At 51.1% G+C, this 142,302-nt stretch overlaps 1 protein-coding gene across 6 annotated transcripts; it reads right to left on the bottom strand.

Moving 5' to 3' along the window:
* Nucleotides 1–47,219: 47,219 nt before the first annotated feature.
* On the bottom strand, nucleotides 47,220–127,857 carry PAX2 (paired box 2). 6 transcript variants are annotated; one of them, XM_027113111.1, is made up of 11 exons: nucleotides 127,269–127,857; nucleotides 123,599–123,767; nucleotides 122,586–122,783; nucleotides 95,498–95,583; nucleotides 93,859–93,978; nucleotides 88,030–88,098; nucleotides 69,124–69,299; nucleotides 66,796–66,922; nucleotides 52,508–52,609; nucleotides 50,148–50,234; nucleotides 47,220–49,668 (listed from the first exon to the last, which is right to left on the bottom strand). In XM_027113111.1, the coding sequence occupies exons 1-11, from the start codon at nucleotides 127,309–127,311 to the stop codon at nucleotides 49,592–49,594; spliced, it is 1,254 nt and encodes a 417-aa protein (XP_026968912.1). In that variant the 5' UTR covers nucleotides 127,312–127,857; the 3' UTR covers nucleotides 47,220–49,591. The 6 variants fall into 6 exon arrangements, with proteins under 6 accessions (XP_026968912.1, XP_026968910.1, XP_026968915.1 ...); XM_027113109.1 differs by having other exon boundaries at nucleotides 47,220–49,649; XM_027113112.1 differs by having other exon boundaries at nucleotides 49,352–49,668; nucleotides 123,599–123,764; nucleotides 127,269–127,311.
* Nucleotides 127,858–142,302: the final 14,445 nt, after the last annotated feature.

Raw genomic sequence — 142,302 nt, 5'->3', positions numbered from 1 at the left:
CCAGCCTCTGTGTTGGGATTTCAAGGTTCCTGTCGGTTCCATCCATCTTCCGGGGCCTCCTGGTATTAGCATTGATCTACAGGGGAAATGGAGAGCGCGGCTGGGTTATTACGCACCCACCCGCCTTCCCTGGGCTGTGATTGAGTGCACACAGAGAATTTTTGAAACATGGCCACCCTAACTTATTCTGTCTTCCTGCCAATAGCGTGGCGTGAGTCCAAATTACCAGTCGATACCAGCTGATCTTTTTATGTTAAACTGTGATGAAGTCACATCTGTGTGGAGATGGGATTAGGCCCTGGACCCTCTTTTAACGGAGAACTTTTGGGGTGGAAAAGGAGGAACTGGAGAGTGGACAAGGGGAGTGGTCCGCAGGCATAATGGAGGTGGGGAGCTAAGGGCAGGCAGTATGCGCAGGGCGTGCTTGCAGGGCGGTCAGAGCTGACTGCACTGGCCCCTGGCCTCCCATTCCAGCTAGTTTCTCCCCTTGTGACCCTCACCGCACTGGGGACCTCAAGGCCCACCCCTCCCCATCAGACTTTCCATGGTCAGCCAGTCTGGCCCTGGTGAGGCCCCTCCCTGCTCCCCTCCAAGGATAGAATTCCATTTCCCTCCAGTCCCCTCCACCCGGCTCCCCCACCCCCCCTACACACACCTGCACCATCAAACGGGTTTGTCTTTAACCTCCAAACAGGGAACTTTAATTAAAGAGACAGTGACCCCTTTTATGAGTTTGGTCGAGTTGGGTTTCAGGGCCCTTGTCACTAGCGGCTCACATAACGCTAACAAAAGCTTACAGGCCCCAAAAGGAGCCAGTCTTCCTCGTAGACATTACAGTAGGGGCACAGGGTGGGTATGGGGGCACTGAGAATGGGGAGGCACTCCAGTGGTAGCTTTGGGAGGTGGTCACTGGGTTGGAGGTTGGGGGAGGGGCTGGGCCTGGGGGCACAGACTCTCTGCAGTACCTTTGGGGCATGACCCCTATTGCCCCAGCCATCTGGACCCAGCAGTGCAGTGGGTGGGTTGGTGACAGCTCCCTGTGTGAAATGGTTAGGTGCATGCAAATGTCCAGGGTTCCCATCCTGTTTGCCTGTTGGTTTGTATTATAAAACTAGAAGTAATTTCCAAGAGGAATAGATTGGATAGAACTTACTCTAGGAACAGTCGGATTTTTAATCACATATTCAAAGGCAAAGTGATTTTACGATAAAACATAATTGCTAATAACTGTAATAATACCACTCAACATATGGCATGACACACAAATTCTGTCCTGAATCTGGAGGGGCAAACACTGCACAACACACACTGCTTGGAAGGGAGCTGTCTCTCCATAGGCAAGAGCTAAATCCAGGCCTCCTTGTGCCTCCTGCTCTCCCTCCTCCACCTCCATCTCCCTTAAAGATCCCAAATGTGGACAACTATTGAGTTAGTGTTAGGAGTTTGAAGGGTCCTTATCTTACATCTAATCACCTCTTAACTGTTGATTTTTAACTAAGGGCTTCTCTAGGTCCTATAAGAGATGTTTGCTTGCCCTTTGATCTAGTTCTTTGATATCCTTTGTGAATTCTTTAAGCTGAAGAGGGCTGCCCAATCTGCCACACTTATTCATTCAACAAACATCAGGGGCTATTAAAAGAGACCTGTGGGTAATTGATTATTTCCGAAAGGTTGGACTTTCCCTAAGTGGGGTACACTCCCATTAACCAGGGGCTGATAAGTTGTCAATGATCTGCATGGGGAATTAGCCACCTAAATGGTAATCCAGGGTTGCCTCTACTGGAAACTAGGGTTGAATCCAAATTAGCAAATTTGTAGAGTTGGCAATTTAAGGCCAAAATTGAACGAAGGGGATCCTCAGCACCCCCCCCCCCACTTCTGCTTCCACCCGTTGACCCCTCACTCTTCCTGGTGACACATGTGCTTGCCATGTGGGGACACTTAGGTGGGATGTGGGGACATCTGTGAGAAGACCCATGCCCAAGGAGGAGAGAACATAGACCAACATGAGAAACATGATCGCATCCTGGGTCTACTCACTCCCACGTGTGGCCCTTCCCCCGTGCACACACCTACCCACGTGAGTGGCCTGTCTGTGTGTGTGCCTGGAGTGCATTCACCAACAGAGAGAGGTCACAGCCCCTTCCCTCCTTCCCGGGGGAGGGATCTGGAGGCCGGAGGGGTTGGGGAGTAATTGGTTTTGGCGTTTCCTACCTCTGCTGCCCGGGAAGCTTTCTCTGTTTCATCTTCAGTCTGATCAATCCCTAGTCATGTGCCTTTCCACATGGGCGCCCCCGACCCCCCAACTCACTACGCTCTTGGAAACTTCGTTAGTGCCATTAATCTGCTGACCCAGGCAAATCACCACCTCTTCCTGCAACCCAGCCTCTAAACCCTTCTCCTCAAGACCACCCCCTAGGATCTGCTAAGCATCCCCCAGGGCTGGCTCACTCTCCTTTTCTCTTCCTGTTCCAGGTTCCCCCTTTCTGTTTGAAGGCCTCCCCAAACCTATCACCTCCAACGTGGAATCCTCCTTCTTCCTCATCTCTGTCCTCATACTCACCGGTTTCCAAGTATTTCCCTGCGCGTGAACACCAGCACTTTGCATGTAAGGAAATTAGTCCGTGTGCCTGCAACCTAGTGGTGGAGGGTGTGGGGTCAGGCTCTGGCTGTGGGAACCCGACACGGAACCGTACTGAGGGCTGATTGTACTCCAGGCACGGTGCTGGACACTTTACACAGGTAAATAATTTAACCCTCACAACCCAAGGGGCAGGCATTATTTCCCCCATTTTAGAGATGAGGGAAGGTGAGGCTTGAGAGATTAAGCACTTGTTCATGAGTAGCAGAGCCAAGATTGGGACCCAGATCTGTCTGCCTCTAAGACCATGTTCTTTCAGCTATTGAGGAAGGAAGGGGGCCCCCATCCTTGAGCTAGGTTCCAGGTATCTCCCCTAGAAACTTCCTATGATAAGGACACCCTGACGTGAGGTTTGTTCCTCTTTTTTCCTCTGCTAGAGCTAGGTCTTGAGGTTGGGGTGAGTGTGAGTGTGCGTGTCTCCCCTTTTCCTCTCAGCCCAGAAAGGGCCCATGGTGCCCAGACCCCAGTTGGAGGCCCCAGGCTGCACCCCACACCAGGGCGCACCCCTCTCAGCCGGCTCCAGGCTTATGGAAGAAGGGCTGGCTCCTTCCGTGGCCTCCGTGGCTGATGTGCTGGGCCCATTGTGCAGGCGGGAACAAAGCCTGCGGATTTAAGCTGAGTGACCAGGCGGCTCTGCCATGCAGAAAAGACCGCCCCCCTCGAAGCCGGGCCCAGCCGGGGGCAGGAGGAGGCCGGAGAGAAAGGGGACAGGGAACCTTTGAAAGTAACTAATTAAAGGGCCTTTGCTTGCCCCCTCCCCCTGGGCGCCTAATCTCTCTGGGGCAGCAGCCAGACAATGTGCCCCTCCGCCCCGCCCCCCTCACCCGAGTTTTAAAACAAGAGACAACTTGAAGTTAATGAGCGCCACCTGACGGAGTCCCCTAATGAGAGGGGGCCGCGGGGCGGCTCACACATTCTCTGGTTCCATGAATAGCTCCCCCCACCCCCCGAGTTTTATTCATCTCGGGCCAGGGGCGGGGGCAGAAAGGAAGGGGGCTGCTGGGCCTGGAGCGTGTGGACTGTGGTGCAGTGTGGGCGGGGACCGCACCCCCTCGGCTGTGCCAGCTCTGAGGCTGAGCCCCACCAGGCTACGTACGGCCTGAGACCTGGGAGGCCCAAAGCCTGGCCGGGTGGCTCAGGGCCTGCTCTGGGGGCCCTCCTTCACTGGTGTTGGCTGCTGGCTTCTCCCAACAGGGCATGGAGGCCGGGAAGGGCTGCTTGCGCTGGTGGGGACTGGGGTCAGCAGTCGTACGGAAGTGGGCCCAAAAGGCCTTCTCACACACTGAGCAATCTCCACCATCTGTGCCTCGGCTGCATCACTCCCCAGTCCTGGCCTGATCTCTGATTCCTCCATCTCTGATTCCAGGCTGGCTGCCATCCCTGAAGCTCATCTCTGATGCCCCGTCTCCTGCTTCTGCAGATCTCTGATCTTTCCTTGTCACCGACAGTGACTCCTCTCTCAGACTCAGCGTCCTCTGTTCCCAGACTGGGTGGACAGCTTGTCAGCCTCAGGAAACAGGCCCAGCACCCTTGAGAACGCACCTGGGTTGTGCCTCTGTGAGTGTGTAACAGCACGAGTATGTAACAGCCTAGGGAACTGGAAAACGTGGAAACCCTTTTGGGACACTGTGGGAAATGGCAAATGACCCCAACTCTCTGCACCACGCCACCACCCTGCCCCCAGTAATTCGCTAAACCCACCACCCATCCTGGAACTACCCCATCGTACCCCAACCTGCACTGGAGCCCGCAATTGGACTTAGAGAGTGAAAGACCCTGACTCAGATGAGGAGTCTGGGAAACAGGGACCCAGGCCAGCCTGGTCTTTGCTCTCAGACCCAGAGATTAGCAGCATGGGCTCCTCAGAGTGATGCCATAGAATGCCCCCACTACCCCTAAAAGGTGGGAGGTGAGGGGGTAGCATTTGAAGGGCCCAGGATGGTCTGAGGTAGAGGGGAGGGAGGGAGCAGACAGAATGGGGGTCTCCAGCCAGCAGAGAGCCATGGACAGAGGTGACTAATTTCCCAACTACTCATGGTGAAAATATCACATTTCATGCTTTGTTGCCGATTCATGGAAAAATCCTATTAAAACCGGGTGGATTATTTATACAGTTTAAACAAATGATGATCAAAGATTTTACACATTTTGAAAAGAACCCAGAGTTATGCAGCCCGGCTGGGGGCTTATCCAGAGTGTGGTGGACAAGTGTGAACACTGGGGATGTCTTGCTAGAGGCGGGGTGAGGGTAAGGTTTGGGGCAGGCTTGGATGGCTTGACCTGGGTTAGTTGCAGCAGTTCTTTCCAGCAGGGGGCGCCCTCCCTCCAGAGTTGATACCCCCCTCCCTCCACCGAATCAAAGCCCCACAGATGTCCCTTTTGGTCTGTCTCAAACTCCTCTGAAAGTGTAGTTGTGAGACATGTGTGTTTGTGGGACTGTGATTGTGTGGGACTGGGCTTCGCTCCTAGACTTGCATGACACAAGCGCTGCGTGTGACCTTGAGTGCCAGGCCAGGATCTGCATATGGGTCAGTGTGGGCATGCGTGCATGTGGTAGATATGGCCTGTGTGTCTGTTGGTTTTCTCTATTATTTTTTGTTAGTTTTATTTTTTTTATTGAAGTGTAGTTGATTTACAGTGGTGTGCCAATGTCTGCTGCACAGCAAAGTGACTCAGTTATACACATATAGACATTCTTTTTTTAAATATTCTTTTTCATTATGGTTTATCCCAGGATATTGAATATAGTTCCCTGTGCTATGCAGTAGGACCTTGTTGTTTATCCCTCCTATATATAATAGTTTACATCTGCTAATCGCACACTCCCAGTCATTCCCTGTGGTTTCCTCTATTATTTACCTTCCTCTTAGTCCCACGCTGAAGGCCTCGCCATCCTACAAGCCTGGCTTGCTCCTCTTGCACACGCATTGGCATGTGTGCGCACGTGTGCACACACACACGTTACACCTGTGCAGAGGGCCACTTTTTGAAAGGCACTTCCCAGTGGCTTAGCTTGGGGTGGTGGGCAGTAGTAGGCAGATGGAATAGGTACAGGCACCCCTTTCTGGCAGACTTTGGGGGACCCCAGCCTGGAAGGCATTACCTCAGATTATGACCCCCCACCTCAATTTTAAAGGACTCATAGGAACCCCCTGATCCCAGCTCCCTTGGGAGTGTCCCCCCCAAGACCCCCTCACCCTGAAGAAAGGCATGCTAAGTGCTTGTGATCCCTGGTTGGAGGTTGGTCTAGAGTCCTTTGGTGAGAACTTGGAACCCAGCTCAGCCCCAGGAGTTGGGGGAGGGGGGTCAAGGGTGGATGGCGCCTGAGGCAGGGACAGAACGGCCCTGCATCCCGTGCTTGTGTCCCCTGTCCCTGCCCACCAGGCCGTCCTGCCTCAGCGGTTTTATTACCCATGGGGAGATAACGCCCTGGGGGGAGGCAGCCTGTTCTGAAGGGGAATGTACCCCCCTGCCCCCCCGCCATCCAGCCTCAGGGGCTGGGCCAGAGACTCGCTGAATTTCTGGTCTGATGGATCCTGAGGGGGCTCAGCTAGGGTTCCCTTGGAGAGGCCGTAGATAGTCCTGGACGTCCCTGCATGGGAAAGGGGAGGGAAGGCAACAGAGAGAGAAGAGTCAGGGTCAGGGGGAAAGGGAACCTTCTCTTGACGGGAGGAAGGAGGAAGTTTTGGTTGGGTAGGGATGGAAACAGGTGGAAATGGGGGGAGGGGTCACCTGCTTCCCTGCGGATCCTCCAGCTGGGAGAGGAGAGAGTGGGAATGGCTGAGGACGCCTAGCCTGGACTGAGCGCTCAGAGCTGCTGATGGGTCTGGGGGATGTCATTTCTTCGCCGCTTGGTTTGCTTACGTATTTATTTCTCCTTCCCTGAAGCTGGTTCCAGCAGCGCTGTGCATGCCCGGAGCCTGTGCAGCTACATAAGAAGCAAACCCTGGCCTAGGGGTGTTTAATCATCTCATCGTGGAGACTCTGGCCTATTTGTTTTCCTCCTCAACTCTCTCTTTTCTTTTTCTTTTTTTTTAAGAAAGGAAACTGGCCACACTGGGGAGCCGGCAACAGCAGAGAGAACAATCGCTTGTGACTCGAGCATCCATCAAGGGCCAAGGTCCTACAGCTGCCCGGCCCGGAGGAGCTACCCCCATCGCGGCCGCCTTCACCACGGCCTGCATTTTATTAGAATTTATACGTTGTCCCGATTGCGGGGGAAAATAATTAACACCCCTACAAATACATCATAAACAAAATATTTATTAGAAATAAATAACTCATTTATTTTACATATTTCATTTCAACAATAACATTACCCAATTTATCATTTAACATTTTTGCAAGACAACGACTACTTATTAGCATTTCCATTTTTCACCCGCGCACCATAAAGCATGGGAGCTCCCCAAATGGCCTGACACAGGCCGAGCCAGGAGCTCTGAAGACCCCGGGGAGGGCTGTGAACCCCCTGGATCTCCCTCTCTCTTATACATGAGAACATACGCAGGACAAACATCCCATAACAAGTACTTGTAGTCACTTCCAAACATAGACACTCTCTTCTCACATAAACCCACTGAGCTGCGCCATCCGCACCCCACCCCTCAGAGTAGACACCCCCAGGAAAGACACACACACGCACACACACGAATTGATACCCTTGCTGATTCCAAATATTGGACCCAACATCCATGTACACCCACGTCCAAACAGACTCCTGTGGCCCAAGATGCCCCTTTGCACCCAGACACAGTCACTGGTTGTGCACTTATGCCGATCTCAGCTCTCATGTTCATGGGTAATGGAGAGGAATCACCACCTCTTCCCTCTTCCTCCACGAGGGGTGGGGCGGGGCATGGGACAGAAGCCCATGTGTGAGATCTGAGGCCCCTCTAGCCCCCCTCTTGGCTCTCTAGCTCCTTCTCTACTCCTCTTCTGTTTCTCCCTGCTCAGCAAGGGTTTCCTGAGATCAGGTGCCCATTTTCACTCCAGACTTCTGCCTTCAGGGGGATCATCCTGAAGGGCCTGGCCTGGGTCTCTCCATGCCCCAACCCCAAATATGTTCTCCGGGAAGGAAGTGTGGGAGGACCAGTCCTCAGCTGCTTGCGTCCTAGGCTGTGAGTTCAGGGCTGGGGCTCTGGGCAAGAAAGGAAGAGTCTGGATCTGGGTGAAGTGAGGTTAAACTCTGTGCTGATGTTCAGTGCCTTTGACAGTCTCCTCCCTATCTAGGGTCAATGCCCAGCCTACCTCTGTCTGACCCCTTCCTTCCACTGGCAAATGCTCTCCGCTTTATAGAAGGAGAGAAGGGAGTGGGGAGCCAACACCCCAGGTGACAGTCTGGGCTGGGAGACACTTCCCCATCCTCTCAATCCTGAGTGTGACATGGTACCTGATGGGGGCAGTGGGTGTCCCTAACTGCTTATGAAATCAAACTGTAGCCCCCCCCACCTCAATCCCTAGACAGTACACACTCCTAGAGTGTCTGTGTGTGTGTGTGTGTGTGTGTGTGTGCACAGAGACAAGCTGAGGGAACAGATGGGTGCACACCCCTCCAGGACACACATGGGTACACATATATGTGCACACGTGTGTGCCACTCTGTGACTTCTGCCCAGGCTGACTCATGGCCCCACCCCCTGGCACCAGTCACAACATCTGGGAGATTAGGGTCTGTTTGGGTGCTGAGGGCCAAGGCCGAGACATTCCCCCTTGAATGCATAGCCTCTCTGCCCTCTCGCTGGGAGGTAGAGGTGAGAGGCTGGCGGCTGGGGGGCCTGGGGCCCAGGAGACGGGGCAAGGGGGCCCTTCAGAGTCAGCCTAGCCAGGGGCTGGGGGCAGGGCCCTGGGGGAGCATACACAATGGCTCGAGGTTGGAGGGTCTGAAACTGGAGACTTTAATAAAAGCCACTGACAGCAAATAAAGCTGCCAGGGGAGTCCCATTACCCACAACAAGGACCCTTTGTGAGCTAAGCAGGGCTGAACTGACCCTTCTCCACCAGCCTGGCCCCATACCCACCCACCCCAGTCCTGTCGCCCTGCTTGCAGGCTCCACAGCCCCCCTCCCCGGCCCAACAGGATCCAGCTCAGGGTCTCTCCAATGCTGAGGGAACCCAGCTTGATGTGCCCACACACTGAAAGTCCTTGTCTCTGTCTAACACTAATTTCTCTACTTTCTCATGATACTAGCCTTTGGTTGTTTTGTCTTCTTAACAAGCATCCAGTAAGTCCACTGCAGAAGCACCTCCTCTTAAATGAGTGGGGAAACTGAGCCGGGGCATGGGCTCCACCCATCCCGGTCCAGCGGTGGGGCAGGGGATGGAAATTCATGGCTGTCCTAATCCTGATACACACCCTGCTGTGGTCCTTAACCCCAAGACTGCCCTGACCCTCTCTGGACCCCGGTGTTGATCCCAGCACTGTGGTAGATCAGAAAGGCTGCTGCACTGGGGGTCAGGAAGACCTGTGTTGAGCCCTAGAGCTGATACCTACTAGCTGTGTGGCTTTGGGCAAGTCATTTCCCCTCCTGAGCCTCAGTTTCCTCATCTTAAAATTAGGATGATTTAAAAGGGTTCCTATGGACTTCCCTGGTGGCACAGTGGTTGGGAGTCCTCCTGTCAGGGCAGCAGACACGGGTTCAAGCCCTGGTCCAGGAGGATCCCACATGCCGCAGAGCAACTGAGCCCCTGCACCACAACTGCTGAAGCCCGCGCGCCTAGAGCCTGTGCTCCGCAACAAGAGAAGCCACCGCGATGAGAAGCCCACGCACTAGCAACGATGAGTAGCCCCCGCTCGCTGCAACTAGAGAAAGCCCGTGCGCAGCAACGAAGACCCAGTGCAGCCATAAATAAATAAATAAAGTTATTTTTAAAAAATTAAAGAAAATAAAAGGGTTCCTATGAGGTTTAATGACCTGACAGGTATAACACATAAAAACTTTAAAGCACCCCACGAATGAGGGTCATCATAACCACTTGTCCCACCCTCAGTGTGGAACCAAACTGTGACTTGAATATCAATCTTCACACAGATTCTGGGTCCTGCTCTGATTCCCATCCTGGCAACAATATCGTTAAGGATACAGGAAGCTTGATGAATAGCTGTTATTGATACATGAAAACCTGAAGAAAAGGATGGAACATACTCTAATCCCTGATCTCAGCTAAGAAGCTGGACTGATTGGTCGAGGGTTTAGGGGAGCCATGTGGGGAATAGAGAAAGTTGGGGTCAGAGCACTGGCCTGGAGTCTGGGGAGACTTTGGAGGAATAGGAAAAGTGGGTTCAGGGCAGCTGGTGGGCTCTGAAGCAGAGTTGGGGGTGTGCAGAGGGAAAGTTTGAGGTGCTGAGGCAAGACGTGGAGAAGGGGGCAAGCCTGGGATTTGGGGTTGCGGTTTTAAGGGTGAGGTGGGGCCTGAGCTGGGAGTTGGAAGATGGGGGTCCGGCTAACACAAGTCCCTCCCTGGCCGGCAGGAGGGGATTTTGATGCAGGGCGGGGAGGCAGATTAGGAGGCGCTCTCAATTGCCTTAATGGGCTCTAAGAGGCGGGATCCTATTACAGCTCGGGGTGCCCCGGGGTGCCTTGCTGGGAAGACAAGCTAATCTGCCATGCAAATTAAATCCTGCCTCAAGACGCAAGGCCTGCTTAATGTGATCCATTACACAGTTTACTTGTTTATATCTAATATTGGAACAGGCAGCCCGGGCGGGCGGCAGCGGCAGGCGGAGCAGCCCAAAAGCAGGAGAGTAAATTACCAGCAAAATGAGCTTTTCCATCCTCAGCCGCCGCCGCCGCCTGCGCCTTCGCGGCTTTCCGCGGCCCGGGCGCCCCCTCCCGCCCGCCTGCGGCGTCCCCTCGCTTTCCGGGCTGTCCCACTCTCTCCCGGTGGGTCTTCAAGGCTCTTTCTTCTCTTTGTCTTTCTCTTTCTGTTCTTTGACCGGAGTCTCTGACTCTCTCTGTCCTCTTCTTCTTCTCTCTCCGTCTCTGTCTCAGCCTCAGTCTTCTCTTCAATCTTTCTGGCTGTTTCTTTCTCTGGGGCTTGGGTTTCTGTTGCTCACCTCAACTCTTCTCTGTGGGGCTCCATCTCCTCTTGCAATAGGGTCAGGGACCTGGAGCGCAGCCAGGAGGCTGCAGGGATGCTGTGTGGAGCAGTGGATGGTGACCCCAGGCTGGGGGTACCCCTTGTACACACACCCCCTGGAAGAGGCGGAGCCTTGGAATGCCTGGCTTGGGGCTCAGTGGCTGCAGAATTACTGTTTTGCTAGCAACCCTGTCCCTGGTTGTGAGGGCCTGTGTGAGAGTGACCTTGAGATGTTTATATAGGAAGTGTCATCGTGACCCTGTTTGCATGTGTGTGGTCACATGTGTCTGTGAGCAGGTGTGGATGTGACCTGCCTCCGTGTGTAGGTGAGTGTGGGTTTAGGGTAGTGTTTCAATAATCCCTGGGAGAGGTTCCCCACCCTCTGTCCCATGAAGCCTTCAGTGGGGCCTCCTTTCACCCCTCCACGTCAACCTTATAGGGGACATGAGGCTGCCCTCGCCTTCCTCACACTTCATGACCCTCAGGCTACTCTCCTTCCAACTCCCTGAATTGCCACGAGGCTTTCAATGCCCCAGGATCACCCAACTGTCCACCATGGGAGTTCCTGGGGTCTAATGTTTTGTCCTGCTCTCTGTCCAGCTCCTCACCCCTCTGGCCTGCACCCCTCTCTGGAGCCACAACCCCTCTGGCTGGACATCACTGAGGCTCAAACCTGCACCTCCAAGGGAGTCAGAGGCTAAAACAGAGCCAGAGGCAGACAGAAGAGACTAAGAGGGACAAAAACTAACACAGAAGTAAGAGAGACACACAGAGCACTGAGGCAGAGGTGAGCAGAGGTGGTGGATACGGGAGGGCCATAGACAGACCCAGGTTGGGGGCCAGGCAGCAGGGAGGCAGAAGGGGGTAGGAGGGCTGAGTGTTTGTGGCTGGGAGCTCATGCTTAAGCTCACAGAGGCCACAGGCCTGGTACTAAGGGGCCCTTCCAGACTCTGAAGCTGTTTGGGGCTGGAGGGGTATGAGGAGGGAGGGTCCCCAGCCTCTGGACTTGAATGGGGCACCTGCCGGTAGCCTTATGCTGAGGAGGAGACATGACTAACTCCAGCCTAAGCCTCTGGACCCCTGGTCTGGGCCTCTGGTCCCAAGAAGAGCCAGCCCTCCCCGCAAGGCTCTGAGAGACTCAGGCCCCAGGGCAGACAGGAGGCAGAGGGAGAGGAAGCTCCCACAGCCGCTGATGTGCACAGCTGCTGCTCTCGTGCCTGCCCCTGCACACACACTCACTCACACGTGCCACGTGCCAGGCTGGAGGCTTGCCAGTGAGGCTCCCCTGGCCCTGGTCCATGGCTCCTGTACTCGGGCCTCAGCCACACTCTTTATGCCCAGGACTCCTGACTCCCTCACCTCTTGCATCCCAAGGGCCTTGCCCCTTCCCAGGCCAGTGGGTGGTCCGAACCCTTCCTCTGCCATCCCCAAGAGCCCTGGAGTCCCTAGCTCTCCACTTCCGGGCACACGCCTTCTTGTCCCTGACCCTTGGCTCAGGTTGGTGCAGGGGGGAGTGGAATCCTGACGGGTGCGGGGGGGGGGGGTAGGAGGGAAGGTGTGAGTCTGTATGTCTGTGTGGAACGGGGGCTGTTTAGATAAACAGATGGCAACAAATGGCATAAAATTATATACCCATAATGTCAGTTCATAACATTTTGTTCGACATACTTGATTTAATCGCTTAGCTGACGATTTGGCTTTTGGGCCCATATGGTGGGGAATGAAGCTGCGTGGCACCCGCTCCAATCTGGCTCTTTTATCACTGAGGCTGGGGGGGCGGGGATAGGGGGGTGAGAAGGGGGGAGGAGAAGGGATGCAGATGGAAGGAGAATGAGCTGACAGGAGGGGTGACTGTAGGGCTGGACCCTGGCCGGGTGGAGGAGTCTGTCTGGAGACAGTGTGGGCCGGCCCTTGAGTCAGCTGGGACGGAGGGGACTGGCCCGAAGTGACCTAGACCCCATGGCTGACCTCACTGGACTCCCTAAGGCTGTGGCCACACATCTGCCTCCGTGAGCCCAGGAGCCTGTGACTGTCTTTTCTTCTCTTCAAAACCAAGACCCAGAAACCCAGCTCCCAGTCTCGGGATATTCCCATCGCTTTTGCCAAACTGAGTCATGTGTGTGTGCATGTATGTGTGCCCACGTGTGCCTGCCTGCTTATGGTACGTGTGAGGGGTCTGGGAGACAGTGAGACACCTTGTGTGATGAATTATGTCTGTGCGGATTGCCTGACTTTCACTCTGAGCCACTGGGAGAGGTGTGAATGGGTGTTGGTGGCTGTCTGTGATAGGGTAAGAGTATGACAGTAAATGGGGTGTATTACATTTTCGGTGGGCCTGGGACTTGTGACTTGTGGACCTATGAGTGACTGAGGGTGCGTGGGAGGGATGGCGGGTGACTGTAGGGGGATAAGTGTGTGTGGGGGGGATTGCTCCATGAGGCTGTGGGGCTGAGAGTTGTGTGGGGTGTGCCTCAGTGTGTGAATGGTTCAGACAGGCTGTGACACACACTAGGCGCTCAAACAGTGTTGTTGAGTTTGTCCATCCAGCCACCTCACAGTGGTTGGCTGTGAGTGTGAATGCTGTGCTGGGGAATGGTATGAGCGTGTGTGTGTGTGTGTGTGTGTGTGTGTGCATGCGCACACGCGTGCGCGTGTACACAGAGGGCTACCAACAGACACCTCTACTCCCCGCTCCATTGTGACCACCCCTTCAGGGACCCACCTTGTACTCTGCACGCAGAAGTTGGGCCTCTGCACAGAGGCTCCTCTGTGCAGGAGTCCTTGGTTATCTGGACTCCAGCTGGGGCTCACAGAAGAGAGCCAAGCACTTCTCCAGACTGATGGCCGGTCAGGCCCACGTTGGCCCAGTCCACCCCACTCCCAGTCTCGGAGCTGCGCCAGGCCCCCCAAGCGCCACGAATCTGGGCCCAAATCAGCGCCCATCACTCACGACGCCTCAGCCTCATCTGCCTCCTGCTGGGTGCCGCCCGCCTGCTGGCTCAGGAATGGGGGCGGGGAGACGGCTTAAGATGGGGGCGGCACCTGCAGGGGGCATTGGGAGCCCGCTCTCTTCTCCCTCTTCCCTGGGAGCCTGTCCCCCAACTCCACCCTTGGCTTTGTGTGCCCAGGGCTCCTGGACTGTGCTTGGGGTCTGGCTGCCCATCTGCCCTTCCTGTGTCTCTGCTGCTGTCTGTCTTTGTTCCTTTCCTCCTGTGTCTTCATAAGGACCACCCTCCCTCTGCCACTTGGCCTGTCTCTGCCTTTCTTCCACATTCCTGCCCCTCTCTGCCTACCACCTTTCTCTCCTTGCGCCTCTGGCCACTGCCTCTGGGGGTCTCTGAATGTGGAGATCAGGCTGGGCTGGGGCTGGGGCCGAGGGCCCCAGGATGGTCCTCTCCATTTGGGAAGTTCTGTGACCACACGTCCCCTTCATGGCAAGGAGTCAGGGGTCCTGGCTGGTAGCAGTGTTTGGTGCTTAGGTCCTGACAGGTCCCTAAGGCCAGTGGGGGCAGGCTGGCTGCTCTTCATGTCTCTGAGATCAAGGGCCTCCAACACCCTTACTCCCCGCAGAATGCTGTGGTTGGACCAAACCCTCAACTCCTTCTCAGGCCGTTCAGTCGTTCATTCATTCAACAATCACAGGGCACATTAGATCTGCCAAGCACTGTGCCAGCCAACATGAGCAAGGTGCTCGTAGACCCTTGAGGGAGGCAGGTGTGCAAACAGGTCAGGGTGCTGGTGTTCCAGCGGGTAGGAGAGAGGGCCCAGTGAGGCCCAAAGAAGGCTCAAAATTCTATGGGGTGGGTGTGGAAGCCTGCGGAGAACCATTACAGAGAAGGGGGCTCTTAGTTGCATTCAAAACGTTTTCTCCTTATGAAAATACCACTTGCTTAGTGCAGAATGCTGAGAAAGCACAGGAAAGCTCAAAGGGAAACAAAAACAAAATAGAGCCTCTAGAGAAAATTGTGGAGTGTCTTGAGCAATGAGTGGAGCTTTACCAACTGAATGATGGGTGGTGATGGGGAAACTGGGGGTGGTATTGCAGAAGGGCATTCCAGGCGGGGGCGGGGGGCATGAGTCGCGGCACCCTGGCATACATCCGTGAAGTTTGGTAGTTGTGAGAGGTAGGGTCCTGTAGGCTGGCTGGGGAGCTGGCCCTTGTTTGATACACAACGAGGAGCCACCCTGGAGAGTGGAGAGCAGGTGACTGGTGTGATCCTATTTTCCACGTTGGGACAATTATTCTGGAGGATGGATTGAAGGTGGCTGAGGCTTGAAGCAGGGAGACCCATTAGGAAATCAGTGCAGTAGTCCAAGAGAGACAATGAGAAGTCATGACTGGGGTATTACAGTGGGGGAGGAAGGAGGGGAGACCATAGGGATGGCAGAATGAATAGGATTGGAGACTGGTTCAGTGAGGGTAGGCGTGGGAGACCAGGGAGGAGCCAAGAATGAAGCCCAGGCCTTTGGTGTGGTCACTAGTGTGGCTGCCGGTACCATTCATCAAGATGGGAAACTCAGAAGAAGAGCAGGATTTGGGTGGGGGAGGGGGAGGAGCTGAGTGCGTGGGATGGAAATATCCCCGTGGAAATGTTCAGTTGGCAGTGAAATACAAAGGTCTAGAGCCTGGGGGTGTAAATTTGGAAGTCACTGTTCATTTCTATGTATTAATCAACAAATATTTATTGAGTGTCTGTGATAGATTGGGCTGGGGATGTAGTGGTGAATGAGACAAGGTTGTGCCCTTCCCTTGTGGGGCCCTTAGCCATCAATGGAGAGGTGGTATCTGAAGCCATGAGAGTGGATGAACTTCCCAGAGGAAGAAGGGAGGAAGGTGCCAGCATTGCAGGGCTAGAAGTGTGGCAGCCATGGAACCGGGGTCTCTTGTCTCCCTCAAATCCTGGAAGGCCATCCAGTACACTTGCTCCATTTTCTTCTTAGATAAGCTTTGACTGGATGTCTCCTGTGGTCCCAGTTCTCCAGGCCTGCTCCCTGACAGTGTGCCCATGGACACATATGTGTGTGAGGCAGCCAGGCTCGCTGCACCTGCCCTGCTTCCACATGTGGGGTAGTGGAAGACAAGTCCAACAGACTCCAGTTCTAGCTGGCATGTAAATCCTCCCTCAGCTCCTGACATTGAAAGACAATGAGACTCCAAAGCCCTTTGTGACCTGGCCTCTGCCCAGTTACCCAGCCTCATCTCCAGCCCAACTTCCCAGATGCCCCAGTGGCTATCTTCCCGAACTAACTCCCAACCCCTGGTCAGCCCATGCTGTCCCCCACCTACAAGCCTTGAACATGCTCTTTCTCCTGACACCACCTCCCTCTTTCATCCAGCCAGCCCCGCTAGCTTGGTGACCCAGCTCAAGTGTCTCCCAACTGGGAGCTCTCTCTCTCTGCCAGAGCCCCCTTAGAGCCCCTGTCATGGGCTTCTATTTAGGAAGATCCCATTAGCTCATATGGTCACTGTCTATTTGCTTGTCTGTCTCTACCTCTAGATAAGGAGGTACTTTAAGGTAGGGCTTGCTTTTTTTGTTCATCTTTATAGCGCCAGTGCCTAGTATAGGTGCTCAGAATTATAGGCTGTGCGTGTTGGAAGTGGGCTGGTGTTAAGCTAGGGCTGGAGTTGGAGGTGGGGCTGGGTGTTGAGTAGGGCTGGTATTAGAGACAGGACTGCTGAAGGGAGGGCTGATGTTTAGATAGAGCTAGGTGTTGAGGTAGGGCTGGGTGTTGGAATAGGGCTGATGGGGAGGTGGGGCTGGGTGTAGGGGTCGGGCTGTTTTGGGGGTAGAACGGAGTATTGGAGGAGGGGCTGAGCATTAGAGGTGGAATGGGTGGGTGCTAGAGATGGGGTGGTTGTTGATGTAGAGCTGGTGTTGAGATGGGGTGGGTGCTGGAGGGTGGGACGGTGTTGGTGTAGTGCTGGGTGGGCTCCGGATGGATGATAGTAATGCAATGCTGAGGGGTGAGCAGGCAACTGGGTGTCAGAAAGGGGGCTGGGTGTTGAGGGAGATGGATTTGGGAACATAGGAAAGAGCCCCCTGAGACCTCTCCAGAGTTCTGACTTTTAATGCTGCTGATCCAGCTCTTCCTCAGTAACCAGCTTCTCCCCAGAAGGAGAGAAGAAGAGGAGAGGAGACCCGGGGAGAAGAGCCTAAAAGGGTGAAGAAGGATTTTCATTATGAAGTTAATTAGCTTCAGAGCCGCTGCACCTTTCAGGACGAGGAATTAGAGGGATTTAATTGCTTTATCAGCCTTCCCTTTGATTTTCAGCAATCAGGCCGATTCCATTTAATTTAACTGCCACAGACGAGGAGAAAATTGATGCGCTCACCTGCCTCCGAGCAGAAAGAGAGAGAGTGGGGAAGAGGGAGAGGGGGAGCCAGAGAGACTGGCAAATACAGAGTCTGCAGATTAATGAAAATCAACAGCATTTGCTCACAATTGGAGATGAAGTGTGCCCTCGAGGTGTTTGGAATTGTGTGTGTGGCTGTGTATGTGTGGCTCTCTGTGATTTTGTGTGTATGACCATGTGGGAGTGTTTGCGACTGTGAGTGACTTGGTCAACGTGGAGGTGGGAATGTGGGTGAATGTTGGTATTTGGCTGTAGGTAAGTGACAGCAGAGGTGGGTGACAGACTGTTGAAGACTCCTTGTACATGAAAACAACAGTGTGAACGAAGATGATTGCGTCTGCTGCGTAACAATGAATAGTGACTACATGTGTGTCACTCTGCAGGTAAGAATTGAGCTGTGTGTAAGCTGCACATCTATCAGTTCATTTCATCAGCAAGCACTGAATGAACTCCTACTTAGAGCCAGACGCAGTGCTGTGGGGCAAAGATAACTAAGGTAGGGTCCCTGCCTTCAAGGATTCATAGTCCAATAGAGGAGACAGACGCATAAATAAATGGCATAGGACACTGCTGCACGGATTGCTCTGGGAGCACTGTTCTGGAAGGCCTCCCAGAAGAGGTGGCTTAAAGATAAGAAAGTTTCCAAGTAGAGAAGGAATTGATGGGATTGTGATGTAGGAAGGGCATTCAACCAGAGGGAATAATATGTGGTGTGTACGGGAAGGCGCGCCTCCCAGGAGGGCAGACCCCAGAGCAAGAAGGATTTTGGGCCCTGCTAAGAAATGTGGACTTTACCCATATGGTACTGAGTGGGAAGTAACCCTGCCAGGTTTGTGTGTTAGAAAGGCTTCTTTGACTGCTGTGTGGAGGATAGATTGGAGAAGACAAGGGCCAGAGGCAAGGAAACCAGTTACAACCATTGCAAAATCCAGGGGAGAGATTGTGAGGGTCTGAGGGAAGAGGGAAGAGAGAACAGATTAGGTGGAATGGGCAGAATCTGGGGAGGGGGGTAGGGCAGAAAGTACTGAAGGTTTATGAGCATCTTGGTAGTAGGTGATTCCATAAAGGGAGATATTGGAGGAAGAGCAAGTTGGGAGAAAGGGTCTTGAACTTGTAGAGTTTAAGATGAAATTGGTTATCTAGGTTGGGGTATCCAGCTGGCAGCTGGATATGAGTCTGAAAGCTCAGCAGAGAGGTCTGGCCTGGAGACAAAAAGAAAAGAACCATCAGCATGTGTGGGTAGCAAACAACGCCATAGGAATGCATGAGACTAGCCAGGGAAAGTGTGGAGATCAAGAAAAGAAGAGGGTCAAGGGCAAAATCCTGGACATCACTCACGTATATGGGACTGGAGGAAGAAAAAGAATCAGGGAAATATGATGAAGAATCAGACAAAACAGAGGAAAACTGAGACAAAGTTAGGAAAGAGAGGAGAATGTTGATGAGAAGTCGAGTTCAGTTTTGGAAACGTTGAGTTTGAGCTTTGCTGTGAGACATCCACATGGAGGTGTCCGGGGGCAGGATTTCGCACTCAGAGCTCTCAGCATGAGTGAAACCTTGGGGATGTGAAAGTTTGTGATGGAATCTGGTATGGCAGGCATATAGGATGAGTGGATGGATATAGAAGACGATGAGACTGGAGAAGTGAGTGGGAGTATATAGGGTTTTGAATACCAATTTATGGGTTAGTAGTTTAATCTGAGGGCAGGAGTTTTTGCCTGTCTTTAATAAGACAGATGACTTGATCAGATTTTTATTTTAGAGATATCACTCCATATCTAGAGATTCCCTCCAAGTCAGAGCTTGAGACAAAGACTTGGGTGAAGGTAGTTTACTTGGGAGAAGAAAGCTAGTGGCCACTGTGGGCAACTGGTGCTCAGTCCTGGACCCTCTCAGTAATCGTGTAGAATGTACTTCAGAATTGTCCCTCTAAAGGATGGAAAGCTAGGCATTTATCTACTGACTGACTGGTTGAAGGTTGCCCCCGGGCCATTACACTCCCTGATTGTTTGACCCGTTGGTTGAAGGTTGCCCCCTGGGCCATTGCATTCCCTTTCTTAGGCAAGCTGCACTGAAATCAGAAGTGGGCTGAGGGGAGGAGATGCTCAGAGCAATAAAAGCATCTGCTTTATTCTGACAGTTACTTGGGAGATGGATTGAAGAGGGAGAGGTTAGAGGTAGATATACCAGTGAGATGATTGCAATGTCCAGACAATCAGAGATGAAGAATGTAGGTAGGAACTGATGGAAGGATCATCTTAGAGGCATCAAATTAATAGGATTTGAAGATAGGGCATTTGGGGTTTGTGGTAGGCAGAATAATGGCCCCTCGATATCCATATCCTAATCCCAGGAACCGGTGAATATGTTGTGTTACATGGCAAGGGGGAATTAAGATTGCAGATGGAATTAAGGTTGATAATCATGTCCAGGAGATTATCTGGGTGGCCCAGTGTACTCACAAGAGCCTTTATAAGTGAAAGGGGAGGCAGGAAGGTCAGAGTCAGAGAGTAGCTATGCTACTGGTTTTGAAGATGGAGAAAGGGGCTATGAGCCAAGGAATGTGGGCAGCCTCCAGAAGACGGAAAAGGCAAGGACACAGGTTCTCCCCTACAGCCTCCAAGAAAGAATGTAGCTCTGCCAGCACCTTGGTTTGAATGCAGTGAGACTCCTTTTAGACTTCCAACCTCCATAACTGAAAGATAATAAATCTGTGTTGTTTTAAGGTGAGTTTGTGGTAATTTGTTACAGCAGCAATACAAAACTAATAAAGGGTCCAAGCAAGAGGACTCTCAAATGATTTCCAAGATTTCTAGCTTGGGCCGGATAGGGAGGAATTCATTGAGAAAGAGAAGAGAAGTAAATTTGGGAGAGAAGCTTCTGAGCTATTTTAACCATGATCTTTGTGTGGCTGGAGGGGCTTCCATGTGGAGCAACCCATATGAAATATGAAGCCAGGGTAGGGAAGATTGGAGGTTGGGGGTCTTCATCAATGTAGTGATATTCGAAGCTGTGGAAGTGGATGAGGTTACCTAGCAGAGGATGAGGACAGAACATTGGGAACATGCCAATGAGTTGGAGTTGATGAAACTGTTGCTGGTGGTGGAGGTCTGTTGATCTGTTTCCTCTTAACGAGCTCTTTGAGTTCCAGTGTGGCTCTGTGACCTCTACTCTTCCTCCTCCACTCTCCCCCACCTTTCCTAGTCCCTTGGATTCTCAGGAGGTAGCCTGTAGGGCCACTCTGTACTGTTGTGCAGGTCGTACATTGCGCAACCCTAAGGGCATCATTTGCCTAGACTTCAACATGAATATGCTGCCCTCTTATAGTTGTCAGTGTATAACCTTGCCAAAGGTCCATGAAAGCGTGGTTGGCCTGTTTAAAGAGACAAGGAAAGAGACTCTTCTTAGCCTCTAATTATATACCCAGAGCCTCAGCCCTGGCTTGAATCCAGGATGGAAAAGAGGTCTCAGGAGCAAGGTCCAGACATAGAATGGGAGCAGCATCAGGAAGGGATGGGGCCCTCGAGGCAGGCTGTCAGGTGTCCAGGCCTGGGCCTCTTGTCAACCCCCATTCCTTGGGAGGACAGCTCTTCCCTCTTCCCCTGGCACCCCACCCCTGTTGACTGCCTTTTGATTAGAATGTGGGCTCTAACTTGGAATTAACCTGATTAATGTAATGAAGGCAGGGCCGGCTCAGCACCGCCTGGTGATGAGGGGAGATGGATTGGGAGCGAAGGCGCTCGGATGGAGGCGCGGCCGTAATTGCTGCGTTTACTGCTACCTGCCTCGCTGACCCTGCTGTTTAGCCCATTAATGATGATGCACAAGCCTCACTTTCCAGAGATAATGACAGAGGATCTCGGGGGAGGGGATAGGAGGAGGGAAAGGGAACTGGGGGTCTGGGGTCTGAGGGAGACATGGGTCTGAGAATGGGTCCCTGGCGAGGGTGAGAGGATGAGGGGCCCGAGGCACAGAAGCATACAGGGAGACAGAGGGTGCAAAGGTACAAGATGGGGGCTTCTCTAGGCTCCTGCCCCCTTAGGATAATTTAGGATAACTGCCTTGAACAGCGGCTGCTATAGCTGGCAGGGCTCTCTGACTGGGCGGGAGGCCGGCCCCACTGCCTCCTCAATTCAGGAGGGCTTCCTGAAGGAGGGGCCTTCGGAAGAGGAAAGAAAACCCAGGGAGCTAGACAAGGGCAAGCAGTGCCTTTCCCCTTGCCTCTAGCACTGGCCTAGAGCAGGGAGGAAAGCATAGTGGGAGGTCACGCAGAGTCTTAGGGCGTGGTGTGGACATATACACGTGCATTCATGGATTCAGCACAAAGAAATCTGTGTATCAGTCAGTGGGAAGACTTATCACTTTGATGAACTCCTCTTTGATACCTCAAAGAAGATGAAATGGATGTTCCTGATCTCATCTGCTGCCCCTCCATGTACTTTATCCTCATTCGTGTACGTCATTCATTCATTCATTCATTCTTTCAAGATAGTCAAGGGTTGTCCTGGTTCTGATGCAAACTTGCTGACCCCACTGAGCCCCTTCCCGCTCTGGTCCTCAGTTAGCTACTCTGTAAATGAGGGAATGGAGCAAGTGGTCAGCCCTGACATGTGATAATGCAGGGATGCAGCCTGTCTTTATTGACACCTGTAGTCTGTCCCAGAGTCCCGGTGGGTGGAGGGCCCTCTCAGAGCAGCCCTGAGGACGGTGGGAGTGTCTTTCCTGCCTCTGCTGTACTCCGTCAGGGCTGCGCACACCTATGTCCTAGCTTTTTAGTAGTTGCTTTGAATTTAGTAGTGGCTTTGAGAACCCACGTTAAACTCAGGGCAACAGCAACTCCCTGCTTTTTCTCACAGGAGCCGCTGACAAACCCTGACTGTCTCGATGCACTGGGGCAATCAATTTGTAACACAAATCCAGAACTTCACATTTATCCCTTAAATTACATTATGTTAATTTTGATTCATTATTCCAAGCTGTCTGTGAGGCCCTAAGTTTTTCCTCTACCATCTAACGAGCTTTATATCTTCTGATAATCTGATGAGCTTGGAGGTCATTAACAAAAACAGAGAGTAGGAGGGCCAACGGTGGAGTCATGGGAGCAAGCTCTAGAAATTTCTTTTCAACCTTACACCCATCTACTTTTTCCTTTCCTTTCTCCATTTTGACTACTGGTTCTCGGTGAGCCTACCCTGCTTATTACTGTGCACGAATGTTCTCTGTTTAGTACCCATGCACTGTCAGTAATGCATTTCCCAGCCAGAGTACAAACCCCATGAAGGCAAGGACCACATTTGCCCTGTTTATCACAGAGTCTCCAGTGTCTAGCTCTCTGAGACATAGAGGGTGCTCAGTATAGAGTCACTGAGAGAATAAATGACTCTTCTGACAGAAATGAGGGTGATGCGACTGTGCGAAGTGTTAGGAGCTTTAGTGTGTGTTACTGCCCCCAGGCACCCACCTTCTGGCCTCTGCCACCAGGCCTTTGATGTGAGGGGGTGGAGAGGAGAGGGAGATTTGGTGGAAAATTTTAACCAAGAACTCCGGGGTACTTCTAAAGAGAGAGAATGTGTGTGTGGAGGTGGGGAAAGAGAGCGAGCGAGCACGCTTCGGGCAGATTTGGCTTTGAAGTTTGCTTTAGTTATTTATTAGCTGCGTAATTGAAGGCTATTGCTTATCATTTCAGAGCCTCCGTTTTTCATCTGTAAAATGGGCATAATAATATCTACCCCCCTCAGTTATTGTGAGGAGTAAACATGACAGAGACAAGCGCCCCCCACCCCCATCCCCGGCTGAGTCTCAGCCCTGTGCCTGTGAACAGGGGCCCCTCCCCTCCCCTCCCTCTTCCTTATAATGGAGACTGAAACTCTCAGGGAAAAAGAGAGAAGAAAGAGTGTGAGGAATGTTATTTGTGCTCCAAAATCTCTCTGTACGATTACCAGAGTCTGGGAAGTCAACCTTGACTTTTTCTTTTTTTAAAGCTGTTTTCCCTCATTATACGGGTTATGGATGTTAACCGAAGGAAAACTGGAAAATTCAGATGTGCAAAATAAAACATCACATTTATCCTACCACCCACAAATGTGTGTGTGTGTGTGTGTGTTTATGGGGGAACAGATTGCACTATTTAGTTTTAAACACATCGAGTTGGGGGTGCAGGGGAGGTGTCCAATAGGCAGATGGACATGTGGGCCTAAACTGGGGACAGTGAGCCAAGCTGAAGATAACAGGTTAGGAGCTGTCAGTGTGTCTCTGTGGCCTTTGCAGCTGTGGGAAGGGCCACGGTGCCTGAGGAGGGGTCTGGGCTGAGGGCTAAGGGTGGGACAGCGGAAAGCACCTTCATGTGAGGGTCAGGTGGAGTTAGAGGAGCCAGTGATTAAGGCTGAGAATCACCATCAGAAAGGCTGGAAGAAACCAGGAGAGTGTCGGAAGCTGAGGGAGAAGAGCAGTTCAAGCGGGTGGGGGTGGGCAGCAGTGTGACCTGCTGCAGGGATTTCAGGCAGGAAGGGGCCTCAAAGAGAGCCTCATGGTTTGCAACGGGAGGACATAAAGACCTTGGCTGGCAGTGAGCCACAACTACTGAAGCCTGCACCCCTAGAGCCCATGCTCCGCAACAGGAGAAGCCACCGCAATGAGAAGCCCACGCACCGCAATGAAGAGTAGCCCCCTCTCGCCGCAACTAGAGAAAGCCTGAACGCAGCAGTGAAGACCCAACACAGCCAAAAAAAAAAAAAAAAAACGGAAAAAAAAAAAAACAATATGAGATTAAAAAAAAAAAAGACTTGGCTGGAACAGTTAGCCTGGGGTAGTGGGGACGGAGGCCAGGTGACAGGGTGGAGAGGGCTGGAGGTGGACGAGGAAAGTAGCAAGTGAGGGGACTCTTCCAGAATGAGTGGTGATGATGGGAAAGGAGACCGTGGGGTCCTGGCCTGGGGGGAGGCAGGGTCAAGAGAAGGTAAACTTATGTGGAGGCTTGGATGGGTGGAGTGAGGGAAGGAGATGGCAGAGAGAGAGAGAGAAGAGAATAGTTGATGCAAAGTCATTATAAAGCATGGCTTATGGTTTGTAAAACATCTCTGCATCTTCCACAAAGTCTGTTGAGGACATTGTCCATTCTGTAGTCCTGTGTCCCTTTCACAGGGAACCATGGGAGAGGCAGTATGGCGTAGAGGTTTGGAGCACAGTCTCTGGGGTTTGCAGACCTAGTTTTGAGCCAAGGTTCAGCCACTTACTGGTTATGGGCACTTGGGCAACCTCTCTGGTCCTCAATTTCTTCACATACAAATTGGGAAAATAGTATCTAATTTGCATGATTGCTATGTAAATTAGATGAGGTACCAGATGGTTAGCCTTTCGCCTGGCATCAGGCCTATAGACCTAAGAAGGGGAAGTTATTACTATTACTTATGTATCATAAGGAGTTCAGTTGCAGGAAAGGGATTTAATACTGGGAATGTGGGACCTCTAGGCTGATTCTCAGGAATGACTGACTCCCAGGACCATGAAGCTGAAGTGGCCACCAGACCAGGGAAGTGGGAGAGACAAGAGCTTGTGTTTCCCTGACTGAGGCTGTCATGAGCTCTGGGGGCTGGAAATGTAAACTGGTGTCTCTACTAAAGGAGAAGGCAAAAAGGTTAAAAGGTCATCTCGCTGCACTCCTTCCTAGGAACAAGGAAGGAAGGAAAAACTTGCTAATGAAAAGATTCTGAAAGGGAGGCAAAGCCAGGGTGAAATAGCCAACGAGGAGGAGACAGCCCGCACCACCATCACTGAACAGGTGCTAAGAGAGGAAGTGTGCCAGGTTGTCTCACGTAGGGAAGCTCAGAAACAAAGTGGTAAGAATCTTGGAAATTCCCCTCAGAGTAGGTGGTGAGTGACGTACTGAAAGTTCCCTGACAGCGATCCGGAGGACCTTCTGGGGTTTGCATCTGAGGTCTGGCAGAACCCTGCCCAGACACGTTCAGACTCTCAGATGGTTTCCGTAGAACTTAGTGGTCCTAGGTAAAGACCCTAGAGAAAGCTGGGTACCCTGGGCTGTGTGGGGAATGAGTTTTCATTTCTTCTGGCATTTGGAGCTCTGCTTCTGGAAGGAAGAATGAAGAAGAGATGTGAGCAGTGAGCTTACAGATGGCGTTAAAGAGTGGGATTTGCTCTGGGAGTGCTGTGCAGGGGTGTTTGGAAAGTTTGGGGAAGAGACCTGCTCCTTGATTAAAAGAGCCATAAACCATAAGTTGATAATAAGCTGTCAGGAAAAGCAAAGTGGAGATAAATCTGTAGAAATGGATGCCACTGGAACTCATGAAAGGAGGAAGGCTCTGTGGTCAGGAAGACCTGGCTTTGAATTTTGCCTTAGTCATTTATTAGCTGCATGGTTGAAGGTGATTATCATTTCAGAGCCTCAGGTTCTCATCTGTAAAATGGGGTGAGTAATATCTACCCCCCTCAGCTGTTGTGAGGATTAAATACAATGACAAAGACAAAGCCCCCGGCTGAAGCTCAGCCCTGTGCCTGTGAGTGGGAGCCTCCAACCCTTTCCCCTCCCCACTTCTTTCCCATCCCCTTCCCCCCACCCCACCCCCAGCCCCTGTCTTCCTTAGACTGGAGACTGGGACTCTCAGGGAGAAAGAGAGGAGAGTGTGAGGATTGTTATTTCTGCTCCAGGATAGCTCTGTACAGTTACCAGAGTCTGGGACGTCAATCCTGACTCTTTTTAAAAAAGCTTTTTCCCCTCATTACGTAAGTTATGAATGTTAATTGAAGAAAACCTAGACAATTCAGATATGCAAAATAAAACATCATCTGTCATCCTATCACCCAGATTACTACTGTTAACATTTTGGTGTATAGCCTTCCGGACTTTATTTTTACGCATATAATCATTTTTTTAAACAAAATGGTATTATATAATGTTGTTTTGGAAACTTTTTTTCACTTAACAATACATATTCAGGGACTTCCCTGGTGGCGCAGTGGTTAAGAATCCGCCTGCTAATGCAGAGCACATGGGTTCGATCACTGGTCCGGGAAGATCCCACACGCCCTGGAGCAACTAAACCCATGTGCCACAACTACTGAAGCCCATGCGCCTAGAGCCCGTGCTCCACAACAAGAGAAGCCACCACAATGAGAAGCCTGCACACTGCAAGGAAGAGTAGAGTTGCTGCAACTAGAGAAAAGCCCATGCACAGTGAAGAAAACCCAACACAACCAAAAACAAATAAATTAAATAAATAAATTTTTAAAAACCCCAAAACATATTCATGACAATAACTATAGTTCTATAATCTATACCAATGTCGTTAATGGTTGCATGGTAGTCTACTATAAAGGATAATAAAGGACAGCTTTATTGAATAATCTGTTATTGATGGACACTTGCATGCTTTCTGTTTTTATAAACAATAACGTAAGGAACATCCCTGAACATGTATCCAAGAGAAGTATGGGAGAATACAAATGTGACTGCCTGGGAAGATATCTAATGAGGTCAGATTGATAAGGCCTTGCATACAGCCTGGAAGGAAGGAAGAGTGACCAGGGAGAGGGACACCAGATTGGCAACACACTGTGAGAAGCACCTGAAAGGTTAGAGCTTGAAAAGAGCGAAGGTTGATAATAACCCCTTTGTACATCTATCCTATAGACAACCACAGAGGGAGGCATTGCCAGGTACTGACACGGGGGCTCATCAGGTATATTTTTGAATGAGAACAGCAAGTTACAGAACAAAATATTTGTCATTTGTGTATATAAAGGCATCATACCTCTTTGTTTTTCAAGGAAAATAAAAAGTTTAAGAAGGTAAAACAAGATTCTCCCTGAATTTCTCCGTATGTCGCAGGACTCAATATAAATAAGAATCTTGGTGCTGAAAAGTTTTAAAAATATATACCTTTCCTTTTTTATTGTGGTAAAAATATGTATAATTCACTATTTAACTATTTTAAAGTGTACAATTCAGTGGCATTAATTATATTCACAATGTTATGCAGCCGTCACCACTAACTATTTTTAAGATTTTCTCATCATCCCAAACAGAAACTCTGTACCTGTTAAACAATAACTCCACATTCCCCTCTCTCGTAAGCTCCTGGTAACCTCTAGTCTACTTTATTCTGTCTCTATGAATTTGCCTATATTTCATATAAAAGAAATCATACAATATTTGTCTTTTTGTATTTGGCTTCTTTCACTGAGCATGATGTTTTCGAGATGCATCCACATTGTAGCATATATCAGAACTTCATTCCTTTCTATGACCGAGTGATATTCCATTGTATGGATATACCACATTTTGTTTATCCCTTTGCCTGTTGATGGACAGGCATTTTCCCTCTTAAATCAGAAATCCATTTATTCAAATCAAACATTCTTTGTGAAAATACTAACTAGGAGCCTGTTTTCCATTATTTAAAATGGGAAAAATTGTAACAGATTATGGGTCAACTTGAATCTCTTAACAGATTTCCTAAAATGTAACTAAGTCCCAGTAAATGCCTATATAGAATTAACATAGTATGACGTTAGGATGTAAAATGCTCAGAATATTGCTTCCTGGTTACCAAACAATAAACAAGTCTGTAATGAACGGTTGCTTTGTTAGCAATAATACGGCCTCTCAGCGTCAGCCACACTCCAGGCTCACATTCTCTTTGTCGACCCTTTTCAAAATGTCATGTGATTCTGACACCTTACCAATTCTATCTGAAATGTAATTTGGGATTTTTCCCATCCATTATTATGTTTAGAATGCCATATTGAGCTTTGGGGATGCAAATACTGTATATATTTTCCCTATATAAGCAACAACTGAGAAACATTATTGTGAGATACACGTGTACTATAAAGTTTGGGTACTAAAAGCCTAGAGATGTTCTGCCAGGAAAATGTTAATGGGGAATATGTTCTACAGGATATGCCAACACAGTTAAACAAGAAAACCAAAGTATACGTTCTTTATGTACATATATGTGTGTAAATGCTTAGAGGAATATACACCAAGCTAATAACAATAAAGAATGGGCAGAGACCTAAAGAGACATTTCTCCAAAGAAGACATACAGATGGCCAAGAGGCACATGAAAAGATGTTTAACATTGCTAATTATTAGAGAAATGCAAATCAAAACTACAATGAGAGGGCTTCCCTGGTGGTGCAGTGGTTGAGAGTCCGCCTGCCATGCAGGGGGCATGGGTTCGTGCCCCGGTCCGGGAAGATCCCACATGCTGCGGAGTGGCTGGGCCCGTGAGTCATGGCCACTGGGCCTGCACACCCAGAGCCTGTGCTCTACAACGGGAGAGGCCACAACAGTGAGAGGCCCACGTACGGCAAAAAAAAAACAACTACAATGAGATATCACCTCACAGCAGTCAGAATGGCCATCATCAAAAAATCAGCAAACAGTAAATGCTAGAGAGGGTGTGGAGAAAAGGGAACTCTCCTACACTGTTGGTGGGAATGTAAACTGGTACAGCCACTATGGAGAACAGTATGGAGGTTCCTTAAAAACTAAAACTAGGGGCTTCCCTGGTGGCGCAGTGGTTGAGAGTCTGCCTGCTAATGCAGGGGACACGGGTTTGAGCCCTGGTCTGGGAGGATCCCACATGCCGCGGAGCAGCTGGGCCCATGAGCCACAACTACTGAGCCTGCACGTCTGGAGCCTGTGCTCCGCAACAAGAGAGGCCGCGATAGTGAGAGGCCCGCGCACCGCGATGAAGAGTGGCCCCCACTTGCCACAACTGGAGAAAGCCCTCGCACAGAAACGAAGACCCAACACAGCAAAAATAAATTAATTAATTAATAAACTCCTACCCCCAACATCTTCTTTAAAAAAAAACAAAAAACTAAAACTAGAGCTACCATATGATCTGGCAATCCCGCTTTTGGGCATATATCTGGAGAAAAACATGGTTTGAAAGGATACATGCACCCCAATGTTCATTGCAGCAATGTTTACAATAGCCAAGACATGGAAGAAACCTAAATGTCCATCAACAGATGAATGGATAAAGAAGGTGTGGTACATATATACAATGGAATATTACTCAGCTGTTGAAAAGAATGAAAATAATGCCATTTGCAGGAGCATGGATGGACCTGGAGATTATCATACTAAGTAAGTCAGTCAGAGTAAGACAAATATCATACGATATTGCTTATATTCAGAATCTAAAAGGAAAGATACAAATGAACTTATTTACAGAACAGAAACAGACTCACAGACTTAGAGAATGAACTTATGATTCCCAGGAGGGAAGGGTGGTGGGAGGGATAGATTGGGAGTTTGGGATTGACATGTACATACTGCTATATTTAAAATAAAATGTCTTTCCCAAAATAAAAATAAAAATAAAATAAAATAAAAATAAGAAATATACAAAATGATTATAAAAAACAGAATGGACTAGAATTAGAACTGATCAATGATAGCTTTATCTTTATCTGTAATATTTGCATGTTAATAAGTATATATTACTTGTGTGATTAAAAATAAATGAATGAATGGATGGATGGATGAATTAATGAATGAATAAATAAGTAAATAAATTTTAAAAAATGTGTTTAATACCCAGAACAACCTTTGGGGTAGAAGATCATGTATGATGTTAACCAAATACAGAGAAAAGAGCTGCTACCTATCCTTTTTCCTTCTTTCTAGAGTGTTGAGAAGAATGACTTCAAGTCAGAAATAGTAGGAAAATTTTTTGATAAAAAGATCCAGGTCCAGAAAGGTGTCAAAATCACATGTGATCAGGAATCTGCTTTCAGTGATCTTTGGGGAATCATGGAGGATCAGAGAGGTGCTATGGGATGGAAATGGACAAGTACTACCAATATACTCAGCGAGAAGTACACAGTGGATTTGGAAATTAAAGATTGTCAAGATTGATACTGATTCTTGGCAAAATTCTAGAAATGATTATTATATACGGGGTGTGGCAATGCCTAACAAGGAAAACAGGTCTACCTTTTGGCAAGCCAGCATGAGCCAAAGAGCAGAATATCATGCTTCTTTTGTTGATAAGGACACTGAATGAGGAGTTTAGGGGAATGCTGAAGATACTGTTTTTTGCTTTCAACAGTTTGTCATATTATCCTTGTGGATTCAATGAAGAAATGTGAGCTGATGATGACCCTGCTTGGAGGATTCATAACTGGTGACTCACTGTACCCAAAGAGGTGTGATGAGGGTAGGGTTTATATCTTCCCAGTAGGAGGTCTTTGAATCTGTGACTCAGCCCTGGTCATGTGATGTTTCTATCAGTGGCTCAAATGAAGATGTAGGAGCCCAGCTCATCACACTTCCAGATCACACAAAGAGGAGCAGGATCGCTAATAGACTGGATGACAGAACTGTGATTAGAAATGATCTTGACAAGTTGGAACAAGGATCCTACATGAACAAATAATATTTGGAGGAGGGTGGATGTGGAGTCCTACAGGCAGATTAAAAAGATCAGAGGCACAAATATAGGGCTGGGAGCCCTGGTTTAGAAATGAATCACTTGAAAAAGACAGAGTTTATGTGACAGCTATGAGTAGACTGACCATAAAATATTACCTAAACTGGGATACATTTGAGAGTAAAAGAAATTGTCATTGGGGCTTCCCTGGTGGCGCAGTGGTTAAGACTTCACGTTCCCAATGCAGGGGGCCCGGGTTCGATCCCTGGTCAGGGAACTAGATCCCACATGCATGCCACAACTAAGAGTTCACATGCCACAACTGAGTTCACATGCCGCAACTAAGAGTTCACATGCCACAACTAAGGAGTCCGAGTGCCACAACTAAGACTGGGTGCAACCAAATAAATGAATATTTTTAAAAAAAGAAAGTGTTATTAACAACTGCAATGTATAATAATTTTACTTTTGAGGCATCATTGGAAGAACTGGGACTTTTTGTACTAGAAAAGAAAAAAAAAGAATACTAATATCCAAATCGCTGTCGTATGAGAAGGGGACTAGATTTCTATGGCCTATTATTTTCTAAAATTATTATTTAAAAACTAATATCTTCTCATTGAAAAAAATTCAAATGATAGCCAACTCTTTTCTGTCAAATGGGGACAATACTAGTATCCACCTCAGACTATTATGAGGATTAAATGAACAGTGCATGGCGTAAGAATTTATAAGATACAATTAAAAATATAACTGTTTAAAATAAAAAAAAGTTCTCCCTTTTCCCATTACCTTCCATCCCCTATGTCAATCATGTGCTTCAGAGGTAGCCATATTATTAATTTGTTGTGTGTATTCTAAACATTTGTTAATTTAAAAAATTTAAACTAATATGCTTACATGAAGCAAATGTAGCAAAATCTTGGTATTGGCTAGCTCTGAATGATTAGAATATGGGAATTCATTGTACTCTTCTATTTTCATGTATCTTTGAAATTTCCATGAAAGATAGTTATTTATGTAACTCAGAAATTAAACTAATGCAAGGTTATAGCTTTCTCCTATTAGCTCCCCATAGGCTACCATTTTAAAATTGTTTAGCTACATCTTCTGATATTTGCTTCCCTATTTCTATTAAAATATCATGTTTATCTTGCTTTTTTGACTTTTCATTTTTTAGATACTTTTATTGACAGTCTATTATGGAAGATGAGAATTGGGCTCTCTTATACAACCATCTATATTCATTTTATCTTTGTTCATTCTCTCAATATACTTAATCACAATTTGGAGTAAAATCAATATTTTGTGTTTATGCATATAAATGTGTAAATATTTCTTTTCTTTCTTCTTTTTAAACAGCTGAGTCATGTTGTGACTTTCATTACATTTTATTTCTTGCATAACTTTTTGTTTTTTCTGGAGTTAATAATAGCTTCGGGGGCTTCCCTGGTGGCACAGTGGTTGAGAGTCTGCCTGCCAATGCAGGGGACACAGGTTCAAGCCCTGGTCTGGGAAGATCCCACGTGCCGCGGAGCAACTGGGCCCGTGAGCCACAACTACTGAGCCTGCGCGTCTGGAGCTTGTGCTCCGCAGCAAGAGAGGCCGTGACAGTGAGAGGCCTGCGCACCGTGAGGAAGAGTGGCCCCCACTCGCTGCAACTAGAGAAAGCCCTCCCACAGAACCGAAGACCCAACACAGCCAAAAATAAATAAATAAATAAATAAATAGATTAAAAAAAAAATAGCCTCGGGTCCTCCCCCCCGCCCCCACCAGTTGTTTGCTAAGTTTCCTAGTTACTTATTCCTAATTCATGTCCAAATTCCCAGCAGAAATATAAAACATTTTATTTTTGTCAAGCATATTTTGTAATCTATTGATACCATATTTTTATTGGTGGCATCCTTTTTGGACCTACAGTTTTTCCATTCAGAGCCATCACTAACACAAATGTATCTTTCAAGTTAATTTTTTTAAAAGGCACCCCTTCTAGACAGATGGATTGTAAAAAGGAGCTTCCTGGGATGACAAATTACAGAATAGTGCTATCTTTGTGAAGATCAATTAGTAAGAGTGTGTTCTTCCTCTAGGTTTGATGCAGCCCTTCATCACGAATGTGGCTTGGCAAGCAAAGTGCAAGATGGACTTTGGTTCTCATTTATGGCCCCCAAATGAGACATCTTGTGTCAGTGAACAATTTACACAACTGTATGTAGTATACCTGTTCTAGTTCCTATCTGTACTGGTTACTCCATGGATATGTTGTATACCTATCATTACAGATTTTTTCCTTCTCCATCATTTTGGGAATTCCCCTCGCTCTTCTCCTGTGTTACAGCTTTTGCTTACTAAGTCCCGAGTATTCTTCTTTCTTGGTTTAGTCATTCATTTTTGACGAAGGACATTATCCAGTAATTTTTAAAGGAAGAATGCATGGGAAATTTTGGGATATTTGAAAGTTTGAAAAATACTTTATTTTAATCTCACAGTTGATTGATATTTTGGCTGAGTATAGAATTCTAAACTTGAAATCATTTTTTTCCTAAGAATTTTGAAGGTATTGCTCCTTTAATAGTTGCATTGTTGCTGTTGAGAAGTTTGCTGCCAATGTTATTTCCAAATTGTTGTATTTCCCCTCTTTCTCTCTTTCTGGAAGCTTCTCTTTATCCTTTGGTGTTCTAAAATTTTATGATTATGTGTTTTGATGTGGGAATTTGTAAATCCTTCATGCTGGGTATTTGATAGTCCATTGCAATCTAGAAATTCATGCCCTTCAATTTGGGAAAATTTATGGAATTATTTTTAAAATAATTTTCTCATCTTCCTTTTCTTTTTTTTCTGGTCACGTCACCTGGCTTGTGGAATCTTAGTTCTCTGACCAGGGATTGAACCTGAGCCCTTGGCAGCGGAAGTCCAGAGTCCTAACTGCTGGACCACCTTCATTTTCTTTGTCCTCTTTTTCGGAGACTTCCATTAGTCAGATGTTTATACTTTATACTGTATCTGTATACTGTATCTATCCTCTTATTTTTCTTATTTTTTCTTTTCTAATTTTATCTCTGAGGCTATTATTCATTCTACTTTGTGGATATTTTCTCAACTTTACCTTGAAAACCTTCTATTAAATATTTTTACTTTTGATATCATATTTATATCAATACATATACACATATTCATATATGCACATATACATATGTATTAGTTTCTAGGAGTTTAAAAATTATTCTTCTTCTCTGAATGTACCTTAAAAATACACTATTTATGCTTCATAGATATGAGTTTCTTTTCCTATCTGAGGCTATTAATCGTAGGTTTTTTGGGGCGGGATTGTTTTTAGTTTTCTTCTCTTCCCTGAATTGGCTTTGGTTCTTTCAAGCTTTTTTTCTTGTGGTAGTTAATTCTGTCCTTTATTTTTCATGTTAGAAGCTTATTTTAAACCATTAGTATCCTTTCCAGTCCATCAACACACAAAAGTAAAGCAGTAAAAGACTGGAAACTCTGCGTGCACGTTTGGGATCTGTTGATTAGTAGATATCACTGAAAAGTGGTAAGGTGGGGACCCAGACTTTCGTGGAAGACCCAACTGCCAGAATCTGGAGGTATTTTCTTCTGGGCTGGTCACTGTCTCCATCCTGGACAGCTAAGCAATTGAATTTCTGAAAGTCAAGGTGGGGGTGATGGCAATCCCCAAATTTATTTAACTAGTTCATTTTAATATAACAATGGTTTAAAATTTTTATTGTTGAAAATTTCAAACATATATAAAAATATGCTACTATAAACCCAACTCTAACAATTATCAATTACTAGCCAGTGTTATTTTATATAGTTCCCAACCACTCCAACCCCCAGATTATTTTATAGCAAATCCCAGACATCATATCATATAATCTATAAATATTTGTTTACATTTCTAAAATAAAATCACTTTTAAAAATGATCATAATATCACTAGCACAGCTAAAAATTTCATAATGTGCAATTAGCGTGGTATTTACATTTCCTTGGTTACCTCATAACTTCTCCTCTTCCTGCTCCTCCTCTTCTTTTTAACTACTTGCAGGATTCAATTATATTGCAGTTAGTTGATATGTTTCTTAAGTCTCTTTTCCCCTTTGCTATTTCTTCATTGAAGAAGCTGATTATCTGCACTAAAGTTTCTCACAATCTGTGGAAACTATACAAGCAAGAGCTTGGATCAGATTGCATCCTTGTGGTTTCTTTGTTTTTTGTGTTTTTTTTTTGCCGTACGCGGGCCTCTCACTGCTGTGGCCTCTCCCGTTGCAGAGCACAGGCTCCGGACGCGCAGGCTCAGCGGCCATGGCTCACGGGCCCAGCCGCTCCGCGGCCTGTGGGATCTTCCCGGACCGGGGCATGAACCTGTGTCCCCTGCATCGGCAGGCGGACTCTCAACCACTGCGCCACCAGGGAAGCCCCGGTTTCTTTGTTTATAGTATTTTCTGTAAAATGGTAGTGACATCTAAAGCCTTGATCAAATTCAGGTTTGATTTTTTTTGGAAATACTACTTTTAAGGATTTTTCGTTTTGTTTTTTGTTTCTTTGTATTTTCATCAAGAGACACATAGTTGTCTGTCGTTACTCTTTTCGTGAAATTAACAGCCATTGATGATCATTGCCCAAATCTATTATTCCATTAGGTGTTGCAAAATGGTGATATTCTAATTCTATCCATTCCTTATTCATTTATTAGTTGGAAGACTTCTATAAAGAGAAATGTCCCTTCACCCACTATTTGATTTTCCTGAGGTACAGTTCTTATAAGAAAGGCAGTTGAAATGCTTGATTCTTTCATTTATCAGTTTTCCAAATAATGAGTTAGTTCCCTCCCTCCTCTAAAGAAGATCAAAAAGGTTTTTCTTTTAAGTATAATTATGTACTAATGATTTAGATATATTTGATGAGTTTCAATCAGTTGCAGCTATTATTCTCATTGATGCTCAATTATCTCATCATTGGTCAGTGGGAGCCTCTAACTGGCACCTAGGTCCTTTTGACATGACCCTTGTAGTCTTTAATAGATTCCTTGCTTTCTGTTATGACAAGATTTCCAGGATCATCTGGTACATTTCCTGTTTCAGACTTGACATCTTCCATTTCCCCAAAGAGTCCTGGTTCCTTTCAGTGCAAAGTGGTATTTAAAGACCACAATCTGGGAACTAGAGGTGCTTACTGCTACCGAGTTAGTCAGTTTCTTGTCCTTTTCAGTGCACAGAGCCAGGAAATGACTTTTTTAAAAGTTAGAATGCATCAAGAGCTACTAGTAATACATCCAATTAAATCCAGGACTATAGGGATTTTACTTCTCTTCCTTGATCTTCCATCTGGTATTGTTTGTTTCTCCCACATCAAAAAAACTCCAAGAATATAAATATCATTACTTATTTGCTTTATCGGTGTATGCCCCACTAGGCAATGTATATATAGTCAACTACTAGGTTTTAAATTACTTGGAATAATTTCTATGTGGTTATGATACCAGCTCAATAGAGAGTTAGGTTCATTTGTTTTTATTTTGCTTTTGCTTCTTTGGGGATTGCTTATTTATTTACTTAATTTTGTTGTGACATTATGTAAAATATTTACATGGTTCTAAAGTCAAATCTGCAATATGAGATATCAGTGATATCAACCTTCTACCCTGTCCTTTCCATTTTGTTTCCTCCCTTCTTCAATAGATGAACTTAAAAAAAAACCTTCTTTGTTTATTTTTCCATTTTGTAAAATGTAAGTTAAAAAGTATATGCATTCATATTCCTCCTTTCTTAGATAAATGTTTGCCTATTATACACATTTTTATCCACCTTAATATTAGTCTTTTAATAAAACTTATGTCCAGGAATATGTTCCATGTTTATGTTGTGACTCAGCCTGCTCCCTGTTTTGCTTCTTACCTAAGGGCATGCACTTCTTAAAGCAGATACCCAACGTCAAGGTATGGATGTACTTTAAAAGGGAAATGGACCTGGGTTTGAATTCCACCTCTACTTGTTACTTGCTGTGTGACTTTGGGCAAATATGTTAATATGTCTTGGTCTCATTATCTTTATCTGTAAAATAGAAATAATAAAACCTTCTTAATAGGGTTATTGTGGATAATGCAGGAAGAACACTGAGCTCAGTGCCTAGCCCATACTAAAGGTTGGATAAATGTGAGTTGTTTTCAATCATGCTATTATTAGCTCTGAGCTTTCTTTCCTATTTTTGTCAACTTGATGATTCCAAGAATCTTACAATTACTGAATGTGATTTACCATCCCTTTAGTTTCAGAAGAAGCAGATACCACTTGGGCCACGTGAGTACTCAGAGCACTGAATGCTGTCAGGGCTGCTCAGATACTACTCTGCAGTTAGGGGCTGTGTCCTTCGGACCCCAGCCTGGGCCCCTGCATTCTGGCCAGCCTCAGAGAGCTGTGTCCTGGCCTGCAAAACCCGACAGGGGCCACTATTTCTTGCTTCCCCAACTTCCCTTCTTGACTCAGCTCTTTCTTGTCCCAGGCTGCATCATCCCTGCAGAAGCTGCTTCCAGACCTCTGCTGTTTCCTGAGGAAGCTTCTTTTCAAACTTAGAAAGAGCTCTCTCCCTCCATTCTCAGGGCCTTGGGCTCAGGATAAGTGTTCCTCTTCCCTTCCACTGTCCTTGAGGCTTTATTATTGTGTGACATCATCACCATTCTGACGTCACTATATTAGTACAGTGTTACTGAGTTAACATGATTACACTGTAAGTTGGTCGTTTCATTGATTGGTTGCATGGTTTTTACAGTCATTTCAGCCCTAAGGTGTCCCTGATTACAGGGTTACCGCATTACCACAATATAGCCCCATTTGTTAACCAGTAAATCATTTCCTGGTTGATATTAGTAAATTATTGTATGGTTATCCTGTTTCTGGATTACACCATTACAGCCCTACCCTATCACTTATACCTGGTGACACATCTTTACTGCATTATATTACTGTAGAACCACTTTGTTTCAGTATTATACTACTACTTTGTCACAAAATTACATTGGCTCATCCAAACTAAAATACAAATTTGGAGGATAGGAGAGTGAGAGCAGGAAAGTATATCTCCCAATTCTACATCCCAAAGCCGATTCGCTCCCTATAATTCTGTCTATTGGACACCATGCCCACGTATGTTGCTCAGACGCGTACACTCAGCATACAAAGTCATGCTCATTGTTTCTAGTCCCAAGGTGGCCTCTCTTCTTACCTCTGCTGATAGCCCAATCAGCCACCCAGCTTCTTGGAAGCAGTTATCTTTGCCCTATCTCTCTTCCTCACCTTCAGGTCCAATTGGTAGCCAGGTCCAGATATGCCATCCCAGTGAGGCTGTCACTAGACCTTCTTGGGCAGCTTGATGGAGCCCACTCGGTTCACCTCATCCCCCTCTGTCCCTCGTGGGAGACTTCTCCATCACAAACCTTCCTTCCACAAGTCAATCTCTCTTCCTCATTTCTCATAACTGCACCAGCCTCCTAAAGTTCTCCTTGCCTTAACCTTTCCCTTCAACCACTCTGTCTGGCAGCCAGAATTACCTTTGCAAACAAAACTTTGCATCTGGCCGTCTTAAGAAGCAACCAGTGACCCCCTTCCTCATCAAGGGCAGGAGAAAGGCCAAACTTAGCCTGGCACTCATTGCCCTTAACAAACTGGTCTCCCTTTCCTTCATCCTTTTCATCCAATCAGTATCCTCGTCCTGTCAGTTCAAACTTAGGTAAATATATCAAAATCAGTTTTGGAAAGTTCGCTCTCCAACTGTTTCTCCCTCTCCTCCACTGGTCAGCCCCATGTTTCGCATGCACCCAACTCGCTGCACAGAGCATGCTTCTTCCAGATCCTGGGCTTTGCTCTTCTAGCAAGTCCTTCCAGTCATTCTCTCTACCATTCTAACCTCCAACTGTCTGCAGCCTCATCTGAACCCACCCAGCACAGCTGGCTTAAGTCAGTCTGATGGGCTCACAGGTTGACTGAGTGTTCTCTGAGGGTTTCTTATCTTCCCAGCCACCCCAACATGTCTTGGGCTGCCAGGAGAGATCTGACTCTGGGGATCTTGACCCCAGAGTCAGGCCAGGGATAGAGCCAAGACAAGATTAGGCCTTTATTCATTCAGTTATTTATTCACCAAGTATTTTCTGGTATCCACTAAGTTCCAGACTCGAAGGATAAAGACACGGACTCCATTCCTGTGAAACTTAACATTTGGTGGACAGAGAGACAATGCACAAGTACAGTGACATGTTGATGAATGGGAAGTTTGGGAGCTGTAAAAGCACCTCATGGGTTCAGGGAAGGCTTCCTGGAGGGAGTGACATGTAATCTGAAATCTCAAGGATGAATAGGAGTTAGTCAAGTGAGTAGTGGGTGTGGCAGGGTAGAATTTTTCAGGCTTCGAGAAGAACAGCGTGTGCAAAGGCAGGAGGGGAAGGTCAGTGGGGCTGGAGCAGAGAGAGCAGGGGAAGCGTGCTGGAGGCAAGGCTGGGCTAGTGGCAGAGGTCGGGGCTTTGTGGCTTGTGAGTCAGGAGTTTGGACTTGACCCCCTGCAGGCCCATGGGGGTCCATCAAAGAGTGTTAAACCGGAAGTTAGTGTGTATGTGTATGAGTGTGGTGGGGTACATCAGGATATTATTTGCATTGTAAAAGATAACATTAGCTACAAGAAAGAGCCTAAATCAGGAGAGCAGGCAGAGTCGCTGATGGTGGTGAGGGGGAGCTAGAAGATGGTGGTGAGGGGGAGCTAGAAGCAGGTGGCCCAGATTTGCTATGTTTCCGGGAGGTTGAACTGACAGGACTTGGATTCTGATTGGCTGAGTGGGATGAGGGAGAGGGAGGGGTCAAAGACGACTTGTGGGATTCTGACTTAAGTAGTTGAGTGGGAAATGGTGCCGTTCCCTCAGATTAGGATCAACGGTTGGGACAATCACGCCTTGGACTCTGCACAAAGAGTCACCCAAGATGGTTGAGGGTAATGATGGGGGGCACAGGAAGTTATGGGGCCTAACACAGTCAAGGGGCCAAAGAAGCCTTCCTGATTAAGACAGCTGATGGCAAGGCCTTGACTAAATGCGGCTGAGGGTCTAAGACATGAGGTTGGGCCTAGGGCTGGGATCTGGGGGCACCTGGAAGCTGAGGGAGCAGGACGCCTGGAGACTTGGAAGTGGACGTAGAGTGGCCAAGTCCTAGGTGACTCTAGCCTTGGTTGGTGACAGACGGCTGGGCTGGGCTGGGCTGCCCTCTCCTCCTCCGATAATTAATCCCGCACGGGGGCCGCGGGCGATGACAGGGCTGTCTAGCGTGCACTTAAGCATTAAATGACCAATTTCTGTCAGACTAACTTCCCCAGCCTCCCCGTCCCCTCCTCTGCCGCCCACCCCCCGCCTGCACCCCCTCCCTCTGCTCCCTGCACTGAGTTTTTCAGCAACTGATGGCTCCTGGTTCATTTCTGTGGAATTAATTGGTCCCTGAATGAATTCTGTTGACAGGGCAATTTATCATGTGTTTGGGCTGACAGTGCGGGTGTCGGGGGGCAGGGGGGTGGAGAGATGAATCGGGGGGGCTGAGATGAAGGGGAGGAGGGTGTCTGGGTTGGGGTGAGTATTGACCATAGATAGGGACCTGAGAATTGTCAGCCCAAGGGTTTGGGGTGCCATAGAGCACCCCCAATCATGGCTGCATGCTTTGATACACATCCTTGATCCCACAAGTTTGAGAGAAAACACTAAATTGGAGAGGACCCTCCAAACTTTGTCTGACTCCTTCCTGATCCTTCAATCATCTCAGATAGGGTATCTTCATTGGGGGAATTCAGCACCACCCTACCTTAACCCTCTGAAGGCTGGAATGGGGCCTGGGGCTCTGGGAGAGAATAAGGGAGTGTGTGTCTGTATGTGTGTGTGTGTATGCATGCATGTGTGTGTGCATGTTCGTGCACTCAAGGAGCAAAGGGACTGATTAGTCTGGGGGGTAAGGGGGCTAGTCCCCAGGGAGTTGGGCGCTCAGCCGGCCTGGCTAACAGAGGCCTAAGGGACTGGCTAATTAGGGTACTGGAATGGTTTGGGCAGGCGGGGGTGTTGGGAGGAGGCAGGAAATGTAGTTGGCCCCAAATAGCTGCTTCCTTTGTCTCCCTCCCATAGTCCCCTACCCTACACCCTCAATGGTCCCCACCATTCTCCTAGAGATCCCTGGGCAGATTCTGGGAAGAGAGACAGCAAAAGGAAGTACTGACTCCCAGGTGGGAGAAATGGCAACAAATTAATAAATCCATGCCTCCTTTTCTAGCTTAAAAAGTCCCCCGTCCCCTTCCCCATCTGAATGTATCCACCCCACTTCCACAGAGCTTTCTTGAACCTCTCTGGGCCACAGAGACTGCCAGGCCACCTACCATACACAACTGCAGAAGCTTAGAATGTCAAAGTGGGAAGGAGTCCTAGAGGCTGGTTTTACACACGAGGAAACTGAGGCATGGATAGAGGGAGGGGCTTGTTGAAGGTCACACAGTGATCTTGTGAGCCAACTTCTGGGTCCCTTCTGCTTTCGGCTTGGAGAGGCCTCCATACACACATGCCTTTTGCTCTGCTTCTAGGTTGCATCTGGGGGCTGAGAATTCCTTAGGGAGGGGGAGGCTCTTCTACAGGCCTCTTCTACCAGGAAATTGAGGCTGAGCCTGGGCACTTGGGGATGGACAGTCACAAAGGTCAGACCATGGGAATGGGCCCAAGGTGCTGCTGGGGTTCAATCAGGTAGGGAGGCCAAATGGAGGAGTGGGATGGGAGAGGGGAGAGCAGTGTAATCTCGGGCCCTGAACCCTGAGTCCTGAGAGATGGAGCCAGCCAGGGTAAGGGGAGCCCTGGATCAAGGCAAGGGTCTACCACCCATGTGTGCTCTCCCTGCTGCAGCCTGGCAAAGTGCTCCTTCTGCCCTCACAGACTACCTTCTAAATCTCCCAGAAAGATTCTTCCAAAACTCTTTACCCTCCACAAGGCAGGGCCCAGCCCTTCTCCCCCCACTCTCAGCAGATAGCAACTGTGTCTCCTGCACTCTCTCTGAGCAGCGATAGGAGCTCCTAACCCCTCATGATCTGCCTCTCCCCGCAGAATTCTCGGCTTCTCCCCATCCCTCACCCCTATGCCTCCACCCCATTCTTTCAGTCTTCTTTCCATAAGCCCCTCAGTCCATCTCTGAACAACCCCTCTTCCCCCGCCCAGTCTCCTTCCTCTGCGCAGCCACAGGCCCGCGCACGTAGCCTTAGCCTGAAAGGACCCTCCCTTGATCTCATTGACTGCAGCATCTCCTGACCCTTCTTGTGTTCCCTTCCCTTCCAAACTTTTCTAAAGAATTGTTTGCACTCTGCCTCCATCTACTTCCCCAGTTCTCAGCCACCCCTCCCCCTGCAGCTCTCCCTCCACCTTCAGAAAGCACTAGCTTTCTGGTCACCAGGTGGCCCCTATTCACCAAATCCAATGGTCTTTCCCTCAGTCATGCAATAAAAAAAGCAAAATCTAGCTTATTCATCAAACAATTATGCTTATCTGTGTCAAGGAGCTGGTTGTCTCTTTAATTTTTTTTTTAATTAAAAATTTTTAAGCTCAAAACTACATTAAGAAAGTGTACTCACAGAAATCTCACCCTTACCTAGTCCCCATCCACACTGTTCCCTGTTCAGAGATAACCATTTTTTATTAGATTATTAATCTTTTCAATGTTATGTATATATAAGCAAATGTGGTAAAATCCTTATTTTCCCTCTTTCTCACACAGTGTGTCCACTGTTCTGTACTTTTCTTCTTTTACTTAAAATTCTAACCTTGTTGTGTCTCCAAGTCAGTGTCCTCCCTGAGCTAATCCCTAGCATGGACCCCATCATCTCTTGCCTGGACCATTGTAGTGGGCTCGTACAGGTCTCCCCATACCCACTGTCTCTCCTTGCATCCCACTCCTCACGTTGAAGACAGAGAGCTCCTCCAGAAATGAGGGTCTATTACTCTGCTCTCTCTTGCTCAAAAACTTTCCATGACTCTCCTTGCCTATAGAAAAAAATTAAAATTCTTAAGAGGGCATCCATGCCCCCCAGAACTGTTTAAGTCAGAACTTTGGGGTTACAATTGGTAGACACTCAACACATTTGCTTAAGTGAAAAAAAAAAGGAGAAGGTACTGGCTTACGACCCTGGAAGTCCCAAAGTGGCCTTGCTTTAGGCCGAGCTGGCTCCAGAGGCTTGAATGATATCGCCAGAGCTCTCCTTCTGTCTCCCTCTCAGCTCTGCGTGTCCCTGCTTGACTCTGAATGTGACTGCACTGAGCTCTCAGGCAGGGACTCTCCACATGGTGGGAAGCTGTCCCTAGGGGTCCAAAGCCCTATCGTTGCAGCTCACAGACCAAAGGAAGAAGAGGCCCTCTCTCTTCCAGTCCCCAGTAAAAAGCCTTCTAAGAGGACTCTTCATAACTTGAAATCTACGTGCTTTGAACCGGGATATGGGGTCCCCATTGGCCAGACATAGGTCTCAGGCCCACATCTATGGTCAGGAGCTGATGGGGCATTCTGATTGACAGTCCCATAAGAACTACACAGGATGGGGGAGGGACAGTTTCAAATGGAGGGGGGGTGCGGATATCTTAAGGAAGTGGGGGAGCCAGTCATGGGGCTGCTAGGGGGAAAAGGCACATCAAGAGCAAATGTCTTGGGCATCCCTGGTGGTGTAGTTTTTAAGAATCCGCCTGCCAATGCAGGGGACACGTGTTCGAGCCCTGGTCCAGGAAGATCCCACATGCCGCAGAGCAACCAAGCCCGTGCACCACAGCTACTGAGCCCGCACACCACAGCTACTGAAGCCCATGTGCCTAGAGCCCATGCTGTGCAACAAGAGAAGCCACTGCAACGATAAGCCCGCGCACCATGATGAAGAGTAGCCCCTGCCCGCCACAAGTAGAGAAAGCCCGTGCACAGCAATGAAGACCCAATGCAGCCAAAAATAAATAAATAAAATAATTTATTAAAAAAATAAAAATATTGGATGCTCTTTCTTAAAAAAAGAAAAGAGCAAATGTCTTGGGACTTCCCTGGTGGTGCAGTGGTTAAGACTCCACGCTCCCAATACAGGGGGTCCGGGTTCAGTCCCTGGTGAGGGAACTAGATCCCATATGCATGCTGCAACTAAGAGTTCGCATGCCACAACTAAGGAGCTGGAGCAACCAAATAAATTTAAAAAAACCAAAAACCTCAAAAAAAAAAAAAAAGAGCAAATGTATTGAGAATTCCCTGGCAGTCCAGTGGTTGGAACTCCGCGCTTCCTCTGCAGGGGGCACGGGTTTGTTCCCTGGTCAGGGAACTAAGATCCCACATGCCACGTGGCGTGGCCAAAAAAAAAAAAGCAAATGTCTTGAGAAGGCTCATGCTTGGTGTAGGCGAAGCGCGGCACAGAGGGCAAAAGGGCCAGAGCAAAAGGGGGCGGGGGGGGGTTGTAGGGGGGGAGGTGGGGCGACAGGGGACACTCAGAACACGCAGGACCTTATAGATCAGTTTTAGCATTCTGACTATGATGGAGAAAGGGAGCCTCTGGGGGGCTCTGAGCAGAGGAGGAGCATGCTCTACTTTACATTTTGGAGAATCACTCTGCTGATGGGAAGAGAGTCGACTGGGGTAGGTGGGGCAAAGATGGAAACAGGAAGGCCAATTAGAACTTTTTTTGCAAATCGAGGTGAAGGATTTTACTGGCTTGAGCTGGGATGGTAGAGTGCAGATCACCAGAAGTGGTCAAATTCTGGATCTTTTAAAGGTAGAACTGTCTGGTTTTGCTGGTGGATCAGATATGTGATGGGAGAGACAGGAGGAGTCAGGGAAGATTTGGGGTTTTGGCTGGAGTGACTGGTAGAATGGAGTTGTCCTTGACTGAGAAGAAGAAGACTGGGGAATCCCCTCAGGGCCTCCGTTGGGCTTTGACTTTCATGGTAAATGGCCTCTTTCTCTCTGTACTTCCTAGTTCTGTGTCCTGAGAGAGGGGGACTAATTGGCTTAGCTTGGATTTGTGCATGAGTCCAATTCTAGTAACAGAGTTATTGGTGGATACACGGGCAGGAAGGGATGTGAGTGGGGCAGCTTCCTTAAAGTAGCTGTCAAGTGATGGATACCATTTGGACATTTCTAGTGTCCTGGCTCTCAACTACCTTTAAGCTTCATCTCCTGTCACCTCTCCCAACCCCCTCTGTCTTTCACCAGGCAGCTTATACTTCAGTCACATTTTTTTTTTTCTTTTGCGGTATACGGGCCTCTTACTGTTGTGCCCTCTCCCGTTGCGGAGCACAGGCTCTGGACGCGCAGGCTCAGCGGCCATGGCTCACGGGCCCAGCCGCTCTGCGGCATGTGGGATCTTCCTGGACCGGGGCACGAACCCATGTCCCCTGCATCGGCAGGCGGACTCTCAACCACTGCGCCACCAGGGAAGCCCTCCAGCCACATTTTGTCTGGTATATTTCCATGCCTCCATGTCTTTGCTCCTGCCGTTCCCTCAACCCAGGACAGTTTCTAACTGTCATACTTGGTGAACCTCAGCTGGGAACTCTGTGGGAGTAGGGTGGGGGGACAGGGCTAGCAGAGTCAGAAGTAGGTGAGTTCTGAGGAACAACGAGGCTGGAGAATAGGCCCTGTTTGTGTTTGGGGTGGGTAAATGGGACTGCAGTTAGAACAGGCAACTGGTCAAAGATTGTAGAACATGTTTTGGGGGCCCTCAGGCTGATTCCAAGCAGAAATCAGCACCCCAGGAGCGACACAGCCTGAAAGCTGGGCAGTGGTGGTTACTGTTGACAGCGGATCCTTGCTGTCCAATTTGGTATGAAGGAGACCAGAAATAGAATAGAAGGTAAGAAGTTCTGGTGGGACCCAGGTAAGAGGCCCTGGCTCCCAATCTGATGAATTGAGCAGGCCAGGGCTCCCATTCTGGGGGCACCTGGAGGCAAAGCCGGGCAGTTGGGGCCAGATAGCCTACTCTACGGGATGAACGCAGCATTGACTGGGCCAACCCAGTGCCCTGACGACCTCCAGGAATTCACTCACTGTGCACCAGGCAATAATCAGGAGTTCTGCCATGCTGGATTTCCATGGGTTCTGAGCAGGCTCTCTGAAGTGGGGTGCACATCTTCCAGGGGGAGCAAGATTATTTATGCATGAGAAGAGAACACTGGAATTTCTATGTATTCTAATCTCATCCTTTTTCTATTTTATGTCTTGTAAGATTCATAATATGTTAGTCTAGTAGTACATTTATGGAATTTGTAAACAAGTAACTATACTTATATTGCAAGTACATATTTACTTCTTTTTACTGATAGGGTGTATGATCAAAGAAGTTTGAAGACCACTCTTCTAAGAGACTGGTGATTAAAAGGAGCAGCACTGGGCAGGATGGAAGGTGGGACTGTCATTTGCTAAGATGGGAATAGGGAGGAGACACAAGTGGGGAGGGAGAAGGAAGGGGATGGACTTGATTAAGGGCTTGCTGATTTGTTGGGGGTCCCACAGTGTCATGATATGAGTAGGCTGGGCAAATAGGCTTGGGGAAAGACAGGCCTGTTGGAATCATGATGGAAAGGAGGTGCCTGGGAGACACTGACCGCAGCCAATGGGAAAGGTCATTCCTAGGTCTGCCTCTAGGCTCTGCTTGCAGCTGCCCAGCCACCCCTGGCAGCGCAGAGCTTCAAGAGGCTTTCAAGTGGGAGGAGACAGAGATGGAAGCTGAGCTGGGAAGGTTTCCCAGGGGCAGAGAAGGAAAGTATCCAAGGGCGGAGAACAGGTGGAGGCCGTAGCCTTTGTGGGAGGGCTGGAACTGGGAGGCTGCTGAAGGGATGGAGAGCAAACCCCTTCCAAGTATCTTAGAAGCAGCCTGGACAATCACTCCATTTCTCCCCCAAACAGGAACAGAGAGACCCAGGGACAGACACTCATCCTTCACTGGACACCCGGGCACAAGAACAGTAAGGGTGTCTGAGAAAACCAACAGTTCTCCCACTTCCCCACCCTCAGACTCACACAGGGACACGTAGACCCACGCAGACCAACAGAAATGGGAGCCAGCGACCAACCAACCGACCCACAATATAGGCGCCTGTATGCCCTCAAGATACACCTGGACTGCACCAATCCTAGCAGCTGCTCGCCCAGGCCAGGACTCCACCAGAATCAGGGGGTGCGCGAGGTCGCTTGAGCCCTCTGGTTCTTCCCCGGTCTCTGCAGGGCTGGATGCTGTCCCGGCCCGGAAATAAATGAGCAGCGAGGAAACTGGTGGCAAGCGTCTGTGGTATCTGTGCGGCCTGGGGGATAAAAATTGAGGCACGGAGGAGGGAGACAGGACAGCAGACAACCCCCCACCCATGTGGAGAGGACCTCCGACGTCGCATTCTGAGAGCCTGCACCCTAAGTTTGGGTGTGGTTGGAGAGGTAGGGAGACCAAATCACTCACTCGAAGGTAGTCCCAAGTTTTGCAAAGCGAAAACTCCTCGCCCCAAAGGGGGAGGTGGGGGGCAGGCAGACTCGTCTGGGCCATTGCCGGCTTTCGGCTGCCGATGAGAGGGTCCGAAAAGGGGTGGGAGGAGGGTCTCAGCAAAGGGGTGGCAGGGTGGTCGCAATGGAAGTGCCCTTGGGAGGATTATTGAGGGTTTATTTGAGATCGAACAGTGTGAGGGAAGGCCTGTCTCAGAGACAGGTAGAGACAAACCTGGAGCCATGGGGAGTGACATACAAAATTTTATTTTTATTATTATTTATTATTATTATTTATTTGTCATGTGCGCAAAAAAAAAAAAAAAAAAAAAAGGAAAAGAATCAAAACGAACCGACGCGCTGAAAGTGGCCAAGGAGACCAGAGCCATCGGGGGATCTTCCGAGGGTTCGGCTGGGTCCTGGGTCTGGGTCCCCTGTCGCGCCAGCCCCACAGGGACTGGAATGGGACGGGCCTCGGAGTTTGAACCTCGGCTCCCTCGCTGCCCGGCTCGGGCCACTGGGGCCTGGCTGGGCACCGGCAGTTCCCTTAACTATTCTCTTCTCTCTCGTTTTCCTTTTCAAAAAAAAAGGCTCCAAGGGAAGAGAGATCTGGGCGAGGACTCCAAGCCTTTTCGGATTTGTTCAAGGATTTTTATTTATTTATTTATTTTTTCACTTTTATTGACTTTGTTTCTGTTATTTCGAGTCGTCACGATCCACGGGTGAGGAGACATGCAGGGCGCATCGCCGCTACCGAGAGAGCAACTACGGGGCAGGGCGGCCTGGCCGCCGGCGCCCCAGGGCGCGCGGGGCACGGCCTCGAGGGGCGAGCCTGGGGGCTGGAGCTGCCACCTCTGATCTAGTCTCAGGGGGCAAGGCAGCCAGGGCAGGGCTGGGGAGAGAGGCCAAGGGAGGGAGAGAGACAAGAGAGACGAAGACAGAGAGACAGAGTCAGGGGGAGAGAAGCAGAGAAGAGAGATGGAGAGGGGAGAGATGCAGAGGAGAGAGATGAGGAGAGAGCGAAAACAGGGAATTACATTGAAATAGCCAACAAAACAGAGGCGAGAGGAGTCCACAGGACCATGTTCGTCATTTTGCATAGAGATTTCTTTTCTTTCGTAATTTTTTGTAACAGAAAAAAAAAAGCCCCCCTCCCCCAGGACGTGCTGTGCTTTAGTGGGCGTGTAGCTGTGTCCCCCCCTCCCCCCCAGCGAGCGGCGACTCTCACAGCACAGACAGCAGGGCGTATCTACAGGCAGGACGGGCGGGCAACTGGGACTCTACCCGGCGGGGCGGGGCGGGGTGGACGGGGTGGGGTTATATACACAGGGGTTCGCCTTCACACGACACACACCGTCTTTCTACGAAGCAGCAACCTGTTGGGTTTTTGTTTTTGTTTTCCTCTTTTGCAAAGACCATCATATTAAATAAATGTAGACTTTTTGCGGCCCTGTTCATTTCCTGCCAGAGGAGGAGGCTGGACGTGGGTGGGAGGGGGTGGAGTGGGCAGCCCCCCACCTCCCACCCCGCGCAGCTCATACGCCAGCTCAGACCCTGCTCCCACCACCTGCAGATGGAGAGTCTGTGTCGGGGGAGTGGGGGGGCATCAAGCAACCGCTCGGGGAAGACCAGTGCCGCGGCCTGCGGAAACTAGTCCTGAGGCAGGCACGGAAGAGCCTCCGGCGGGGCAGCGAGTTAGGGAGGAGAGATGCAGAGCGTCGTGGGCTGGGAAAAGGACGGGCAGGAGGGGGAAGTGCGAGGTCGGCAGATGGAAGAGACGCTGAGGTAGGGGCAAGGCGGGGCTGAGAGTCTGGTCACTGGTAGGAGATGCCTGGGCCCTGGGGAACTGGTTAATTCAGGTGGAGTAGGGAAGAGCCAAGAGTCGGGCTCCGTGGGTGCGGGCTGCTGAGGCCTGCGTGCCTTGGGTCACAACCTTGGAAACACCTGACAACCCAGCCCCCCCCCCCCCGCCCCCGTCCCCGTCCCTAGAGCCCGGCCCTCACGCCCCCATTCCATTCCACCTTCTGGGCAGGGCACAGGTGGGAGCAGTCCGGTTGGCGCCGGGGTGCGGACTTTTTCCCGGGGACTTGGCGGGAGGCTCTTCCCCCTTCTGCAGAACATCGTTTTGTTCTTAATTTCCTTTGCCCAGCGAAGCCTCCCGGCGCCGGAGCGTCCGAGGCGGGCTGCTCCGGGGCTGGGCCGCGCTGCAGTCCGCGCTGATTGTGTGTCACAGAAACGTGTCCCCCGCGCAGCGGCGGGCTCGGCCAGAGTCCGGCGGTGTGGCTGGTCGACTCCCGGGTCGGCTCGGGCGAGGCGGGGATGAGCTGTGTCGGACCCTCCTCGCGACGCCGCGTTGTCCAGGCAGGCGGGGAGGGGCGGCGGGCGGGATTGGGGGCGGCGGGCCCGGGCCTGAGGGTCCCGCTCGCGGCTCCACCCGTCCTGTCCGGCCTTCGACGGGGTGAAGTGAAGGGCTGTAGGGGTCCTGGGATGGGGTGGGTCTGGGGCGGTGGCCGGGAGGCTTCTTGTCGCGTCGATCCTCCCTCCCTCCGGGGTGGGCGGTCAGACGGGGACGATGTGGAGGCCAAAGCTGTCGGCCTGAAGCTTGATGTGGTCCCCGCGGTAACTAGTGGCGGTCATAGGCAGCGGCAGCAGCGGCAGGGGCGGAGCCCCGGGGGGCGGCACTATAATAATAAGGGGAACCTGGAAGTTAACACAGGAGAAGAATGGGCTGGGTGAGAGGACAAACAGGAGAACAAAAAAGGAAAGAAAAGCAAAGCAAAGACCTCCCCGGGCTGGGGTCTAGCAGGGTCCGGGCAGGGAGGCATTGGCTGGGCTGCGGGGCTGGTTGCCCCCAGGAGAGCTGCATTCACCGGGTGGGAGAGGGACCCGATCGGTGTCGGCCGCCGCCCGACTGCGGACCTTCAGGGGGCCCGAGAGTGGGGGCGGTGCAGAGCCTTCCAGCGACGGGGAAGGGAGCGGAGGGGAGAGTTAGGAAGGAGCGGGAGGCGCGAGCGTCCTCTAGGGATCCCGGGGCCTCAGTGCTGCACTAACAAGCCTGCCGGGCTGGGCACCCAAAGGGCGGGTCGCGGGGAATCGGACCCGCGTCCGGAAGCACTGCCGAGCTGGCCGGGGGGCGGACGGAAGCGCTGAGCCGCCGGCCAGCCAGGTGGCGTACTCACTTAGTAAGGCGGGGTTGCTGAATCTCCAAGCCTCGTTGTAGGCCGTGTACTGGGGATGGCTGTACGGGCTGCCGGAGAACTCGCTCCCTGCGGGAGGGCGAGGGAGTGGGGATCAGACACGGCGCAACGCCAGAGCGGACCCGACGTGCCCGGCCAGCGGCCTCCCCCGTCTCTCCGAGGTTCAGGTGCAGCGGGCAGGGTAATGCCCACTGCGGGCGGACGGCAGGGTGGAGGCGGAACAATCCACCTGGTCCAAATGGGGGGAGCCCATGGGGTGTGTGTATGCGTGTGCGCGCAAAAGCACCGACCCGCCTCGCACACCGGCGTGGAGGTAACTGCGGGGCGGTGCCCGCCTGGGGCTCCCCCCACGGAGGCGCTCCGGGCCACCCAGGAAGGGTTTGTTCCGGGTCCAGGAGCGCCTACGCCGCTGCGTTGGGGGCCAGCGTCTCTTTAGTGGAAACTCCGGTTCTAGGAGCCACAGCCCCATAGGGTGGAAGCGGGGGAGGGTGGCGAAGACAGGCCCTCGGGACGCTTTGTCCCAGAAAGTCCTGAGAATGGCATCTCAGCATGGTGCCAGTACAAGGGGTGGGGGCTCTGCTGGGAAACACCCCCCTCCCTCCTTTCCCTCTAGAGATTTGATAGGTGGGCCACGCAGCAGGGGAAGGAGGCGGCGGGAGGCAGGTGGACTGCCCGCCGGTTCTCAAGCGGTGAGCGGAGGGCCCCGTGGGCTGGGAGCCGTCGGAAGCTGCTTCCCTCCCTTCGCGGGAGAAAGGCCAGGCCTCCGGGTTTCCCCCTCGCCCTTTCTCCTGTGTGATGACCCCAGACTGTTTACAGTGATCCCTAACCGCGGGTTAAGTAGAGGAGAAGGGGCCCCTCTCGGAGAGGGAGCTGGGGTGGGGGTGGGGGATGCAGCCACTGGAAAGCCTGTTTATTGACGAGGAGGGAAAGCATGCGTGCAGCAGGATAATGAGCTTCTGAGCTCAACTGTGACCAAGAGGAACTGAGCTATCTCCTTCCCCATCGCTAATGAAACAAGTGTAATTTCCTCATCAGCACTAGATTCTGTTTAACGACTCCCCCCTTGCCACCATGAGCTCTCTGAGGCTCCCCTCATCCCCATCCCCTTGCAGACTCCCCCCTCCCTCACCCCTGTCTCTCTAAGACCTCCTCCAGCCTCCACCTGCTCACTGCTGGAACCTTCCCTGAAGAACCTCCTGGCACCCAACACTTCCATTCGCCCTACCCCAAATCTGGGCAGGGATACCCTCACCCACACCAGCAGCTCTCCTTACCCAGTTCCTCCAACTCCCTTCAGCCCCTATTCTACAACACCCAGCAGCAGTCTCCCTCTTGGCCAGCCCCCTACATCCACCTCTGCTTACCCAGGGCTGTCCCTGAATGAACGGTCCAGGAATGGGGCCAGTCACCCTACTCTATCTTCCCCCGCATGAGAGCTGAGCTTCAGGGAAGGGGCACACAGAGGGCAGCCAGCAGGACAGGAAGCAGGCCCAGTGAGTCTCATCCTCTTTAAGACAAGAGTTTTTTGGTGCTTCTGTGAATAGGAACTTCAACTCTCTTTGGCTTCAAGCCCAGCTCCCAATCTGGGGTGAGGGGTTGGGGAGAGCACAACCTCCAGCTGCAGTCACCAGACCCCAAATATGGCCTCTGTCTCTCTGATCCACACAGCCCAAACCCAGCTCCTCTCAGATGGGGACGGGTCAGAGCCCCCAGGAGCAATGAGGGCCCAGGGCTCCTCTCAGGAGATGTGGAGGTGCTCCAGCTTGTCTCTCTCTGAAGCCAGTCTCTCTGGTTCCTGCCACAGTCTGTCTTCTGTTCCTCTTTCCTTAGGGAATAACTCCCTTCTCTCCCTGGGGTGGGGTCGGCTCTCCACACTGGTCTTCCCTGTGGGTTGGTGTGGACCAGGGTGGCTTTGTCTGAGTGACAGACATGCCCCTGGAAATGGTTCTTGGCTCCAAGTTTCCATGGAAACCAGGGCAGACTCTTCCAAGCAGTGTCAGCTGGCTGGGGGTGGGCTGGGGCACTGAGTGTGGAGCTGAGGCTGCGTGCTCCTGGACACAGACTGGGGTGGGTGGGCACTGCGGAGGGGCCAGGACGTACAGAAGGGTGCACACACTACTGCAAGCACTTCCGCAAGTTCCCTCCCTGGATTACTCATGAAGGAAGATGAGGGACCCCGGCTGCAGCCTCTAGGGAGAGAGAGGGATAGAACAGCAGTGGTTTGCAGGGGAGGAGATGTTGGGTCTCCCCCAGCCCCAGCCTCAGACTACAGACCACTCAGCGGCTCACCCACAGTTTAGCTACTCCCACCTAAAATAGGCAGCTGCAGCATTGTCACCTACCAGGCACCATTCCTGCCAGGGTGGAGGTGGGGTAGCTTCCCTGGCCAGTGGGGGGCACGTGAGGGGGGTAACCAGGCAGAGTGGTGCTCGCCATGTCACGACCTGGAAAAACACAAAGGGGAAGGGGTGAGGCCTGGAAGAGAGGGGCCTGCCTCTGCTCACACAAGGGTACTCCATGGAAAAGAAAGCGCTGAGTGCAGACATGTAGGGGCACACCTGAATGAGAAGGTCCAGGTGTGCCCTTACATGTATCTAAGCTTACCTAAATGTCCTATGAGCAGCTGTGTGTGTGCACCTCTGCTCTGTGTAGCTCTTTGTGTGTCTCTCTGTGCATGTGTGTATGTGTGTTTGCCTTTGCTTGTGTCTCTTTGTAGCCCAAACCCAGATGGAGAAGGGAGGGAGATGACCTGGTTTTACTCCTCCTTCCCAGTGAGATATTCAGCTGTGGTCTATCCAGTAGCCAAATGAACCTCTATCATCTTGCTCACCTCTCCCCTCTTTAACACCCCATCTTTCCTTCAGGCTTGGAGGACACCCCACCAGCACTTGTACAGGAGCTGATGGGTATTCCTTGTCCTCTCCAAGTGAAGCTGCAGGTGCTGGGCCTGGCAGGTGTGAAGAGTGGGGGGCCAGCCAGTGGGCTATTTTGCTGTCAGTGTTCATGGCATTTAAATGATAGAAAACCATCCCTGAAGCAAATCAGGAGCTTTGAGCTAACAGTGCAAATGGATCAGATCAAGTTCCAATGAGCAAAGCCTGCTCTCCCCACTAGCTGCTAGACTTCTGTCCCTGGAGGTGTCTATTAGCTAGAGTGTGGAGAGTGGGAGGAAGGGCTTTCCTAGTATCCTGGAGTGAAGGCAAAGTGAGCCAATCTTAGGGAGATACCCATGGTCCACAGATATCTCTGGAACACAGCTGTATCTGAACGGCCCCCCTTCCTTGCCTGCCCCCTCCATCGCCATGAAGCGGTCACCGCCTTCTTTGCAATTTAGCATGCTCCAATCTCTAATGACAATAAATTTGTCCTCTCCCATACTTCCATGCCCTAGAGACTACTTCATCCTTTTCTGGGTCCTGGGTCCCCTTTCTCCTCTCCATATTTCCCTTACACTCCTCGTCAGCCAGTGCCACTCTCCCACTTCAGTGCCTCTGTCCAACCCTGGGAAGAGGTGTGGCTGGAGGAAGGCAAGAACTAGGCATCTCTGGCCCACTTTCTTTTCATCAGTTGCCCTAGACCTCATCCTCCCGATGGCTATTCCAAAGCATTTCTCTCTCTCCTTGCCACTCTCTCCTTAAAGTCGACCTCACCTCCAACTTTCCTGAAATGTGTGAGTTTCCTCACTGCTACCTTAACACATCTGAATGATTCATCCTTCCCTAAGTAGACAGGGATGCAGCTCAGGCTTTTGCATTCCCAGCTGCCTGTGAACCTTTTCATTAGCTGTCCCACTGTCACCTCAACCCTGACAGGAATAAAAGAGATCACCTTCCCCCCAGTCAGTTCTACTGACCTACTTGAAGACCATCAGACCAAAACCTCTGGAGTCGTTCTTGACATAGCACGCCCAGCTTTGAAGTCAGTCGCTGGGTGTTGTCAATTCTCCTTAGCAATATCTGTTACATCTGTCCCACCTTCATTTCCTCCACCACCTCCACAGCTCAGCGCCTAAGCACCTGCCCTGGGTCTGCCACAACAGTTTTTTTGCTGGTATTCCCTGCCTCCACATTCTTCTCCTTCAGTCTATGCCTCACGTGGCTGCTTGGCTAGCCCTCATGAAACGCTGCTTTCATCACATCACTTCCCTTGTAAGAGCCATCATGGATTCTCTGTAGTCTACAGTTTGGGTGTCTCTCAGGCAGTCTACACTCTGCCAGGCGTTCAAAGCCTCCCAGGTACTCTTCCCCACCCAGTTTTCTCAGCTCTGATTCTCACCCCTTCTGGTTTAGTGTGACTGTTTTCACTGGCTTGGATGCTGTGAAATCTCTGCTTTTGCTACCTCTTTTCTTCTTCTTGCTATAGTTTCCCTTTCCTTCCCTTATAAGCTCAAGGCTTAAAACCCCTACTATTCTACCCATCGGAGAAGTTTCTCTCTTCTAAACTTCTATAATGTCTGTGCTCCATGGTTTACCACGTCACTACAGTTCATGAAACATCAGCCCTGTTGTTTTCCTCCTCAAACAGATCATAATCAAACGGAGGGCAGGCCCTGTCTTCTGCTCTGTAATACAGTTGAGAATACGGTAGATGCTCAATAAAAACTTATTGACTAATTCTCTATCACTCTATTGGACTTAACAGCCAATTCCTGGTGGATTATATTGTTTTCTGTTTCATATATGTTGGTGTCCTTTGAAGAGGTAAAAGTTGGGCTAAATGTTTCAATCTGCTTTTTTCCTACAAATAATTTGAACAATGGATTGTGAATTTTTATAAGATGATGAAAGATTTATACAGGATGATGAAAGAGGGACTCATATGATGTGACTCAGCTTTATCATGCAACAGAATGATTTTCTCTCTACTTATTAATATAGCTAATATCTTACATTTTAAAACTCAAGGACAAACAACAGAGTAGAACTGTCAAACAAGAGATCATTTTGAACTCCCAGAGAGATAGCAGAGAGAATCTGTGTTTGCTCTGTGTGGGTTTTCTTTCATTGACTTCTACTGTCAACTAAATGTACAATCTTCCTGACCATCTCTCAGTGGAGAGGACTTCAAGTGGACAAGTAAGCAACATCTATCAATTCCTAGAGAGATTAATAATATGGCATTTCATTGTCAAAAAAGGCCTAAGAGGGGAGAGTTAGTGAGGATGTAGAGGTTTTGAATAGAAAAATACAGAAATCCAATTCTTGGTCTTGTGATCCTAATGTCCACAAAGCAGTCAGGAAGAGAAGGCTGCTTCTTTCTCAATAAACAGGAATTTAAATGCATCTGAATTCTGATTTGCAGCTGCATAGCTCCCTCAGCTTTTCACACACAAATTCCTTGTACTCTAAGGTTGTGTCACACACTCCCTTACTTAGCTTCAGGAGAGAAGAGGAAATGTGGGATGACTAGAAAGGTGTTTCCAGCTACCTGGAGGCACCCCTATTGCAGTGTTTACTTCCACTGGATCTTTCTCTTGCAAATGGTCCAACTGCCAGCATATAGAAACTTTGGCCTGCTGAAAGTCAGCCACAGAACTGTTGATTGAGAGACACATTTCCAAATTCTATTTTAAAAACTGAATCTGGGAAGTGCTATTCAAGCATTTTTTTAAGTGTGAGAGACGAGACCCATGATGAGGAAAAAGCACGCAAGCACACGGCTGTGATTCTGCTGTTGTGGATTCTGTAACATCAGTACAGCATCACTGGATTCTGTAACATCAGTACAGCATCACTACCAAGAGGTGCCCGTTCAGGACCCCTGAGCCAACAAAGGTATAAGCCACTGCATACAAAGCACCCTCAATGGCTTCATTAGCACACAGGTGACACCTGAAGAACAGGAACAAATTGACCAAACTCTTGCCAGAGCCATATATTCTTCTGGAACACCATTGTCAATAATAGAAAGCACACACTGCAGGAAGTTTTCAAATTACTAAGACTGTCATACCATTTGCCCAGCAGCATTCTTCGAGCAAACTTCTTTTAGTGAATGAATATGAATGGGTAATGGAATCTGTGCAAGGAAGAATCGACAGAGTGCTGGGCGTTGCATTACTACCGATGGGTGGACAAAGGGGAGCGGAGACAGACTCTAAAACTGTATGACATCACAGCCACCTCCTTCAAGCAAACAGGCAAAAGTGCAGAAAGAGGAGAAAAATAGCTTCAGAGCAGAATACATCAGTTATAAAATATGTCATCCGACAGACGATAGGAAGCAGTAAAGCATTTGCTTTGCTCACTGACAATGCCAGGAACATGAAAGCAGCACGAAGAATTACACATGGATAAAAACCCACATACTACAAGAGGATGGGCATTTCCTGTTGGATAATTGCTTCCTAAGATTACGAAGTTTTAAAGATGGAAGAGCCTTCGAGATGATCAGTCTCACTTCCTTGTTTTCAAGTTGAGAAAATGGGGGCACAGAGAGGCATCGTGACTGTCCTATGGCTACAGAGCTAGTAACTGACGGAGCCAACGTGTGAAGCTAGGTCTGTACCACACTGCCTTTTAATGATAACATGAAGTTAGATACTCCCCAAAAGAGCCAAAGAAAAGGAAAAAGAAGTCATCTGACAAGCAAAATCTCATATTGTCACTGCTGTCATTAGGATGAGGCAAGAAAAACAGGACACAAAGCATAAAATATTGACACTGAAAGTCTGTAGTAAAACCCCATGGGGTGGAGCATCAATCTCTTTGGAGAGTTTTCTGAAAAACAAAGAGGCTCTTCAAGAAACAGGAGTAGCTGAGAATCTAAAGCACCCAGAAGTGTTAGAAGCACTGTATTTGATGAGGATGTCTTCTCAGTTCAACTGCAGAAGTCCCTGAAGATTCTAAAGCCAATTTCTACAGCAATCACTACATCTGAATCAGACAGTGCACTTTGGTCAGACATTCCTTACCAAATGGGCCAGATCAAATCAACTGTTTCGGAGAATCTAAGTGCAGTTCCTCTTACAAGTACAGAGAAAAGCAAAGTGAAAGACTTTATTAAGAAAATTTCAGTCACTGGATAATTTATGCTGTTTTTTCAGGTCTTAGGATCCAAGGGCAGAGTTGTGTTTCTACTTGCACCTAGACTAGCTAGCATTCACTGAGCACCTACTATCATGGCAGGCACGGTCCTAAATATTTTCTATATATTATCTCACTTAATCCCCATATCAACCTATGATGTTGATCTGTTTTAAATCCCCATTTTATGGATGAGAAACTGAAACTCGGAGGGGTTAAGTATTATATCCAAGATTTCACAGCCAGTAGATGACAGGACCTGGACTACAGAACAAGCCGTATACTTGGGGATGGATTCTAGAATGACATTCTCAAATAATGTAGACCCAGAAAATAGGTATTTGGTCCAGGAAAGTAACCTGGGATTATGCTAAGCGAATCCTTCCTATAACAGAACATCTTGTCGCTTCTTGTTTCTTGCATGTTTCAGGTTCTTCCATTTTCTACAGCAAGGCTTTTAAACTGGGGTTCACTGATCTTGTAGGATGTCATGGACGTGCTTCAGGGAGTCCATATAAAACTATACATGTGATGTTACAGATACATATATGTAATATCTAGATGGCTTTTATCATGTTCTCAAAAGTATTCATGACTCAAAGATTAATAAGCAGGGCTTCCCTGGTGGCGCAGCAGTTGAGAATCTGCCTGCTAATGCAGGGGACATGGGTTCAAGCCCTGGTCTGGGAGGATCCCACATGCCGCGGAGCAACTGGGCCCGTGAGCCACAGCTGCTGGGCCTGCGCGTCTGGAGCCTGTGCTCCGCAACAGGAGAGGCCGCCATAGTGAGAGGCCCGCACACCGCGATGAAGAGTGGCCCCCACTTGCCACACCCAGAGGAAGACTTCGCACAGAAACGAAGACCCAACACAGCAAAAATAAATAAATAAATTAATAAACTCCTACCCCCAACATCTTAAAAAAAAAAAAAGATTAATAAGCAGTGTTTATAAAAGACCAAAGAACCTTTGTTTTCTGGTGTAAGAAAGACACTGATTTGTTTGAAACTATTTGAATTGGACCAATAAACCAGATCATACAAAGAACAGTCAAATAACATGTGAAGGGTAGGGAAGCTTATCTCAAGTAAGGCAAATGTCAGCATCCAGGAGACCAAGGAAATAATAAAAAGGAAGCTGCCAAAGCAGCAGAGATGCTTTAGTTCAGTGATGGCAGGACAACAGACTTATTAGACACAGATTTATACAGTAAAAGTTATATTCGATCAGTTTAGAGATGCTTTCCCTCAGTATCTTTCTCTGAAAATGAGCACTTTTGCTATCCACTTGACACTATGGAGGACCCTAAGGCCGAAAAACATAACTCTTGTTTTACTATCCTAACCTCAAGTTGTGTCTGCTTCTCATAAGGTCGTGAAAATGAAGACATTAGATTGCTTCAAGGTTGGCAGTCTGTGCCTGAATTTGACACAAGCATTTATAATACTTCCAAGAATACAGTTATTAAATTTGTAATTACTGCCTAAATATACCGTACATTTACTTGTACTACACCAATTATGATCCCTTTATGACCAATCCAAGTTATACAGAATACACCAAAGTAACAAACTTTAAATCTGTAAAAGATGCTTTAAAAGGAGAGGGGAAGAGCTTTCTACATATTTCATTTTATTCCTTATTTCCCGGGTTTCCAAATTCTCCAGAAGTTTTCTCCTGGGGGGCAGAGGCGCCTGTATGAGGGTCCCCAGCCCCAGGCTCTGTCTTGGCCCCATAGCTCTGCATCCCGAGGCTGGCCTGCCCTGGGCTCCGGCAGACGGGGCTGTGCTTGCAGCTCAGGGCGGCTGCACTCCCAGCCGATCTCAATTCCCACCCACAGCTGGACCTTTAGTCCCCGGTGTGTCCTAGGCAGGGATGCTGCCCAGATCTATGTGGGCTCAGTAAGGTCTACACCTCGACAGCCAACCAACTGGACACAACCAGTCATGCTGTTCCTACCCCTTCTCCCAGCACGCAGCCCTTCATGGGCCACGGTAGCCTGCTGGCCTAGGGCCCCACAAGAGGCGCTCCTTCTAACTCAGCTGGACCATGGGTGGAGCTGCAGCCTCAGGATAGTGGGATAAGGATAGGGAGTGTTGGGGAGAATCACATTCTCAGGGCCGAAAGGGAATTTGACTATCCTCTAGTCTACTCCCTCTCATTTTACAGAAGAGGAAACAGGCTCGGAGAGAGAGGAAGACATCCCAGCCCTCTCCGTGGTTCACTTCCCCAGGCTACCCTCTCTGGCTCCACTAGAAAGTGGCAGAGGAAGACTGGAGTTGGGCAGGTGCTGGCACTCTGGAGGCTGGGCCCAGGCTCACTGATGGGCTCAGAGCCCCTCGTGCTGGGTGGGCAGAGGTTAAGCCTGTTTGCACAGTCTCCCGATACTCCAGGTCTCCCAGTTCCTCTCCGGCTTTATTTTGTTCTCTGAGAGCACTGAATTGTCAGCTCTAATCCTTCCGAAAGCGCAGCGTTTTTCAGGCGCTCTGTGTAAGTGAAACCCTAATCCCAAGGAAAACGGCCACTTAAGCTGCCGGAGCATCAGGCGACTCTCCGAGCCTGCCACAGGATTTCCTCTGCCCTGCCCGCCAGCGCAGCGGCCCCCGAGAAGGAGAGGGGAGCATTCCAGGCTGAAGGCATGCAAAGCCCTCTCTGAAGTAACAATAGTGGCAGGGCTTTTGCCTCCCAAAGCTCAGGGTTGAAAAAGTGCTGGCTTGTTTGTCCTGAGCAGGGGAAGGAAGGACTCTGATCACCCGGAGGAGGGTGGGAGGTCTTCCTGTCACCTTGCGGATGGCTGGTTCTCCGGGGGAAACAGGCTTTTAGGTCTTACCTAGGTGACTCTGAGGCCACCAGGACATTTCTGAGCCCTTGGTCCCAATACATACCTGTAACATTCACTGGGACACCCCTCTTTAGGGTTTCTGGTCATCCAGAAAAGGTTGGGTTGGCTGACTTCACTTTTACTTAGCCAACCTTTTCTTCTTAGAAAGTGCCGAGTAATGGAGTAAACAGGCTTAGTACTGGGGGATCCCCCACTTTGGAGAACTCTCCTTTGGGATACCTCAAGCATCTCTAAATATCTACAGCAGCAGAAAGTTTCCCTATAACCCAGCTATCCATGAAAACAGTGCCCAGTGCTTTCTACTAGGCAACACTTTTTTGTAGTTGGCTACTACATGCATTTGAAATAAAGCTCGTTGATTTCTCAAAAATATTTTGATTCAAATTCAAACTGTCCTCTCTCCTTGATCTCTAAATGAATGAATGATTCATTAGGGGGGCCAAGCACAGTCCATTTGGCGTGCTCAGCCTTTGGGTCTCATGGACAGAGGGAGGAAATGAAGGAAGGAGTCAAGAGGTAAGGCCCAAGGTAATGGGCCAAAGCTGAGCTCAGCTTAGAAGACCACAGAACTACGTCTTTGCTAAGATGCCCGGGTACCCTTCATACCTTCCTCCTGCTCCTCATGCCTCTCCTTCCCTCTGTAGCTCCATTAGCAGCCTCACGTGCTTCTGCCCAAGGCACCCTGCTGGGGAGGGAGGCCCGTCACTGCTGGGATGGCTGGTGGGCACAGACATGGGTGTGGAACTGGGGCTGGAGATTGTGGTGGCACAGCTTTCGTTCTATTCAAATTTGACCTGACTCCCCCAGTCCTAGAGTAAATTCATGTCTTTTCTTTGCAATATCTTTCCCCTCTAGGGGTGGACTGGATAAAGAAGGAAGGGAAAGAGCCCTGATCCAGTGACTCCCTAGGCTGCAGACCCAGGGCACCCACATTATCTGTCAATGTCTCATTGCTATGGAAATGCCCCTGTAATTAAATCAGAGCTGAGGTCTGGGGGCTGGAGGCCCTGGGGGATGTGGCTGGAGGCCTCAGGGATGTTTGGAGGAGGCTAGCCTCTTCCCAGTGGGCCTTCTCGGCAGAGGAGAAGCCCTCTGGCTTGGTGTGTCTGAAGTTGCCCTAGCCCTCTCCTTTCAAGGTTGGCGAGGAACTCTGATGTCTGTGCCCTAAATTCCTCAGCTAATCAGGGGCTTTGAGCTGACAGACAAGGCTAGGAGACTCCCAGCCTCCTTCAGAAACATTTCTCAGCCTTTATTGCCCTCTCCTCCCCCAAGAGGCTGGCCAAGGGCTAAGCTGTTTGTTTTATGGAGGGAAATGCAGTGCATTGGAAGGGGGTTGTTAACTACAGGAAAGAGGCACTTCCTAGAGGTCCTCAGGACTCCTAGAGCAGGAGGAGGAGGGTTTCCCAGGGTCCACACCTCTGTCTGCTAAAAGGCCACTTCACTAACCATCCTAGATGTGGGTAAGGAGTCTGAACTTCTAAGAGTCTGCAGCCCTTTCTCAGAAGCTGAGCCCATACTACTCTCTCTAGGCCCCGGGGGCCAGCCCCTGCTTTTCTTTGAACTTTGCCTTACTGGCCTCCTCCACCTCTGCTCAAATTTGCCAACTTCCAGGAGACCCCCATCTTCTGCTCTCTCTCCCCACCGTGGGCACTCCCCTCTTAGGACACATCCACATCTCCTCCCGGATCTTAGCTACAGATTCCGGCAGAGCTGCAGTCTCCGGGCATCAAGAGAAGTTTCTCCCAAGCTCTTGAATAAAACCACCTTCTCCCCACCAGGATGGGGAAGCTGACAAGGCTTTTTTTTTTCCCTCGTGAGGGAGGAATGGACTGTCCCTGTTACAGTGCTCCAATGTTCAGACATTTTTCCAAAGAAAAGGGAAGACTCTCTGCTGAGACTTAGCAGTCTGGGAACTTGGATAAGCAGGGGAGAGGCTCTACTTTCAGGGCTGCCTGGGGCTCCTCTCTTTCCATGCCTCCGAGTCTCCAAAACAATGCGCTATAGGTGCCTTCTTTGCCCTTTAAGATCTCCATTACCTGACAATTTGCTGAGCAGTGGTGGGGAAGGGGATGTGGGATCAAGATCTGTGATTAACACAAAACATACTTCTTTTTTATCTTTTTTAGAATGTTAAACATGCTTACACTATAGTTGTTTTGGGGTTGTTCTATTATCTCTAGTTCTTAGGGGTATTAACTGTCCTGTATATTGCTTCTGCTAACTCTCCCTCATGATAGTTTGTATTCATATGAGGTGTGTAATTTTTTATAGTGAGCTCATCTTTAGTGATGGGTTTTTTTTTTTTTTCTGTGGGAGTCCCATGTGCCCTGGATTGTAGAATGTCTCTGCAAGGAAGGTTTGCCCTTGTTCCTGCTGGGGTTTCTGAGTGGGTTACTATCCTAGACACATTTTTATGTAAGTTCTTAGCTGGGGGTTCCTGCCACATCCTCATGGTATAAATTTGGACTCAGCGTCAGGCTTGGGGGTCTCCATTTCTCATGGAGACGTTATTTTCCCTCCCTTGCTTTCCTGAGCACCTGGGATGGGTTTGTGTGTTTCCCATGCATAGATAGCGTTGTCCTGCTCCATCCCTGGCTTTACTCAGGGGAATGCTGACTTCTAGTTTCCTGCTTCTTTGGGGCCCAAGGTCATCTTTTCTGTCTGGTGTGTTACAACCCCAGCCTCCCCCAATTAGGGTCTGCCTCCAGTGTGATGCCAGCAGCCTTTCAATCTGCTCTGGCTTTGGGTCTCCCTCTATTTCTTGCACAAGATGGTGAGGTTTGGTTGTGTGGTAGAATTCTCATTGTTACATTTATCCAGCTGTGTTTTGGTGAGTTTAGCCTGCCTTGTTTCTAGATATCAATCTCATTCCTCTATAACCCCTCCGGGACTAAAATGAGGATGGCGAGGACTACACTTGCACAAAGCTCTCCCAGTGCTCGGCAGTGAGCCTCACCAGAGGCCAGTGAAGCCTGCTCACTTGGTGCAGCAGCTCTGGAGCCTGGTGCATCCCTCGGCTTCTAGAGTGAGCATGGAGAACCACTGTACCATCCCCGACTTCCTCCAGCACTGTCTCGTTCCATTTGGGCTCCAGGGCAGGGAACCCGCTCTCATTATCAGGGTGGATTTTTGCCAGGTGAAGGGACTCTCAGAATTCTCAGAAGCATCTCCAAGTGACTTTGGGACTCCTGAAACTAGTATTCATCTTATTCTCCCAGATTAACATCACTGCCAAGGTCCCTTCTACGGCTGCAGAGCTGGCCAGGCACAGGAAGGGAGGAGTCAAGGTGAGGAGGCTATGAGGAAGGCGGGGCTCTTTTCTACCAGTGACAGGCGACTTGAAGGCACCAGCACACAGTTGGAGTCAGAGTCCTCACTGAAGAGGCCCTGACCCAGAGGCCTGCGGGACCGCTGAGGGGTTGATGGCAGCCCACTGTGGGGTCCTTTGGAAGGGTAAGAAGGAGGTAGAAGGTACCAGCCACAGCCAGACAACCTGAGGAAGCCTGGGGCCAGAGTGCCCCCCACCCACTCTCTCATCTAGTTGGTCCCTTTTTCCTTATCACTCAGGAGAGACTCGGCTCCGTTCCAGACCAGCAGCCTAGAGCAGTGGGCTGGAGAGAAGAGACGCTGCTGAGCTAGAGCAGCCCGGCGGCGGAAGGGAAAGTGGGTGATAAATTTAAATAACCAGCTTGACTTGGCAGCTTGCTGAGTTGTGATGCAGTGAAATTAAAATCTCGGCAGAACTTGCAAACACTACTCAGAAAAATCAGTTTCTCTCCTTGGTTCCGTGAGAGAAGGTGGGGAGGGGAGGCTTTGGGGCCGAGCCCCGGCCTCTGGCAGCCACCCTTGCCTGCAAAGTGATTAGCTGTGTCCTGGCCCACTGGGCCCCACTCTCCCCTCTACACAATAGTCCAGGCTCCTCTCTCCTCTCAGTCCTGACCTTGTGGAACAGCTGTATCAAGTGGCTGGTGAAGTTTGAAATCAGCCTCCAGTGCCAGGAGGTGGCAGGAATATCAATAAGGTCAGGTTGAGCTAGGGCTTCCTGGGCTGGTTTCCTCAGGACTCATTCCCAAAGGTTTGCAGCCTCAGCTGCCTGTCCCTGGGGAAGAAGATGAGCTGGGGGTTTAGGATGTGGGGGATGAAGAGGGCTCCTTGAACATCTTGGCACACTCAAGCCAGGCTGTGGCCACAGGATGCCCTCCTGCTCTCTCACCTGTAGCACATACCTGGCCAGAATCACCTGCCGGAAAGTGCCTCCCCTTTTCCTCCTCCACCAAAGCCCTTCATACTCTCCAACCAAATAAGCTCTTAAAGAATCTTGGAGGGCAATTTTTACAAATACACCAAAAGCCCCTCCCATATCCCAGCTATTCTTGGAGCCCAGTTCTAGGTGCCAACATCTTTCTAGAGAATCTCACCTGAAATCCACCTCTCTGGTCTGCTCTCTACATCACTGCTCACCACTACCCGCAAACTCCTGGCCCGAAGGCTAATGTGCTGGACCCATTCCTGAGATGATCCATGAAGCCTCTGGGCACTGCCCTGTTTCTCACCCTGACAGTACCTCCAGCAAATTCTGTTCATCCCCATAATAAACACATCATGAATCATTCATCTTTAATAGATTATGCAAATTAGGAAGACGTAAAATCAACAAAGATCAATAACTGCAGCCATTTAATTGCCAGCAAAAACATTTTAAGAATGAGCATAATCTGTAGCCCTTTCTCGGGTAATGGCACCATTAATCCAAACATTGGATCTTGGCCTAAGCGTAGAAAAATCATTCCCTCCCCCCTCCCCCCTCCCCCCACCCCTCCCCCACTTCTCCACACACTTCTCTCTTTTTGGTAATTTCCAGTTTCTGAGCAAGTTTCCCTGTCATTACCACTGGTGAACAGCTCCGAATGTTAATGGTTCTGCTTTTGTTACTCCTGGCTTGATTGAAATGTCGCATACAGATTGAGATGTTAGTGCTAACTTGCCACCTGGGAATGTCAAGCTGGGTCTGAAATGAACTTTTCTCACACTTGGATCCAGATGGATCAGCCGGAGATGTTCCCAGGCTGAGCTGGGACCGTTCCAGGGCCATGGGGGGGAGGCGGGCGGGGGATGCTCAAGGTGGAGGCACTTTTCTGCACCAGCCTGAGTTCTCCTGCTGCAGGAACCCTACCACAAAGATCCTTCTCTCCACCCCAGGAAGCCTCTGCCTTCTAGACTGTGGCCCTGGGCCCAGGGAAGCACAGTTGGGGTTAGAGAAAAGTCTCCTGGGCTCTGTTTTGCTGCTGCCTGGGGTGGGCCACTTTTGGGAGGTGACCAGTGTGACTCTCAGCAGATCAGGAGAAACATGGCCTGGCCTGGACCATCACTCTTTCTTGGGTCAGAACACCCACAGCTCAGAGAGCTTCCGAACCGGGCTATGGAGGGTTCTTGCCGAGGGCCAGTTGATCATAGGCTGTATCCTGACCCAGCTTATGTTGTCACTCCCAAAAGCCCATCTAGGTCTCCGACACTTCCAGAACTCAACCTCTGATTGCCTAGCCAAAGAGCTCGACTCTGTCCAGGCCGGAAACAGCTGTACCAGGATACCCCTTAGGGAGAATCTGGGAAAGCTAACAACAGGGCTCTCCCAAGCCCCCCAGGTGGAGGCCAGGTGGCCACTCGCAGCCCATCTCAGACCTGAGCCGTGCTCAGAACAGCTCCAAGTCAGAACCAGTGCGCTGTCCTCCAGTGGGGCCATGCCCGCTCCCTGCCTTTGGTGACGCTGGCTGCTGCCAGGTCCCCAGGCCGCCTCCGCTCGCCTTGTCGGCAGGTAACGCCTCAGTGTCTCCCAATCACCACCAAGACCCTTCTCAATCATTCTTTCTCCCAAGGAACAAACGGCACATTGGCTTTAGTGTCTCCAGAATAATTAGGTGAATTTTAATAACACCTCAATGTGTGTCTCTCCCACTTGGGCACTTTCCTGGCCCGGAAACCCTTCTGCAGTGCCAGCCGCCTTCCACAGCCCTCAGCTCTGTGGCCTGGAGCTTCATCAGCTGGGCTCTACACTGCACTGCACCTCAGCCTTCTTCCCCTCTAGCTGCCTCCGCTGCTCCTCCCTCATCCATGCCAGCACCTGGATTGGGTGCCCCCTCCCCCTGCCTTTTGACTGAGGGACAGGCCGGACCCTGCCTGGCCTTGAAATCAAGCCTTGGTCTTAGTGATTTCTCTGGGAAGCTGGAGAAAGGCTGAAATAATTGAGCTTACCTATAACCACATGGCCAGATGCCACGCTCTGAAGCCCAAAGCCACAGCTTTGGAACACCAGGCTGCCCAGAGGAGAGGAAAGCAGGTCCCCCAGGGGCCTCGGGGACACAGGAGTGTGGAGACTCGACACTGGGCACTCATGCTCCACTCTTGCCAGCCCGGCCTATTTGCCCTCATTCTCCTGCACACATCCTAACAAGAGGCTCATAATTCCGGCCACCTTGGTGGAGGCAAGAAAAAAGGCAAAGGAAGAGGCAACAGGATGGGCAGAAAGAACCAGCCCTAGCCCTTCCTGGCTTTGACATTTCCAGGCTGGAGCGTACAGAGACCCTGACCACGGTTTTTTCTCCCACATCTGCACACATCTGTTCAGGAAGCACCCTGGTTTCTGGAGACTCACTCTCTCTACAGAGATCATGGCAGGGAGCCCGCTTGTCACGCTGGGCCCCAGATGGCATGGGCTGAGGTGCCCCCCCACTGAAAGCAGTTTCCCACCCTCCTGGAAGCCCCCTTACCGGTCACAACGGGGTATGTCTGCGTGCCCGACACGTTGCTGCCCAGCTCGGGGTTGGTGGATGCAGATAGACTCGACTTGACTTCATCAAGCCCAGGGGTCAGTGCTGGGAGGGAGTACTCGTTCCCCTGGGAGGAGAGAGAAAAGAGACAGCTCACTATTGACGTACACATGCGGAGAGAGGGCTTGGTGTGCAGATGGGGAGGAGGAACGGGGAGCCCTCCCAGATGGGGTGGAAGGAGATGGCCAGGCAGAGGGCGGGGAGTGTGGGAGGGGCGGGCTCGATGGATGATGGAGAGTTGTGCGTGGGTGGGGGCAGACCTGACTCTGGGAAGCTGAGGTACAGCCTGTACATTCTCAGTGGGCACCCCAGCACCCTTTACATCTCTGTAGCATCTCTTGTCTAAGAAGCCCCAAAGGCGGGGTTTAGCAGTGGGAATCCCCCTGCTGAGAGGCAAGTGGTGTTCTAAGGTCCCCCGGGGGTAGGGAGTCTTGGGGAGGAGGGGCGAACCCTGACATGATGGCAGAGGCAGTAGCTGGGGGAAGGGCCTAGTGGGGCCTCGAGCCTGGCACTGCTGGGCTGGCTGACCGGGTGCTGGAGCCCCTTTTTAAAAAACAAACAAAGACTGCCTCACGGGCCCCTCGCTCTCTGCCTGTGCACTGGGGTATGAAATTGGGGAGGGGGAGAGTCCACATGGCTAACAGAAGGGTGGGAGGGGGCCAGTCATTGACTCTGAAAGGGTGTCCTGCCTGAAACACTCGGGTAATTGCCTTTTTATTGCAGCCACCGCCAAGCCAGACCCCAGAGCTGGGCTGACCAGGAGCCCGCACGAAGCAGGAAAAGTTGCTCTGATTAATATTATGTTAAATTAAAACTGATTTTCTGCTCTTTCGGGTCCGTTTTTTTTCCCTTCCGCTTCCTGGCCCCCCCAGAGGGCCCCCTCCCCTCCCTGGCTGGACAGGATTGCCTCGTCATTTCCAATTCCTTCTCGTATTGATCTTCCTGTAGAAATCAGTTTTGTAATTAGCTGCAAATTAGGCCTTCTACTGGGGGTGAAGCTGCCCCCTGATTTATCACCAGAGTAATTCGCTGTGATCGGAGAGAAATTAAAATGAACTCAATTAGGCTTCGGATTTGCTTTATGGGCCCTGCTCCGAGTTTCAGGGGGAAAAATGACTGTGCTGGTGTTTAATAGTCTAATGAAAGTAAATAAAGGTTATTCATTGTAATACAGCCGGGGACTCGGGGAGGGTGCACCAAGCCGCCCGCCTCCGCCGGCTCCTCCTTTGTTGGTTTATGGCTCAGGGCACCTTAAAAAGACTTTTGATTTTTGTTTTATGAAGACAAACAGCTTACGGGATAAAAGGACGGGCGGGGAGAAAGGCGAATGGCTGGGAGCTGTCGGAGTCCTAGAGTGGAACTGCGCTGCGCAGTCTGTGCGGTTGCGCTGGTGCGTGTGGGTGTGTGCCCGAGTGGGCACACGTGGCAGGCTGTGCTGTGCTGAGGCCGTGGGCCTGGCCTGGGCTTTAGTGGGGGGGGATGGGTGTGTGCTCACGCGTCGGAGTGTGTACACAGGGGGCTGTCCTGGTGTGTGCATGGAGGCAGGCGTGGAAGTGCGCTGAGCTGGTGGTCTGTGGGGCGTGCACACCTACTGGCTGAAGGGCTGTGCTGTGAGTCCTGTGGGCTGGGCGGCGGGTGGGCAGCAAGCAGGTGGGTGGCGGTGGTCTGTGAACACGTGCACACAGGTGAATGGGAGCAGTTAGGAGATGTGTTTCTATGCTGTGTGATGTGCTGGTGTGTTGTGGGCTGCATCCCGTGCTGTGTGTTCTGGGTTGCTCTTCATCTGTGGGAAGTATTGCGTCTGAGGGGTAGGCTGTCAGGAGGTAGGCACAGCGGGCTCACCTCCTGACGCCCCAGGCTTACTCAGACTTTCTGTAGGACCCTAGGGGCATTTAGGCAAGGGACGTTCCTGAGTACTCTATGCCAGAAGCACAGAATGGCAGGGCTGGAAACGACCTGTCAGATCATCTGTCCAAGCCCTTCATTCTACAGACGGGGAAACAGGATAGAACTGAAACTGAAATGGGATTAAGATTTACCTACAGCCATACTCGCGCCCAGAACTCACCCTTTCTAACTACCATATACTATGACGATTTTCTTAGCTCTGCTATGATGTCCCTGTGTGAGCGTGTTCACACAGCGCACCCAAAGGCAGCACACACGATGCTGGGTGTGCGTGTGGCTGACCCACGTGTGCACGTCCTCCGGAGGCCTTGCTCTGCCCAGTCCCTTTCCACTTCTGCAAGCAGAAAGCTTCTTCCTCACCTGCTCTGATTTGATGTGCTCTGATGCCTGGAAGACGTCAGGGTAGGAAGGACGCTCAAAGACCCGATCCAAAGCTTCTAGCTGCTGCTGGGTGAAGGTGTCAGCTCGCAAGTGCTTCCGCAAACTGTCCACGCCACTCTGGGAATCTCCATTGGGGACTGAGCCCTCAGACACATCTGGAGGACACAGGGACACTCGGGGCATGAGTGCAGGTCAGCAGAGGCACACAGTGGGCAAAGATGACGGGCACCTGGCTCGGCCCCCAGGGCTTTGCACCCCTGCTGGGACCCCTTTTCCCCAGTTTTCAGGCTGGGAGGGGCTGGCCCAGGGGCTGGCCATGCCTCAGAGACCTGGCTGAGAGAGCCAGAGCCCCTGAATGTCCTGGGAAGAGAAAGGGAAGCTGTCACAACTCGGGGGCGTGGGAAGGACTAGGCAGAGGCCATCTCCCCAGGGCACGTCTCCCCTGAGCCCCTTCTGTCCCCCCCTCGCCTGGATTGGCCTGGGGAAGGAGCTGGGTGTCTTGGGCCAGCATTACCCAGCCTGTGGAGAATTGAACTCGGCTCTGAGATGAATTTCAGTTCCACTGACTCCAAGGGTGGAAAATCATCAAATCTCCGAGGCTGAGTGTAACATGGAGACTGGGTGAAGTAATTAACTTCACCACTGAGGGAGGAGGGACTCAGGGCCCAGCTGAGGCCCAGCTTGCGTTGTGCCAGGCCTGAGACTGGAGCAGACAGCAAGTGGCACGTGAGTCATGAAATGCAACCTGGGCAGAGACTGAAGACTGGGTCCCTGTAGATGCTGCTGTGCCCGGGCCACCCTCCTCAGCTTGTCCCTGACCTGGACTCTGGCGAGGCTCCGCCAGAGGCCAGCTCCTTGGCCGCCTGGTTCCTCCTGCAGTCTCTACAGGAAGCTGAGACTCGCCCCATGTATGAAAAGCCACGGTGCAGCCACAAAGTGCCCGCTCCCTGGGGCTGTAGGCCAGTCCTGTCTGTGTACTGCTCTCCCCAGGCCTCCCACCACTCTGCTACCCTTCCCTCCCTGGACCTGCCCTCTATCCCGGTCCACTGGGGTTTTCAGAGTTCACAGCGGGCCAAGTACCTGCTGTGCCTACACTCCCTGACCCCACACCCTGCAACTTCCCGGGCTCAAAGCTGGGTCCTCCCAGCCACAGCTTGGCCACTCCTTGGCTTCCCTAGCCCAAGACCAGCTGGGGAGCCTTCGGCCTGGGGCCAGCCCATGCTGTAGGCCCCAGGGTGTTCCTCTGGGACTGTTATATATATCAGTTTATAGGTGATTATACGATATGATATAATCAATATTGCATTATATACAGTAACACCGTACAGTATCATTCAGGAGAGCATAGAAAATATTACGTATTGATTAACCTCAACCTGCAGCCATCCCCTCTTGCTGGCCTCCCAGATGGAGCAAGGGGGTCTGCTTTCCTAATGGGACTTCCTGTCTTCACTCGATCCTGGAGGGGGTGGGAGAGCAAAGAAAGGGTGTGTGTGTGTGTGTGTGTGTGTGTGTGTGTGTGACAGAGAAAGAGAGAGAGAGAGAGAGAGAGAGAATGGAGACCAGGATCGTGCCTGAGGTGGACAGACAGACACAGGGACAGCCTTGATGATATTTCTATGTTCCCTATGTTCCTAAGGCCACAAAACTTGGTTGTTGTGTTTTTTTCGTGTAAGCTTCTGGAATGATTTTCTGTCTTAGAGGCAGTGTATGCATCTCTCTATATGAGTTAGGGTGTGACATATTTATTTTTCCCTTTTGTGTATTTTCTGTATATATGCATTTCTACACGAATAAGCATCCAGATAGATAAGCGTCTGGGAATGTGTAAGTGACAGTCCAGGAACCTTTCTGAAAAGGTGCATGTGTACGTGTGTGACTGCATGGGGAGTGTGAGCCCACGTGCCCCCGTGTTTCTTCTGTGCCTGCTTCTCTCTCAAGGATCTGCCATCATCTTAATGCTACCCCTTGGGGCTACTTGCATGTTTTATGGTGTCTAATTCTCTCTTGCTGGAGGCCTCCTACCTTTTTGGGAAACACTTCTGTCAGAGCAGAGGGAGACAGCGAGTGTCTTTGTGTGTGGTTACTGCAGTGTCACCAGTGAGTCCTGGCAAGTAAAGTGCATTTGTCTGCGAACATGGGCTCACGTTATGTGCGTGGGTGTGTGCATATGTGTGGTGAGACTCATACTATGCCTCTGTGTAAATTTGTGTATATGCCTGTGTGTGGCTTGGCCCAGCCCGCGCGCGCGCGCGTGTGTGTGTGTGTGTGTGTAGGGGCTGAACTGAAGCTTTGTCCTCAGGTCACTGGCTGGAGGAGTCTCTTTTCCTTCATTTATTCAGGGGCTCTTCAGATCTTGACAAATCTGTCACTCTAAATTTGCGAGAGATTATGGTGCTCTCTCCCCAGCCCTCAGAGAGGTGATATATGATATCTGCTGCCCCTATTGATTGCCTGATCTGGTGGCAGAGGCCGGCGAAATGAACTTGAAATGAACATCATGCCTCAACTCATTGTGCGTATAATACACTACTTAATCCCACATTTTTCAGCCGCTATGGAATTCAATTGATCAATCATGTTCCACTGATAGTACTGTTTTAGGGGTTATTGCTGCTCCCTCCACTCACTGACCTTTTTATTTATTTATTTATTTTTTGTATACTCAGGCCCTGGTGATAAAACAGGTTACAGAGGCAGCGATGGAAAGGGGGAGGGAGGAAGGAAAGGCAAAAGGATGGCTGCTACTGGAAGAGGTGGCCGAGGGTCCGCGGAAAGGGAGGAAGAGGAGAGGGAAGGGGGGTGGGGCAAGGAAGAGACAGAAGGTGCTAGAGGAGCAGAAAAGCAAACTAGTCTGATGCAAGCAGGAGAGAATCGCCAAGGGAGGCTGCAGGAGGCTTGAGGAAACTCCTCAAAGGAGAAGGAAGGTGATAGGGAGGTGGGAAAGGCAGCAGTCATGATGAACGGCGAAGGAGCACAAAGAAAGTTCTGGGGAACAGGGAGGACAGCCACAGGGGTAGGGAGACGGCAGTGGCATTACTGGTGGGGGACAGGGAGGCAGTGTCCCCCAAATCAGCCAGAGGGCCCACAGGCTCTCCCAGGCTCTCCCCAGAGGCCAGGGTGGTGCCCTTCCCTCAGCTAGAGAAGGAAGGGAGGAGTGAAGGCAAGGAGGAAGGGCGGGAAGGGAGTGAGGGAAGTAGGCCGGGAGAAGCCTGGGCTCAGAGGTCAAAGGAGGAGAAGCTCAGGGAAGAAGGAAGCCCAGAGGCAGAGGCAGGGCAGAAAGGGAGAGAGGAAGAAAGGGAAGAAGCTTCCTACACCAGACGCCTCAGGAAGCACAGGCTGGGCTGAGGGCCCTTGTTACAGGAATAACCCAGCTGGTTCTGCTTTTCCGGAAGCCTGTGTATCCAGTGAGGACGGTAGCCCGGGGCCTGGATGGGGGTGGGGTTGGAGGGTAGAGGTTGGAGGAGGAAAGAAGAAGAGAGTAGAGGAAGAGCAAAAAAGAAAAAAGAACATGGAAGAAGAGAATTGAAAAGGAAGAGAAAACGAAGCTGTTGTCAGTACCACCCACTTGCAGGGACCTACTCAGGAGATGGAGAGAGAGGGCTGCGTGGGCGGGCGGGTGCTTCCCAAGGTAGAGTCTCAGCGGTGGCAGCAAGGGAGAGGGATGGAGCTGGGCTATGAGACACTGCCAGGCCCAGGCACCGAAGGGCTCTCTGGCAGAGCTGGGCTAACATGGAGGAAGAGGCAGAAACAACTCCTGATCTGGGCTGCAGAGTGAGTAGCAAGGAAAGTAATTAGATAGCACCCACCCCCTTGTGCCAAGGAGCCAGGCTGGGAATTCCCTGTGGGCAGGAACCATGACCGGTGCATCTCTGTAGATCCAGCGCCAGGCATGGAGCTGGGCACAGACTTGATACTCAATGGATGAATGAGTGAATGAATGAATGAATGAACGAGGCTCTCCTGGGTGGCATTCAAAGCCAGACTACTGGCAGAAGGCCTCTGGACCAGCCACCTGGCTGGCTTAGCATCCCAGGACACCCAGTTACCTGTCAGGCAAGTCCCACACATCCTTAGCTGTCAGAGGATATGGGAAGACCCACGACAGGCCCCTGGGTAGACTCATGCCCCTTCTTCACCTGCCCCACTGCTTGTTAGCTTCCAACAGCATTGACTCTGGTCCACAGAGGCCCTTCCCACTCTCACCAACACCTTCCTGCCCACCTATGGTACTTCTACCCAAGGACAGAGCACACCGTGTTGCCAGTTAAGAGTGAAACTTAACCTTGGAGCTGCAGAACTGCCATCCAAGGCAGCTGGCAGAGGCTGCTTGAGAAGTGGGCCCAGAGATGGCCCCTATGTTGGACTCACCACACCACGGCCCTTCGCAAAGAGTAGGATAAAGTGGGTCTATCTGCTCATTCTTGGTTCCAGGGAAGGCCTTTCCTAAATGACAGAGCAGGCCCTCAGCCTTCACCTTGATGGGAAAACCAGCCCCTACCTTGTCAGGGCTCCAAGAGGAGGGCTGGAGTATGATGCCTCATGGCCTGGACTTTCTGGAGCAGTTCTGATTTCCAGTATTCTTTCCCACTCTCAGGCCACATTTTCAGATTGAGGTTGGAAAATGTGGCTGCGAAGGTTTAGTAAGATTTCCCAGAGCAAGGAAGATACCCTGTGCTCGTTGGTCCCATATGTGGAGGATTCGGTCCTGTTCTGTTGTCCCCTGCCCAGCCACCATCCATTAGCAGCTCACAGTACTGTGAGCTTGTTACATGCCATTTAATCCTCCCAACAACCCTGTGAGGTAGGTGCTGTGACACCTATTTTAAAGATAAGGAAACTGAGGCAAAGAGAGGTTAAGTAGCTTATCCAAGGCCATGCAGCTGGTAAATGACAGTTGGGATTTGAATTCAGGTCTGTTTGACTCCAGAGCCTGCTCTCCACATCATTTCACTCTGCTGCCCCGGGTGCCAATCCCAGGGGACCCAGTTGAGGGCCACTTGGCCCCACCCAGGACACTGCATCCCTCCCAGCATCCCCCCTTTTCTACTTTGTACCCTCCCTACACTGAGGCTACCGCCTATGGCCCCTGAGCTGGCCGAGCCCAGACTGCCGAGAATGATGAGGGGACACCTGGTCCAAACTCCTCATTTTAAGGTAATGAAAACTAGCAGGGTGGGTGGTGAGGTGGGGGAGGGGAGGTGACCAGTCCAAGGTCACACAACTGAGTAGCAGGACCCTCAGAACTGGAGCCCATTCCAGGTGCTTTGTCCACTATGGCATGAGCCGTAGCATCTCTGAAGGAGAGTGAGCTACCATAAGTCCTTTTCGGAATGAAGCAAGATATAAATACATTAATTAAATTAAACAAACTGCTGAGTTAAAACTTTGACGTAGATTACTCTTTCAAAGGGAACAAAGGTTCATATTGTCTTCTCCTCTGACCACTTCATATTTGCTTGCAGTTAACAAAAGCTTTCACAGACCTTATGTTATTTGGGCTTCTTAACTACTCTCCAAGGTAGCTAGGGATTATAATCCCCTTTTTACTGGTGAGGAAACTGAGGCTCAGAGTAAATGAAGTGCAGCATAAATGAGGGTAAGTGGCTAGGTCAAGGGCATATCTACCAGGGAGCCTGGCACAGGGAAGATGCCTGTGGACAGTTGTAGCCTGAGTCCCAATGAGGAGCAGCAGCTGCCTGCCCAGCCCATGTGCAGAGCCTGGGATCCAGCAGTGGGGCCCTGATCTCCGTGCAAAAGAAGAGAATTGTAAAACCAAAGATCACCTTGACTGGAAGGAGAGCCACCCACAGGGTAACAGTGATTACTCCCTGATCATGAGCAAATTCTTTTCTTCTCATCTAAGTTTTTCTGTATGATCCAGGCCTTGTACAGGAAGCACATACCACTTCTAGAATCATTAATAAAAATGGCTTTTACTCCTCAACAAAAAGATGTGATTTCCTCATTCACTTAACCTTGTCACTCCCCATCCATTCCTGGGCCACCCTGGAGCAGAGCCCTACCTCCCACGCCTCTGACCCCAGGCCAGAGCCCTCTTGCTGGCCAATCATGAATAGGGCTGGCCGGTGAGGTCTCAGCAGCTTGGGGAGGGGGACAGGCACTGAACACCATGTATTAGGGATGAGGGCTAGAGACAAGGGACAAAACAGAAGTGTTCTGTCTTCCTTGTGTGTTGACACTGTACCTGAATCTCCAAAGCAGTCCCTACAAGGGACAAGAGAAATCTCTTGTGCTGACCAAAAGGTAGGTGGGGGTGATGGTAATAGAGAGAATGAAATAATGCCATTTCCTTGCTCAGAAAGCACCAAGGCTCATCAAAATCAAAGTGGAATGAATAGGGGCTGCCCACCAAACCCCAAGAAGTAGGAATTAGGCATTTGAGAGAAATTCCTTTAAAGTATAGCAAAGAACTATATTAACTTCAGTTTTCCAAGCCCAAATACACACATCTACCCATCTATGGGGAAACTGACAATATTAGGGCTTCCACCTACACTCATTAAATCCATTCACTTTTACGAGGTATTTACTATCATTCTTATCTTTCAGATGAGAGGCAAAATTATTTGTTCAATATCATCCAACTAGAAAGTAGGCAAAGGCTGGATCTGAACTCAGGAATGTCTGACTCCAAAGCCCTCTCCACTCTATCAAATTTGCCTTCCCTGTCAAAGATCATCATCACTGTCATGTACTGAGCACTAACTATGTACTAGGCAGGCTCCAGGTTCTTTATTACACATTATCTCTAATTCCCACATAACACTTGCAGAAGAGCTACCATTAATCCAATGTTACAAAAGAAGAAACAAGCCGAGGGAGAGTGAAAAACATGTGAGTGCTTCACACAGCTAACAAGGAGCAATCCCAGGGAAAGTCAGTCTCACTTCACCTGTAGACCAAAAATGACCTGAAAAAGTGATATAGGAAGAAAAAAGAAATGTGTGGAGGAAGTGGGGACAGTAGGTGATGGACCTCAGCCTCTAGGGGGCTTCGGGGAAGAGGAGGGGTCGGGGCGCTGATCCGGGTGGGAGCTCTTTGTTGCATCCCAGTCTGACCAGTGGCCTCTGCCCCCTCTCCCTGTCTTAGCTCCTCTAACGCCACCTTCCTCCTCTGAGGGGTTCACTCCCAGGCCGCCCCCAGTCTCCCCAGCTGCCAGTTGTTGCAGTTTCAAACTCAATTGTTCTCCTCAGTGCTGAGGCAAATGGAGTCATTAATTACCTTCTATCGGCTGGGCTGAGTTCAGAATGCGATCAATATCCCCGCTTGTCATTCAGGGCAGCCTGCCTGTGCGCTCCGGCCCCACCCCCACGGTGGCGCAGGACCTCGAGGTCTGGGCTGCCACCCTGGCCTCCTATCTGGTTGAGAACGGGGAGAGAGGTCGGGGATGCTGAGGAATGGGGCTGCTTTCCGGACTGGGAGAAGAGCGAGGATTAACAAAACGGGGAGGGGAGGGGGCAGAGGGGAGCGGGAAGGAGAAAGGAAAAGGAAGGAGCATGAGGGGTGAGGAGAGAAGGGCAGGAGACAGAAGGAGGAGGGAGGAGGAAATGGGGGAGCCATGAGCTGGGAAGAAGCTGATGCAAACACTGTCTGTCCAAGGAGGTGGGATGACATTCCCCATGGTCTCCTGTCCTTATACCAGACGATCCGTGGGACTGCCCTGGCCAGTCACCCCAAGCCACGCTCAAGAGGAGGGCATGAAGAAGTCCTTGGAAACCTGGCCCGAAGCTTTGGCTCTGAGCAAGACCAGCTTCTGCCCAGCCTTCCAGCCCCGGAGAACCTGCTAACCCTGACCAAGCCCTGCTTCTAAACACTCCATGAGTTCACGATAGGGTGGAAGGCAGGGGCATGGCTACCTGCCTGCCTGACCTCAGTCTTACTGGGCCCATCTACACCCATGTGCCTCTGGGGACACTAACTACACTAGTGGCCCTAATGTGACACTGAACTAGGAGTATCATCTCCTGGGTTGAAATCCTAGTTTTGTCCCTCACGTGCTATGTGACCTTGGCCAAGTCCCTCGAGCTTTTCTGGACTGAGTTTCCTCAGATGAACACCAGAGGGTTGCTAGCTCCTACCTCAGCAGTGTTCACTTCTCTTTTCTCTGTGTTCCAGTAGACATCTATCCAAACCACTGTTGTAGAAATAATAATAATAACTAAAATCGATCCAGCTCCTATAATGGTACCAGACACTATGCCTAACATAATCCACTGATTCAATCCTTACAGTAACAGCAGCTCACGTTAAGTGCTTACTATATATACATAGGGCACTCATCTAAGAATTTTATATATATTGACTTGTTTAATTTTCACCAGAACTTAAGCAGGAAGCTCCTATTGTTATCCCCATTTATTTTGTAGGCGAAGAAATGGAAGTGAAGAGGTTCAGGAACTTTCCTGAGGTTACAGAGCTAACACGTGATGGAGCAGTCAGAAGCAAACCCAGACAATAAGCCTCGGGCAGTTCAGCTCATAATCTGGAGAAACCAAGGGCTACACAGGCTATGTAACTCGCCCCGAAGTACTTATTCCAGCCAGTAAGTGGCAAAGCCAAGTTTAGAATCAATATGTATCGTAGTTATTACTGTCATTATTTTTTTGGCCACATGGCACGGCTTGTGAGAGCACAGGGTCCTAACCACTGGACCGCCAGGGAATTCCTACGTCGTTATTTTTTAATGTTTGTTTTCTTCACTAAACTGTGGCTATTTTAAAGGCAGGGACCCATCTTTTTCATGTATGTAAACTTAGCCCAGGGCCTGACACATAGTAGGTGGCAAAAAATGTTGGCTGATTTGTTGCATAGAATTCCCAAAGCAAAGATTGATCCATTCTTTACTTGCCTTGCAGTTTACCTTTTAGAAGGAAAAAGAAGCAGTGTAGGACATTGCCACTCTGGATTCAGTGTTATCACATTTTATAGCTAGAAAGTGTCATGGAGATAATTTAATCCGTTCCCTCTTAGAGATTTAAAAAGAAAAAAGAGGCTCAGAAAGGTTGAGTAATTTCCCCATGTCACACAGCTAGTCATCGTTAGGATTCAGAGGTTTCTCAGACTCGTGCCCTTTTCTGCTACCCCAGGCTGCTTAATTCTGACCAAGAAAGAAAAAACTGATAAAAAGGAACTGTTGGGGATCTGGGGAGAAAGCACCCATGTCTAGAGGTGACAGGAGCAAAAGGAGGGGGCATTGCACAGAATCTGACTTGAGAAAAGCAAACTGCTATGTGTTGAGGGAAAGAATGGTTGTGTGATCCCATGGCAAGAGATTCTAGAAGGGAATATAATTCCATGAGGACAGGATGCTCTAAAAATGAAATTCTGCTGCTACAAGCTCAAATAATCAACCTGACCAAGTAAAGGGAGTGGGAGTGGGAGTGGGGGAAGGGTGGAAAGAGAGGGTCTTGAAGGGAAATCATTGTTGTTGCACATGAATAAGCTTTAAAATATGATGAGCCTAGATTTTAAAAGAACATGTACATGGAACAGTGGAAGATTATGCAGCCATTAAAAAATCATATGTTTTCAAAGAATATTTAATGATATGTGAAAATGGTCCTATATAATGTTAAGTGAAAAAAAGCGAGACACAAGCTGTATATACAGTATAATTCCAATTCTGATAAAAATTATATATATATTTAATTATGTATACACAGGGGAAAAAAAGACTGTAAAGAATATGCCAAAATTCTAAATCTCATCACCAAAATTCTCTTGGTGATGAGATTATGGGTGATTTTTTTTTTAATTTACTGTATCCTCCAAATATTTTTACAATGAGTATACATTACACTTATTATCAGACAAAAGTTATTTTTTTTCCTCTTATAAGGGACACACACAACAGATGGAAAGAGGGGACCATAACCAGGGATGGATATGAGAGTAGCAGGAGCCTGTCAGGAAGACAAAAGCTCAGAACAAGCTGAAACAACAAAAAAGGGCCTTGGTAGCTACGTCTGGAGAAAGAACAAAAAGGAAGGCTAGCTTAAGCTCAGTGCTCAGGAAAGGATGCAATGCTGAGAGAGAAGGCGGAACTTCTCAACCCCTGGCTTGACGTGGTCTTCTCCATCAAAGAAAAGGATCTTCAAAATGGGACCAGGAGGAGTTGCCCAGGTCAGGAGGAGGCCAGGCAGGTACCTCTTAACCATTTCAATTGAGTTACCTCTCCCAGGCCCAGATAATTCATATATCAGAACTCAGGTGAGGCAGGGTGGTGGCTGGGGGGAGGTAGATAGCATCCTAAAGTTTTTGTTGATAATCCTTGAGTGGTCACAATAAAAGGGCAACACAGTGACAAAACCAATGCCATCGTGAAAAGGGGAGAAAGGTAAGCTTATGCAAACAACAGTCTAGTACATTTAATATTAGGGTCTGGAAATCTTTTAGAAGAAATTATCATGCCGTTAATGTGTGGGCATTAGAAAAGAAAATGGTAATACTGTGGAGTCTGCATGCACTCCCCAAGAATACGTGGTAGCACATTAACTAGTTATCAGTGCTTAGATCAAACGCCATCCCTACAAAGACTTCCTCAATCGCCCTGATGGGAAGCAACTGCCCCCCGCTGCTTTACATTTATCGTAGCACTTTATACCTTGATCATAGATCTACCACATTCTGCTTGTGTAATGGTGTGCACATCTATCTCCCTACTAGATTAGAAGCTTCTTGAGGTCAGGGACTGTGTCCTTCCTATTTACCTTTGTAGATCAGTCCTGCTATGCTTTATCCATAGCAGACATTCAATTTTCTCATCAACTTATATTGGATTTTTAAAATTGATTGATTAAGGAAACACTGTGGGTATAGTGAATGGTAACAGAGAATTTCACAGAGAGTCTTCCTAACTTTATGGACAAGATGAAGGACAGTGAAATGGCTGATGGCTGTTGGGCTCAATGGTCCCTAAAGCACCCAGGAGGGACGTCTCCACTGGTGGGCCATGTGGCTTTCCTTTATTTTAAAGGAAAATCACTCTTTAAAAAAACTACTTGGGGGACTTCCCTGGTGGTCTGGTGGTAAAGAATCCACCTTCCAATGCAGGGGACATGGGTTCGATCCCTAGTCGGGGAACTAAGATCCCTCATGCCGCAGGGCAACTAGGCCCGCGGGTCCCAACTACTGAGCCTGTGTGCCTCAACTACAGAGCCCACGTGCTCTGGAGTCTGTGTGCCACAACTAGAGAGAAGCCCACACACCGCAACGGAGATCCCGCGCTTGGAAATGAAAGATCCCCTGTGCAACTAAGAAGATCCTGCGTGCTGCAACTAAGACCCGATGCAGCCAAATATTAAAAATAAAAAATAAAGTAAAATAAATAAAAATAAATTTAAAAAATGAGTAGGAGATATCAGACAAACAAGAAAAAAAAACTACTTGGATGATGACATAGAAGACATCCTTATGATCTTAACTGGGTGGAATTAAGAGCCCAAACCAACAAGATGAAATTCAACAGGGATAAATGGAATGCCCTATGTTTAGGTTTAAAAAAAATCAATTACACAAGTGTAGAATGGGGTAGACCTGGCTTGATAGCGATTGATGTGAAAAAGATCTCAAGGTTTTAGTTGACCACGAACTCAATATGAGTTTGAGTCTGACACGGCTGCTAAAAAATCGAATGTAATCTTAAGCTACATTATGGATGCAGAATCTCCAGGTGGAGAATGGCAAGCGTTCTACTGTACTCGGCTTTGGCTAGACTGTCTCTAGAGTTTAGTGTTCATTTAAGAAGGACTTTAACTGTCAAGAATGAATTCAGAGATGGGTAACCAGGATGGTGAAGGGCCTTCCACAAGCATAGGGACCACACCATGTGAGAAACTGAAATCCACTCAGGGCTCAGCCCGGTGTTAGGTGCTCAGTAAATCAGGTGGAATGAATGGAAGGGAGGGAGGGAGGGAGAAAAGAGGGGCTGTTGCGTGGAGATCTTTACCACCCCTCTATGTGGCAAATGTTGTTATCTTATTTTAAAGATGAGGAAACAGATTCGGAGAGATTATGTAATCAGCCAAAGGTCCCAAGGCAAGCAAGGAGAGGAGATGGAGCCCAATCCAGACATCGGGATTCCAAGTCCCATCCTCTTCCCTCAACACCACGCTGACTCAGTATAAAGGCAGTGCTGCTAACAATGACAACTGTCCATCTATGTCCTATGTCCAGGCAGGGGCTGTGACCTGTCAAACAGAACTGCTAGAGGGGAGAGTTCTATGTGAGTGGCAGATAAAACCAGATGACCTTTAAGAATCTGACTCTCTTGTCACCAGCCTTAGCCCAGGCACTGGCCTCCCTCCATAGGCGAGATAGCCCTGGAGACAGCCTCTCCAAATCTCAGCCAATTCCAGCTTCAAGTCCCATCTCCTGCCTGCTCTTCTAGCCACTTCCCTGGATTCCTACTGAACACTCAGCCACATGGTTCAGCGTTCAGTTAACAGCTTATTTTCTGGTTTGGGATAGCCTTACCTCTTCATAGACTGTAAGTTCCATGAGATCCACAACCTGGTTATTTGCTCCTCTTACACATCCTAACACAGTGGGAACTTGGGCCCACAAAGATCCCCAGAGAGATCAGTGTAAGTTTTCTCAATATCCCACCTGTTTACACACTGAAGCAAAACCACAGACCCTCAGCTCTCTGAAATGGTTTATGGGAAATCAGCCCAAGGACAGAGAGATGGCCTGAATGATCATTTAGGGCCCTCATATTTTCTAACCAACCAGGGGAGAAGAGGCATATATGGGGGAGACCTAGAACCCCAGAGAATTACATCCACACTGTCACTATACCCGTTTTGAATAAGTTAGCCCCCAGTTACCTGTAGAAAAGTGGGTCATGGGCGCCTACTGCCAACATGCTGCCAGCGTGGTGGCTGTGACCCCTACGTGAGGAAGTAGAAGGACGGCGAGCAGGGACAGATGGCGGAAGGGGAACAAACAGGTAGTGGGGAGAGAGGACCGCTGCACAGAGGAAGGGGAGGAGTGAGCATTGGGTGGGTTTGGGTGAATTCCCCAGGATGATCAACCTTCCTGGCTGAGAGCATACGCTGAGCCTTCCTGCTGGCCTGCAGGCAGAGGCTGGGGCTCTGGGCGCACTGGCCACTGGCGGGGAAGGAGGGCTGGCTGAGGGTCTGTCTGAGGGGGACCTGAGTCCTCCTTCACTCCTGTCTGGGCTCTCAGGAGGGGCTGCGGCCTTCTGCCTGGGGCCGGGCTCCAGCTGGGGCCAGAACGAGTTAGAAACCTCTCTGGAGCCAGAAGGGAAGGGGCCTTTGTTAGCTCAAAGGACACAAGCAAGGCGAAAAATTACATACCAGGCCGCTCTAAGTATGCTTGTTTAGAGAAACTGCTTGCATTTATGAAGTCTTTGGTGCGGAAAGCAGGGTTGCAAATGACTGCATCAGAGCGACAGTAAAGGCCATTAATTTCCTGTTATGTTTTCCTGTGTTGGGGGCTTTATTAATTTAATTTTACACTGTCGAACAACAGCGAGAGCTGACACTGCCACACCGCCACGGCTGGGGTTTTCTTTTTGTGTGTGTAGCAAAGCTTTGCCTGACATGCAAATCAACGCTATTACTGGAACCAATAAAGATGTGTGGAGGGAAGAGGGGAGGGATGAGGAGGGGGAGTGAGGGAAGGAAGGAGGGAGGAAGAGAGAAAAGAGGAGAGAAAGGGCAAAAGCCATCCCTGGGCAGTTTCTGCCTCCCTCCATGCCTTGTGTCTCCTGGCTTCCCAGAGCATCCTCCACAATCAATTTCCAGCCATCCTTCCCCTTCCCTTGTACCCTCTCCTGCTTGACTCTCTGCCTTCAGATGACTCTACCTCTGTTTTCCTGCTCTGTCCCAGCTCCTGGAAGAACCTGAATAGGGACACGGAGTTCTCAGGAAAAGGTGGGAGGTAGGCTTCTCCCCACTGCCCGTCCCCAGCTCAGGCGTTTCATGGGGCAGGAGATGGATGTTGCCACCTTGCCCTGGGCAGAGAGAAGGCTTTGCTATATATTTCCCTTTCCAGTCATCTTTCTTCACACTCTCCTTTTGTCTGAAGTCAAGGATTCTGGCCCACTTACATATTATTAGTGAACACACACATGAACCCAAGTGCTGGTGCACATGCGGAAGAGTCTAGAAAGGCAGTTACTCCGCCTTGCTTATAAGTCCGTCTGAGAGCTCCCATATCCTAACCTGGTCAACTATTTAGTTCCTCTGAATTCCCAGAAAAAATACTGTCTCTGATTGTTATTCCTTAAGAGACTCCTTAAATTTCTTCTGAATGACTGTCTTCAGTAGCTGTGGGGTACCTGATTGGTCTAGACCAAGGTGCCAGACAAAAATGGATCCCCAGCATCAGAAAAAAGGCAGGTTCTTGGGAGACCACATTCTGGTCCCTTTTCCTTCCTAGACCTCAAGACCACCTGCACTGCCCTTTTCCCAGAGCAGCTTCCACAAGCTGGTTGCCCCAGTGGTCCACACTGCAAAGGAGATGGAGATGCGGGTGGGGAGGTAAGAGGGAAGGGAAGCTCCCAGGGTCCCTTCTACCAAACACTCTTCTGCATCCCTCCATCCCAGGCTTTGCAGTCTGTTGGGGCCTAGGGAGATCTGTGTGAGCCAGTGACAGAGAGAGAGAGACAGAGAGACAGAGAGATTGTGTGTGTGTGTGTGTGTGTGTGTGTGTGTGTGTGTGCGCGCGCGCGCGCGTGTGTGTGTGTGTCCGTGCATCTCTCCCTCTGCCACCGGCTAGCTTGCACTCCTGCCTGCACTTTCTGTTTCGGGAGCTGTCTGGCAGGCTCCAAGAGGCTGTTGGATGGACTCCAGCTTTCCCCAGGAGGAGAGCATAAACTTCATAAACTGCATTTACTTTAATGCAGGTTCCTGGGGCTGCTTTCCCCCTGCTTTTCTTCCCTCCCCTTGTCTGCTCTGTCTCGATCACATTTTATCCCTGCCCTTGTGTGCACCCGGACACCACACACACACACACACACACACACACACACACACACACACACACACTATAGCTCTTGAAAAAGATGAAGCCTGGGCAGGAGGACGGGTGGGCAAGGTGTAAAAGCTCTGTCTGAAGGAGGAAGCCTCAGCCCAGCCCTGGAAAGACCTCCGTGAGATGTCCACACGCTTGTCTCCAGAGGAGATGAGCACAAAGGGTGCTTTGAGGCAGGCCGGCGGGCACCTCAGGGAGGGAGGGATGCTGACATTTCGCTCCGATGGCCAAATGAGGAGCCACCTGGAGGCTGGGATACGGGCTCCAAGGAAGGGAGGGAGAGAAGGCGAGGCCTCCATGCAGGTTGAGGTCTGTGAGGCCTCCCTTGTCTGGTGCTGTCAAGGTCAGCAGGTTTGAGTTCACCGAAGGGTCAGGATGGTTTGAATTACTGGCTGTGCTGCAACTACGCGGCTCTGAGGCTCGTGATCCGTCTCCCAGCCCTCCCCCAACCCTCCTGGCCCTTCCACCCCCACGGGGGAGAATGGGGAGGGTCCCCCCTGCCGGCCACCGGGGCCCTGAGGAAGGCAAGCAAGGGAGGGGCCCTCCCTGGGCTCTGGGGCCCCTCTTGTGCAGCCAGCAATGGTCGGGAGGCTGCTGGGACCCATTCCTCTGGCAGGCGGCACTCCTGGGTCTCCCCAGCTTACCTTCTCCCCAACCCTTTTTCTGAGGGGTCCTCCAGGCCCCTGCCCGGATTTCTCTCTTGTAGCCCTTGCCTGTGGGGGAAGGAGGACGTCACCTACCTGCAGGGCTGGAAGGTAGTTGCCAAGTGGAAGACAAGGGGTTGAAGATGTGTTCTGACACGGTGGGTGTGCATACACGTGCACAGGAGCGCACAGATGCGGGAGTGGGGAGGACCCGAGGCCTCTGCTGAGAAAGTTATTGCTATTCCCACCCCAATTTCCAGTGGTGGAGGGTCACACACAGCCCCTCCACTGCAAGTCTGTACCTCCTCTCCTGGGGAGCGGGGTCAACCCATCCATTCTGACTTTTCGGCACTTTATGAAAAAAATATACTCTTTTGTGCTAAATCTCAACATCCTTCCTCAGACAACCAAATATAACTCTTTACCCACAACAGCATGAACTGGCTGGGAAACTAAGGTGGTTAATGACGTGGCTGCAGTCTCTGATATAAACGCAGGGATTTAGGTACAAATTCACACACCTATGTCAGCTACACACAGCCATGGCTAAACCCTGCTATCTCTCTACAGAAAAAAGTAAGTCCGAGTGTGCACAGGGCGCAAGGCAAAGGTCTCAATAAAACCTTTAAACCTAACTCTGTATAATGACATGGTTGGTGTTCAACAGGCTCGTAGCCAACATTACCCTGAGAGTTAGGCTAAAATATGTGATCCAACTAAGATAGAAAAATTCCCCCCTCCGGTATGAACGGTCTAATTTCCCACGTTACTAGGAAGATATACTCATAACAGTGAATGTGTGTTCAGCAGTGGATTTTGGGGGTTTGCGTGTCTTAGCAAATACTGACCTTTAAAACTTAGTTTGCTCTTGGGCTGGAGTGGACAGTAGCCAGGGTTTGAATATTTGTTGGAAAATGAACATAGGTTGAGCTTTGTTAATACTGTTAAAGTTGGGTGCTTGTCTAGACAGATGACTACCTCCATGCAGATTTTGTTTCTGAACTTTCCTAGAACCTGCCTCCTTAGGTTCAGAGTCTGTGACCTGTGCTTGGGAGTATGTAATGTTTGTGAAATAATATAATTCTAGCAATAACCCGCAGAGGTACTTTCCTTAAAGAAACTCAAACTCCACTTGGCTTCCCTCTGCCAATGTACTGTCCTCATGCAGTGCCTGGCCGGGGCCTGGAGGAGAGTAAAAGCAAAAATGGCTCTGCGACATCCTGCCCACGATGCAAGCTCACTCCAGAGGCCTGAGAGCACAGCACCCCGGTCCACACTCCTGGATGGGTCTTCTCCAAGAAAGGAGTTGGATGGCTGGGAGTGTGTGTGTAGGGACTGAGTGGCAAACAGACATAACTGCTCCCAAGGGCTGGGTTTAGGTTAAGGAATCAGTGCAACCTCCTTTTGTTTACCCAACATAGTGCAACCTCACCTTGCCTCTGGGCCCTCCTCTGCACCCCTCCCAGCTCCTTCAGGCTGCATCCTGTCCCACTAAAATGATGTGGACTCAGCGAAACTTCCCTAAGCATTTCCCATGCAGGGAGCGCTCCGATCCCTCTCTGCTTCTGCCAGCCCCCAGCCCCTGGACCAAAAGGCCACAGAGAACAGGCGCTGTGGGCCCCAGAGAGTCAGGCTCTGGCTCCTGCCTCTGCCTCTAAATGTCCACCCATGCAAACCTGCGAAGGAGCGCTCACCTGCAGATCCCCCCAGCAGCCTCCTCCAGGACCGAAGGTCCGGGCCTTGAGCACCAGAGTCCCAGCGCCTGGCAGCTGGCCAGCGGCGGCCTCTCCTCTTTCCCAGGGTCCTCCTTGCCTGCCTTTTCTGACACCAGCACTCCTCCTGCTGCCCCTCCAAAAAGAGAGCAGGGAAGAGAGCCCGGTGACCAGGGCATGCCTGGTTTACATTAATGAGATACACCGAGTGTAATCCAGCCATGGAGGCAGCCTACAAAAGGAGGTGATCTCGGGCGGCCAGGAGCAGAGCTGCTCAGGTAATTGGTTTATCTATCTGGAAGCAGGGGGAGCAATCTCAGCACAGACAGACTAGCAGTAAAGTCTCTTCCTTAAGGCTATTTCCTTTGTCTTTTCAATTGCTTGCACATCCATGTGAGAGAGGGAGAGAGTGTTAAAGAGCGAGGGAGAGGGAGAAATGTTAATTTGTGAATTAATGGCTTTTCTCAGCGGAATTGTAAATTCAAATGTCACCTCACACGGTGACACCACGGCTGGTCTGCTGAAGAAGCAATGATAAGATCCCCCACCTCCCTCGGTGCCCCTCCCTCCCCAAAGATAGCTGCGGAGTGGAACATGCTACTTTTAATTTGCAATAACAACACAACAGAGGTATGCAGTAATGACTGCCTTCTTCTCCCCTCCTCCTGGCTTCCTTCCCCCCAGTCCAGTTGGCTCCCCACTTCCTCCCTCCCACCCCTCTGCTCTTCTGAAGCAACACCTCACCTCACCCTGGCTGCCCCCCACCCCACCCCAACCAGGGCCTGATCACATGGGGGGGTGCCTTTGGAATTGATGCTGCAACCCTCTCTTCTCCTTCAATAATCAGGGAATTAATGACCCTGAAGTTAAAGTGAGGCTGATACCGAGGCCCTGCCCAGCGTTGGGAAAAAGCCTTCATTGTTTTCAAGCAGGAGGCGGGCAGCAGCGAGGGAGATTCATGGACGGAGATTGAATATGCAATTTTCTTTCACCTTGCCAAGAGCTGCCCCTGGGCTGTGCCTGGCCTAAATTTTTCCTTTTACCATCTCTGCCTTATCCGGCCCTCCCACCTCCCTTCCATTCTTTCCAGAAAATTACCTTCAAAATTGATTTCCACTTTTACAAACAAATATAATGGGAACACAGGAAAAAACTTGGGCCGTGATGAATTAGGGCTGTCAGGTGTTTCCAGGTCTCCTTTGCTTTTGTTTTACTACCCGATCTGCTCTTTGTTTTTCCAAGGGCTGGAAAAAGTGTCTCCCATCCACTGAGGGCCTGACCCTCCAGGCCACAGGGCCTCAGCCCCCAAAGCCAGCAGTAGCCCAAGGCGGAAGTGAGCCAGGCCCTGAGATTCTGTTAGCCTCTTGGTTTCCCAGTGGAATCCTGGGCCACCTCCTCCTATTCTGCTCTCTGGCCCTTAGGAACCCACTCTCTGAAGACTCTCTAATGGCCACCCCCGGCTCTTTCCCCTGGTCCCCGCACCATGTTCCCTCTGGCCCCCATACCTCTTAAAGTCCAGACCAGATGCAAACCTCCACCTCCTCTAATGTGGGCAGGATCAGTGTATACCTCGACTAGAGCAAATAAGAGACAGACACTGAGAGATCGCGAAAGACAGGCAGGTTGAAGACCGGGGAGGGGGGAGAAACCCTGAGGTTGGGAGACCAGGTTCCTCTGTAAGGGTTCCCAGTCTCAGTCTCCCTTGCCTTGGGGGCCAGTCCACCCATGGAGGCAGGATCAGGACAGCCCATCCTTTTGCCAACAGAATGCAGGGTGATGCCTACAGGGCCCTTTGGGCAAAATTCCATATGCGAACCTTATGCCTCAAGACCATGCAGCCTTAGCACACCCAGGCCTGGCTTAGAGCTCTCCCAGCTCCCTGGAGCTGCTGACAGGGACATGGACATGCACCTGCTCACATTTGAACCTCTCCTCGAGTGCATACACTACCCAGAAAACTGCATGCCTGCCCAATGCAGTTCTGCATCCCCTTTCACCCAACGATCTCAGAAAGGTAGAGAACACACAATACCGACATTTGCATAACCCGTGTAAAAAAGCACATGCGGCCACAAAACAAACATACATTTCCCAGGGTAAATAAATAAATTTGTATGTGGGAACAGAAATACACAGCAATGGATAGAGGGAGGGATGCCTCCATGTTAGAGAAGAAGGGGTCCCGTATTTATCTACCCACATCTAAAATGCCTGTGGAGGCTAATAAGAGATGACATGCGGCCCAAGTGGATAACCACAGAGCAGATGAGCAAGCAGAGATGGACAGAGGTCCTCCCAGTCACACGAGGGAGGCTCATATCTTTCCCCCACTGCCCTGGTCCCATCTAGGTCGGTTTATCCCAGCATCAGCTTCCCTAGGCTGCCGTATGTAAGAGGAGCTGCACCAAGATGAGAGAGGCTGTACCTAAAAAAGTTTCTTTCTGACGCAACTTCATTTCCCCTTGAAACATAAACCTGCCAATTATGCCTTCCTCCCCAGATACACAGCAAGCCATCTTCCGAGATGGAGTCGGCTCAACTCCATCTCCATGATCGCGTGTAGTGCTCCCCACATCCCTGTGAAGTAAGTACCGTCACCGTCTCCATTTCACAGAGGAGAAGACTGAGCTGATGAAGGTTAAGTGACTTGCCCAAGGCACTAGGACTCAAACCCGGCTGCACCTCCCTCCCTCCAGACCCCTTCCCCACTGAGCCACACTGCCCATCCCTGCTGCGCTCCCGGGACTGCCTGTTGGCCTCCACCCGAATCCTTCTTCTGCGTGGGGGTCTTTGCAGCCTTCTCTTGCCTGAAGCCCAGGCTCCTAGACAGAGCAGGTGCTGCTCCTTCCCACAGCCTAATCCCCTCACTTGCTCCAAGTCAAATCTGAGCAACACACTGGGGGACTTTTGGGGAGAAACTAACTAAGGAAATAAACCACTTCTTGAAGTTACAGCTTCATCCAAAGCAGAAGGGAGCTATTAAAGGCAGTGACAGGTCTCGGCTGTTTGCAGCCATGCAGCCTGCCCTACCTGCAAACGTACAACTGCACCGGCCTGGCACCACTCGACTGCACAATTCATTGTGCCCCTAATTAATGGAAGGCAGAATCACGGCCCCCTGCAATCCCACACATCAAAGGATGATACCAACACACCTCCCCTCACACAGATCAAAAGACTCACACATATGACTTCATTCAGATTTTTGGACAAGTTATGTAATTGCTCTGGCCTTCAACAACACTGATGGACGGCAATGCTTTAGGCCACAGCCAAAAGCAACTGGGTGAAGCTAAAGGACTTAGGTCTTTCAGCCTAAAAAGAATACAAGAGTCCCTGACCTGCAGCCACATACGCCAGGGCATGCAACATTCGGGGAAGCAGTGTTCCTTCAAAGGACCCTAATATACCCACCCATAATTGTAGCCAAGAAGAGGGAAAGATTTTAGCAGGGTACTGAACAGGGATCTACCTTCTCAGACGGATGGACAGCCTGTCTGCCGGGTGCTTTGTGACATAACTTCCTCATCTATCCCTGGTCTGTCTACCTGTCTCATTCTGGGACCTCCTGGACTCTTGTGGGGAGGGGAGGTCAAAGCTTCTTGACTCGCATATTTCTTAAAGGCAAGTCTGGGGATTCTTCCATGCTTCCAAAGGCCAAAGCATGAGAGGCGTCTCAAGCAGGCTCACAGGCACTGTCAGTTTCCTTTTTCCCCAGAGTCACAGCTGATTGGCCCTTCACTAATGTCCCCACAGATCTGATTGCTGCAGATACTAATAACGCTGTCCATGTTCTGAGTACCAATGCCAGTAACGCTCTGGGTATTATCACTGCGAACACCAATAACTACTGCTGAGATTGTCTCCAATAATGCCAGCGCACGCTGCAGTGACTGTCCTCGCTAATGCCCACCACCGTTACATTGTTAGTGCTGAAGAATAGGCCGAACCGTACCCACAGGCAGGAGTGGGAGTGGCTTCCTTGAGGACAGAGAGGCTCACAGCTCACCCCTGGGCTATGACACTTCTAGGGAGATGCCCCAGTGGGTGGGGCCAAAATTGAGCCAGCCTGGCAGGGGTACAGGGTCCACCTGGAAACAGACCTGCCCCTCCACTCCCTCGAGGTCTAGTCCCTTGACATGTATCCCCATTCCCATCCCAGCGTCCCTCATTGTCTGAGTCAGCTCTCTCTTTTGCCTGTGGTGCTGGCCCAGTGACTGAAGGATACACCTGGGTGTCTGTGCAGCCCATGCCCGAGGCTGCCTCCTGCGACCGGCCTGCCAGCTGCTGTGCTACCTTGGCCTGACTGCAGAGTTGGGCTACATCATCTTGACACATAATTATCTCCCCTATTCTTAATCATCTGAGCTGCTCCCTAATGCAAACTGGGCCTGGCTGCTTGGAGGCACCCAGAATGGGGGAAGGGGGGAATGGGCTGTGAAAGGTCTGCCTTTGCTCTAGCCTCTCCTTTCCCCTCCCTTTCTACCTGGGTCCGATGGATCAAGTGTGTGTGTGGTGGTGTGCGTTTGGGGTAGGGGGGTGGTCAGGGAATACTGGCCTCCCTAATAGGCTCTGGCCTCCACCAGGGGAAGGACAGCTCCATCTGGCCTGGGGTTGGTCAGAAGGGGTGTGTCAAGGCAAAAGAACCCTCTTCCCCCCAAAAGAAGCAGGGTCTCTGATCCTTCTTGCCAACTGGCTAGGCCTGTGGTAAGTATTTAAGCAGCAAGAGTAAACTTAGAGGCTGCCATTATCCCTCACCCAGAATTCAACTGCTTCCTGAGATGCCTCCCCACTGCCATCACCACCACCCTCCTGGAGGAGGGTCTTCCCCAGCCCAGCCCTGCTCTTGTCCTTTCCTGCCCAGACACTTGCAGTGGCTTCTCATGTCTGCAGGAAAAAGTCCAAACTCCTTATAGGGCCCCGTCTTGGCCTGCTCTCCTGTGACCCTAACCCCTCCGCTCAGCCTTACTGCCACGACTTCCCCTCAGGCCCTTTCATCCCAGCCAAAGCACCCCTGTGTTTTCAGCACAGTGTCTTCTGGGCACAAGGCTCAGTCTGTCCGATAGAATTTCAACTACCGTTGTCTTTGAACCGTGCCCCTTGTCCATCCCTCAGGGCCCTCCTCGAAGAGCAGCCTTTCCTGGAGGTTCACTGCCTCCCCACTTTGAGTTCCCATGGCCTGCAGCCCAGACCTCCATCACAACACAGATATCTAGATCTCTGATGGGCCTTTCTGCTCTCTGGACTCACGTGTTTTACATGCCCCACTAGACTGTAAGCTCCTTAAGGACAAGAATCATATCTTGTTCTGCTCTGGGATCCTACAGCACCAAGCCTTTCTTGCGACTGATGCCCAGGAAAGGGTGACTGAATTGAATTGACTTGAAACAATGAATGTGATCAATTGCTCAGAGAGGAGAGCACTCTGTTCTGGGCCAGCCGGGCCCGACCTGCAGTGGCCGCAGCCTCAGGCCAGCGACTCTCTAACCCCAGCTCCTTTCACGGCCCATAGGAGCCCAGGAAGCAGAGGACACGCTTGGCCCCAACCGCAGACCAATGGGGGAGAGGACAAAGGGGGGTCCTGGTCATCTCACAGGTGCTGGTGGTTAAAGGAGAAATCCTCAGGTTCTGAGGCAGAATCTTCCAGATCACTCAGAGTGCCAGGGAGCCTGGCGAAGGCCTGAGTGTGGGAAACCCCCAGAGAGAACTGAGACTTAGGCCCTTTCATGCAGCCACCCCCGCTGCCCGTCAGTGGCTGCCGCCAAAACAACCACAATGAAATTTAGTGAGTGGCAAAGGCCGTGGCAGCCAAATGGGTTTGGATGTTTTGGAAGAAGGAGAAATAGAGCCAGACAAGCTGTTTTCCTGTGAAACGAGGCCATTAGGGCTTCTGGAAGGAGGCCAGCCCCAGGTCATCCCTGTCTTGCCAGGCCCAGGCCTCTCCTACATGCTGTCCTTTCTGCTGGAGGCCGGGGCTCTCACACTCTCTTTTCCCTCAGCCTGGGTCTAGGGAATCTCAGCTTTGTCTCTTTTCTCTGTTCCTTACCCTCTAGAGCTGCCCCACTCAAGGGCTTGTCTGCGCTTAGGATGACCACATGATTTACTGTCCAAACAGGACATTTTTGAGAGAAAAAGGAGACGCTGACTGGCCAAGACGCAGAGACAAAGGCATAAATTGGGACTGTCTGGACTAATGGGATATTTGGTCACCCCCCTATGTTCATATTTAGAGGGTTCTGTCTATGTCATGGGAGAGACCCTTAAAATCATATGCCCTTCCTAGACCAGGAAGTTACTGTCTCCCCAGCAGGGACCATAAGATCAGGGCAGGAAGCAGGCTCCAGACACTGGTGTCTCCCTTTGTCTGGGCCTCCAGCCCTGCGCCCTGGCCTCATGCATCAAAAGAGAACCAGATGGGGCTTCCCTGGTGGCGCAGTGGTTGAGAGTCTGCCTGCCGATGCAGGGGACGCGGGTTCGTGTCCCGGTTCCGGAAGATCCCACATGCCGCCGAGCGGCTGGGCCCGTGAGCCATGGCCGCTGAGCCTGCGCATCCGGAGCCTGTGCTCCGCAATGGGAGAAGCCACAACAGTGAGAGGCCCGTGTACCGCAAATAAAAGAGAACCAGATGGTCACCAAGGGACCTTAATGTCATAATATTTGAAGAACACCTTCTTCCAAGTTCATCTCCACCACTCTCTCCTCTGAATTCCTTTCCCTGCTCCTCCTCTTCATCTCCTCACCCTTTAACTCCCTGCCTAACAGCTAGCTGCACCCGAGGAATTACAGGGAATGAGGGGAAGGGCCAGAGAGGAGCCTGGGGGGTGTCTCCTCCCATAGAGGAGAGCAGAGAGGGCCCATGCCCAGCTCCCCAAGTGGTCTGAATGGGCACAGGGTCCACGTGTTACAGAGAAAGGACACAAGGGTCAGCTGCGCATGACAACACTCCCCCATCTCCTGACGGGTTGAGATCAGAGGAGGACAAGTCAGGTTGGCTTTTCATCCCCAGGTCAGAGACCAGCTGTCCCCCAACCTCCAAAACCTTCCCATAGTCCACGGCTCATGCTTTCCCTCCTGGCATCTCACCGGGATGTTCGGGATGAATCCCAGCGGAAGGTGAGGCAGTCGGGGCTGCTGAGCAGATGGTGAAACTGATGGCCCCACCAGCAGCCTGCCTCCCTCTCTCCAGGAGCCAGCAGGGTAGTGGGGGGACCCAGGCTTTGCTACTAAAACTGATCTCACAGCAGAGCAGCTGCGAGGCTAGGCCGAAACCGGAGCTCCAAGTCCAAGGACAAAAGCATGCACAGGGGAAGCCAAGCCTCTTCCCTCCTCCCTACCTTCATCACGTTTCCTCTTCTCGCCATTGGAGCGGGGGATCCCCAGGATCCCATTGATGGAGTAGGATCCCACCGGATCATTGGAGGTGCTGGAAACAGGAGGGGAGGCCGTACTGGGAACTGGACGAGAGTAAGGAGGAAATGCCATCAGGATAGCAGTTGTGATCGCAGGCCAAAGCCCCAAGGCTGGGGGCAGAGAGAAGCAGAGGAAATGAGGAGGGATGGGGAGCCCATAGTCCCCTCCTTCCTCTGAGGTTTAAGGGGGAACGCATTGCTACATACAATTTAGGCTATTCACTGCTGTCCACCCTGGATTGAGTGGGGACCAGTCAACCCCAGGCCTTCTCTGCAGACCTAGAGATTTCACTCACTATAGATTGAACCCACTCCCTGAGTATGTGGGTTCAGCAAACAGCAAAAGCTGACTCAACCTAGAAAGCGACTCAGCAGTCGTGCAGAGAGCACAGCTCCTAGGATGCCTCCTTGCACAGCTCATCCTATCTGATCCCCGCTGGACAAATCCTTCTAAACAAACCCCAGGCCATTGTTTCTAGTCTCCTGGGCGGAGTCTTTCCCAGTCCTGATTTAGAGTGTGGCTTTCTAAGGTCTATCTGAGTCTCTCAGAGACACAAGAATAGTCCTGATATTCCCCGGGAGTGTGGAGCTCCTCTCCCCCAGTTGCTCCTGGTCTTGAAATCACTTGAGAAGTTCCTAATTTCTCCTTCAGGGCACAGAGTAGTGAACACATTCACTCTGCAGTGATCAGCTCAGGTACAGCCTGGCCCAACCCTCCCTCCCGGCACATGCTGTAACACAGGCCTAGTAAACAGCACTCCTGCCAACTCCAGGGGGGCTGGGACCAGCGCTTTCTACTTCCTGCTGGTCAAGAGAGCGGGGACAGCTGCCAAGAGGGGCAGCAGGAGAAGTTTAACCACATCCCAGCCCCTAAAGCCCCAGACCTTATCTATGGCTTCAGCAGCACCAAGCGCCCTTGGGTCAAAGGGAAGATAGTGTGTGTGGGGGATGGGGGCTGTTAGCAGGTGTTCTGGTGGACCTGGGTCATGTCTCTGTGAGGCTGTGAGCGAGGGTCAATAAAGGAGGAGGTTCGAGAGGGGCAGACAGTTACTGAGCGGATGAGAGAGACAAACAGATCAAGAGACACTGGTAAAGAGGAGAGAAGCCGTGAGGAGGGAGGGAGAGAGACAGAGGAACAGGTCCAGGGCCATATGGACAGAGAGGAGAGGAAGGAAGAGGAGAGAAGAAGGCAGAGGAGAGGAGAAGAGAGGAGGAGAATCTTAAAAATAAAAAAAACAAAAAATGGAGTAAGCAAGTAGATATGACAGAGGGACAGGGAACAAAAGATGGAGAAGGAGGACGGGAAAGAGAAGGAAAGTTAGAGGGAATAGAGGGAGAGAGACAGACACACAGACGGATAAAGGCAAGGCAGCTCTGAGGAGATGCTCACAGGAGACAGAGAGCAGTCCTCGTGAGCTGGTCTCCCAGGAAGATCCTGAGCCTCTAGGAGCCCAGGGAGAGCACGGGCCTTGGACCTCAGACAGGTGGGCATTTCCCACGGGCAGAGCCGCTTTTCCCAGCTCTCAGGGGGATCAGCTTCCCCCCCTTCCCTGAGCCCTCTTACCGATGGTGTGGCCAGGGGCAGTCACTCCGGTCCCGGCTCCATCCGGCGTTGGGTGGAAAGGCTGCTGAACTTTGGTCCGGATGATCCTGCAACAGCATGACAACAGCATCACACATCACATGCCCTCTCCTGCCCTGGTCACCTGCAGCCCAGTCCTGCAGAGGCGCTCCCCTGAGCTCAGCTCCCTCCTCACCCATCTGCTCCCTGCACCCCTGCCCTTTCTGACTGCTGCAAGGCAGGAGCTTGCCCTCCTGTTGGCTCTGTGATCCAGCCTAGTACAGCCCTGGGCAGAGACAGTCTGCATTCTGTCCTGCTGTGTGATTCGTGAATTGCACCTTGATGTTTGGTAGCGAGGATCGGGCAGCAGAGCGAGTGGAGCACAGCATCCTTCCCGTTTCTGAGAGTGAGGGCTGCCCTGGTGACTTGCTGTCCATCCTTCCCTCCTCAACCACACACATCTCCTCCCGAGAGGAGTCTGGAGATCATTTTGGAGCTGGCTTTCCTATTGGGACTGTATCACAGTCCTCCAGAGCCGAGGGAAGGGGTGAGATTTCCCCATTTCCTGAGCTAAAGAGAAGTAGCCAGTGAAAGGGCTGGGTCGCAGGTAATCCTTTCATCTCCAGGATTCCAACACAGTACTGGTCCCTCTGCCAGGCCCTGAGCAGCTCCTTGAGCCCGCTTAGGGCTCTCAAACCTGTCAAAGCCCTGTCCCTGCCGCGCTCGCTGGCCCGCTGGCCTCCTTCTCAGAGGCCTTACTTGGATCACACCTTCTTTACCAGACTAGGTGAAAAGCCTAGTACCTTCCCTACGCACTCCGCTGGGGTGGAGTGGGGGGAATCCAGACCAAACGCCCCAGGGCTGGGGATTGGTAGTGATCCAAGGACGCAGGGCTCAGCGACACGAAAGACCAAGCCCAGGGCCAGGACCAAGGAACACCCTCCTCCACCCACTGGTCAGTCAGGTGCCCTTGGAAGCCACTTTTCTGGAGGCGCTGCTCTCCCTGCAGAGAGGCGTGTGAGACAACCAGCCAGGTGAGACACAAGCCGTGCGTGGACTGGAACACTCACCTGCAGGCAACCGAGACAAGGCCCCTGCCTCCCAGGGCCGGGAATGAAGTCGGGCAGGGAGGGGACACACCCCGAGAAATCTAAGTAACCCAGAGGGGGCCAGGCAGTAAGGGCCAGGAGGATGTGGGGGAGAAGTCACCCCCCTTGCAGGTGGGGGAAATAAGTCACTGAGGAGGTGGAACTTGATGTAGATCCTCAAAGCAGAGTAAGGCTGAATATATATACACACACACGTATAGGAGCCAGAGGCAAGAGGATAGTGGAAAAGTCACTGGGCTTCATGGCCGAGGCCCCGAGTCTTCCACTAAGTGGCCACATAGCCTTGGCCTCATCGTTCTCCTTTTCTGGGCCTCAGTTTCTTCAGCTATAAAGTAAAGAGGTTAGACTACAGAATCTCTAAGGTCTCTTTCCCCAGTAAAAAAAACCCAGTATGATTCTAAGATGAACAAAGAAGTGGAGAAGAGGGCATTAGAAGCAGATGCTGGAGGAGGGTAGAAGCAAAGCACAGGAGCCGAGTGGTCACGCTGGGTTAGGGGCTAATGCCTAGGCCAGGAACGGTGGAGGGATGTAAGGGAGTAAGAGGAAATAAGGCTGAAAACTTGGAAGTAATGATGATACTAGCGATTTTCCACTTATCAAGCATCTATTATATGCCAATGTTATATGCAATTTATATTACTGTATATATATACTACTGTTAATTCTCACAGTTATATATATATATATATATATATATATATATATATATACACATACTACTGTTAATTCTCAACAACCTCCAAAGCATTACTATTATCCTTGTTTTGCAGACTGAAAACCAAAGCTGACAGAGGTTAAAGAGCTTACTCAAGGGCTTCCCTGGTGGCGCAGTGGTTGAGAGTCTGCCTGCCAATGCAGGGGACACGGGTTCTAAGCCCTGGTCCGGGAAGATCCCACATGCCGTGGAGCAACTAGGCCCATGTGCCACAACTACTGAGCCTGCGTGCCACAACTACTGAAGCCTGTGCACCTAGAGCCTGTGCTCCACAACAAAAGAAGCCACCGCAATGAGAGGCCCGGGCACCACAACAAGGAGTAGCCCCCACTGGCCACAACTAAAAAAAAAAAAAAAAGAGCTTACTCAAGATCACATTGCCAGCTAGGGCAGAGTTGGAATTCAGTATTTAAAATGTGTGCTTTTTGTTACTTTGTCAGACTTCCCCCAGTATATAGGAACCAGGTTTACAGAATCTCAAGCCATGAGTGATTTTTAAACTAAAGGAGACACGTGCAAACCGATGCAGGTAAAGCAATAGACAGGCACAAGGCCATAGGTAGCTGGCCTCAGAAAAGAGAAGGAAGAAAAAAAAAAGGGAATTCCCTAACAGTCCAGTGGGTAGGACTCCATGCTTTCACTGCCAAGGGCCCAGGTTCGATCGATCCCTGCTCGGGGAACTAACGTCCAACAAGCCTCGTGTCGTGGCCAAAAGAAAAAAAAAAAAAGAGAAGGAAGAATTTGTAAGGTGGATTTGGCAACTAAATGGAGTCAACCATGGCTCTAAAACCCCAGTTCTGTGTAACTGGAAGTCTGGTGGTTTGTCCCACTGTCAGGAAGAGGGATGCAGGGAGGTGACTGGTTGGTCCTTGACGTGAGCATTTGAGGAGGTAGGTGAGTGTCCAGGTGGATGGCCGTGCACCAGCCGGCAGAGTAGATATGGATTTAGGAGATTATCAAGGAAGGAAGTGTTGGTTGGGATGAGAGGACTAAAGAGAAGACCCTGGAGAACATCTACTATCAGAGGCTGAGGAAAAGAACCTGACCTTACACAAGGGTCAGAGTTGGTCACACAGGAAATGGCAGAACCAGGATCAGGCAGTTTTAGCTAAGTCAACAGAGAAGAACATTTCCAGAAGGAGAACGTAATCCACAGCATCCGTGGTGACATAAAGATTGAAGGGTATTGGGAATAAGAAGAGGCACAGATCTGGGAATTTTGGTGACCACTAGTGACCTTGGGAGAGCGGCCTCAACAAAGCAACTGAGGCAGGAGCCAGATAAAAAGAGGCTAGGGAGTGGACAGCAGGAGAGGGAGGCAGTGAACGTAGACTATTGCTTCAGAAGTGTGTAGAAAAGGAGAGAAAAGTGTGGAAGCTGAGGATGGAAGTGGCAGCTAAGTGGAGGGAAGGCTGTTTAGGGGAGGAAGGACCTGGATAAGTCTGTAGGCTAAGGAGAAAGAACTGGTGAAGAGGGAGAGGCTGGAGTTGCCTGAGAGAAAGTGGATGATTGCCAGACAAGGCAGAACAAGGGGAGAACGGAATGGCGGCCACGGGGACGAGGCAGCAAGAGATGGCACGTGGTGAGGTGGCCCAAAGCTTCTGGGTCTGGAGCATGATCACAATGGGAAAGACCTGACAGTCGCTAAGGGCAGTGTAGACTGGTCTACACGAAAAGTCTAGAAGGAGGCTGAGCAGCTCAGAGCAGCTGCTCCTAATTCATTGCAGCAAAAGGCTTCTGGGATCTCAGTGGGCCTGTGGGTGGCTCTGACTTGAGAGCTGGTGGACTCTGGGCTCTGGACTGAGGGAACCCCAAGACTGAGGCTGGGTAAGACAGACAACTGGACTGCCTTGTGGAGCTGCTGTCTTTGTTACCCACAGCCTCTGACCCCTGGGGCGCTGGTGCAGTTTTAGCTGAGGCAGCAAGTGATGGAAAATCACTACTCCCTGACAGCGGCTTGGTGGTGCATGGGAGACGAGCTGGGCAGGGTGCCTGCTGTGAGTTACTAACGCTCTTGGTGTCCGTCCATGCCCCCCAGGAGGTGGACACTCACCAGTCCCCAACGGTGATCTCAGGGAGTTTAAGAACCGGGATTGTGGAAACGTTATGGTCACCCATTGCCCCCCTGCGTCCCATACACAAACCCACTGACTAATAGGAATATCACTAAGGGTTAAAAGGATAAAGAGATTGCTTTGTGTGACTGCCTGGTCCTATTGCCCCCTGTTCCTCCTCCTCTTTCTCTAATTCTTTTTCATTCTTGGCCGCAAAAGACAGCCAGACACATCTGTGGCCACCACGGCCCCCCACAGGTTTGGCCTGGAGAGTCAAGTTCCTGCACATGCATCCTTGCGGGGCTACAGTCAGGAGCCCTGGGCCCATTTACCGGGGGTTGGAGGTGCCATTTCCCATTTCCACAGAAAGGCTGCCCTGCGAGGGTGCCTGCTCCCCACTTCTCCTTCCAGCGTGCTTTCCTTGACAGGGACGCTCTTTCTCCCCCACCTCCACCTTTCCAGAGAACCTCCTAGGCTTTGCCTTGCAGGCGCTTAGAACCTCACACTCACAGGAGTATGAGAAGAGCAAAGGCAAGAAGGGGATGGGCTCTGGGCTCAGTCTGCCTGAGTCTGAGTCCCAGCTCTGATACTTTTTGTTTTTAACATCTTTATTGGAGTAATTGCTTTACAATGGTGTGTTAGTTTCTGCTTTATAACAAAGTGAATCAGTTTTACATATACATATATCCCCATATCTCTTCCCTCTTGCGGCTCCCTCCCTCCCACTTCCCCCATCCCACCCCTCTAGGTGGTCACAAAGCACAGAGCTGATCTCCCTGTGCTATGCGGCTGCTTCCCACTAGCTATCTATTTTACGTTTGGTAGCGTATATATGTCCATGCCACTCTCTCACTTTGTCCCAGTTTACCCTTCCCCCTCCCCCTATCCTCGAGTCCATTCTCTAGTAGGTCTGCGTCTTTATTCCCATCTTGCCCCTAGGTTCTTCATGACCAATTTTTTTTTTTGTAGGACTGTTGTGAGGATTAAATAGGATAATTCATGTAAAATGATTAGTATGATGCTTGGCTCAATAAATGTCAGCTATAATAATAACTACTAGTATTATTATTCCTATGGGTGATCCCCAGGACTGGCTGCATTCTTTGGAGGGGCGGGGCCAGGTGCAGACAAGGAGGCCTCTCAGGCCAATATGCCCCAGCCTGGTCAATGCAGCTGCTTCAGGGACCCTGGGAAGAGCACTGAGAAGACAGGAAACAGCAGCAGCAGGTGTCATAACCTGACCCCAAAAGAGATGCATCAGAGACTCTCGGGAAGACAGACTGGGGACCTCTGCCTGGGGGCACTGGGAGGGATCCATAGACAGTATGAGCAGCAGCTCCCTCAGGACCTAAGAGATGCCAGGGGCCTGTGGCAGAGCTTTAGAGTAAAGGATGACAAGGCAGGTGAAGTCACTCCCTCTTTGGTTAAATTCCCCAGAGGTCTCCACTCCCCACCATGCTGGAGATCAAAACAGTCTCATCAGCTCTGTGAGTTAGCATGAAAGCATGTAATGAGTCTCCTATTAACAATTTGTTAAACTCATGAAGAAACTGAGGCACTCTCAATTCTAAGAAAGCACTGGGGTGAGTCTTCACTCCTCTTCTGGTTTTCCCCCCGTTCCTCCCCCCCGCCCCATCCTTCCTCTGTGTTTCATTCTCTCCCCTTCCTGTCTGTCTCTGCCCCTCTCTCTGTCTCCCTTCTCTTTGTCTGTCTGTCTGTCTCTTTGCACCCTGAAGTCCCACTGTGGCTGTGTGAGCTTATTGATTCCTGGGAGCTGGGGGAAAGTGGGAGGCAGGGCTGGGGTGCAGGCTCGGGGATGGAAATAGAAGGCTATAAATTATTTGTGACAGGAAAGCAATAGTGGCAGAGTGCTGAGCACAAGTCCTGTGTCACTATTAGATTCCTTTTAGCCTGATGACACTGTAAAAAAGGTTAAGTGTCTGCTGGAATCGTACACCTGGGGGGCCGGGGCAGCCTGGGAGCAGAACAAGCCACTGAGAGCAGGTATATCAATTCTCCAGGCCAATAATATTCCTCTCATTGATCGCCACGCAAAGTTCAAAAATCTCATTACAGCCAGGCAGACCGGGAACTTTTTACAAATCAATAGAATGATATAATGTATGTATACTTAGTACAAATGTATCTATTCATCTATCCATCCATCCACTGTCCGCCTCAGGGTTTCCAGGTTAACCTACCCATCATATTATGTTATGTTATGTATGATATGATATTGCACTATATTATATGATAATAAATGGTGTGCAAAAACTCCCCCTGAGGTGGAGACAAGAAGAGGTCCTATGAGCATTGAGGTGACCTCAGACAGCTCACCTTGGAGGGAGTCAGGTGGCAGCATTTCCAGGCCTAGGCTGGTCAGGATTTCTAGAAGCAGTGCTTCCTTAGCGGAGGCTCCAGTAATAAAAAACTATTGTCTACTGAGTACTTACTATGAGCTAGGCAATGTCCTAAGCGCTTCAAACAAATAGTTCATTTAATCCTCCCAACGACACATTTTGCAGATAAAACATATAATAAATTGCCTAAAGTCACCCATTTAAGAAACGGACAATCTGGGGTTTGCATTCAGGCAGACTAATCCTAGGGCCCATACCCTTAACCAGGAAACCACACTGCCTCCAGGAGAGAGATACCCAAAAGCCCAGAATCCAAACTCCAGTATTCTATGGTTCTATTCTCTTGCTCTATTGTGTTCTGAGAAACAAAGGATAAGGGGTTCCCTGAGCTTCAGCATTCCCTTCTATAAAATGGGAGTATACCACCTGCTGGAACCAGCTGCTGACAGCGTGATATCCACATGGGATCTCCAAGCATGTCCCCATGAAATCCTGTCCAGCTGCCTAGAACTGACTGACTTCTCCACTTTGGAATTACTTCCTAGCAGGCTGGCCTCAGGCCCAGTCATATCACTGGTTTGCTCAAAGAGTCTTTGGGGCAAGAAGTCAAGTATTAACATACATGTGTTGTATACATGTATGAATCAGTTTAAATTGCCTACTTCTAGAGTCTTTGCAGAAAATACTTAATCTCTGGTATGGGGAAAGTTTTTTTTTAAATTTATTTACTTTTGGCTGCATTGGGTCTTCATTGCTACACAAGGGCTTTCTCTAGTTGAGGCGAGCGGGGGGCTACTCTTCATTGCGGTGCTTGGGCTTCGCATTGCGTTGGCACGGGTTCTAGGGACACGGCCTTCAGTAGTCGCGGTGCACAGGCTTAGTTGCTCCGAGGCATGTGGGATCTTCCCCGGCCAGGGCTCAAACCCGTGTCCCCTGCATTGGCAGGCGGATTCTTAACCACTGCACCACCGGGGAAGTCCAGGAAAGTCTTTCTTGATTGAGTAAATCAAAGGAACTCCAAGGTGGAGAATGTTTCAGACTAGCTGGCCCCACTGCCCATTAAACAAGATGATGGTGGGAGGGGCCTCTGCCAGTGACTTCCGGCTGCCTGGGTATTATAGGCTGGATCATTCAAGAGGACAAAATGATATTTGCCTCAGCAAAGGATATTTTACACAAGAATGCAGGTAATTGCTTTAACTCAGGCCTCTGAGAGCTGCCTAGTCAGGCACGTGTCCCTGGCTCTGCCCTGAGGCAAATCAGAGCTACAAAAACAGCTGGAGACTTTTCAAGGCAGAACCTCAAGTGAGATCTCATAGATTATTCAGGAAAATTTTCCTTCTTCCCAAAATGGTTCCTACCTCTCCCTACTCCTGAGAACGCTAAGGAACTGAAATCTCCCCTCTGTACATACCAAGGACTAAAGAACAGTAATTTACCACCTCCTCCTCACAGGAACCGAAAGGAAGCAGCAGCCACCCAGCCTGCCCCCCGGCAGCCCGGAAGTGATTCACATGCACTGTTTTCCTAGGCCCCGGCTCTACGTGTTGTGCAGCGTTTAGAGCTGTTTGCCCACGCCCACTCATGGGGTTCAGTTTGGACAGCTGACCATATGGCAGGCAGGGTTCTGTGCGTGAGGATGACTGCCGAGGAGGGGAGGCTATGGGCAGGACCTTCCATTCTTGCTGTAGCAGGATATAACTGGAATACACAGGTTCTGAGGTTACCAAGGTTCCCCCCAAACATGTCAAAAGTTTCTGTCTCTTTTGTTGCTTCTCAGAGTTCATAACTGAGCTCTAAGAGATGACAGTTCTACCTAAAAGTTTACAGAAAGGTGTCCTCAAACTACTGTCCTTGAGCCACTTGCATTAGAATCCCCTGGGGTGCATGCTAACATGCAAAGCCCTGGAGCCCCCTTCAGACCTTCTGCATTAGAATTTTTAGTGGGGCCCAGGAATCTGTAGTTAAGCAAACTCTACAGATTACTCTTAAACTCTCTAATTGAGAAAACTAGCTTAAGCCAGGGGGCAAGAAAACCATCCTTGAGAGAGTTGGGAGAATGTCTTAGTGAGTTACAGAAGGTTCCTTCCTCATATTCTATCAACCCACAAGCCCCGTCTGCTAACCCTGACTCTATCTGACACAGTTACCAAAATTCAAGAGGCTCTCAGTTCCTCTGTGGAAACTAAACTATAAGCCACAAATAAAAATAATTTCAAGATAGTTTTTCGTACCTTCCAGGCTGACAGATTTCCAGTGGGTTCCTTAGATACCAGGAATACTTTCTGCATCAGTTTAGCCTTCTAAGACTGGCACTGAGGATGATAATCCTTCTACCACGTGTCCCTGGGAGCCCAGGCCAGATACAATTTACCAGGCTAGATGGGCCATGGGGCTGGCCCAAGGGGGCAATAGCGATGGTTTATATGATGAATGGTAAGCATATGGATTGATTTAAATTCAAGATATGCATAGGTTTAAAAATTAAGGGGCAATGTGTTTAACTAACCATTTGGAAACCAGTCTGCGGTGCATGCCAAGCCCAGAGCGTGACCGGACTAGCTCCTCTCGCCACCAGCCCTGCCCTCATCTGTCAGGGCTTCTGGGCTAGAGCTGGGGTCTACCAGCTGTCCACCCCATGGTCCAGAGGCTAGAAGATTGCCTAATATGATGGGGAAAGTGGTACTGCTATAGACTCATTGCTGGGACAAGTTCTCCCTGTCCATTCTCCCCTTCCCTCCACAGGTACATCTCCCTCTGCAAGCAGAAGGGAGCCTGGAGGGAAGGGGTCCTCAGCAGCAGCCCGGCTGGGGCCTGCTAGAGGCTGCCTGGCCTCCCTGCCTCTGGCCCCTCCCACCTCCCACCTTCTTGCTCCAGTATTCAAAAACAATCCATACGTCTCTCTGTGTCTGTTCCTGAAAGAATGCGATGTGGCTAAAGCCTACAATTGCTTCCTATTACCTACAGGATAAATTCAAAATTCCTCAGCCTGGCCTTCAGAATCTTTCCCAATCTGGCTCCGCCCTGGTTTTCCAATCTATTTCTCTCTGTTCCCCTCTTCCACTTACAGTCCAGCACAGAGCTGAAACCTGTTTTCTTGCTTACTCAATTCACAGCGAGTCCTCCCCTGGACTCTGAGCTCTGCAAGTGCACATGTCATGGTTATTTTTCTCACCATTGTATTTCCTGCACCTAGCAACAGGGCCTGGCATAATATAAGTACTTAAAAAGTATTTGTTGAATAGCAAATCAATGTTATTACTATTAATAATAACAATAACAATCTTAAGGGACATAGTGAACTAATATATGTTCACTATGTGCCAAGGCACTCTGCAAAGTACTTTACATGGATTATTTATTTTTCACAACTTCTTATGAAGACTATTATCCCTGTTCTACAGAAGTGAAAGCTGAGGCTCAGAGAAGTTGAGTAACTTGCCTAAGGTCACACAGCTGTTAAGTATCAGAACTAGGATTTAAACCTAGGAGGCTGACTCCAGAACCCATGTTGCTAACCACTGGGTAGAATAAGTCAGTCGTAACAAGAACAGATGGTAGAATCTATGAGAAACTGGGTCTGAATAGAAGAGTTGCATGTAAAAATAGTAAAAGTAATAACTATCATTTATTTCATATTCATTCTACGACAGGTGCTATAACAAATGCATTTTCTCATCCAAATCCTAACTACAACTCTATCAGACAGGAGTGTTCTCTGTTTTACTAAGGAGACAACAGAGAGGCTAAGCAACTTGTCCAAGGTCATGTGCTTAATAGCACTGGAGCCAGACTTTGGGTCTGTGACTCCAATGTCTGTAGGCTGAACCATGTCACCTCTTCTGGAAATTTCTATATTAATATTTCTTTGTGTTTATTAACTATTTGGGCATAAGCAATTTTTTTTCTTTCAGTCTTTTCACATCCATGATCTGGACAACTGTGCAAATGTACATGTAGACAATGAACAGAGATTGCATGTAGCTGTGATTCTAAACATGCCTGCCCTCTCCTGTGCACGTGCCATAGCTGTATTTGATAAGCGTCATGTCTGTGTTAACCTCAATTTTAGGTTAAGTGACTATGGTTTCACTGTATTTTATATACATTGGTAGGTTTGGGGGATAGATTTTCTAAATTCTCTATATCTATCTACTTTCCAAATCGTGTACATGATTGTGTGGCAATACTGAATACAGACGTGTTTCTCAGTTTCTAGAAACTATTTCTATGACTAGTGTATCTTTATATTCATGTCTGCTCTAATGCATTGATTCAAGATTTATAATACTGGATATATTTGTCAAAAGTCCCCTCATGAATTTCTGCCCAGTTATGCCTTTCAAATCTGTAAGCCACAGTCATACATGACTCCACACTCATCACTGTTTCCTTCCCAAGGTGTTTCAGACGCTCACATCACAACTGCATTTCTATATTGGTCCGTGCACCAATATTGATGTACATAAATGTGCATTTGTATACCTGTGTATCTCTCTGTCTATGGCCAGGATGGGGTGGGGGTGGGGGACTGTGGAAATGAGAGAATTATTAAATGCCAAGTAGATGTGCGATAAATTCCATTGATTTTATAAACTCCAACTTGTCTTCAGTCTCCTTCCATTCTTTATCCTGGGGGCATTGCAACAAAAACCTATTTTAAATACCTTTACTCCCCCTCCCCCAAAAAGTGTCAATATTTTATTTGGATTTTTAACTTCGCTCCATAACAGTTGTTTGACCTCCTGACTCGTGCGAGTCACATAAATTCTGGGACTTTATTCAGGAGCCATGTTCCTGCTATTGAATAAGCAATTTGGGAGGGTGAATTAATGACTTGTGCTGTTGCTGGAAAGTCCCTGAAGAAATATTAAAATTGCTTGCAGACTGAATCGATACTCGGTGAACACCCAGCAAGAGGGCTTCAGCTCTGGAATGGCCACAGAAGGCAGTGCTTGGTGGAGGAAGGGGAATTCCTGCACCCAGCTTGGTGAGCCCCCTCCCAGGCCACCCCCCACCCCCCGCTTGCCCTCCATCCCTGGAGCGCTGTCATTTTCAGTAATGGCGAAGTCTTACTAAACCCCCAGCAGGAAAGGGCTGATTTGTCCTGTCTCAGGAAGCAGGCTCAGGGGACAGTTTACTCTCTTACTAGCAACGAGAGCCCAGAGGCTTTATTGGAGGTGATGGTCTGGACACATCCGCCTGCTGGAGAGATGGGATGGCGCTGCTTCTTTCTGGCAGGCTGCACTGTGCTGGGGACCAGGAGAGCGCTGGGTTTGGGGAGGCTGTGGCAGTGATCCTTTTCTGCTGGGTATGCAGGAGGGCTGGGTGTTGCACTGCTGGCTCCATCTCTGTGGATGCCTGACCAGTGTTTACTATCGCTCAGGTGGCCACATGATTTCAGCCTTTGGGCATGGGTGTGCCTGTGGGACGGAGCACTTGAATTGTGTTGTGTGGTACCATGTATTGCTGACACATTCCGGCAGCTGGCTTAAGGTCTGTTACCTGATGTTTTGTGGTATTGTATCAAGGTGACTGCACTTTGTGTAACACTGAGTTGGAGGAATTTGAGTATTGTTTGGTGGCAATGTCTGTGTTTCTGCTTTGAATTATTGTGTTCGTTGATCATATCAGCATCTTTCTTTTTCGTAATGTATGTCTCAGAGATTAGGTTAATGGGTGTCTCCTTGGTGATGTGGGTTGAGTAATGATGTTGGATCTGGGTGGTGGTGTATGATTCGGTAATTGCTTTCTTGATGTGGCTGTGTGTGAGAAGACCCATCCTTTAGCTTTTTTAGCTTGCTCTGGCTTGGTCGTTTGCACTGCTTCTTTCCAGAAGGAGGATTCTAGAGATGGAGGACAAATCTCTTCTTGACGACCATTCGCACAGTTCTATTGTTCTTGCAAGCAAACTGCCCCTGCCCTACGGAACAGACCTGACCTTACCACAGCGACACAGGTTCTGGTGCCACCCTCCCCATATCTGCCTAATCTGGAGAGTTAAGACCCAGGGCCAAACCCAATGCCTGTCAAAAGTCTAGCTCCCTGGTGGGACTACGGGAGGATGGATGGGACTAAGCTCCCCAATCCCAGTGGGAATAACATGAACTCTAGTTCTGAGAATCCCCAGTTCACTCTACCCTGTGGCTCTGGCCATCAGCATCTTCTTCCTTCCCCACATCCCCAGATGATGTGGCTCAGCTGTGGCTTGTACTCACAGGGCCACAAACACGCACCAGGAAGAGTACAGAAGCTCGTACTAGGCATGACTTTCTACTAGGTGCAGTGTCTCTGTTCTGAGCTTGTAAGTACACGTATACATACATGTACTCCCTGGCATGAGACTTCAAAATATATAAAGTTGCTCAAGAGATCACACATTCCTGCACTTCCTTTGATCCAAAGTTGATATGAAGTATGGAGCAGTGGAAAAGCACATGGGTTTTAGAGCCAGTACTGCAGGAGTTCAAATCTTAGTTGTTCTACTTAGCCTGTGACCTGAATGAGTTATTCAACTTCTCTGTACTCCAGTTACCTTATCTATAAACAATCCTATAAAGTCCTATGGGGTTGATTATGAGGCTTAAATCAATTAATATACTTAACATGATTATAACATTTCCTACTGCAGTAAGCAATTGTTAGCTATTATTGTTATGAACATAAGGACTTACTAAGTAAAGTGGCCATAAGATTGGCCTATGTGTGTGTATAACCACATGTGTTAATGTGAATAAAATCTAAGATAAATCAAGTTGTGTGTGTGTATGTGTGTGATTTAAGCAGAGAAGTGCAAAAATTGCAGTCAGGTAGCATGAAGGCAGGGGGTAGTTTTCTCCTTGGGCTTCTGTCCATGAGGACAGTGAGGGGGGGTTGGGGGTTGATAAGAATCCACCACTACCCATCTCCATACAGAGGGCTATACCCAGCACTGTGGTAATGAAGAGGCAGAAAGAAAGATGGTGGCCCTTATACATTTGCAATTATAAAAAAAATATATTGGGCTTCCCTGGTGGCGCAGTGGTTGAGAGTCCACCTGCCGATGCAGGGGACGCGGGTTCATGCCCCGGTCCTGGAAGATCCCACATGCCGCGGAGCGGCTGGGCCCGTGAGCCATGGCCGCTGAGCCTGCGCGTCCGGAGCCTGTGCTCCACAACGGGAGAGGCCACGACAGTGAGAGGCCCGCGTACCGCAAAAAAAAAAAAAAAAAAAAAAAAATTTAAGGACGATTGAGCTGTCAGGATTCAAATTTAACTCATTAGAAACATTTACTTTCTAATTTTAAAAATCAGGACCTTTACCAGCTAATAGGTGTCAGTGAGGAGTAACAGAATATAGGCATTAAATTGAGAACTAAGGAAGAGATAAGAAAGGAACAGGAGTGAATGTTAAGGCATTTGGTGTGGACCTTACAGAAGTCCATTGGGCTGGACTTGGTTACATAACTAGGCCCAAGGGGCAGGGAGAACTTGGGGCCTCAGCCTTATTCCACAAGCTTTCCCATAAAGATGGTGAACCAGAATATTCTGTCAGTTTAGGAAACATCCATTTTCATCTTTGCTCATGGGCACAGATTAAATAGGAGAATTCACAGAGCCCAGTTACTTTGAGCCATTACACTGAAAAAGTGAATTTTTCTCCTGAATTTTTTAAAAAATATTTTATCCTTTAGCAATGGAATAACTGCAATGACGATGAATCTCCCATGCTTCCCTGGAATATCCAGATATGCGGGGCCACAGTAGACAGATTTGGTTTGAATCTGCCAAATATTTGCTCACTTCCTCCTCTCCTCTTTCTCCATCCTTTACGCTATCTCCATTTTCTCTCCTCTTTTCCTCTCCTCTTTCTGTTTACCTCCCTGTCCTCTCCCCTCTATGACATTTAAGCATCAGAGGAACACTTCAAACACATCAAATAAGGATTTTTTCCCAATACCATTTCATTTTATCTTTTAAAAAAACTACAAAATGCAAAGCACCACAACGCATGAAGATGCCATGAAGCCCAGAAAATGCCAACCTTCAGCTCCTCAAGCAATCATAGCCTTATCCCAGAGAAGGAGTGTGCGGTCATAAGAAGTATACATGCACACACGCACACACACACGCACACACACACGCACACACACACAGGCTGGGCTCTCAAAAAAAGTGGACAAAGGGGGCAATTATGTAATTCTGTTCAATAGTCATGTAACTGAGTCATAAAGGTTCCTTTTTTTTTTCTGGAAGTACAAAGAGCAGGCCCCCTTCCTAAATCCAGCTGGGCTCACAGTGGACCATAATTCTCACTGGCATTCATGATACACAGTTCTGTTCACAGAGTATCTTTTTGGCTCCTCGAGCTTTCTTATTTAAAAGATTTCAGCGTTTATGCACGCACAAGCCAGAACTCACCTACGCTGGCAGACACATAACTTGATTATTACTACTGCCATAATAATAACTAACATTTATTGAGCACTTGATATCTGCCAGGTTTATGCGGAATAACTCATTCAACCTTCATGAGAACCTATGACAGAGCTCTAGCTACATGATTTTCCCCATATTAGATCAGAATAAGGAAACTGAGGTCCAGAGAAGATATGAGATTTACCCACAACCATGTAGCCAGTGAGGGGGGAAGCTAGATTCAAACTCTGGCAATCACTTCCCAGAGCCCACTTTCTTATGTTTTCTATGCCACACAGGTTTATATCTAGCACATAGTAGGTGCTCAGCAAAGGTTTTCTGAATGGATGAATGAAAGAATAAATGAAGGACAGACCATATCTATTAAGAACACTGATACTTCCTTAAGATAGCAAAGTGGGTTCCCTTATGAAGCCAGGCCTATCGGATAGCTTAAGCTTTCTTTGGACAAAGTGATTTGCCCTCCCAACCAACTTTCCGGGGAAAGAGTCTATCAGCCATGCTTGCTCAGATACTAAGTGCTCCCAACCACCAGCTCTCCACTTGACTTTCAGGCCAAGCCCAGCCTCCCTTTAAACCAGAAATGAGACCCAAATACATCAAAGGTGCTTTCTAACCACAACATTTTGTTTCCTAGAATATTTCCCTCTGAAAACGGGTGTCTCCCAATGAAATGAAACACCAATGAAATGAAAACAGGAGTTGGTTTTGTGCCTGGATAAAAACTAAGAAATTCAATCAATAATGTGGACATCTCTAAATCCCCAGATATTTGGCATCATACTGATAATCTCTAGAGATGACTGACTGAAGGTTTGGGTTTTCATCCAGATGTTTGGGAGCTGCCACAGTCATTAACCTGTTTGTCAGCAAGTGCTCATGCATTTCCAAGAGACCTAAGTGAACACTAAAGAGGAAAAGAATAACCCAGAATAAAACAGACTAAAGAGGACAGGGGTAGCAGCTATTCGACAAAACCAGTCAAGCAGACTCCGTTCTGGGAATGGGTTGCTGCCTTGGAGATTCATTAGAACATGGATCCAGCTCACGAGAGACTCATGTGCTCAAAGACCTTTAAAAACCGCATAAGGCTGTATCCTTGACTGTCTACAGAACCCTACCCCATCAGATCGCAGTGTGGAGGAGTTGACGGATCAGTCCCGGCACCAGGCACAGACAGCTTACACTGTGGTCAATCCACCTTCATACCCACATGGCCTTATCCACTCTCCGGATGCCTCATGCCTGTGTGCGTAGTATGTCTACGCACTGTCAGTCCAAGCCGTAGATTTTGCAAGGCTTGGCATAAGTCTGGTTTGCGCCTTTGTCCATGTACCCCTGTTTGTGATTTAGTGCTCTGCCTTTTATCATCTCTCCTACCTCCATTTTCTTTCCCTCTCTACTTTTTAATGCTATTTACAACTTCCCTAGCCATAGTGCAGCACAGCGATCTTTCAGTTCCTCTACTGATAAACCCAAATGATTTTTCTTGCCCAGGTTTTCTCTCCACTCAGCTTAATTTACATTTTGGTAAATAGGAACTTTAGATCGTTCCATTCAATAGCATTTAGAGTTACCACTTTTATCAGAGGGATCACGGCACTAAAGGACTCCCTGCAAGGGACATTTGTTTATTCTCATGGGCGATCGGCTCTCTCTACGTTCGAGAAGGCTGCGTGCGTGCGGGCGTGCATGCACAGCGTCCTCAGTTTGAGCATCTATGCTCCACTGCCCTGTGTCAATGCTGCTTGGCACTGGCAGGAAAAGCCCAGTGAAGCCATTATGCGGACAGCAGCCGACCCTCAAACTGCTGGAGATAAATCCAGGCCCTGGGTCCTCTGTGCTGATGACCATTCGGTTCTTTGAGGAGCAAGCCCACATATGCCTGGCAGGGCTGCTTCTCCAAACTCTCCCTCCCACATCCACCCTTCTTCCCTGAACTGCAGGGGAGGCTTGTGGTGGCATTACTCACAAGCAAGGTCTGGGGTCCCTTCTCCTAGAGGTGGGAGTTGGAGGAGGAGGGTAGGAAGCCAGGACAATGCCTCTCTCTCTATTTCTGGGCCATCTGTTGTCTTTTTCTACTTTTTTTCAATTCTTTCCACACCTTCTCCTCTATTTCTAACTCTGTTTGACCTTGAACTCTGGCCTCTCCTTTCACACCAGAATGTGTCCCAAGGGGGACAGAACCTCCAAAGAAGCAGTTACCTGGCCTGACAGGCCTGGAGACCAGTAGCCAGGGGGCCAGCCCATCACTCCACTCCAGGAAATAAATCCCATTGTATTTGCATTTTAATTTTCCACATAAACAAAGGCCCAGAGTACTCGCTTGGGCAGCATCACTGGACGAATTTAATTAGAAATGAAAAGTTTATAGGGCCCTCTTTAATGCGATTAATGCTCAGTTAACATTTATCACATTCGTATGCTGGAATCGCCTTTTTAAAGTAGCCACTGGCCATGAAATGAATTTCTCTCAACTTTTTTTGTACCTAACCTGGGAGGTCATCTCCTGAGGAGTCTGCACTGCCCTCCAAGCTGTCTTCCTGGGGCCTCTTCCCCCACCCTCACTTCCCTTTAACTTGGCTTTGAAGAGACAAATGTGTGCTGGGATGGGAGGTCAGAGGGTGTGAGAGTGAGGGCGAACACGATTTCTAGGAGGGCTGTACCCTCTGCAAAGAGCTGAGTGGTCAGCCCAGCAGACTGGCTAAAAGACTTCAGAGCCTCTTCCCTAAAGAAAAAAAAAAAAAAAGACACCCCTCCCCCCACCTTCCCAACACACACAGCCGATCCATTTCTGTGGCCAAAACCAGGCTTTATCTGGGGCTGGTTGGTGTCAACACAGCTGGCTCTTGCTTCTCACCTTCTGTCTTTGGGCATCTCTTTTCTACCCTTTTTTCTCCCTCATCCTGGGCTCTCTTAGACTTTCCTTCCCAGGCCCGCGGGGACCAGGGAAAGGAGCCCACGCCTCAAGTCTGGAGACACCTCCGTTTCTCTGGCTCTCCCCGTCCCAGCCCGTGGGAAGGCCGCCTGTCCTGGTGTCAGCTCCTCAGGGAAGCAGAGCGGAGTGGGGGGAACACAATACCTCTTTTGGTCCCTAGAGGAAGGATGGCCTTCCTTATCTTAAATTCTCTTCACTCTTCCTTAATTGGCCTCCTAACCCAAACCAGCTAACCTGGGTAATGATGAGGAGGAGAGAGAGAAAAGAAAGGATAAGGGATGTGGAGAGGGAGGGGAGGTATGCACTCTGCAGATGATAAGAGGAGAAAATAGCTTGACATTTGTCCCTACCTAAGTGCACACTCCCTATGAGGACCTCAGCAGACACAAGCCAAACAGCTGCTGCCAGTTTTCCTAGCAGCATGTCACACACATGCACCACCCCGGCATTGCACACAGCTCTACACCCTCGCCTCTCGCAGAGCAAGTGCACATGTGCCTGCACCAGACTAAACGAGTTGGGACCCTCTGTGCACCTGACAGGACCCCCACTCATCCACCCACTGGGACGCTGACCATCCATTCAACCCCAGGCTTTCCAGATAACATGTGCCAGCACCTCAAACAGGCGGGCCATCCCAGTGACGGCAGATGCTTTCATCCTGGGACCAAAAGATGCCTTCAGCCCTCTGAATGGCCAGCTACCAGTTTGCCGTTGTTCGCTGGACAAGACAGACGACTTTTAAGAGCTCCCTGTAATGCCAGGGCCATTTAGACAGCTTCCTAGGGCCTGAATGCCAGGCTCACCCAGATACCATGAACCCACACACTCTTCCCCAAACAGAGCCACACGGAGGCTCCCAACACAGAGGCACCAACCCCTCTCGGTACCACACATAAGGGGCGGGCACCATCTTGTCCTCTAGAATTAGAACCAAAGGTCACAGGATAAAGGGCAGAATGAGGGCCTCCTCCCTGACCATCTCTGTGGCCTGTCAGGCCAGATGCTGTCCACGAGGCTCCTGGTTGCCTTTGGCTTCCTTCACCAGCCCAGCAAATACCCTGGGGCCACAAGGGAGCATGTGGACCAGGGGCAGCCGCCCCAGTGCTCACGCCCATTTGTTCAAGCTCCAGGGCCCCTGCTGCTCTCCCTTCTCGCCCTCCTGCCCTCTCCAAGTCCTCTGAGTCCTTCTATTTCCTGACCCGACTGTGCCTACAACGTGGGTACAATTCCTCTTGCAGCCTGCTGCCCTGTCTCACAGCCCTTTCTCCTCCTCCTGCCAGGAGCTGCCAGGAGCCACCCGGCACGTCCTCTGGCTTCCTCTGTTTCTGGATGGCTGCAGAGGGAGCTCACTGCAGAGGAGTGCATGGCAGGCTGAAGGCAGGCAGAGGAGGGAGTCCGGAGCAAAGTGGCCAGAAGCTCCTGGGTGGAGGGGGCTCTAACCTGGAACACCCAGGAAGCGGGGCCCTCCCTCCCTTCCTCTTGGCCTCTCTCCCACTCTCCCTTCTGCCAGGCACCAGGCTTGAGCGACTGCACTGCAGCAGCGCCACATCCACTGCCGGCCTGCTTTGCGGTGCTCTGCGTGGTACGGGTGACCGTGGGCTCCAGGTCTTGCGACTTGACCTCCCATGCCACTTCCTTTGCTCTGCCACCTTTCTCCTCCCTGGCTGGCCTCCCCTTTTCTCCTTAATAACCTTCTGAGAGGCAGCCCCACCAGCCTGCTGTACCAGCCGCCCAGAGCTCTGGTTCCCTGCAACCTTTTCACATGCTCCGTTCCCAGGCAAGCCCGTCCCAGCTCCCAGGACTCTGCTTTTCACCTCTCCCCCTCATCACCTCCTTCCTCACGCTTCCTCCTCATCCTTACTTTTGTCCTTCCCTTTCCATGTGCATCTCCCCCTCCCCTCCTCTAGCTGTGGGGAGTTACACCTCACCCCCACTTCCCTTCCTCGGGGGCTTCTGGACTCAGGGGCTCCGGAAATGTCACATCCCCTGTACCTGCACTGAGATTACTGCTCTGGTCTGAAGCAGAGAGATAAGTTATGGGCAGTTACACAGACCCGGGGCTGCAGACCGCTGGCCCATGAACTGAATCAGGCCTGGAGATGTGTTTTATTTAACCCGCACAGAGTTTTTTGGTTTTGTTTTTTTTTGCGGTACGCGGGCCTCTCACTGCTGTGGTCTCTCCCGTTGCGGAGCACAGGCTCCGGACGCGCAGGCTCAGCGGCCATGGCTCACGGGCCCAGCCGCTCCGCGGCACGTGGGATCTTCCCGGACCGGGGCACGAACCTGTGTCCCCTGCATCGGCAGGCGGACTCTCAACCACTGCGCCACCAGGGAAGCCCCAGCACAGAGTTTTAAAAAACGAAATCTCAGTGCCTCTAGGCTGGGCCTGTGCACTCCAGCTCCTGTTTGTTCAGTTCTCACCACCTCTGTCTCAGCATCGTAGGTTCTCCTGCTAACCTTCCCCGCCGGGGTCCTGGAGGCCTCTGTGCTCACGACCCCCTGCAGCCACACGGCAGCTCCACTAACACATTCTCACCAGTCTGGACTTTGGGGCACTACTTTCCTCCCCCTACAGCCTACAACAAACCCGAACCTCTCCAGGATGCCAACGACTCTGCCTCTCTCTCTCTCGCATGAAAGACACAAAATATCTTCTTATTGTATTATCTCTCAAAAACTGAAAGAAAGAGTCCAGTTATTTTTGTGGTTGGTGAGGATGAACTACAAGATGAGCCTGGCTCCATGGCCTCTCCCGTCTCCCTCCTACATGACTTCCCCTCCTACCTGAGAGTTCCCAGGTCTACATAGGGCCTTGCTTCTTCTTTTCCAGTCCCAGGTCATCCTCTTCCGGTTTCCTACACCCTCAACAGCTCCCCTATGCCCAGCCCTCCCCAGGAGACCGCAGGCCTCTGCCTCTGCCATCATGCTCTACTTGGTCTGGTGTCCAAGCCTTCTCTAGTTCCCAGTTACGTGTTCCTTGCACCCAGCTTCTTCCTTATTTCCCTGGCACCTGGATTACTGGGGAAGGATTTGGAGGCTGAGCCTGGGGCCTGGTCGTTGGGAGAGCTCTGACAATGACCGTGTCCCAGTGCTGCTGACATGCCTCCTGCTGGGGGACCCGCAGGTCCCTTGGTGGGCCACTGCACCGGAACTCTGCAGGAAGGGGGTACACCAGGAAGGCCGTCTTCTTGGCTGCTTACGCAGTTGGTCCCTAACTAGTTCTGCCAACGGGGCTGGGACTCAAGTGTTGAACTGAAGATGGACAGTGGATCACACAGCTCTCTATCACAAAGGCAGCATCGCTGCAGCAAAGCCCCTCTAATTGGGGCCTAACTAGACTATGGAGTGTTACAGTGCAAATAAAAATTGAAGAAAAATTTGGCCCCAATTTTCCCAAATTATGAAATGAGAACTCTCCAACCCAGCCCTATTATTGCTGCCCAAGGGCCCAATGACTGCCTCACTGATTGACCTGATGGTCCCAAGGACAAGGTGTCCAGCCTTTGTCTGTGACTGCAGGTCTTCCTCTTTTTCCTCCTCTTGGCCTCAGAGCCCATTTACCTAAGAGCAGACGCAGGTAGGCACAAACACACACAAATCCACACACCCTGAAGATATCAATCTCTGTGCCCACAAACCATCATGAATAGAGTCAAGCTGCACCTTTAGAGTACCAAAACAAACAACTTGCTCAACAGGAGAAAAACATTTCAACCCAGTAGTTTAGTGGTAGACAGATAAACCCACAGTGATTTAATTTTCCACCCGTTTAATATTTCACTTGTTATTAGGGCATTGGTTGTGAGACCGCTGCCCACTCCTCAGACTTATCAGGGCCCCTTCTCTCTTCTCTAGGCTCACCCACGTGGCTGGGTGAGCAGCACTGGGCATAGCTTCCCCTGCATGAATCTGAACTTGAATGCAAGAAACTTGCCCTCCGAGAATCTGACCTGGGGGTGGGGGTGCTGAGATGAAACAGCAGGGATTCAGAGAAGTGGCAGGCCATGTTCACACCCTTTACTGAATTCTTTTAAAGAACAGGAAGTGAGAAAGGAATTCTTTCCAGCATACAGTTTCCTCTTAATATAAGAATTCCAACTCCAGGCAGCAACGAGGAAGGGCCAAGGACGGACCTGAACTTTAAGAGGCAAAGTTGCAGAGTAGCTGGAGCTGAAGGTCTAGGGAGCTGGGGGCAGACAATGGAGCCCCTGGTTTAAGGCGCTCCTTTGTGGGCTCAGAGGGAGCCCCCTTTTCAGCGTGCAGGCTCTGGTGTAGTGGGGTTTGATTCACCTTCTGCACCAGTTACTACTATCGCGATTCTTTCTATGGAAGCATAATATTCTTGCCCACAACACACACCATCACACATACAACCACACTATCCCATGGGTACTGGAACAAGCCCACTTCCCAACTGCTCCCTACCACCCCAACTTCCAATGGTGCCTCTGGTCCCCCGGATCTACTTTGCACAATAATTCCCACCTTGTGCCAATATGCACACAAAGCCATTGCCCCATCTCCCCCCCTCCCCAATATTCTCTTCTCCAGGCACCCCATTTCCCTTCTCTAGGGGCTGCTCCTGCCTGGCCCCATCTCCACTTGGTTAATTCCCCCCGTGGCCCCTGTATTGAACTGTTGTGTTGTCCATTTCCCTGTGACAAGGGCTCTGGTTACAGAGTTATTGATTGGTTTTCATGCAGACAAATGGGCCCTTCCCGAGCTCCCATCGAAATCCCTGGCTGTATGGGCTGATTGTTGCCTCTCGGGGTGTAGGATTGCACTGGAGACCACCCTCCACGCACCTCCTTTGCCCAGACTGTGGACGGTAATAAATGGAGGCAGCCTGAGCGATAATAAAAGCAATTGAGTAGGTTACCTGTGCAGATACAAGATTTATGCCTCTTCATATTTGATGTGATTGTTTTATTGAGTTCTCAGAATCGTTGGTCACACTTTATTTATTTATTTAGGGTTTTCCCCTCTTGTTTCCTCTTTGCATCACCCTCCAAAACCCACCTGGAGCTTTCGTTAGGGACAACCCCTCCTGCCTTCCTCTTTCCTAGAGTTGCCAGTGGAGGTAAGAACTCAGGGCAACCAGCCATTGCTCTCACCTGAAAGCCATTTTGTGGCCTGCCCGCCCACTCGGAGCCTGGCCGCAGGGAAACAGGCCGATACAATTGCTGGCCAAGAAGTCTAAAATAACTAAGGGAGCAAAAATGGCTTTTCAGGGGGACAACTCCAGCTCATTTTAAGAAATAAGAAGGCCAGCAGTCATGACTATTTCACACATTATTCTAACGACGGGCAGCCTCAGCAGCAGGAGATGCTCTCTGGGGAAGGACAGGTGAGAAAGCCTTTTCAGACAGAAACTGGCATGTCTGTCCACTATAGGCGGCCTGATCCAGTAGGCCCAGGGCCACAGAAAGCAAGTTCTCTATCCTTACTTCTCCCTTTCCTCTGTGGGGAGAAGTCTTCTTCTTAACCTACCAACTTGCCTTGGCTCTTTGCCACTAGACCAACAGCCCTGACCACCAAACAACTGCAAGGGTACGGAGATGGGCAGGCAGCGCTGCCTCTCTGGGCCAGCTTTGTGCCAAGCCCGGTCCAAGAGTCAAATGTGCAATGTTCTAGAACCTGTGTCTGAGAAAGGGACACAGACCCCCACCGTGAACATGTCTTCAGCATTCCCTTGGCTGGGATGAGTGGCTCCCAGCTTACTTGGAAAGGCCTTTGAATGAACAGCTAGGCCACTGTCACCCCAGTGCCAGATTTCCAACGAAGACCTGCAGATGACACGAGACGGAGCTGTTCAACAGCCCTGGGGCTGGCGCCTTCTTGAAGCCAGTGCTGCCACTGCTAGGAGAGTAAATATGCTCACTTAGAGCCCAACAGGCTAAGAGAGAGTGTGGGTAGCAGGTGATCGGGGGGAAATTGACTCTGGGAGGGTCCACTCCAAGGATCTAGGAGCTGAGAGTGCCTTGATCCCAAAGAGTATAGGGCAGGCTGAAAAAGTTAAGAGAGCCAGGGCCTCCTTGCCAGCTCAGTCCAAGACAGTGCCCTCAGGGGATCTTCAGTAACCCTAGACTGTATCTGGAGTTTGCGCCTGTGCCTTCAAAGGAGCTATATTCCCTGCCCAGAGCAACAGACAAACCTGAAGACTCTGGCATATAATCAGGAAAATCCTTCCTGCCCAGCCAATTGCTCAGCAACGTAACTAGGTGGCTGTTTCCCTTTCAGCAGCTTGGATCTCCCTCCATCTCCTCCCCCCTCCGGGCCACTTCCCACACCAGGTTTCAATCTCAAGTCACCTGTTTATAAACACCCGCCCTCTACAGCAGTGGTGTACAAGCTGGAGAGCTGGCAACTCCAGGCTCAGCGATCAGTAACCCAATATTGAGAGTCATTCAAATAAATTCCGCACGCTAAGCAATCTAGTCAACCCTCCGGATTTTTGACGGTGGTCTCTGGGGTGAGGGTGAGGTTGGGAGGCCTCTCTGACCTACTCCATTGGCTCAGAGAGGTATTTCTATGAGGATTTGCCAATGGAGAATGCGGGCTGGATGTCCAAGCCTTTATCGCGACAGGATCAGAAAAAGCCCAAACCATTTTTAAAGCATGAAAAGCAATTTAGTTTATAACCATAACAGTATATTTCAAGTGTGGCAACAGCCTCTGTTTGGGGAGGAGAAGATGAAAACCCTCATGATTTGGCTCAGGTGGATAAGCATGTGTGGATTTCCTTTCTTGCCAACGGCCGGCACGGGCACATTCTTACCATGAGGGTTATAAAGTACCCAACACAAGTGGGCACCTCACCAACAGTAAAGCGCTAAACTCAAGAACCACCCGGTCCCCAACGCGTCACACTTTCTACACAGAGGAAAATCTGTAGGCTCTTCCTTACAGCAAGTGAGATTTCACAAAGTTCCTGGCATCAGCGGCGCCAGCAGAAATCCCGCTTTTAGCAGGTTTTAGGGTTGAAGCAACGCATCTCAGATAAACCCTCCCTTTCAGAGCAAAGCACCTCGAGGGATGACACTAAGGGCACGGGCCCAGATGCATCCCTCCAGTCCTGACTCGGCAGCACACTGGGAAGCCCCCAGAATTCTTTCCAAAGTATGAGTCACGGTAGGATTCTGTCCCAAAGCAAAATCAAGAATACCCTGACTGTGCCTTGTTGACAACGCAAGCCAGGAAGCCTAGCTGCAGACCCAGGGCTGGCTGCCCATGCTGCCGGTGGCTTCCCCGTTCTCCTCCCACTCCCTTGCCATCTCCAGCAACACCTGTCCACAGATGGCTATTTTCCCACACCCAAAGGTAGCCTCCGTGCCCCTCAGGTGATAGGGCTCCGTGCTGAGCAAATTCTGCTGTCAGAGCTGTCAAGCTGAAGCCGTTCTTTCTCCCACTCTCATCCCACTAGCAGCTCACGCTTCTACTTTCTCTCAGCTCTGGTGAGCGCACCTCAAGGCCTCTGGAGCTTGATCCTGGGGCCACACGTCCCCTGCTCTCCGTGGCTTGTCAGGATGAGAGTATTCCCCGACTTTTGTATAAGCCAGCTTCCCAAAACATCTCGGCCAGTGAGGGGTATATGTTGGGGAGGGGGGGGGAGAAGGGGTGCTAGACAGAGTGCTAGGCAAGGGGCGCTGCCGCCACACCTGCCTTGACTGCTCCAATCCTCCACACATCAAGAGAAGCACATTGCCTTTGACCGAACATATCTTGGGTTCCTCCATCGGCTTGCAAATCCTATCACAACAACAAGATTTCTACCAAATGTTCTCCAGAACACCAGCACCCAGTCCCAGCAACACTGCTCCTCAGCAGGGCTGCTCTCCTCCCAAGACCTCGGTTCCAACTCACTCCCAAGACCAGTAGCCAGCCTAGAGGCTGAGAGGAGACAATGCTTTGGCCCCTTCCCATCCCTCACCGACACTCCTGCCCCAGCCGCAAAGCTTCCCCAGCTTCCTCCTCTGGCTTTTAAATGCAAAAGACTCATTCCTCTCCCAAACCACCAGGAGAATTTCTCCAGCTCCTTTGGAAGGTATCTGAATGTCAAACCACTATGCTCTCAATACCTAGCTGAGCCAGGCCCAGGGAGCTGGAGAATTTTCGGAGGGTGTATAATTAGCTGATCAGTATTATGGTACCCTGTTCATAACTGAATAACCATTTTATACAGATGGCACACACTGGGATAATTTCTGGGGTCGCCTCGCAGTACGTTACAGCACGAGTGTGGCAGAGGGAATCTTCTTTAGCCAAGGTACATTCTACCAGCTAATTTTACCTGCTGTTTTCAGCATGACTTGGGATAATTCCATTTCATTTGCAAAATATTAAAAAAAAAAACCTTGATACGCGATGCCAGTTTCAGAAAAAGGCACCAGCTGAATTATTACTTGTCCTGATAATGAGCCTATGAAGAGTGTAAAGAAAAACAAGGGTATGAAAGCCTCAGTCTTCTTCTCATTTGGGGCGTTGCCCTACAATGCGCGGGGCGGGGGTAGAAAAGCTGGCCAAGGCTGTCTGGAATTTGCACAGGGTCTCTGCTGACATCAGGTTGTACAGTTCTGTGATGGGAAAGCCATCTTGGGTTCCCATGTCCAAGTGCTCTTGTTATGTGCTGTACCTGCCACATGTGTACACTGGCCGGGGGCGGGGGGTACATACATGGAGTGTGCATGGGTCCCAGAGAGCACACTGGAGTGGCTCAGAGATTGGGAGACTGACTATCTTGTGCTACTATATGTCGAGCTGAATCCAGCCTGAGTTGTCCCCCTGTGCCTGAGCCTGTCATCAGTGCAGACTTAGGCCTGGACGTAGGTACTCTAGGTGGTTGGAGGCATCTCCTAAGGTTCAGTCTCAGGGTCCAGAGCTCTCCCTGCTGACCTGGCATCCCACTCCAGGTCTAGTTCCTCTACTCCCTGCCAATGGCTGACCGGTGGTTGGCGTTTGCTCTGCAGGCCTGGATACTGGTGGTAACAGGCCGGAAATTTGTGAGGAGCTGGCTAGCAAGTCCTGGGCTCCCGGGAGGCCAGCTTTGTGGGAGTCAGCAGGGATGGCGGGGGAGCCAGGACAGGCGGCTGCCCCTGCGGAAGGGAGCATGCCTTTAGAAAGGGAAGTCTGTTTGGAGGCGATGAATAGACACTGGTCATTTTAAAGGCTTCGGCTGTGGGCTGTGATTGTCTCTAGATACCGAGGCGCGTAATCTTGGAGTCTTAATTACCACAAACACTTGGATTCATTTCCAGGACGCCAGCGGGAGAAGCCTGGCAGGGAATACCCAGCCCTGAGCTGGAGACAGCCTTGTCTGTCTGTCTATCTCTCTGCCTCCCAGGTCCCCTCTCCCTGCCCAAAGGACCTGGGAGCTGGGAGCAGGAGCAAGGGCAGGCAGAGGCCGAAGAAAGAACGGAGACCGGTGCTGGGGGAAGCCCTGGTGGGCAGGAGCTGGGAGCTGGAGCCCCACCCTGCAGCCCAGCGTGGCTTGCTCACCTGTTGATGGAAGAGACGCTGGGCACTGTGTCATTGTCACAGATGCCCTCCGCCAGGAGCCGGTCCCGGATCTCCCAGGCGAACATAGTCGGGTTCTGTCGCTTGTATTCAGCAATCTTGTCCACAACTTTGGGTGTTGCCACTTTGGGCTTGGAGCCGCCGATCACTCCGGGCTTGATGCTGCCGGTCTCGTAGTACCTGCGCCGGGAAGACCGGCGGGGTCAGCGAGAAGCGGGTGGTGGCAGGGACAGGGCGCTGCAGGCGCCGGAGCCGCTGAGCCACTCTCCTGCCTGAGGCAGTGGCACGGAGGGAAAAGGCCCAGAGTGTCTGAACCGGCTTCCAGAGTCCACTTGGCTAGGGCAGGGACGCAGTGGAGGATGAGGGGAGGGACACCAGGGGCGCTCCCTCCCTGGAGGTGGCCATACCAAAGGCTGCACGCACAGCAGCTGGAATCAATGCCCCTGGGAGTGGAAGCCCGGCCCCTCATTTGGGAAGAGTGGGGTGGGGGGGGGACAGTACTTGGAGGCCTCCAGACCTTTCCCACAGAGCATAGGGACCCTATGGGAACCAGGACCAACCTTCTACCTCCCCAAGCTGATTTTTCTCTTCTCAGGGACCCATTTTTACCTTCCACCCTATTCCTCCAACCCTCCCTTCCAAAGGGAAGAGCTGTCCTTCCGCTTCTGAAGACTGGAATCAGGCTATCCTCCAATCCTCCCTTCCAAAGGGAAGGGCTGTCCTTCCGTTTCTGAAGACTGGAATCAGGCTATCTCCCAGTGAGGACCCTGGAGCGGGGCAGGTGCTGGATGGCCCTGCTCCAACCTCGCTTCTGGGGCCACAGTCACCACCTGAGTGCCCTCTCCAAAAGGAGCAGCTCTCCAGATAGCCCCAGTCAGGAACCTCCCTCTCCCACTGGCGACCTCGACTTAGCCAAGCCCTCAGCTGGAGACCCAGGGCTATCCAAACAGGGAAGGAGACAGGGCAGCTACCAGGGGCAGCTCCGAGGCCCTCACCTGCCCAGGATTTTGCTGACACAGCCGTGGCTGACCCGCAGCTGCCGGGAGATGTCGCAGGGCCGCACACCCTGGTGGGCCAGCTCCACGATGCGCTGCCTCACCACGTCGGGCAGGGGCCTGCCATTCACAAACACCCCCCCAAGCTGGTTCACACCCCCGTGCCCTGCTGGGGAAAGACAAGAAAAAAAAACAACACCCCACACACAGCAGGGACCGGCCATTAGTCAGGGTCCGCGACACAGGACGTGCAAAGGGAGCAGGCAGGGCGGAAGGGCATGTTCCCGGACTCGCGGGAGAACGAAGGCTGCCGACCACAATGCAGAGGATTAGGGGCTGGAATCTGCGGAGCTGCAGAAACGCGGAAGCGCAGATGCTGGGCGGAGGGCTGGGAAAGAACGGCTCTAAGACCGGTGCTACGCCAGGGAGAAAGTGAGGGAAGGAATGGGGAAGCAGGGAGAGAGGGAAAAAAAGGGAAGAGGGGGAGAAAAACAGCACAGTGGGAATTAATGCCAGCAGGAAAGAATGCAGGGAAGAGAGGACAGGAAGGGCCGGGCGGAGGACGGAACCGGAGCGGTGCGGAATCCCGCCTGAGCCGCAGGCAAGAGGGAGTTGTAGGAGCCTGCTTGGAGGCGGATGATTCTGGGGTGTTTGGGTCCGGTTGACTCTGTACATAAGAACTCCAAGCACAGAGGGGGCCTAAGTCCCTGACATCCCCCCTTTTGCTCCCTACCTCTTTCTTTGTATTTATTTTTAATTGGAGTTAGAGTTTTCCTGCCTCTTTCCCTGTGTTTTTGTTTTGTTTTGTTTTCTGATGGGGAGCTTTTCTTTCCTTTATGTTTTCTATCTTTAGATATTTGGGGAGCCATATTTCCCCTTCGCCTCTGTAATGTTTAAAGTTCAAAGAAAGCCAAGTGGAGGAGGGAAGGCTGAAGAGGCAGGGGCCCAGAATCTGCTGCGCTCGGAGACGGGGAGGCAGTGGAAAGCGGCAAGGTGCCGGGGTAGCAGCCACAGAACGCAGACTGCTTGGGTTCGTCCGCCTGCCGCGCTGCGCTAGGCTTGGGGCCCACGGCCTCGCTCAGGACGCACGGTACAGGTAGCTCAGGCGGGCTGAAGGCGCACGGGGCACCCTGTGCAGCCAGCCCGAGCCAGCTCGTGTCCATCTGACCTTTTAGACCTCCGCAGCCACTCGGGAAACCGGGCAGTAACGGCGTTTGCTCTCCTGGGCAAGAGGAGGGTGCTGGGTCTCCAACCAGACTCCAGCGCAGGCTCCCAACCTCGGAGCCGAGGCGGTCGCCGGATGCCAGGCCTGAGGACGCTGCCTGGCGCCCCATTCTCCCTGGCTGACAGGAGTCTAGAAATCCTGCACCCAAAGCCATCAACCTGCAGCCGCAGTTACTGAGCAATCTAACCGCAGAGAGTTCTAGCGGCAGAGTCCGACCCGACCGGGCCAGCAACCTGCAGTCCCTGTCCTGCTAGCCTCAGGCGACTTTCGGAGAAAGCGGGGACATCTGCACCCGACTTGCTTCTCTCCCGTTCCCTTCTGGGGGACCGAGAATAGGGGCCGGCGAAACCCCTGGGGAGAGGCCCCTGATCTAGAGGTTGGGGGAGGCCGGAGCCTCTTATTCTACCCCTCATCCTTGCTAGGCTCCCTACCTCTAGCCCCGCTCCTCACCCCTCCCCTCCCTCCAAACCCGACTATCAATAATTTAGGCCCCGGGAGAACTCGCGTTACCGGTATGAAAAGGCGGCAGCTGCGGGCAGATTAAAGATGAATAATTCAGCCTCCTCGGGCTCCGGGCCCGGCCCCTCGACCCCAATCTAAGGGGTGGGTAAGGGAAGGGGGCACGGCGGGAGTCCAGGGCTGGGGCCGAGAACCTGCGCTGAGTCGGGCCTGGAATGCACCACTGCCGCCGGCGCCGACTCGGGCTGCCGCTGTTGGCCGGCCAGCCCGCCCGCCCGCGCCGCGGTCTCTCCCTTCCTCCGACCACCTTCGGCTCGCCTTGCTACCCTTTCGGTTTCAAAGTGGCACCCAGTGGGCGGCCAGGACTCGGCAGATCCCCCGCGGAATCGGCAAGAGAGGAGAGGCAGCGGGGCCAGGAGGCCGGCGGGCTGGGCGAAGACGGCGTGGTACCCCGTTCCCCTCCCTCCGAAAAGGAGTCAGGATTTCAGCCTCGGCTCCCAGAAACCCGCGGCAGCCGGAGGCCCCTGGCTCGGATTTCCTGTGCTTGGAAATTATTTAGGGAAATATATTTTGTCACAGGAGTATTTTTTAAAGCACACACATACACATATATATATATATATATATGCGCTAAATATATGCTTAGAGAAAAATACAGCTCTCCCTCCTAGGCTCTCTTGTCCGAAGCACATATCCAAGCCAGGTCTAAAAAGTTTCCCTGTGAAAAGTTACAAATCATCCTTGATTATTAACCTACAGAGGAGGGGACGTTTTCTATTTAGAATCTATTTATCTTTAAAAAAAAGAAGGCGGCAAAACAAAACAAACAAAAAATACCTCTGAATTGTTTTCCAAGCTAAAGACATATGACAAGAATTAGATAAATTCAAATTTCATTAAAATAATTCTTTTCCTAGTTTTAAATTTCTTTTCTCCCCTTCTCCTTTTTCCTGTAACCTTTTTTTTCTGTTTTCTGGCTCTTCTTTCCTCCCCCTTGTTTTGATTTCTCTCTCCTTTCTCCCCAGCTTTGGCATTTGCCTTCCTTTTGTTCTCCCCACTCCTTTTCTCCCTCTTTTCCTATCCCCTGGCCAGGTTACTGGCTGGCCCATCCTTACCAGGGAGTGGGAGCTCAGCAAGGAGCCTCCAGAACTAGAAGCTGAGCTTTGCTCTACCCAGGGATCGCCTGGAAGGCTCTTCTACGTGATCTTTCACAGACTTCGATTTCTTGGAATCCCTCTTTGTTTTTAGAGCATCTCCCAGGGAGAGGCAGAGAAAGATGACCACCACGTCCTGCCAATCTCAGACTCCCAACTCCAGGACAAGAGGGGAAGGAGTAGGATGGAAGGTAGGAAAAAAAAAGAAGAGGAAGGAAGTATTTCAAACCAGCCCACAAGAAGCCTTGGCTGGGCTGGCAGGGCCAGGAGGTGCTGGGAGCTGAGGGTCAGAAGGGGGCACCCCACCCCCACACTCTTCAGCCTGATTGTCCTGACACTGAGGCTGCCCTTGCTGGGAGTCTCCTCCTGGACCACCACACTCTAAGTTCCAGAAAGGTAGAGATGAGGGGAGGGAGGAGGGGGAGGCAGAGAGAGAGAAAGAGAGAAGATAAAGAAAACACAACACAAAACCCTGAAAACTGCCTGTCCATTAGTCCCCCAGCTCCAGTCAAGAGGGTGGCCAGGGAGTAGAGTGGTTGGAGCCAGGGTCAGGGGCTGTGGATCCACTACCTAAGAAAAAGCAGGTGGAAGGAAGGAGGGTGATGGGCACCAGGGAGGTATGAAGGCAGGTAGAAGAAGTATGAGCGACAAGGCAGAAGGGAGAGAAACTGGGGGCTTTAGAAACACCGGGAAATGAGGAAGAACGAAAGGGGTGACCAGGAGAAGCCAGGGTGGCCTCCAAGATGGGACCTGGAGGCGTGGGGAGCCAGGGCCGCGCCAGGACGGGACGGGGAGCCCCGAGCTGGGGCAGGAGCCGGGCGCCGGTACTCACGGTGCATCGCGGAGAAGGGGTCTGCTTTGCAGTGCATATCCATGGGGAGACAGAGGAGCGGGAGCAGCGCGGCCGCCGCCGCCGTGTCGCCTCTCAAACTCAACTTCAGGACTTGAGGAAAAAAGGGAGGGACGGTGGGGGGGGTGAGCGGGCTCCCGGCTGCGGCGGAGCGCTCGGGGGCCGGGGGGCGCCGCGCTGCGCTCCCTGCAGGGACTCCTCCCGGGCCTGCCGGAGCTTGCAACCGCAGCGCCCGGAACTTCCCACCGTCGGGGCGCGGGGCTGGGCGGTCAGCAGAACGGCCCCGGGGTGGCAGGCCGGGCCGGGGGGACCTGGGGTCGCATGGCGCGCGCGGCAGCTGCGGCCAGGGCTGAGGCTGGGCGGGGGAGACGGCTCGCTCAGCTCCCCTGGAACCCTTTCATCCAGTGGCGGCAGTCGGAGTAGCCGAGGAGCAGGGGCGGCCCGAGGGCGCCGGGCGGGGAGCCGGGCCGCTCCAAGTGCCGGTGAGTTGGCGAAGTTGGCAAAGAAGTAGCAATCCTCGGGATGTCCGAGCGGGCGCCTTCGGGAGGGGAGAGCTCGAGCCGGGCCCCCGCCCCCGGAAAAGGCTGGCGCGCTCCGCCGCGGCCGAAGGGCCGGGAGGGAGGGAAGAAGGGAGGGAGCCGAGGGACGCCGGCAGCACTGGACTGGCCCCAGGTGGGTTGCGTTTGCGAGAAGACTCGGCCAGAGACTGGAGCCTCGGCTCCCGGTGTGTGTCTCTCTAAAAGCTGCAAAGCCCCCTCCAGACCCCCTCCCTCTCCCCGCGCTGGGAGATGGATGACTTGTCAGACAAAGGCAATAGATTCCACCACTCTGTGATTCGCCAGCGCCGGAGCCCCGAGCTTCGGCGAGGAGGGCCCCGCGCCTGTCACTCCGGTGCCGGCGAGGGGAGGGCAGGGGAGGGGGAAACGGGAGGGAGGGAGGGAGGGAGAGAGGGAGGGAGGGAGGAACGGGTGAAGGGGGAGGGGGAGGGAGGGGGAGGGGAAGGGGAGGGAGGGGGAGGGCAGGGGAGGGGAGCGGGCCAGGGGGAGGGGGCAGGGGAGCCTGGGATTAAAACTACATTGAGAAACGAAACTCGCCGATAAGATAAACGTTAGATAAGGATAAAGAGCGGCCAGTCTAATGAATATTCAGGCAACGACAGAGGGTCGCAGAACGCGCCACGCTCGGAAGCCGGCTCGAAGTCCCAACTCACCCAGCCCTGCCATCCACTGGCCAGTGCCCGCATGAGCCACGGGGCCCCGAGCTCGGTCCGCAACCCTACTCCTATCTCCCCTACTCTCAGCTCTCAGTTCCCTTCCGTTCCCCCTCGTTCTTCCTTCCTCTCTCTGGTCCTTCTCTTTCGTCTGTCCCTCCTGAGGTAACTCCCCACCCACATACCCCCAATTCTCATTCCGGGGCAAAGTGTCCGGCGGTTTTTCCTCTCTCGTCCCACGCACGGCTGCGCGCAGGGCTTCCCTCGTCCCCTTGCCTAACGGGGTCTGGACAGCCCAGAACGCTCGGTTTAGAATCGAGACCTCCGGCGGGGACCCACCTGCCTCAGTGGGACCCAATGGACGGTGCGAGAGCCCGGGGACTTGGCTCCTGGACCCTCGGGTGGCCGGGGACGGGGCTTGGGGAGACAGTGCAGAACGACTGGTCGCTGACGGCTGAGGACGCGGGAGACCGAGGCTCGGCTCGCTCTCCCCGGCTGGGGAGAAGAGGCTGCGAACGAGGCTGAGCGCCGCCCGCTGCCAGCTCGGCGGATCCAGAGCAAGCGCAGGAGGCGCAGCGCGCTCTGCCCGGACCCGCTCCTGCCGGAGCAGCTGGTCCAGCCTCCGCAGCCCTCCTCCGCACTCGCTCCCTCGCTCGCTCAGGTCCGCTCGCACGCACCAGGCAGGAGAAGCCCTTTGTCTCCTAACTGGTTAAGTACAGAATATCCGGGAGATCTTTATGAAATATTTTCCCTCGTCTCATAAATCATCTTGGCACTTCAGCTGATGTTTTAACTCTCCCTCCTTCCCTCCCTCCTCCTCCCTTTCTGGGTCTGCGACAGGGCGGCTGAGGGAAGCCGGCGCTGCGCTCTTGCAGCCGGTACTCGAGGAGACTCTAGCCCCTGCCTGCCGACCCTGGCGCCCGCAGAAGCGCCGCGAACTCGCGCCGCTGTCCCTCTGGCCAGCGCCCAGGCGGCAGCTAGGTTGGGGGCCGAACCCGCCCAACTCAGGCAGGAGGAAACTCCTACAGGGCCTCTTGCACCTGGGTTTTCAGAGCGCCCTTCATCCTCGGGTGGGGTCCGGGCCAGGTTCAGCCCGACAGGGTTCCGAGCTTCCCACTCTTTAGGAAGCCGGATCCGCTGGGATCCTGTCATTTGCTCTCCTTCCTGGATCCTCCGGAGCCCAATCCGCTTAATCCACCTGCGAAGTAACTTCTGGGAGGAAAAATCCCCCCCTGCCCCCTCCCTCCCAGCCCTCACCCCCACTTCCTTTGGGCGGCCAAGCTGGTTCTCTCGGGCTGTAGGTGGAAGGCGCAGGGTCCAGCCCCAAAGGTCAGTCTCTTCCTCTCGAGACCTGCAGATGGCGCTCCCGGGTTTGCTTTGGCCTCACAACCCCACGAACACGCACTAACTTGGTGTGGGGAGCGAAAAACGAAAACAGTTCCGGGCAGCCTAAAGGAAAAGGCTCCCGGGCCTGGGAGCAAAGGGCTCTCAGGTGTTATTAGCTGGTACAGCCTTGGGCTTCTTTCATGGAGGTAATTAACCCAGAATTGGGATGAGGGGGCCACATCGAGGAAGGGTCCTTACTGAGAGGAGCTCAGAACCGAAGGAGCCCTTTGCTCCAGGTCTCCCTATGTTGGTCTAGGATGTTGTCTTAGGGAGTCTGAATTCTTGGAAAAACTGGACTGTGGGCAGGACCCCTCTCCACACACAGACTCAGATTTTTCTAGAATCAGCTAGACATGTCCCTAGGTTACACATACTACGAAGAAGTGTGGGTGCAGACAACAGGCATTTTTTACATACTAAGCAAGAGGGATTTTCATGTTTTGTAAAGAAGAGGACTTAGTGCACAACGTGTGCTGGAAGTTGCACTCACACACCTATACGACACATGTACCCCATGAAGACACTTCTGTGATAGTCCAATTCCCAGGTAGCCCCTGAGATTCCAGAACCCCACTCCCCCTGCTCCTGGGACACTTTCCTCAGCACTGCATTAGCTGGACATCCACCCTCCCACAAAGCCAGCCCCTGGCAGCTTCCTCCTTGGCTCCAGCCTGTTCAAGTGTCTAGAAAATCAAAGAGCAATACTCCCCGATGATTAGAAACCCTTTTAGCCAAGACTCAGCCTTCTCCCAGGGCTCCAGCCTGAAGGGCTGGCCTACAGATTTCTCTCCACAGGTGCTGCCCTCTCCCTCTGATGCTCCCTTTCCTGTTCTTCCCTTTTTTCTCCTATAGTCTTAGTAGAGGAGAAAAAAGCCAGAAAGGAAAAAAGGAAAGAAGAAAGAAGAGGAAAGAGGAAAAGAAAGAGAAAGAAAGAAAACAACCCAACCCCAAACACAACCCGGGCTCCGACCTGTCAGGGTTGGTTGCTTTTCCCGTCTGCCTCTAAATGAACCTTTTCTCTCTGGTGTTTTCAAAGCAGCCCTTCCACCCCCCAACCTAGGGGCATTTACACTTCAAACAAGGCGCCCGCCTCGCTGCGGAAATTTAAAGGCAAATAAACTTTTGGGGAGTTGCTCTGATACCCATCTCGGGATTTGCTTCATTAGCCGCCTCTGTGCATCTGATCTGCCCAATAAATCTTCCTTGTGGATCTCCGCTCCTTCACCTTCTCCGCTCCCTTCCCTGCCAGGCTTGCCTGGCGCCTGGCACCCCCGCCCTTGCCTCCTTCCTCTCTAACGATCTCCGGCCACCAGGCTCTCCAGTTGTCTCCCGTCTGCTTTGTCGGGTGTAGGTGTCCGGAAGGCCTTGGTCGCCATTGAGCTGCTCTCTCCTCCTCCACAGTATACACACGCAAAGTCACCCCAAGCAAGCCAAGAGCGACTAGCACCCTGAGCTCCCAAATGCATTTCTGTGCAGGCTGTGCATGAAGTGCTCGGTAAACCCTTTCCGGTGCCCCCGATTGCACCCTCTCCCTGCCCGACCCTTCTGCTCCTTTTCCGTTTTCCCATTCCCTGGCCCAGTGCTTTCTACCCTGGCGAGGAAAAGCTGAGTCTTGGCTGCCTACCCTCTGCAGGCAGGGCCCTGACCTGGGGCCCCAGGCGCCTGACCTGGAGCAGTTGAGGAAGGCGGCTGGGCCGCGAGGGGGTGGGGGAGGGGGGGCGCCTGGTGGGGGCCCGGAGAGCATCCCAGCCAAGCCCCTCCCTGGTGGCCTGGGCCAACCTTCCTCCTTCCACTCCTTCCACCTCCCGGGGAGCGGCAAGGGGAGCCAGGGCCGGGGCTCTGAGGGAGGGGATTAGAAATTCCGAAATTAAATGTATCTCCCTAGGAAATGCTCCCCACAGCGCGGACCAAATTAAACGCATTAAAGTTCAGGGCGGGGAAAGCTGTTTAGAACCAAGGGGGGAAAAACAAGTCCAAAGGGAAGAAAAGCAGAAACGGAGGAAGGAGGAGCGGAGGGGTAGAGCAGAGCAGCAGCTCCACAGCCAAGCTTTTTTTTCAGAATTATTCCCAGTTTTGGAAGTCACCACCACCAGAAAAAAAGAAAAAAAGTTTGTCTGACAATCCAAGTCCGGGACAGCTGCGGCCCACTCGCCCCAGGGTCCCGGCGTGCACCCCGGGGCGCATTCTCTCGGCGACCAGGTCCCAAGCAGCCGGCGCACGCACGCTGGCCCCTCTCCAGCTCGCCCTGACCGGCTCCAGCCCGGCCGGCCCTTTCCCCTCCTCCTCCCCATTCTCTCCCCGCCCCTCCCCCTTCCTAGCCCTCTGGTCACGTTGGAGGATGGTTTTTTTTTTTTTTTTTTGGAAGAGCTTCTGGTACAATATGGAGCACCATGGGCTGCAATTTCACACTCCACGGCACATTCCCCCTAAAGCTACTTTCTTTTTTTCATCTAAGACCCCCTAATTTCTGCTTCCTCGCTCCCTCCCTCGCTCCCTCCCTCGCTCCCTCCCGCTCTCACTCTTTTCCCGCTTTTGTTCCCAATATTTGGGCTCCCTGCGTGAAGCCCGGGGGGCCTAGCTCCCGGCTGGCCCCGCCCGCTCTGTCTGTTGGTCCTGAGGAGGCTGGGCGCACGTGCTGCGCCTTCATCGTCCCCGGCCCCTCCTCCTTTAACCCGGCTTCTCCTCACATGCGGTCCTAGCGACCTGCCGGCCCTTCACAGCTCCTTTGAGGGGAAAGGACAATGCAAGCCACTTGGCCACCAAAGCGGCCTCTTAGCCGCACGGGCCTGCCAGGTGGCTGCCACCGGTGGGCCACCCGACTGGGGAGCAGAAAAAAATGGTCAAGCCAGGAGAAACTGGGCCAGCAATCTATAGAGTAGGAGTGGAGGGCTCTGTCCAACAGAGAAAAAGCTAGAAGGAGGTGAGGGAGGCGCAAGAGGCCCGGTGAGGCTCTGGTACTCCTGGACACAGCCTCCCCCACGCACACTTATGGACCTCTGCACGGCTAAAGGGGCCACTCACTCCAAAGCCCAGGGAAGGAGTAATAGCCTCCACATGCACAGTCCCTTTGCCTCTTTGAGCTTCAATTTTCTTACCTGTAAAATAATGATAATTACACCTGTCTTGCCTCTCCATGGAGCTAGCCAATAGGAAAGCGTTTAAAAAACCAAACATTTCTATAGTAGATAAAGGAATAAGTGCCTAATTTTCTGAACCCCTAACCATCCACAAAGAGGGAAGGGAGGGATTTGGGCACTTAGGCGGGGCAGGGGGTGGTTTTTCCCATCCCACTTCTACCCTATAAAGGTAACTAGAGGATTCCTCACTGCTTTCCTTTCTGTGTTCCTCCCTTTCAGACTTCTTTTCTTTCCGTTGTCGATACCACACCCTGTCCATGTTCATCACTCTGCTCTCTGTCTCTTTCCTGCCACTCTTCCACTCCCACTTCTTGCACCCCTTGTCCCACTGCACCACCGCAACTGCTAGAGAATCAGTTAAATATCACCCCGCCCCCTGCGACACCCGGGTTAATTGTGGCCTCAGGCGCAGTCGCCTTTGGGCCAGTAGGCCAAAACCGTTGGGAGGAGCTGGCCCGCTGGTGGAGACTTGGGGAAGGAAATCCCGTCCAGTTCGGTTCCAAACAAAGAAAGTTGGTCCTCCCAGGACCTGCAGTCAACCTGCCAAAGCCAGAGCGCAGATGAGACGGCGGGGAGAGGCCTGACCAAGGGGAGCTGTGGAAGAGGGGAGAGAGGAGGAAAAGAAAGGGATGCGAAAGGCGCTGCGGGACCAGAGAAGGCACTTGTCTCTGGAAGGACCGAAGAGGCTGGTTTAGGCCAAGCCGAGGTCCCCACCTGGCTAACTGCCCCCTCCCTTCCTCCCCAAGGGTGAGAGAGTCCCAGTGAGGCTGAGGGTCCATGCGAGTAATGATTAACCTCAGCCAGGCCCTGAGCCCTGAGCTTGACCTGGCCGGTGAAGGGAGACAGTGCCGGCGGGCCTCCAACGTCCCCAGCGCTACCCTCCACCGTCACCTCGAAGAAAGGGGCTGCGGAGGAAGGGGGCAGACGGTAGCATGGGGCAGCCCGAAACGGAACGGAGTGCAGGGCAGGGGGAGCGCAACTTCAGATGCTGGGCAGACCAGGGGAAGCGAAATAGCCACCGCCAATGTACAAGGAAAGGAAAGGGCCAAACGCGGGAGAGGGCGCGCGGCTCTGCGTCGCTGAGGAATAGTTGTAGGGGGCGGGCTGAGTTTTCCCGGAGTTGCGAGCAAGCACCAAATCTACTCTCTCGGATCCGTCCGCGGCGCGCCCGCCCTCCCTGCCTCCTCTCCCAGCTGCTGTGCGGACGTGAGGAGCAGGCGGAGAACGCGCCAGAGCCGGGAGCGGGTAAGGAAGGCAGGGGGAGCCCCGCCAGCCAAACAGGGAAGCGAGGGGCAGGGCCGCCCAGGCGGGGGCCAGGCTGTTCGGCGCCGCGAATTGGCCGGAGACAAAGGACCGGAGCGGAGGGGAGAGGGGATCACGGGGCGGGGAGGGGAGAGGGGGATCACGGGGGGGAGGAGAGAGGGGATCACGGGGGGGAGGGGAGAGGGGATCACGGGGGGGAGGGGAGAGGAGATCACGAGGGGGTGTCGAGAGAGGCTGATGAGACAGGGAGAGAACCAAGGAAGAGGGGTCTCTCTGGGGAGCGGCCGAGGTTCGTCTACTCCTGCCGCCTCCGCCCACCTCGGCCTGGAGCCGGGACGTCCCGGGGGTTCACTATCGCTTGGGTTGCTGGCCGGAGGGCCTGTGGCCTGAGATCCGGGCAGAGGGGTGTTGCTGTGGCTCTGGGGCCGTGTGTGTCTGTGTGTGTGCGCGCGCGCGCGACAAGGTTTAGGGAAGAGGGGGAGGGGAGGGGAGGGGAGGGCCTTCGCTTTGGGGTTAGACCCCTGCCCCACGCTGCTGCAAGCCTCCGCCCTCCACTTTCCGCGGTCGAGAGCCGTCCATCCCCCGAACTTGAAACAAAAGGGCTTAACCGAATCTCTCAGGAGTCAGGGCACGGGCTCTTTCTGGAAAAAATGCTTTGGTTTAAGACTTTAAGGGTTACCCACATCCAGGATTATTTCTTAACTTTCTGCAACTGTTCCTGGGGGTGGGTGGGGGGAGATGCAAAGTAAATCTCACACAGAGAAAAGGCTCAGGTCCCAGTAGTTCGCTCTGCTCTCTCTGAGCAGGCCGGTCGTGAGGTCTAGACCCGCGGATAACGAATATAGTGAAGAGAATGAATGATGGAGGGAGGAAGCCTCTTTCAATTTCTAAATCGATTAAGGAGAATTTCTGATGTGTCTCTTTGGGGGCTGAATGCCTCTTGGTGAAGGGATCATGTGAGTGTGTGAGTGTTGTGAGGGTGTGTAAAGGTGTGTGTGAGCGGGGTGCAGTGAGTGTCTAGGCTGTGTCCCAGGCGGGGCTGAGATAGGAGTTCAGGACCCATATCCACACCTCCTCCTCCTCTCTCCGCCCTCAGCCGAGGCTGCACCGAGGCCAAGGCCTCCCCAGCCTCTTCCAGCGGGGCCGCCAATCAATCCTGCCGGTCAACACAGCAATTAATAACGGGGTGAGGAGGCCTGGCAAAAGAGGGCGGGGAGGCATAGGGCTGTGTCTCCCCCAGGCCCTGAGGACCCGGCGGCAGGACAAGGGAATAGGGAGGGGTCTCCGAGGGCATAAAAATCCCTGGGAACCCAGTGTGGGCCCAGGACCCCAGGAGGGAGAGGCAGGGGACCAGCGACAGGGAAGCAGAGAGCCAGCTGGGACAGGCCAGTGGAGTAAAAGGAAGGTCATCAAATAAAGGGCTTATTTTTATGGTGCTGGGAGTAGAGGCGTCGATGGCCAAAGACCACAACTGACCTGGTAGCCGATTCTCTTCTCTTACCCTTTCCCTCGCTTTTTCCTGGTCTTCGCTGTTCCCGAACGGGCTCAGCGAGACTAAATAAAACCCGCATCCTTCGCAAACCCGGCTGCGGAGGCTGCACCAGGGCGTCCGCAAGGCACGCACGCTCGTTCGCGCGTGCGTGTCATTGTCATTTTGAACCAGCTGGATGGGTATAAAAGGGGCGCGGGGGCCCTCTGGGGCACGCAGGGTCCCCGGGGGAGCTGTGCCCCGGCCAGAAGTGTATAAGAAAGAGGTGAGGGCCGAGGGGCCGGGGCGGGGGGAGCCGTGAAAATAAGATAGAAGGCGGCTTGGAAGGGAACGGAGGTTTCCTTCTCTCAGACCCAGCCCTGCCCAGTTCCACAGCTCCTCCCCACACTTCCCCAAGCTCCAGCTGGGCTGGCGGGCGTTTGATCCCCGCAAAAGCGGGGAAAGGAGGGAAAGGAAACGGATTGCGGTGCGCAGCTGCTCTTCCCGGCCGCCCGGCCAAGCGTGCCGGGAGAGCAGCTCCCCGGGCAGACGCAGGTAGGCGCAGGCGCCCCTGGGTAAGCGCCCTCGTCCCTTGTGGAGTATCCCGAGCGCCAGGAAACTTGGGATGAGAGCCCGGACAGGTGCTCAAGGATGCCCCCACCGCTCTTCCTTCTCTTTCCCGAGGCGCTGGGGAGAGGGCCTGGCTACGTCTTCCGGGAGATTTGCAGAGACTGGGAACAAGGTTCACACACCTCAGGCCTGCGAAGCAGTGAGAGCCGCCTTCCAAGAGGGAAAATGGCAAAGTGGGAGTGTCGGGAGCCTGAGCAGACAGGACGGGGAAGGAAGGAGGGGTGGGGTCAGGAGGCGGCAGGAGTCAAAATGAATAGATTCAGGCAGAGTGAGGGAGAGAGGAGCCCTGTGCATGAGAGGAAGAAAGGGGGAAAGAGGTTCCCAGGAAGGCCCAGCCATTAGGTCTGTCCTTGGGCTGCATATTTATACGGTCGAGGGGGTGCACAGATGGGCTCTCAATTGAATTCCATCTTCAACACCATCAGAGATTGATTTTGTACTCGCTTTTAATTTTGCCATAATTAATTAGATCATTACAACTGTTTGCTATTGATCTCCCTACTTAAACCTCTGATGTGGAGGGGTGGCCCAGATCCCTAAAAGCCGAGGAGGTGACAGTTGACACTCCTGGAGGCCCAGATTCCCCAGTGAGGACAAGGCCCCCAAGGGGGAATGGAGGCAGCCGAGGGACTAGGCCAAGAAGCTACAGGAAGGGCAGTGCTGAGGGTGGAAACTGGATTATCAGTTGAAAGAACTAGAGCCTGAGCTGGTAGGGGATGGGGGGAGGAGGGAGAGGAGGAAGGCTATTTGGAGAAGGAGAGGAGTGAGGCAAAAGGGGCCTGGAGTTAGTCCTTGACCTCTGTGGTATTATTTGAAAAACTCTTGGAAACCTGATCCGACCCTCTCCCTCCCCAGCAATCCAAAACTAAACTTGGGTCCCTGGCTTCCCACCCCTGTGCTATACCAGGACACCTAGTGGGCAGATGGAGTGGAGTTGGCAGGCCTGAGGGAGGGGTGGAGGGGAAAAAAAGAGAGAGAGGAGCCCTCCACTCCCTTAGCAGCTTCAGATTCTCCTCCCCACTCGGGTCCCCTGGGGCCTGCCATCCCTCCTCTTGCCCCAGGCCTCTCTTGAGTCGTTTATTTGGGGAGCAGCCTTCTCTCCACTTGCATTATCTACACCAGTGCTTACACTTTGGTTCATACTCAAATACACAAGGCCCTCACACATATGCACACAGACTTGTGCACACAGCCTGTCCCCACCCACTAGCACACATGCACACGCATCCATACTCCAACCCCACTAGAAACTAAGGCCTTCCCAGTGCTCCCAGCTTGGAGGCAGTCAGGCAAAATATTTTTACACTGAAGGAAGGTGGAAAGATAAAGTCCTAAACGCACAACAGAGAGCAAAGCCCAGGTTCTGCAAAGTGACCAAGAGAAGTTGTAAAACTCACGTTTTCTGGGTGGAAAGTTTTTAGTTGATTCAGAGGACACTGGGACGGAAGGCCCGGAGGCCTCAGAGGTGGGAAGAGGCCATAGAGCCCCAGTCCCCAGCCCCGCCGCCAGGCAAGCACAGAAAGAAAGAGGAGTGGGGTCCCTCGACTTGGCCGCTCCCAGGCCTCTCGGTCACCCGCACCCCCCTTGCCTGTGGCGCCGACGGGTCCTCCTCCCTCTTACCTGCCCGGCCCGAGAGCTGTTCCATGCTTTACTCCCTGCCGCTGCCGTCTGGGCCTGGGTTTCGCTTCTCGGCTCCTCCGCGGCCCGACAGCGCGTCTCGCCTTTGCCGCCGCCGCCTCGAGATCTGGGCGCAGTCACCCAAGACCGAGCGGCTCAGATAACCCGGGCTGCCCGCCGCCTCGGCTGTGCGTTCCGCTCGCGCCCGCGCTCACCCAGCCGGCAGCGCTGAGGCACAGCCACGCGTACAGGAGCCCCGGGCTCTCCGCCCCGCGCACACGCGCGCACACGCACCCCGGCCCCGAGCCCGCCGCAGGCAAGCAGCCGCCGCGCTGCCGCAGGCACCCAGAGACCGAATCCCCAGCCTAGACTCCGGCGCACCCGCTCACCCCACCCCCTCTTCCTCGCTGTCACTCGCTCCCGTCAGTCGACAGCTTCACAAGCAGGGGCGTCTTCACTCTCATGCTCTCCCCAACTTCGTGCGTTCCCCTTCCCCACGACTCTCAGCGCTCGCCCCCTGCTACTTTCTCCACCAGCACTTGCTCCACAGCCTGACACACACGCCCGGATCTCAGCCCATGTTTTCAAGATTCCTACAGACGCACCCCAACTTTCTTGGGCAACATAGTCATTCCCTGTCGCCAATACATTGTGGAACTGCTCACTAAATCCCTCACAAGCCTTTCCTGCTCCAAATTCTTTCCTTTTCTTTTCTCTTCTTTCCCTCCCTTCCTCCCTCCCTCCCTCCCTCCCTCCCTTCTTTCCTTCCTTCCTTCCTTCCTTCCTTTTTTAAAAATTCAGAACAAAAGGAAAAAGTCCTGGCTTCCTTGCCTTAAGGAGATGACACAGGCCCTGAGGAAAGGGAGAATTACCAGACCCCTCCCCAGCTCTGGCCATGCTGAGAGGCCGCCCATTTGAACCACACCATTCCACAATATTCTGGTCCTCTCACTGCAAGTCTCTTGGACCCTTAGATTGACACCTCCTCCAAACACACTCACGCTTTCATCCCTGATCAAAGGCTCACTTGAGCTTTGTCCCACATCGTGCTCTCCTGATCTGGAATTTACACCTCTCACACCTTTGTCACAAGTTCTCCCTCAAACCTCTTACACACCACTTTGCTCATACCCACCTTCTTGTACTCCTCCTTCTTACACACTCACACACCTCTCAAGCACAACTGCTCCCACTTCTACCCCCCACGTACCCCTTTCTCACTTTACACTCCCACTCACTTGCTTTGGGCCTCCCACTCTCGTGCAGCCTCGATCCCACGTGCTGAGTAACACTGAGAGGCCATCAAGGAAAGTACTGGGTAAGCCCCAGTGTGCAGACAGGCGTCTGTGGCTGGCCCCATCTCCTGCACATACACCTCCAGGCCTCAGGCACCACAGCAAGGGTCAATGCCCAGGTCCACAGGGCCTACTGAGCCAGCTTAGGTTAGGAATGGAAGCTCTTCACTGGGCGTCTCAGACACTTCAGCTGAAGTTCCTTCAGATAAATTGTGCAACTCAGGACTGGAGAGGCACAGGCTCCCAGAGGCAAAAGCCTTATCGTGGTCCCCAACTTAAATTATTTCTTTTTGGCCACGTGCATCTTGCAGGATCTTAGTTCCCCGACCAGGGGTTGAACCAGGGCCCTCGGCAGTGAAAGCTTGGAGTCCTAACCACTGGACTGCCAGGAAATTCCCTTCCCCAACTTAAATTTTTAAAATCTTCCCACAGGAGCATGAATCTCTACTCTTTCAGGGAAATCATGGCCAAATTACTGTCTTATGTGATCACAATATGTGATTTAAAGCCTCAGACTTTGCTCGTGTTTCTTTGCTTTCTTACTTCTTTTTAAAAATCAAACAATGATTTTCCAATGTAAGAGTACGGAAACTTAAAAGTAAAAAAAAAAAAGTTTTTGCTTTTTGTAATACACAGAACACCATTCCCAAGGACAAGGATGGGAGAGCAATGTGCATAAATGAAACTCTAGTCACACACACACACATACACACACCACATTCTCATGTGGTTATTCCATTATACACACCACGTGAGATGTTCCCACACATAGTTAGCCTCTCTGTCACCTACTCAGAACCACACACATGGGCCATGACCTGCTGAGTCACACCTCCACTGCAGGGCTCTTTGTGCCTTTGTTACCACTGCTTTAAAATAGTGGTTTTAATCCTTGCCCTTCCCACAGGTTTCTCTTGAGAAACTTGGGTGGAAGTGATTGATAAAATGTGAAGTGCTACACAGACATATTCATTGCTCTTATTCCTGTGTTTTCAGAAACAGGAATTGAGACCCAGCATTCCATTCACACACACATAGCAGGGAGGCACCCACTGGGGAACCAGCTGGTTTGAACTGGGGACACTCACAGACTCAGCTCAGTGTCCCTGCTGCTCCTGAGCCGGCTTGTCACAGTTACCTGAACACAGGGCCCAGGGTTGGGGCAGTGCCAGGGCTGGGGCCTAGGCCCAGGGGAAGGCAGCTCAGGCCATTGTGCTAAGCAGCCTGTCGAATACCAGTGGGACCAAGAGGAGGAAGGAGCTTTCTTAGCTCTTGGCTCTGATACTTTTGGAGCCTTGGGGGACTCTGGAAACCTGCAAAGTGATGCCAGTCAAAGGGCAGGCCCTGCACCTCAGCCTCCCTCCAGCCTCCTCCCTTAGTCTGTGCTCCTCTTTGTCTCCCAGCCCTCACCCTTGTCCCACACTGCCTCTCAGGGCCCTTCTGCTCATTGCCCGCCCCATTGATTGAAAGTCTCTCTCAGCTTCTCCAAGGAGTCCCAGGAAAAATGATCCGCCAGCCTATTGATTCTTCATTAGAATTACATTTTCACGTGTGCTAAATTGGTTTTAAAAGGTTTTTCTGTTGTTATTGTCTTGTCAGACCCTGCGGTCCAGGGCAAACCAAGTTAAAACGTTGTGGCTTCCTAGGGAAAAAAAAAAAATCACCGGGGCCAGGTCTGTGATTACTCGCTCTCCTGCCTTATTGTGGTCATGATGACAATTGTGATTTGGTTTAAGTATCTTTAGGAAAAGGGCCCTGCAGGAGGCCACTCAGGTCAGGCTGGGGCTGGCTGGCAAGGTGGACGTGTGTGAAGAGGGCTCTGAAGCCCCTGGAGGAAGGACACCAGAGTAGTTTTTCTTTCCTTGAAAATTAAATTTAGCACTCGAACCTGTATTAATTGATTCTGGGACTTGAGGAGAGGTGAAAGTTTTAAAAATCACTTTTATTTTCTCCATCCCCTTCCAGATTGAATAGAGAAATAGAAAACGCAGCCTCACTTATTCTAGCTCCCTCCCCTTTCCCCTAAATAACTGGGGAGGGGGTGTCAGTCTTTCACAAAGTGCTGAGGGAGAGGTTGCAGCCTCCTGCTTTGTAGCAGGTCAGAAGCCCAGTCACAAGGATGGTTTTAGTCATTACACTTTGTGCTACGGGAGGAATGAATGCAAATGAGGGTGGAGAAGTGGGAAGAGAGAGGTAGGGACTCCCATAGAGAAAGGGGGGTTGGGGGCCCAGACTATCAGAGAGAGAGACAGACAGACAGACACACACACACACACACACACACACACAACGCGGAGTCAGTCTGATGGGCTGTTCTTTGCAGAGAAGCAGAGGACAGAGAAGAATGCAAGGGAGAAAGAAAGAAGGAAGAAGAAAGAAAGAAGGGGAAAAAGAAGAGGGACTGAGAAAAAGAAATGTACAGAGGAAGGGAAAGAGAAAGAAAGAGAGAAAGAGCACAAGGTAGGCAGAGGAGCAAGCCCCCGGGAGCTGGCAGCCCCTCCAGCCCCCGCCCTCCTCCTGGCCTGGCAGCTGGCGGGCAGTGCTGGGGAGTGGGCACAGGGCAGCTGCGGAGCCCAGGCAGGAGAGCTGAATGTCTCCGTGATGTGTTTATCCCCTAATCAGTTCATTAGTTATAAACAACATGACATTAGAAGTTAGGAGGCAGTTGATATTAATTTTTATTTAACTAGTTGATGTTTAATCCGTCACGCCAGGCTGGGTAGCAGCGAGAAAGATCTTCCTGACACAAAACCAGTTAGAACTTCATAAGGCGCAATCAGTGTCCCCGCGATGAAACAAACAAGAGAGACAGAGACACAGAGATAGGGAGAGACAGAGGCAGCCTGGCCAGAGATGGAGCCGGCGAGGCGGGCGGGGGAGAGAGCTAACCCGGGGCGAGGGCTGGAGGGAAGTAAGCTAGAAAGGCTGAGAGTGCAGAGGACGGCTCGGCGAGCGGCAGGCAGCCCAGAACTGTGGTCTCCAAGCCCAGCGCGGCCTGCAGTAGTGAGGG

This window comes from Aethalodelphis obliquidens, unplaced genomic scaffold (assembly GCF_003676395.1).
Source record: "Aethalodelphis obliquidens isolate GAN/ISIS:26980383/991018 unplaced genomic scaffold, ASM367639v1 scaffold11, whole genome shotgun sequence".
Classification (NCBI taxonomy): Eukaryota; Metazoa; Chordata; class Mammalia; order Artiodactyla; family Delphinidae; genus Aethalodelphis; species Aethalodelphis obliquidens.
This window is presented reverse-complemented; position numbering and strand designations above follow the sequence as displayed.

Coding starts and splice junctions, on each gene's coding strand:
- PAX2 (XM_027113109.1), bottom strand. CDS start 127,311: ATGGATATGCACTGCAAAGCAGACCCCTTCTCCGCGATGCACC. Junction 95,584..122,585: donor AGCGTCTCTTCCATCAACAG/GTGAGCAAGCCA, acceptor ATGCTGTTGCAG/GATCATCCGGACCAAAGTTC. Junction 50,235..52,507: donor CCTGGCAGGAATGGTGCCTG/GTAGGTGACAAT, acceptor GCCCTCCCGCAG/GGAGCGAGTTCTCCGGCAGC.